This window comes from Mchenga conophoros, linkage group LG6, assembly GCF_057382185.1.
Source record: "Mchenga conophoros isolate Kocher_MC1m ecotype Shallow Benthic linkage group LG6, M_conophoros_male_GT1.1, whole genome shotgun sequence".
NCBI classification, from domain to species: domain Eukaryota; kingdom Metazoa; phylum Chordata; class Actinopteri; order Cichliformes; family Cichlidae; genus Mchenga; species Mchenga conophoros.
This window is the reverse complement of record NC_140531.1, coordinates 29,615,666-29,750,565: the sequence shown is the minus strand read 5'-3', so window position 1 is coordinate 29,750,565 and position 134,900 is coordinate 29,615,666. Positions and strand designations below refer to the sequence as shown.

At 39.6% G+C, this 134,900-nt stretch overlaps 9 protein-coding genes and 1 long non-coding RNA gene across 11 annotated transcripts; 4 read left to right on the top strand and 6 right to left on the bottom strand.

Annotated features, from left to right (window-relative positions):
- Positions 1-27,341: 27,341 nt before the first annotated feature.
- On the bottom strand, positions 27,342-45,808 carry LOC146572884 (CD209 antigen-like protein C). The gene is made up of 6 exons (XM_085278513.1): positions 45,625-45,808; positions 35,967-36,056; positions 35,702-35,788; positions 35,462-35,604; positions 35,263-35,363; positions 27,342-27,505 (listed from the first exon to the last, which is right to left on the bottom strand). The coding sequence occupies exons 1-6, from the start codon at positions 45,806-45,808 to the stop codon at positions 27,367-27,369; spliced, it is 744 nt and encodes a 247-aa protein (XP_085134639.1). The 3' UTR covers positions 27,342-27,366.
- Positions 30,211-31,396, top strand: LOC146572885 (uncharacterized). Its single transcript, XR_014892765.1, has 2 exons — positions 30,211-30,553; positions 31,139-31,396. It is a non-coding gene; the product is annotated as an uncharacterized LOC146572885 (long non-coding RNA).
- Positions 45,809-53,206: 7,398 nt separating the features above from the next.
- On the bottom strand, positions 53,207-57,048 carry LOC146572883 (uncharacterized). Its single transcript, XM_085277324.1, has 8 exons — positions 56,923-57,048; positions 56,684-56,773; positions 56,399-56,461; positions 54,810-54,869; positions 54,670-54,732; positions 53,759-53,901; positions 53,545-53,645; positions 53,207-53,404 (listed from the first exon to the last, which is right to left on the bottom strand). The coding sequence occupies exons 1-8, from the start codon at positions 57,044-57,046 to the stop codon at positions 53,260-53,262; spliced, it is 789 nt and encodes a 262-aa protein (XP_085133450.1). The 5' UTR covers positions 57,047-57,048; the 3' UTR covers positions 53,207-53,259.
- A 5,536-nt stretch (positions 57,049-62,584) lies between these two features.
- Positions 62,585-64,271, top strand: LOC146572882 (uncharacterized). Its single transcript, XM_085277329.1, has 4 exons — positions 62,585-62,735; positions 63,010-63,096; positions 63,191-63,391; positions 63,477-64,271. The coding sequence occupies exons 1-4, from the start codon at positions 62,666-62,668 to the stop codon at positions 63,497-63,499; spliced, it is 381 nt and encodes a 126-aa protein (XP_085133455.1). The 5' UTR covers positions 62,585-62,665; the 3' UTR covers positions 63,500-64,271.
- A 5,867-nt stretch (positions 64,272-70,138) lies between these two features.
- Positions 70,139-75,404, bottom strand: LOC146572881 (CD209 antigen-like protein A). Its single transcript, XM_085277325.1, has 6 exons — positions 75,247-75,404; positions 74,207-74,296; positions 73,616-73,672; positions 72,617-72,759; positions 72,427-72,527; positions 70,139-71,568 (listed from the first exon to the last, which is right to left on the bottom strand). The coding sequence occupies exons 1-6, from the start codon at positions 75,365-75,367 to the stop codon at positions 71,421-71,423; spliced, it is 660 nt and encodes a 219-aa protein (XP_085133451.1). The 5' UTR covers positions 75,368-75,404; the 3' UTR covers positions 70,139-71,420.
- Positions 75,405-86,513: 11,109 nt separating this feature from the next.
- On the bottom strand, positions 86,514-92,843 carry LOC146572880 (CD209 antigen-like). The gene is made up of 6 exons (XM_085278512.1): positions 92,831-92,843; positions 88,658-88,765; positions 88,370-88,564; positions 87,042-87,178; positions 86,813-86,913; positions 86,514-86,655 (listed from the first exon to the last, which is right to left on the bottom strand). Exons 1-6 carry the CDS (start codon positions 92,841-92,843, stop codon positions 86,514-86,516), a joined length of 696 nt encoding a protein of 231 aa, XP_085134638.1.
- LOC146572879 (E3 ubiquitin-protein ligase TRIM39-like) lies at positions 91,249-94,621 on the top strand. Its single transcript, XM_085277320.1, has 3 exons — positions 91,249-91,361; positions 92,673-92,874; positions 92,969-94,621. The coding sequence occupies exons 2-3, from the start codon at positions 92,863-92,865 to the stop codon at positions 94,619-94,621; spliced, it is 1,665 nt and encodes a 554-aa protein (XP_085133446.1). The 5' UTR covers positions 91,249-91,361; positions 92,673-92,862.
- Positions 94,622-103,115: 8,494 nt separating this feature from the next.
- LOC146572878 (zinc-binding protein A33-like) lies at positions 103,116-104,762 on the top strand. Of its 2 annotated transcripts, XM_085277322.1 has the most exons (2): positions 103,116-103,367; positions 103,713-104,762. In XM_085277322.1, the coding sequence occupies exons 1-2, from the start codon at positions 103,116-103,118 to the stop codon at positions 104,757-104,759; spliced, it is 1,299 nt and encodes a 432-aa protein (XP_085133448.1). In that variant the 3' UTR covers positions 104,760-104,762. The 2 variants fall into 2 exon arrangements, with proteins under 2 accessions (XP_085133448.1, XP_085133447.1); XM_085277321.1 differs by having other exon boundaries at positions 103,116-104,762.
- Positions 104,763-110,285: 5,523 nt separating this feature from the next.
- LOC146572877 (uncharacterized) lies at positions 110,286-114,043 on the bottom strand. Its single transcript, XM_085277323.1, has 6 exons — positions 113,844-114,043; positions 113,088-113,189; positions 112,697-113,008; positions 111,694-111,830; positions 111,470-111,570; positions 110,286-111,315 (listed from the first exon to the last, which is right to left on the bottom strand). Exons 1-6 carry the CDS (start codon positions 113,986-113,988, stop codon positions 111,174-111,176), a joined length of 939 nt encoding a protein of 312 aa, XP_085133449.1. The 5' UTR covers positions 113,989-114,043; the 3' UTR covers positions 110,286-111,173.
- An 8,627-nt stretch (positions 114,044-122,670) lies between these two features.
- On the bottom strand, positions 122,671-132,384 carry LOC146572876 (C-type mannose receptor 2-like). The gene is made up of 8 exons (XM_085278511.1): positions 132,240-132,384; positions 131,663-131,764; positions 131,414-131,587; positions 129,988-130,121; positions 129,754-129,854; positions 129,488-129,612; positions 122,885-123,021; positions 122,671-122,781 (listed from the first exon to the last, which is right to left on the bottom strand). The coding sequence occupies exons 1-8, from the start codon at positions 132,382-132,384 to the stop codon at positions 122,671-122,673; spliced, it is 1,029 nt and encodes a 342-aa protein (XP_085134637.1).
- Positions 132,385-134,900: the final 2,516 nt, after the last annotated feature.

The window sequence follows — 134,900 nt, the reverse complement described above, 5'->3', positions numbered from 1 at the left end:
ACAACAGATAAGGGTCGCATTTCGATAGCAATAAAAGTAGCAATTTCCCTGTCAATTTCTTTTGCCCTCTTAGAATCATGTGCTAACGGCTGTCTAAATGACTCCGGCAAAGTTTGTAGCATGCGTGTTTGTTGTTGTTTTTGTCTGCCTTCTCTTGCCTTTGCACTTAGGTGATGTCGGCGTAAATGTGCATTCATATTTGTTGTGTTCTCACCTATGTAATTAACCATTGCGTGGCACATCCGACATACTGTTGTAGTTTTGTCCACAACGCGCTTACCATCAGGGTCATACTTCACACGAAAGGCAAAAACGTTCCAAATGCCAGATTTCAATGACGGTGGAGTAAGAAGTAGTTCAACGTTGAGGCCGTTGCCATGTTGCAATGAGCTTAACTTCTGTCTCGCTAGCTTGATTGAATGCATGTGGGCGGCGCTCAGTGGCTCTGCGCTCGACAATGCAGCCTAGGTGGAGTAGTTGAACGCAGATTCACTAAGCTCTCAACACAGACAGCATCGTCAGAAGAAAAGTTAATAGAATAGATATATAAAATGTTGTATCGTTCAATACATATGCGTACCGAACCGAAAGCACTGTATCGAACAGTTCAATGTCGATATATATATATATGCAACAATACATGTATGGGGTGGAGGGAGATTAGCCAACTGTCATAGCTGCAGAAAGGTGTGACAAAGAAGGTGCCCAAGAAGTATAGCAAGCTGTCCATACCCAAGGCCTTAGAAACTACCAAACAACGACTCAGTGCTTTGGCCAGTCTCTTGAAGAGATACACCAGAGAGATAGAAGACAGGAGAACAAACCGGCTCTTCTCCACAGAACCGACCAAGATGTACTCTCAGTGGCAGGGGAACAGACTGAAGACGGAGAAATACTGGAAGAGCATATGGGAGAAGGACGCAACCCATAACGGCAATGCTCAGTGGCTAGTGGATCTGAGGGCAGACCACAGCAACCTCCCTGAACAGGGTCCAGTAACCATCACAGTGGCAGATATCCGAGAAAGGGTCTCCAGTATGGAGAGTTGGACAGCACCAGGCCCTAACATGGTTCTACTGGCTGAAGAAGCTGACTGTACTCCATGAGCATTTGACAGCATGAATGAACCAGCTGCTAGTTGACGAGAGACACCCAGAATGGCTAACCGAAGGCCGAACAGTCCTGATCCTCAAGGACCCCCACAATGGTCCGGCCCCAACCAACTACCCACCAATAACCTGCCCCAGTACCACATAAAGCTCCTGTCAAGCATCATAGTGGCTTAGAACAGGGATATGGTTCTATACATGAGTGGGGCACAGAAAGGGATTGAAAAGAATACCAGAAGTTAAAAACACCAGCTGCTGGTAGACTGAGCAATCAGCTGAGACTGCAAGACCAGGGTGATCACCCTGTGCGCTGCCTGGATTGAATACAAGAAAGCCTATAACTCAATCATCATCATTGTTTATTTATATAGCACTTTAGACAAAAGTGCTGAACAATACAACTATAATAATAATATAAGAACTGAACAAAACAATAAAATTAATAGAAATTAATAAAAATGTCAGTCACCCACAGAGTTAAAAGCAAGAGAATAACAATAGGTTTTTAATCTGGACTGGGTGGGAGTGGGAACCAATGTTCCCTCTAAGCTGCGCGCATGCGCAATTGCGGACTGCTGGCATGGTCTCTGCGCAGAGAAAATCTGCGTTGTGCACAAAAAAAAATCTAACCTGAATTGAAATTAAAATTAAAACTTTAACAATTCTGTTTTGCCGTGTTAGTCAGTGAGTGACTGGCTGCTCCCATATGGGATTAGAACGATGCCACCTTATCCCATAGTCCAGCCAATAATGCGATTCACATTCGTATATACGCGGATAATCAATGTCGTTGACAGGCTATGACAGCGTCCTTATGTGCCGACACCGGTGTTTTAGCTAGCAAAGCGGCGTGGCTGATGTGGAGTGAAGCCATGTCAATGACAACGTGTACAACCATCGGAAATGTGAGCAGGACAGACGGAACAATTGACAGAAAAAGTGTGAGTGATGTGGTTGAATTTCCTCCTACCAGTTAAAAATCGAGACGCAGCATTTTGCACTAACTGTAAGCGTGACAAAGTGCTCAGCCCCTGCCCCTATTAGACTCAATGCCCCATACCTGGATTCTGGAATGCCTAGACCTGTATAAGATCAACAGGACCCTAAGAGCCTTCATCAGGCGTACAACAGTGGAGGCCAACTTCAAGCCCATAGCACAAGTCACCGTCAAGTGCGGGATCTACGCATGCGTATGCTTTGTCTCCAATGCTGTTCTGCATAGGCCTGAATCCCCTCAGTGAGATCATTGACAAGACTGGCTATGGAATACCGTCTACGGAATGGAGCAGTTGTCAGCCACCTCCTGTACATGGATGACATCAAGCTGTATTCCAAGAGTGAACGAGACATTGATTCACTGATTCACGTGACCAGGATATACAGCAATGACATCGGAATGTCATTCGGACTGGAGAAATGTAGTCGGATGATAACAAAGAGAGTGAAGGTATTTAGAACTGAGGGGACCGAACTACCAGAAGGCAACCTTGCAGACATACAGGACAGCTACAAATCTGGGGATCCCACCGGCAAATGGGAACCATGAAGAGGCCGCCAGCAAAGCTGCAACCACCAAGTTCCACCAACGGTAAGAAAAAGATCCGGGCTATTGACATCTACGCCCTGCCTGTGATCAGGTACCCTGCTGGGATGACAAGCTGGCCAAAGGAGGAGATAGAAGCCACTGACATCAAGACAAGCTCCTGACCATGCATCACGAAGATGGCCCCAACCGACAGCGTGCTCAGTGAATACCTCAGGCAGCAGAAACCCAAGAAATGGTAAATGGTAAATGGCATGTATTTGTATAGCACTTTACTTAGTCCTTATGGACCCCCAAAGCGCTTTACACTACATTCAGTCATCCACCCATTCACACACACTGGTGATGGCAAGCTACATTGTAGCCACAGCTGCCCTGGGGTGCACTGACAGAGGCGAGGCTGCCAGACACTGGTGCCACCGGGCCCTCTGACCACCACCAGTAGGCAACGGGTGAAGTGTCTTGTCCAAGGTGACAACGACCGAGACTGTCGGAGCTGGGGCACGAACTGGCAACCTTCCGACTACAAGACAAACTGACAACTCTTGAAAGAGGGGGAAGACGAGGAACCATCATGGAAGGACAGGCCCCTGCACGATATGTACCACAGGCAGATAGAGGGGGTGGCTGATATCCAGAAATCCTACCAGTGGCTGGACAAAGTCAGACTGAAAGACAGCACAGAGGCACTTATCATAGCAGCACAGGAACAACCTCTGAGCACAAGATCCATAGAGGTTGCGGTCTACCACACCAGGCAAGACCCCAGGTGCAGGCTGTGTAAAGCTGCCCCTGAGGCAATCCAGCACATAACAGCAGGGTGCAAGATGCTAGCAGGCAGGGTATACATGGAACGTCATAACCAAGTGGCTGGCATAGTATACAGAAACATCTGTACCGAATACAGCCCAGAAGTCCCAAGGTCAAAATGGGAGACACCCCCTAGGGTGGTAGAGAATGACCGAGCTAAGATCCTGTGGGACTTCCAGATACAGATGGACAAATGGTGATGGCTAACCAACTGGACATAGTGGTGATTGTTAAGTTTATCTAAGTCAGTGGTTCCCAAACTTTTTTTTGCTGGGCCCCCCTTTGTTTTACAAGAAAAATGCTCGCGCCCCCCAACCACCTAAACACCCACCCCCCTCGCCAAGGCTGGACTGGGACAAAAAAATCGGCCCGGGCATTTTGACTAGAGACCGGCCCACCAGGATAAAGATTGAAAATATGATGTCATTCAGGGGTAAAACCGCAAAGGATTCTGGGAACTTGTGGCAAGAGGTACTAGCGCACGCAGGCTTTCAATTGAACTCAGTTACACAGCGATAAAAAGAAACCCAAAAAATGGCAAGAAGCTGTTGTATTATTAACTGCAATAGCCGGTCGCATGACAGCCACGGGAAGCCGACGGGTAAAGAGATCGTTTTGTTTTTTTTAATCGGATTACGTCGTTGAAGAGAAATTTTTTAAGCCATGTTTCCGAAGTAAGAGCCGACGGATGGTCTGGATATACCAAATATAACGTCTCAGAACACTCCAGCTCACATGTTAGTCTGCTCCAAGCATTCCCACAAAGGTCAGAGTTTTGTAGTAGTTAATACGTCATTTTTCTTAACATAATTGGTGGTATAGGTTACAAGCAAGTCTAGCGCTGAACAGAAATTGTCGCGCTATGCTCCTTTATTTATTGTGCATAAATAGTGAATTGTCCTGACACAATATTGCGTTTCGCTTGTTATTACCATGGTACATTGACAAAAACATATACTTTTATTCACAGGATAAAACAGTTGTTTTGTATCACTAATTGCACAGTACGATTACAGCATACAATATTATTGTCACTGCTACATTTCTGTAATGCTACCAGAAATTATTTCCACTACTAATTAAATACCGTTGAGCTCAAAGGTTATATTAATAAATGGTTAACGAATGTGTATTTATGACGACAATTTGTGAGACTGGTAAACTTACCTTTGTTCGTATGATGGTCTTTCGTTCTACACGGTGCATTTCAAGGTCCTGTACCCATCCATCGGTAAACTGTACCTGGGCTTGTTGCAGTGACCTGAAGTTACTAAACTTCATGAGTGTATGCACTCACTCCAAGAACCGCATAATTATAAATCTGAGCGTGGTGAAGTTGGGCAGCACGCTAACGTCTTTTGTCCACGTCTTATGCCCCTCGCACAAACACATCCTGCAACCATACACACACAATTTTTTTTTTCAAACTCCATTGCAGGTTTATTTCACACCTCAAACATTTAGTAAACAATTAAGCAAATACAAGTAAACTGCAATAAATTACAGGTAGTAATAAAATAATCTCCAAACTCTTTTATGCGACATTCACCATCCACACTTAAAAGGGTATTTTTGAAAACGCAGCTTTTTCTGCGCGTTTGGACCTTTCTCCCACACGTAAATGACGTTTCGAATCACCGCAAACAGAGATTTTTTTTAAACGCAGTTGTTTTTGTTTACATGTGGACGAGGAATACAGAGTTCGTTACGCAACGTCAAAGGTATGTGCCTCTTTTCACGTCACGCTGTGCGCCCCGTTATTGTTTACATGAGATGAATTGCAGAATGGGAGGTAAAGACAAAATACTGTTACTGTTAATCTTACCATCTTCAGGTTTTACATGCTTACATATACACATGTAGTTACTGTCCCTCCATTTAGAAAGGCAAAGGTGTCATGGTGTGATTTTTTTACGTGTAGTTGTCTTTTTTTTCCTGTGTGATAATATTCAACATTGCTATCAATACATTTCTCAAAAAATGCCTCTCTGTGCAAAATGGGTTCAAAAACATAAACACCTGTGGGCACCCATATGGAAAAGATATATATAAATCTTATAAAGTTTGTATCTGTCTTGTGTGAAACTTGTATGAAAAGCATATAAGTGTGAAAACAGATATAAGATCCCTTGAAAAATTATATAATGAAACTTGTATGTTTTGGATACTTACTAAAACAATGTATGAAAGTAATGCGAAAGTGGCCACTTTCATGAGTAAATCATGTAAGCCTTATATGATTTACTCATGAAAGTGGCCACTTTCATGAGTAATCACATATAAGTTTTTACTATTTCTTTTCCGTATGGGCAGTGTTGGGAAGGTTACTTTTAAAATGTATTCCATTACAGAATACATGCCCCAAAATGTATTCTGTAACGTATTCCGTTACGTTACTCAATGACAGTGACGTATTCTGAATACTTTGGATTACTTAATATATTATCATGCTTTTTACAACAACGTGAATGTACTATTGCTGTGTGATTTATTACTATTACTGAAGGTCCGCGACTCCGAACTGTAGTAAAGGGACCTCTGACTAATACGGCGGGGTCCCTGTCAGCTCGTAGCTGAAAAATAGCTTTACTTTGTTGTGTGGGTCAACTTTTCTTGCGAGAGACAGAGAGAGGCGTTGAAAGGCTGCTCCAACAGAACTTATTGTTTTTGGAGGAAAACACGAACACGGTGTACAGTCGAGTCTTAATAGCTTACTTACAACTGGGCTCGTCAGGCACTCTTCTTGGCTGAAGTGGTTATTATTATATTTACATGCTTCCAGCTCCCGTTTTTCCTCGATGACAACTCGTACCTTTCCACTGCCCTTTTTCTCTCTCCTCGCACTCACAGACCCATAACGTGTATGGCAGTCCATTCTCCCTGCAACACGGACTACACTGCCCATGATGCTACATTCTTTAGAGCTATGCTTGTAGCATTCTGCCTGTTAGCTTAGCTTAGCACAACAACAACAACAACGAAAAGGCGCTCTCTCACCCAGGAAACACACAGTCGCAGAGAGAGAGCGTCGCCCTGTAACCATGGCAACCGTAACGCTGCCGCCTGGAACAACAGCACGTAGCTGTCAAACAAAACCCAAACAGTCCTGACCCGCGACAAAATGAAACAGGAAAGTACCGCAGTGTAATCCATTTATTTCAACAAAGTAACTGTATTCTGAATACCACCTTTTTAAACGGTAACTGTAACGGAATACAGTTACTCATATTTTGTATTTTAAATACGTAACGGCGGTACATGTATTCCGTTACTCCCCAACACTGCCTGTGGGATACTGTTTGTCCGTGATTTGGAGAGCCCAGCGTGTGCTCCCGATGCAAGGGATACTAATTCTGTCGGAGAGACCTACCTCGGCACTTGTGCAGGTGAAGCCAAAGGGAAGACATGCCTCATCCTATTTTCTAGTATCTTGCTTGGAATGAAGTTGGTTTGGAAACATATTTGGTGATGCTTTATTTCCTGCTTTGCGTTTGTGTGGGAGCCCTGTCAAAAACCTGTCAATTATGTTAGCAGTGTCCAAGCATCTTCTTTTTTTCATACCGCGCCCCCCCTGCAATGGCTCAGTTCCCCACACTGATCCTCTGATCTAAGTAAAACCCTTTGCTGGAAAAACAGAGACAACCTACTGCAACTACCAAAAGCAGTGCGCTTGATAGTTGTGGAAGTGGAGTGGGTAGGGGTGAGCTGCCGTTTCTTTTGACCACCCGTTTTCTCCTGTTTTGAGTTAGTTAAGGAGGTCAGACTCTGTCTTTATTTTCGACTTTGTTTTGGTAAAGGTCAGGGGTGCGGGATTTGTGTAGATTTGTTTTGTTTATTGTTTTGGCCTTGGCTCACCCTGAAGTGTTGACACTCCCGTTTTGGTTTCTTTATTTTCACATTGTAAATAAATCACCTTGTATCTAACGGATTTGTTTCTTGTGGCTGCTTGGGTCTTGGGGGGGGGAAGCGAGTGCCTCACTCATGTTATGGCCTGGCCCTAGACGGGTCGTAACATGAATTGGGGGCTCGTCCTCTGCCTTTTTCTGTGTAAAATAGTGAAGTGCAGGAAAGCGGATTTGCTTATTATTGCTAGTTGTTATGATGTTCAAGTGTCCTATGGTGCACGTAAAGCGGAGGTTAGGGACTCTTTGTGTGCAGAGCTGGTGGAGCGAGGCATCCTTCCTGGCCCGAAGGCAGCTGTAGAGCAGCCTGATGGCGGAGTGTGAAGGTGGCTCCGGAGGCTGAGCCGGGGCCGCATGCCAAAGGGCCTGTTAAGGTGCTACCAGGCGAGGTGGACTCTGATGCTGCTGAGGCAGAGACTGAAGCAGCTGGGTCTGGTACGGCCGGGGAACCCCTGGCGGGGCGGTCTACGGAGGATCTCCGTTTGACCCTCCGTATAAGGGAGGTGGAAACCTGTGCTAAAGAGCTTGAGGTACAAGCAATGCACCTCCGTGTCAGAGCTTTGGAGCTGGAGCGAAAGCCCTCCACATCTGCCTCTAGTCATCCTAGTACGTCCACCGCTGTCCCAACAGGTTTTGACATCACTAGGCACGTTAAACTGGTTCCCCCGTTTCGTGAGGCCGAAGTGGACTCCTATTTTAACGCTTTTGAGCCGCGTTAAGCTGGCCGAAGGAATTTTGGCCGCTGCTGTTGCAATGCAAACTGGTTGGCAAAGCCCAGGAGGTGTGTACCAGTTTATCAATTGAAGATAGCCTGGATTATGACATCATGAAGAAGACTGTGTTGCAGGCATATGAGCTCGTCCCAGAAGCCTACCGTCAAAAATTTAGGAAGTGTGAAAAAACTGCCAATCAGACATTTGTGGAGTTTGCCCGTGAAAAGAGTCGCTTGTTTGAACAATGGTTGCAGGCCAGTAAAGTAAAGGATCTCGAGGGGCTGAAAGAGCTTCTTTTGTTAGAGGAATTCAAAAAATGTTTGCCGGACCAAGTAGTCATTTATCTGAATGAGCAAAAGGTGATGTCACTTGCTAAAGCGGCAGTGATGGCTGATGAGTTTACTCTCACCCACAAAACTATATTTTTGACCGCTGTCGCACAAAATATCAGGGTGGGACAGGAGAGGAAGATACGATCACCAAAGGTAGGACTGAAGGATAGACAGAAGGATGGTGGTAATCGCGACTGTTTTTATTGTCGCGAACCCGGACATTTGAGTCTGTCCCGCGCTCCGGAGGAAGGAGCAGCGCAAAGGCTCTAAAAATCCAGCCGGCGTGGGTCTTATTAAAGTTGTCCCTTTGCTTAAAATGCATTCCACCCGTGATTTGCACCATGCGGATGCTGAAATAGAGCCACGTTTTATCACCAAAGGCTTTGTTTCTGTGACGGGAGAAGAGAGGGATAAAGTGCCTGTTACTATTCTTCGGGACACAGGTGCGCATCAGTCATTTATGTTGGACTGTGTACTGCCATTGTCAGATAAAACTGCTTGTGATTCAGATGTGTTAGTTTGGGGAATTAAGATGAGCGTTCTTCGGGCGCCGCTACACAAGGTGCATTTGCATTCGCCCGTGAAAACGGGGCATGTTAAAGTTGCCGTGAGTTCCCAGTTGCCTATTAAAGGGGTTTCATTTATTCTGGGAAATGACTTGGCTGGTGGGACAGTTTTTCCACCGCCTGAAGTGGTGGAAATGCCTGTTCCTTCTGTTACTGATGCTGCCACCCCTATATCAAGTGTGTTTGTGCTATTACTCGTGCGTCAAAAAATTTGACGATGTTATGGATGTTGCTGACACGTTTATGGCGACGCTAGACGAAAGAAAATCTCCCAGCCGTGAGAGTGGCAGAATAGAAAGCGGAAATGATGTGACAAAACTGATGCCAGAGCTGGATGAAAAATTGAATAGGGATGCATTGACAACCGCTCAGCAGAATGACTCATCACTGGCTCCCTGTTTTCTATCCGCAGCCAAGAGTGCAGGAAGTGAATCCCCCACTTCTTATTTTGTGCAAGATGGAGTTCTTATGAGGAGGTGGTCCCCTGACCGGAGTGGTTTGCCTGGTGCTACGCAGGTGGTGGTGCCGAAGCCACATCGAGGGCAGGTGCTTAGCTTAGCGCATGATGCCAGCATGGCTGGACATCTTGGGGTGAACAAAACTTATCATCGGGTGTTGCGCAACTTCTTTTGACCGGGGCTGAAAGCTGATGTGGTGGCATATTGCCGTACCTGTACCACATGTCAGATGGCGGGGAAACCTAACAGACCCATCCCACCTGCTCCGTTACATCCTATTCCAGTAATAGGTGAGCCGTTTGAAAAAGTAATATTGGATTGTGTGGGTCCCCTGCCAAAAACTAAATCCGGACACCAATACATACTTACAATAATGTGTTCAGCAACAAGGTTCCCGGAGGCAATTCCACTACGCACGCTGAAAGCAAAACCGGTGATAAAAGCACTACTTAAGTTTTTCTCTACTTTCGGGCTTCCAAGGGTTATTCAAACAGACCAAGGAACGAATTTTACTTCAAAAGTGTTTGCACAGGTTGTGGAGGAGTTGCACATAAAACATGTAAAATCCAGTCCATACCACCCGGAAAGTCAAGGTGCTCTGGAGAGATTCCATCAAACCCTCAAAGCTATGCTGCGCAAGTTCTGCGCAGAGTCGGATAGAGAATGGGATGAGGGTCTGCCGTTATTGTTGTTTGCCGTCAGGGAGACCACTCAGGAATCCTTGGGATTCAGTCCAATGGATCTGGTGTTTGGACTTGTGGTTCGCGGTCCCTTCCAGCTTCTGAAGGAGAAGTGGTTGTCAGAAACTTCTGAAACCCAACATAATGTCCTGGATTATGTTAGCGGACTTCGGGAAAAACTCCACCTTGCATGTTAGTTAGCTCGAAAAAATCTGTCACATACGCAGGCTAAAATGAAAGCTCATTATGATAAAAAGTCTGTTTGCAGAAGTTTCCAGCCGGGCGAGAAAGTGTTGGTGTCGCTGCCTGTGGTAGGGTCCAGTTTGCTAGCCCAGTTCGCTGGCCCATATGTGGTGGAACAGAAACTCAGTGACAACAATTATGTGATCCAGACCCCAGACCGCCGGAGAAAGTCTAGGGTTTGTCATATAAATATGTTAAAATCGTATCACTCGAGGAGCCCTTCTGGTGCGCCGTCTCCAGTGTGCACCGCTAGTGTTGTTTCTCCTTATGAACCCTCTGATGACGGGCTGCTCCAGAAAAGTGAAGCGCTGGGTAGCGGCCGGTTGAAAAATTCGGAGATCCTAAATGATTTAGACACATATTTAGCCCGCCTATCTGAGCCCACTCGGGCTGACATCACTGATCTGATAGAGGATAATTTATCACTCTTTTCTGACCATCCTCGTCAAACTGCTGTCCTGTGCCACGACATTGACTTGGAAGGACATAAACCGATTAAGCAGCATGCCTATCGAGTGAACCCCGTGAAAAGAGCGATAATGCAGAAGGAAGTTGACTATCTCTTAGATCACGGTTTAGCCTTTCCGAGCGCCAGCGCATGGAGTTCGCAGTGTGTGCTGGTACCAAAACCTGACAACACTCCTCGGTTTTGTAATGATTACAGGAAAGTTAACGCGGTTACCAAACCTGATTCATTTCCTCTTCCTAGAATGGAGGATTGTATTGATAGAGTGGGATCGGCATCTTTTGTAACCAAACTTGATCTGTTAAAAGGTTACTGGCAAGTACCTTTAACTCCCAGAGCATCTGAAATATCTGCTTTTGTCACGCCGGATCATTTTCTCCAGTACACGGTTATGCCGTTTGGGTTGCGTAATGCACCCGCTACCTTCCAGCGCCTTATGGCCAAAGTACTGGCGGGCGTGAATAACTGCGATGCCTACTTGGATGATGTTGTCATTTACTCATCCACCTGGTCTGACCACTTACAAACACTCTCTCTCGTTTTCAGCCGTTTTCAGAAAGCCTCGCTTACACTAAACCTAGCCAAATGTGAATTTGGCAGAGCCACCATCACATATCTGGGAAAACAGGTGGGTCAGGGACAGATACTGCCGGTGACTGCGAAAATACAGGCGATCGTTGAGTTCCCAGTCCCACAAACGAGAAGGGCGCTGCGCCGATTTCTAGGAATGTGTGGTTATTACAGAGGTTTTTGTAAGAACTTTGCCACTGTTGTCGTTCCTCTCACTGATTTGATCAGTCCGGTGAAGCCTTTTGTGTGGACGCCTGTTTGTCAGACTGCTTTCGAGTCTGCGAAAGCATTACTGTGCAGTTCCCCTGTTCTTATGGCACCTAACTTCATGTCCCCTTTCAAGCTCGAGGTTGACGCTAGTGCGGCTGGTGCGGGAGCTGTCCTTATGCAGGAAGACCATCACGGCGTGGATCGCCCAATTTGTTATTTTTCCAAAAAGTTCAACAAACATCAGATTAACTACAGCACTATTGAAAAGGAAGCCCTTGCCTTGTTGTTAGCCCTGCAGCATTTCGGGGTGTACAGTATATCGGATCCAGCTCTATCCCCGTTCAAGTGTTTACTGACCACAATCGATTGGTGTTTCTCTCCCAGATGCAAAACTCAAATCAGAGGCTTATGCGTTGGTCCCTTCTTTTGCAAGATTTCAACCCGCAAATCAAACATAAGAAAGGGACGGAAAATGTCATCGCTGACGACCTGTCGAGAGCAATTTCATAGTTTGGGAATTAAACAATAGGAGGGTTGTTTAATTCTTATGGAAGGGGGTGTTACGAACTTGCATGTCCATGTGTTTGTTTGTGCAGGTGTTGCGTCCTTTTATGTTAATTCAGATGTGCCAGGGCCCTGCTCCGATTGGTGCGTGGATACACCGCCCCAATGTGACTGGTTCCAGCTGGAGGACCCGCCCATTAAAAGGAGGCTGGAGCGCTACAGCGGGAGAGGTCCTCGCGTTTCTCCTCATGACCCAGCAGTATTATTCCACGTTCAATATTGCAAGTGACCAATCATATTGTTGTGACGTTACTCTTTTAGTCAGCTTCCTTACTGATATAATCTGTAATAAAAATAGTGAACAGATTTCTGATATAATATATACTATATACTATAATATCACATCATGAAATTTTTTAAATAGAGATATTCACTTAATTTCAATATTTCCCTTGTCTTTATTGTTCGAGAAAATCACATTTTTATATCTCCTTTTGAACTGTTTTATGTTTGGACATTGCTTTAATTCCATATTCAAACTGTTCCACAGTTTCACTCCATGCACAGTAACACAAAAGCTTTTTCTTGTAGTACGCACCTTCCCTGTTTTGAAGTTACAAAAAACCCCTTAAATTATAACTTCTTTCAAAAAAGGATACTCTGAATATTACCTGGCAGTTCTTTATTTTTTGCTTTGAATAGAATTTGTGCTGTTTGGAATTTCACTAGATCGACAATTTTCAATATTTCAGACTGCAAAAATCGTGAGTTTGTATGTTCCCTATAACCTGCACTGTGGATGATTCGAACTGCTCTTTTTGAAGAGTAAAAAGTGAAGGCAATGTGGTTTTATAGTTGTTGCCCCAGACCTCTGCACAATAGCTTATGTATAGAGATGGCACGATACCACTTTTTTATGTCCGATACCGATACCGATATCATAAATTTGGATATCTGCCGATACCGATATGAATCCGATATAGTGTTTTTTAATCAACAAAACTGTTTTTTTTTAAATATCTTGCTGCATTTTGTATAAGTTCATACTCAAGTTTAAAACAACAACTACACTAAAGCTATTCTGTTATACCTGTATGCAAAAAATTTTTTTTTTCATAGTTCAGCAATACTGATCAATCTAATAAACTCATACCTACACCATCCTCCCTATTCTGGTATTTTAAAGAGTACTTAGCGTAAATATTAAGCAACCTAACTAATAGGGTTCCAACTCCCAGCAACAACAAAAATAAATAAATAAAAAATTGGGAACCACCCCTCACGCTCCACCTCATGATGCTTAATTGACGTAATCAACCTTAATTTGATGCAGTGTGAAAGAAAAAATGCACAGAAATCAATTATTTTTCAATATATTAAAATATTAAATAGATTCAACATCTTTCTTCAACAAAATTGCACACTGCACAGATGGTACCTTCCCAAAGGAAAAAGTACTATAGCTTACATATTAGTACTATAGCTTATATATTAGTTAGGTATATATATATATTAGACTTAATAGTTACTATATACAGTAATGGACTTCTATTCATTTTACATCAAATTAAAACTTTGGGTGTCAGATAATTATTTATTAAAAGCTAGACATTTTAAATGAGAATAAGAACTAAAAGTATGTCTTTGTGCCCCCTTTTCCCTGTTAATGCCCTATCGGCCCCCCTGGCTAAACTTTGCTAGATCCGCCCCTGCACAGTTACCAGCGTCAGCTACGTAGAAAAAGATCCTCGAGTAGAAAGTAATATTAAATAAATTCTAACAACAGCTTATCAAGCTTAAACGTGCTGCTGTTGTTTATCCACTGGTTTCCTCTTTCTGGTGCAAAGTGGGCCAAAAACAAACAAGAGAGACAGACTCACGACAGAAAAGCCGATCAGCTGATCATTAAGCAGTTTCATGATTGAAGTAGCAGCAAGAAGAGGCAGTCGCTCCATATATCGTTTGTTAAGCTTAACGCAGGAATGCTTTACAAACATTCAGAGATGGATTTACACACTTGCTTTACTTCTCTCGGGGATAACTTTGTCGGAGATGAAATACCGGGTTGCTAGCGAAGCTCCACATGCTATCCAGACCATCGACAGGTCCCGCATGCCACAGCCGCTCTATCACGTGATGCATACTGCTCCGACGTGCTAACGTTCTGAGGTGAGTTACGGCGTGTTGCAAGTTTTGTGAGGTGCTTTCGTGATATTTAATGGATCGGATTACATTTTTTATTTTTCTCCGATATCCGATCCAGTAATTTAGGTCAGTATCGGACCGATACCGATACGTAATATCGGATCTGTCCATCTCTACTTATGTATGGTGAAATCAGTGAACAGTAGAGAATATGAAGTGATGTTCTGTCTAAAACCTGCTTTGCCTTGTTTAGTATTGCAATGCTTTGTGATACTTTGGAATGAATGTATCTTACGTGAGGCCTCCAGTTAAGTTTTTCATCTATTATTAGCCCCAGAAATTTATTTTCACTAACTCTTTCAATATCAACACCATTTATTTGAATCATAGGATTTGTATTTAAACTACTATTTCCAAATGACATAAGTTTAGATTTATTCAAATTTAATGATAATTTGTTTTTATCAAGCCAGAACATCACTTTACTTATTTCATTAGTCATATCCTCCAATAAATTCTGCACATCATCACCAGAGCAGAAGATGTTTGTATCGTCAGCAAAGAGTATTAATACTTTGGACAGTTTACACCACAAGCAATGTCCATACATGAGGAGAATGACTGGATAAAGGGCATCTGGTACATTCATTGCTCACTTCTAAGTCACTTCTAAGTACACCTCTGATGTTGACATCTGTACTGTTTGTGCCACATCATCACTTCTAGAACTGGTTGTTCTTTATCCTAAAGATAGTGTTAGGGTGTATGTTTGTCATATTTCAGATCTCAACATCACTGATGCTGAAATCTGCAACTTGACCATTACTTGCTTAAACACTGAATTGTCCAAAAGTGTTCAAAAAGTGATAACTGTAATCATAAGTCAAATAAACTGCCATTGTTACATCCTTTTGAGTGTAGTATTGTTGGCAACAGTAGGATGGAAAAATTCCCTTTTAACAGGAAAAAACCTCCAACAGTACCAGGCTCAGGGAGGGGCGACCATCTGCCGCCACCAGTTGGGGTGAGGGGAGAAAAACAGGACAAAATACTTGCTCTGAAAGAGAGCCAGAGATTAATAATAACTAATAATTAAATACAGAGAAGTGTATAAACACATAGTGGGTTGGAAAAGTGACTAAAAAAGAAACACTAAATGCATCATGGGAATTCCCCAGCAGCCTACACCTATTGCAGCATAAATAAGGGAGGTATCAGGGTCACCTGATCCAGCTCTGACTATATGCTTTAGCAAAAAGTAAAGTTTAAAGCCTAATCTTAATAGTAGAGATAGTGTCTGTCTCCTGAATCCAAACTGGAAGCTGGTTCCACAGAAGAGGGGCCTGAAAATCAAAAGCTCTCCCTCCCATTCTACTTTGAAAAACTCTAGGAACAACAAGTAAGCCTGAAGTCTGACAGTGAAGTGCTCTAATAGCGTGACATGTTACTATAAGGTCATTAAGATAAGATGAGCCCTGATTATAAAAGACCTTGTATGTGAGGAACAGGATTTTGAAATTGATTCTGGATTTAACAGGGAGCCAATGAAGGGAAGCCAACACAGGATAAATATGCTCTCTCTTTCTATTCCCGGTCAGTACTCTTGCTGCAGCAGTTTGGATCAAATCAAACACTTTTCAAGAAGTTTATAGGACATCCTGATAATGATGAATTACAGTAGTCGAACATAGAAGAAGTAAATGCATGAACCAGTTTTTCGGCGTCATTCTGAGACAGGATGTTTCTAATTTTATAGATATTGTGCAAATGGAAGAAAGAGCCCTACATATTTGTTGAATGACTCCAAAATTCCTCACAGTGTTAATGCTGAAAACAAAGATACATTTATATATAAAGATTGTTTTAAATACTTGGATGAAGAACCTTTGCAGCCATGAGTAAATAAACAACCCGGTTACTTATCGTCTACAGCTTCCAACAGCTATGAAGGTCCATCCCGTTTTTCACGCCTCGCAACTTAAGCGGCACGTTACTTCCCCGCTGGTGCCTATTTGTTTAATGACTCCAAGATTCCTCACAGTGTCAATGGGAAAAGATAAATTTAAATATAAAGTTTTTTTAAATACTTGGATGAAGAAACTTTGCAGCCATGACTAAATGAAGTCTAAAAGTCAAGGACGTCATCAAATGTTTTTCCTCAATTAGACCTTTAATGGAGCCACCTTCAAATGCTGCTTGTTTGTGGCTCTTTCTGCATTCGCTTTTGTAATTAATAATGGAATACCATGCACTGTTGGGTTGAATGGCCATTAAGGAATATCTCATTTCTTCGTTATGAAAAACTCTTGAGGTTCTTCTGCAATATCCATTTGTACTGTGAAGTGCTGTCCGATCAGTGTTGCAACATTTGGCTGAATGTGAGCAGAGAGATCTGTTCATTTCCCAATTTATTCTACTGCTTCTTTCAGCACTTACATCATCAATAAATTCTAGTAGCCCTCATTTTGCTGGGAGCCACACATACCCACGCCATAATGCTGAAACATACTTTGGAGTCATGTGGTGTTGGAGGAAAAGGGCCCAAAATTCAGGCAATGACTGATAATATGAGTGAGAGTTTATTTACAAGTGGCAGAGTGACAAAAACAGAAAATGAGAAGAGAGAAGCTACTGAACAAACCTAAACTGGGAAAACTAAATGGTGTTAGGAGTTGGGTTCTGGTTATGTGGTGTTTTTGTCTGTATGTGTTTTTTTTTTGGTGCCTCCCTTTTTGTATAGGTAGGCGGGGCAGTGAGTCACTGAATCTGGCACACCTGTTACTCATCAGATGCTTTCTTCAAAAGTGTTCTTTAGGAGCTACCTAATAGAAGACTAGTGTTATAATGAGATGTTTAGTTGGGAGGGACTGGGGAGCGGATAGAATGTCTTTGAGGGCCATATACACTGGGTTGGTCAGATCACTGTTGGATTATGGGTTTGTAGCATATAACTCAGCAGCAGACACAACTCTGGTAAAGTTAGACCATATTCAGTATCAGGCACTACGAATTTGCACAGATGCATTTAAAACAACTCCAACAGCAGCTTTACAGGTGGAGATGGGAGAGATGCCGTTGGGACTGAGAAGGGAGCAGCTCACACTTAATTATTGGGCTAATTTACAGGGCCACGGGCAGGATCACCCAACGCATGAAGTACTTAAGCCTTGCTGGGAGAAAGAAAGGAGGGAAAAGAAGAGCTTTGGATGGATTGTGGGGAGACAAGTGACAGCAGTTAATCTGGATCAGTTAGACATTAGTCACAGAGTGCCGTTACCGGCAGTACCTCCATGGCTACTTCCTGGTGCTACGGTAGACTTAACATTGTTGAACAAGAAGAATGAGGATAGGGCATTTCCTTTGAACTCTCATGCGGCACAGGTTTGCATTGACCAATATTATAGTTATGTTCAAATATATACAGACGCCTTGAAGAACACAACTGGTCAAACTGGTGTTGCAGTCGTGGTCCCAGAGTTTTCGGTGGAAATGGGTAGAAAGATTAGTGATGGGCTTTCTGTGTACACTGGGGAAATGATCGCAATATTATTGGCTGTTCAGTGGGTGGAGGACGTGAGACCTTTACATGCTGTCATTTGTTCGGATTCAAGTTCATCGTTGGTCAGTCTACAGCATAGTCACTCAGACAGTAGAGCAGATGTTTTGGCGGAAATTCAGCAGTCACTTTTCCGGATACGCATGATGGGACTTGCTGTCGTGTTTTTGTGGGTGCCAGCACACTATGGTGTGTGGGCGAATGAAAAGGCAGATAGAGTAGCAAAGGAGGCCGTAAAACATGGGGTGGTTGACATGGCTGTTAGTTTTGGCCAAGCAGAGATAAGGAGTATGGTAAGACAAGATATGAGAGCAAGATGGCAAAAGCAGTGGGAGGAGGAAAGGAAGGGACGATGGTTGTATAAGATTCAAAGGAGGGTGGGAGGAATGAGGAATGCAGGACGGACTAGGAGGGAGGAGGTGATCATATCCAGACTGAGATTTGGACATACTGGCTTGAATAATACGTTATTCATGATTGGGAAACATAGTACTGGCAAATGTGATTACTGTGGGGTAGAAGAAACTGTAGAACATGTCATGTTGCAGTGTCAGAGGTATCAGGTTGAGAGAAGACATTTGATTCAAACTCTTAGTAACCTAAAAATCAAACTGGATCTGGTTGAGTTGTTTCGGAAGGAATCGGGAAGTAAAAGTTATCAGGCCTTATTTCATTTCTAAAAGAGGGGAACCTGTTTGGCAGGATTTGAGAATTTTTTTTGTTTTTTTGGGCGTCGTTCCAGACCATACTCCATACCAGTTGGTGGCGGTAATGCACCTTTCACTTGTTTGCCAACCGCCAATATAACTGTAAGACAGAAGGAAAGACTAGTGTCGGACAGTGTTGCCAACTTAGCGACTTTGTCGCTATATTTAGCGAGTTTTCAGACCCCCTTAGCGACTTTTTTTCTAAAAAGTGACTAGCGACAAATCTGGCAACTTTTTCTGGTATTATTGGAGACTTATTTATGACGACTTTTTGACGTGCAAACGCGTATCGCTCTTACTCCCAACAAGCAGCGGTGCTGCCTTGAGCACCTCACCTGTGCCAAAGCGCTCATAGGTCATAGGCTGTGTCCCAATTCAGGGTCTGCACACTTGAAGTACGCATTTCAAGTGCGGTCACGTCACCGCTACGCGACGATGGCTGTCCCAATTCGAAGTGTACTTCAAATGCATACTCCAAATGCGCCGTCGATTTCCCCAAGTATCAAGCGTGGTCTGGTGCACGCTTCGTGGTCCCATATATCCCACAATTCATAGCACGGCGGTGGGTGTGGATAATTTTGCCGCAAAATACGGCAGAAGGGAGCGGCCGAAGAGGTTTTTTTTTTCTTCCAAACTTTATTGAACTTATAAAGCGAACAGTCAGTCATTCCAGTTCAGTTTGTACAGTAGACATACAAAGCAAATAACAGTAACAATATACAGTACAATGAAATAAGAAGGATAAATAATTAAAGGATAAAAAAAAGAAAAAAAAGGGGGGGGGGGGGGGGGGAATGTGACAGACTTCATAACAACTTTGTACTTGAAAGCTGTGACAGCTCATTCCTTAAAAATTTCTGAATGAATTTCAATCAATGATAAACCTTCTTTATTGGAAGTTAATTTAAGAGAGTTTAAGTAATATTCAATTTCAATCAAAAACAAATTAAATGATGGGGTTGAGTTTTGAAATTTACATTTATGTATATGGAATTTCCCTAATAAGATGGAGCGGCCGAAGAGTGAACTGTCAAAAATACTGAATATGACGTCACTTATTTATGTGTGAATGTTTAATAATTAAAGTCAGTCATATATTCACAAACACAACAAGCTGAAAGTCAGTGATATATGTATATGTGTGTACATATATATGTGTGTGTGTGTATATATATATATATATATATATATATATATATATATATATATATACATACATACATATATATGTACACACACATATATATATATATATACAATCAGCCGAGACTGCAAGACCAGACTGACCAACCTGTGCACTGCCTGGATTGATTACAAGAAGGCCTATGACTCAATGCCCCACAGCTGGATACTGGAATGCCTAGAATTGTACAAGATCAATGGGACCCTAAGAGCCTTCATCAGGAACTCAATGGGGATGTGGCGTACAACACTAGAGGCCAACTCCAAGCCCATAGCACAAGTTACCATCAAGTGCGGGATCTACCAAGGAGATGCTCTGTCCCCACTGCTGTTCTGCATAGGCCTGAACCCCCTCAGTGAGATCATTAACAAGACTGGCTACGGATACCGACTACGGAACGGAGCAGTTGTCAGCCACCTCCTGTACATGGATGACATCAAGCTGTATGCCAAGAGTGAACGAGACATCGATTCACTGATCCACACTACCAGGCTATACAGCAATGACATTGGAATGTCGTTCGGACTGGAGAAGTGTAGTCGGATGGTAACAAAGAGAGGGAAGGTAGTCAGAACTGAGGGGATTGAACTACCAGAAGGCAACATTGCAGACATAGAGGACAGTTACAAGTACCTGGGGATCCCGCAGGCAAATGGGAACCATGAAGAAGCCGCTAGAAAGGCTGCAACCACCAAGTACCTGCAGAGGGTCAGGCAAGTCCTGAGGAGTCAGCTGAATGGTAAGAACAAGATCCGGGCCATTAACACATACGCCCTGCCCGTGATCAGGTACCCTGCTGGGGTAATAAGCTGGCCAAAGGAGGAGATAGAAGCCACTGACATAAAGACAAGAAAGCTCCTGACCATGCATGGAGGGTTTCACCCCAAGTCCAGCACCCTGAGGCTGTACGCTAAGCGGAAGGAAGGGGGCCGGGGACTGGTGAGTGTCAGCACCACAGTCCAGGATGAGACAAGGAACATCCAAGAATACATTGGGAAGATGGCCCCAACTGACCGAGTGCTCAGTGAATACCTCAGGCAGCAGAAACCCAAGAAAGAGGAGGGAGACGAGGAACCATCATGGAAGGACAGGCCCCTGCACGGTATGTACCACCGGCAGATAGAGGAGGTGGCTGATATCCAGAAATCCTACCAGTGGCTGGACAAAGCTGGACTGAAAGACAGCACAGAGGCACTAATCATGGCAGCACAAGAACAAGCTCTGAGTACAAGATCCATAGAGGCTGGGGTCTATCACACCAGGCGAGACCCCAGGTGCAGGCTGTGTAAAGATGCCCCAGAGACTATCCAGCACATAACAGCAGGGTGCAAGATGCTAGCAGGCAAGGCATACATGGAACGCCATAACCAAGTGGCCGGCATAGTGTACAGGAACATCTGTGCCGAGTATAACCTAGAAGTCCCGAGGTCAAAATGGGAGATGCCCCCAAGGGTGGTGGAGAATGACCGAGCTAAGATCCTGTGGGACTTCCAGATACAGACGGACAAAATGGTGGTGGCTAACCAACCGGACATAGTGGTGGTAGACAAACAGAAGAAGACGGCCGTAGTGATCGATGTAGCAGTTCCGAATGACAGCAATATCAGGAAGAAGGAACACGAGAAGCTGGAGAAATACCAAGGGCTCAGAGAAGAGCTCGAGAGGATGTGGAGGGTGAAGGTAACGGTGGTCCCCGTGGTAATCGGAGCACTAGGTGCGGTGACTCCCAAGCTAGGCGAGTGGCTCCAGCAGATCCCGGGAACAACATCGGAGATCTCTGTCCAGAAGAGCGCAGTCCTGGGAACAGCTAAGATACTGCGCAGGACCCTCAAGCTCCCAGGCCTCTGGTAGAGGACCCGAGCTTGAAGGATAAACCGCCCGCAGGGGCGTGCTGGGTGTTTTATATATATATATATATATATATATATATATATATATATATATATTAGGGGTGCAACGATACACAAAATTCACGGTTCGGTTCGGTTCGATACTTTGGTGTCACGGTTCGATATTTTTTCGATACAAAAAAATGTTCATGCCTTTTTAATTTGTCATTTATTAAAATTATAAATATATATTTTAACTCAAAAGTACAGTTTTTAAATTTAACCCTAACCCTTGTGCGTGTTTTTTATTTTGACAGCGAATGCGCACCTGTGGACCACTTATGTGCAGCCCTGGTTATTTAGCTCGTCATATTGCAGCCACAGAAATTATTTTGTCCATGAAACCATAAAGCTGCACTTTCTTTTTGCCTTATAGTCTGATTTGTCATAACTTCTCCGTTTTGTGGTAAGCTTTTCTTTGGCTGTCACTTCTTCACCCTGACCTGTCTTATTTGGCTCAGCAGAACTAAAATATATATCTGTCTGTGAAGGTCATCGTAGTCAAATATATATCCTGCTGCTTTTACACACGCACTCACATAAGCTCAGCGATTCTCTGCGCGATCAACCTCTCACATGTTTAAGCTGCGGGAGATTTCACTTGTCATGTTTGCATAGTAAGCTAACGATTAATAAGACGATGTCAGAGGAATTGGTGCACAAATTATCATCACTCACAGATCAGTGCTGTCATTGCAAAGTGAAAGCAAAAAAACAAGCATTAATTCAAACGCGACTTCAATATGTCACATATTGACAGTGGCTCACCGATGCCAATGACATAATTACCCAGCTACATTTCTGAAAGAATGCAAAAGCATTGACATATATTTTTCCTTCCTACAATAGCCCGACGGGCAGGGAAGAGATAGATTTTGGTAGCCCGACTGAAAAGATCGCTAGCCCCGGGACGTCGGGCTAGCGATATTGCGAGCCCTGTATCTGATTGAGGAATCACTCATCTTTGGAAAAGAGAGTTTATTACACAGAAATGGCTCTTTCCAAAATAAAAGCTATACTATCCGCTTCTTCTGGGCTATATTCTCAGCAGCATATTAAACATATAAGGAGAATCATGTGCTAACAGCTGTCTAAATGACTCGGCTAAAGTTAGTAGCATGCTTGTTGTTTTTGTCTTTGCACTAGGATTAGGGGTGGGTTTTTATAATCGATTCATCGATTAAAATCGATTCTGGCTTGGATAACGTAAAATCGATTCATTAAAATCCTGAATCGATTTTTTAATATAAATTTATTTTGCCCGAAATGCCAGAATCTCTGGTGACATCTCACAAAATTTCAAGAACCACCAAACAGTTAAGACAGTAAATGAGAGCAGGTACAGGGATTCTGCACATAGACTTAAACACACAGCGCGACCCGCGGATCAGAATCAGTTAGATGTCGCCTTTCTCACAGTCGGGGCTGAAAGCCGACAGCTCGCTGATTCTGATGTTTCGGCGGGTCCGCGCTTTGTGTTCACGCCCTTTATGCGCTGATTCTAAAGCTGTTAGTTTGATGTCTCTCCAAACAATATTGACCGAACCAGCAGCAAAAGAAGATCCAAACTTTGGATCTTCTTTTGCTGCTGGTTCGGTTTGGATTCCAAATGCTTCACATAAACATCGTCATGAATTCACTCTGACTTTTACTGTTTTGCTTCCATCGCGATGCGCAGCTCTCTCTCTCTCTCTCTCTCTGTACTTCAAGAACAGTTTCGCTTTCTTCATTATTCGCTTGCTTGTTACGCACAAGTCTACCGCTGTTTACAGGCTGTTGGCCGCTGTTTTTTTCCCTTTTACATTCTTCCGAAAAGAAAACCTCATTTCTGCTGTTCAATACTGAACAAATTTAAACTTTTTAAAATTATTCAAAATGCAAAACGCTTAACCGTGTCTCTAATAAAACCGCTGTAACGTCAGAGGTAATGTTCATATGTTGATTAATGGTTTTCTTTCGTTTTTGATGTACTGCAGAATATTTTTATAAAATCCCAGGCCAGGAAAATCACCTTCATGTTTTTCTGTGTTTTATCCTCAGCTACTTTGACACAAAGGCCTCTGCTGTGATGCTCACACCTTTGATAAAGTCTTGCGTGTGTCAGCTTCCTTTTTATTGATACAAAAATATGTAAATGTTCTGATCTGAATTATATTTCTGACTGTCAAAATTTCCCAGATTTAAATCGAATCGAATCGAATTAAATCGAATCGTGGATCGAATCGATTCGGGACCTTGTGAATCGGAATTGAATTGATTCTAGAAATCAGTGACGATACCCAGCCCTAACTAGGATGATGTCGGCGTAAATGTGCAGTCATATTCGTTGTGTTCCCACTAGTGCTTTCAGGTTAATCTCGTTGAAATGACCTTAACGCCACAACACGGCAAATCTCCGTTAACGAGCTACCGCCGATCGCCCCCTGCATGGGGCTAGACGGCCAACACGTTAACGAGCTAACTGCGCTAACACACTAGTTCCCACCCATGTAATTGAGCATTGCATGGCACATCCAACATACTGTTTTACTTTAGTGCATTACTCTTGCATGACATAACTTACCTTCAGGGTCATACGTCATACGTCACATGAAAACCAAAATAATTCCAAACGCCAGATCTGAATGAGGGTGCGGGAGGTCCATGTTGCAAGGAGAGCTTAACTTCTGTCTCGCTAGCTTGCCCTGCGCTCTTCCTTCTGACGATGCTGTCTGTGTTGAGCGCTCAGTGAATCTGCGTTCGACTACTCCGCCTAGGCTGCACTGTCGAGCCTAGGCGGAGTAGTCGAACGCAGATTCACTGAGCGCTCAACACAGACAGCATCGTCAGAAGGAAAGTTGATCAAATAAATTAAAAATTTTGTATTGTTCGATACATATGCGTACCGAACCGAAAGCACTGTATCGAACGGTTCAATATCGATACGAATATCGTTGCACCCCTAATTATATATATATATATATATATGTATATATATATATATATGTATATATATATATATATATATATATATATATATATATATGATGGAGCTGATCAAAGGAGCCCAGAGCAAATGATCTGATGTGGTGGCAGAGGCTGTATCAAGACTAATGTAATCTAATAGATAATTTCTATATTGGTTAGAATTAAGATTATTTTTTATTTTTCCAGTTCATGAGGACTGTTTTCTTGGCTATGCATAGGGCAGTGAAAACCATATGGGCTATATTCTTTTCTGAAGTGACATTATCTAAGCTGCCCAACAAACACACTAAGGGGGAAGTTGGAATGTTACATTTCAGACACTTTGATAAGTCTTCACATATCTCGCGCCAAAACTTCTGAACTGGTGGACAGAACCAAAGAGCGTGGATATAATTGTCCAGTGAATTGGTTTGGCAGTGTGAGCAGTTGTTGGTAGACGTAAAACCCATCTTGAACATCCGATGACCTGTATAGTGCACTCTATGTAATATTTTGTATTGAATTAATTGAAGACTGGGATTTCTAATTAGATGAAAGGTTTTTAAGAAAATCTGAGACCAGAAGTTTAGGTCTAAGTTAACTGATAAATCCGCTTCTCATTTTGCAATAGGAAGTGATATTGATTCATCTAATTTAGAAAGTGTTCTGTATATTTTGGATAGTAATTTGGGGGTTTTAAGAGTAAGAAATTGAACCACACTTGGTGGTGTTTGTAGTTCAACTTGACCCGGTTTAAATTTCTTTTTTACTATGGATTTAATTTGTTGATATTCTAAAAATCTTTTCTTGTTGATCCCATATTGTGTAACTAGTCCGTCAAATGAAATAAATTCTGTTCCTTCTAGTATATGTTCTAAATATTTTATTCCTTTACCACTCCAATCTGAAAAGTTTATCATATTATTGTTTTGTAATATGTCAGGGTTGTTCCAGATAGGTGTACGTTTGCATGGGATTAATGAAGACGCCGTCAATTTTAGAAACTCCCACCATGCTGTCAGAGAAGAGCTGATGTTGATGCTTTTAAAGCATTCATGTCGTTGGATGTTTGAGCTGATAAATGGTAGGTCTGAGATCTCTAGATTATTGCAAAGTGCTTGTTCTACATCTAGCCAAGGTTCATCTAAGAAGGTATGTTTTAGCCATCCTGAGATAAACTGAAGCCTGTTGGCTAAGAAGTAGTGCTGAAAGTTAGGTAGTTCTAATCCTCCTTTATCCTTGGTCTTTTGTAGTGTTTTTAAGCTTATTCGGGGGGGGGGGGTTATTTTTCCAAAGGAATTTGGACATACATGAATCTAGAGATCTGAACCAATCTTGTGGCGGTTTAGTTGGGATCATTGAGAATAAATAATTTATTTTTGGTAAGACCATCATTTTTATAGCGGCAACCCTTCCCATGAGTGATATGGGTAGACATTTCCATCTAGCCAGATCATCTTCTACCTTCTTTAAAAGCGGGATATGGTTTAATTTAGTTAGATCTGCAAGCTTGGGAGAAACATTAATACCTAAATATTTTATATTTCCCGATTGCAGTGGTGTAGAAGAGGAATTATGGAGGGAGCAATTAATCGGTAGAACTGTAGATTTTGACCAGTTAATTGAGTAATCTGATATTCTTGCAAAAGAGTTTATCAATTCAATCACCCCAGAGATATTGGTTTGTGAATTTTGGAGAAAGAGTAACACATCATCCGCATAAAGGCTGATTTTATGCTCCACGTTCTTGCATTTTATGCCCTTAATTACTGAATTCTGTCTAATTGCTGCTGCTAGTGGCACCACTCCCTTTCAACATGTAAATGAATTAGAACGGTAGCAATATTGAAATGTATTGACTTTTGTTTAGTATTTTTTTCTCTCTCTTATCTTCTTTATTAAATCTACCTGAATATTGTTTGCATGTTTGAAATAAATGAACAAACAAACAAACAAACAATAAAGGCTTATATCCATACTAAGAATATGCTCGCTTGTACTTATTTACATTTAGAATCACCAACCTAATTAACGTAACCACATGCGTGCCTTCTGGCTGTGAGAATTCTGAGTACCTGTACATGATTACCTGTTGTAATGCTATGTGTGCTGTTTTCATAATTCTGTAGATCATTAAACATTAACAGATGTTGCATGTAAAATGGCAATGGGTTTTTTAATAAGAAAAAGCGATTCCAGGCCTTTTAATGAAGTATATGTGGTAATAACAAAATGGCACTGAATACAAGCAGTCAGACAACTTCACATCATTCTTTCTACAAATAATTTGGTTTTTTTCTGGCACCCTTAAAAAATGGTAACTGTGACAATCTTCCACATGGGTTTTTGCATTTTTCTCATTTAGTTTCCAAACTATTGAAGTCATTTACTTGTTTTCCAGTAACCAGGCTCATGTTGTCACACATAACTCGAGAAACAGTTCTTGCTGTTATAATGTAATGAATAAAGTATTTTTGATATTATTTGCAAACACACATGATTATGTTTGCTCCAAGCAAATCAGTGCTGCCAACACATTTATGGAAAGTTTTGTACCACTTATGGCAGAAAACTCTGGAACAGAGGTACATTTTATATGTATAAAAAGAAGATAATCACATAATTTGAACAGTATTTAAATATTTTTCTGTGTATAACATACAGACAACAGACTGCACACCAACTTTATAAACAAAGTATTATGTTGGTTGTCTTTTCTGCCTCTCTGCTTTCACTTAAAATCAGCTGACTACCTGAAATCAATGGTGATATTATATGACTACATTTATTTGTCATGATTTTACATCTTAATATTTTCTGGTGGGGTAAATTATCTATAAATTTTTTTCACAAATCCAGACATTTTTTCTGCCACATGGTGCATCATTCCAGGAGTTTTCTCTTTTATAGAAATAGATTTCTCCACAATCTTCACCTCCATCAACATTGTTAGGCTCGCCGATGTACCAGAAGCTGAACACAAACAGAAAAAAAGACTAACCATTTTATACTGACACTGAAGTCATGGTATACTGAACTACGGTGGCCCCTAGAGACAAAACACATGCAAACCCCAAAACACTTGCAAATTCCAAAACACAACGGAAGTGCTCCAGGACGCTAGGGGCAGTGTTGAGCTTTTGTTACCTAGTAACTACACAAGCCAGGAAGTACCAATGACCGGATTTGGGGTCTGCAGCCTTAAAGGCCGCATTTTAAGGCCGATTATGTACTAGTACGATTTGTACTAACTTGGTTTTAAAGCCTTTACTTCAAAATATACGCCATTCAATAATTGACTTTAATCTTACACAGCAAATTCAAAAGTGTTAAATGTTTTGGTGTTAATAGTCTTCTTGCAAAAGTAGAGTTAATTTTACTCTAAGTAGAGTCACATTCTTTTAATGCAGGGGTCACCAACATGGTGCCCGCGGGCACCAGGTCGCCCGCAAGGACCAGATGAGTCGCCCGCGGGCCTGTTCTAAAAATAGCTCACCATAACAACTTACCAGTAAGCTGCATCTATTTTTATTTTTTCTTGCTATTTTTTTTTTTATCACAATTGCATTGGTGTTAATTTGTTAGAGATAATATATTAAAAAAAATGTTTATTATTAAATATTAGATCATGATCTAATATTTAGTGCTAGCTGGTCTCCACGGAAACAGTTGCCGTGAAGACCAGCAAAGGCAAAGGTGAGGAGATGAGGAAAACATGGCGGAAAAAAGGAAGAAAACATATAATTTTCACAGTGAATGGGAGGAAGAGTTCTTTTTTTTACCACTGTGAAAGATTCATGCGTGTGTCTCATTTGCGGGGCAACTGTGGCAACGGCAAAGCGGCACAACGTGGAGAGACATTTCCGAACGTGTCACACAAGCTACCATGCTAACTACCCAAAGGGCAGCACACTGCGAGCGGAAAAGGCCCGCGAATTAAAGGCAGGTTTGAGCAAACAGCAGTCTTTTTTCACGAGACCGGTGAAAAACTCTCAAAAAGCAACCGAAGCCTCATTTAGAGCTACACATTTCATGATTAAGAAAAAGAAGGCATTTTTAGACAGGGAGGTTTTCAAAGAAGCAATGATGATAATTGCAAAAACTGTGCTTAAAGACGAGAAATATGGAAACGATGTAATCTCCACTCTCTCTGATGTCCAGCTGGGGGCAACTACAATTGTTAAAAGAGTGTCGGCTATGTCCGGGAACTTGGCCGATCAGTTGGATCAGGATCTGGCAAAGTGCAGTTGGTTTAGCATCCAGTGTGACGAGTCCGTCGACAGCAGCAGTACAGCACGGCTGATGGTCTTTATCCGGATGGTATTTGATGGTTTCTCCACAAAAGAAGAACTTCTGACACTACTGCCGCTAAAGACAACTACGAAGGGAGTTGACATCTATAACGTGGTGAAGGAGTTTTTCGCGAAGAAAAAGGTACCGTTGGAAAAGCTGGTATCAGTGACTACCGACGGGGCTCCTGCTATGATCGGCCGACATACGGGATTCATCGCTCACTGTAAAGGTGACACAGAGTTCCCAAACTTCATGCATTACCACTGCATCATTCACCAGCAGGCGTTATGCTCAAAGGTGATCGGCTTCGAGCACGTCATGACTCCCGTCGTGAAGATCATAAACAGCATCCGCTCCAGAGCTAAACAGCACAGAACATTCAAGGTGCTATTGGAGGAGCTGTCAGCTGAATATGGTGACCTGCTACTACATACGGAAATCCGATGGCTCAGCAGGGGACGGATTTTGCTTCGTTTTTTGTCACTTTTGGGTGAAATCAAGGAGTTCATGCAATCCAAAGGGGAAGACACATCTCTGCTGGAGGACACTGAGTGGACACTTGACCTTGCGTTTTTAACAGACATTACTGGGAAACTGAACCATTTGAACTGTGAGCTGCAAGGCAAAGGTAAGACTGTTGCTGACATGATAAGTGCTTTAAATGGATTTAAAGCCCAGATGAACATTTTCTCTGTGCATTTACAGAGTACAGTGGTGTGTGCACAGCAGCTATGAAGGTTGCCAGCCTGTTTGGTTCAACCTATCTTTGTGAATCAGCCTTTTCTGACATGAACTTCATCAAGAACAAACACAGAACACGCCTCTCCGATGCACATCTGCAAGACTCACTCAGAGTTGCAGTGTCAAGTTATACCCCAGATTAGAACACACTGGTGAACAGCATGCAATGCCAGGTTTCCCACTAACAGACAAAGAAAGCCATATTAGATGTTCTCAGTGGCAACATTACAGTGTCATGTCAAAGTTGAATTTAATTATTGAAAAACAAATGTGTTTGTTAAGTGTAACATGTGAAAATTTGCTTTAAAATGCTGCCAATTTGGTGAAAAGTTCTGTAAAATTTGAAAGTTGATTTTTTGTATGTTACATACATACAAAAATAATGTATGTAACAGTGCATGATTTGTTAAAATTTGTTAGTGGTAAGTGAAAATGTTGTAGAAGTGATCACTTCAAAATGTAAATACTTGCAGAGATATATAGAAATAAAGCGTTGCATATTGATATTTATGTTTCCTACCTTGTTTCCTACTTGCATTCTTTATAATTATGGTGAAAAATAATTAACATAATTAGTGTCCGTACATAGATGAATATCATTAATTATTAATGATAACACATAATTAAGCTAAACTGAGGAAATTTGTTATTTGAGAAGTGTGTGTCAAACTGGTAGCCCTTCACATTAATCGGTACCCAAGAAGTAGCTCTCACTTTCAAAAAGGTTGGTGACCCCTGTTTTAATGTAACTCTGAGGTGTAAAATGATAGTAGTTAAAATCGAGTGTTAAAAATGAGTGTTTCTATGTCAAATCTGGAGGTGTTACAATGGAAACATCTTGACCTCTTAACTCTGAACTCCTAGAGGGGCTATGACACCAACAGAGTAAATTCACAGACTCCGCCCCCAGCACGGCTCCAATCGAAGCTGAAGTGAAGCCGTTTCAGAACATTTTGCTCTACATATTTGAGTTGTTTGCCATGCTTGGTAAGTCATTTTTTCAAAGATTGTTTCAATTATTTCTATTAGCTTTTACTTCTGTGGCTCTTTGGAGTTGAGACAAAGCTGTGTGAAAGGCAATAGCCATGTTGCTCGGTGATAGCATAATATTCTGTTTTAGCTAGCTGAAAGGTATTGTTTGCGGGCAAATACCACAGCCTTGAAAAAAGCTTGCATGTGAATTTTCAGTCAAACTTTTGGTCAAATACACCTAAAACAATGTCTAGAATGTGAAATGTTGGTATAATGGTGCTACTTGAAGCCTGAAAACGATCGCCCATAAAAAAAAAAAACCGAGCAAACAGCAGTAGCAGACGTCCTGACTGGATTCTACGTTAGCATAGATCCCTCCAGAGTTTTGTGCACACGGTTTAGGTAAAAATGAAAAAGGTTGAGGTTTTACATTTAGTTCAGTATTACCTGTTGCCTGTGTCCTTGTCTTTTGGGAAAATACTTTACACAAGTAAAGGCTCAAAGAGGATTCCTTTTTTTTTTTTACTGTGCTGCAATTGTTTACTGGATTATTTGTGCCATTAATTAGGGTCAACTAATTTTTATTCAATCTCCGCACAGGATATGCTTGTGAAGATGGAATATGGGGGAGAGCAGAAGTGCGTTGAAGTTCCACAAAGTGATGAATGAAGGACATGCATATTGTATTGAAGAAATAAGTGATGAGAATGCTGTTATTTGCATTTACCAGCTCACCTATGTCAGACCTTTTGATAAACAACATTCTAATGAAAGTGAGAACATGTATACTGTTACATCTTTCAGAAAATGTTTTGAAATTGTGGTGCACAGTTCAGAATAAATGTTTTTCAAAAACCATTGCGTCTTTTTAGTAAATGTTTATTTCCAAAAGAAATTTCTAGAAGTTCAGAACAGTAAAATTCCCGCTTTTTAGAATGAATTAGAAGATAACTCTTACGTAGTTAAACTAAAATACTCTTGGAGAATTAATATATAAACTCTTAACACCAAGTGTTAAATTATCAACTCCAGACAAATTTGGTATTTTACACTAAAACAGAGTTAAAGTACCAACTCTCCAAAAAGAGTTAAATTAACACTCTCTGGTGTGGACCCATATAGACACTTTAATAGTGTTGAAATCAAATCCGACAGTGTTAATTTGGACATGCTGGATTTGCTGTGTACAGAGAATGTGATGATTTTATGGATAATTAAAGTCAGTCATATATCCACAAACACAACAAGCTGAAAGTCAGTGATGCTGCTCGGTTTGCAGTCCTGAATATCACGGCACAAGCAGGATTCACTGCACTGTTAATGTTAGCTATGTTATATTGCTGCCTCTGTTCGGTGGGGTCGAGCCAAACTGACTTTAACGTGTGTTTGAACGAGCTGACGGTTCACTCGTTAAGCTGAAAGAAAGATGCTTTAATCACAGGAGTCACACATGTGTCCACTGTACCATCTGGGAACTCTTCTTGTTTCGTAATAACACAAACACTAAATCCTCCTTTTGTGCTGTTTTGTAGCAGTGTGTACACCTGAGACTGTCATCTGTCTGTCTGGCTGTCCTGCACTCTCTCTCTTTTTCTTTCTCTCTGATTGTGTAATAAAAGTATGAACATTCATTAATAAGTCACACTTGTGTTTGAATCCTGCAGCTTATCACACATTTGATTTCCATGTGTGACAACTGCAAGTGTCCAGAGTGAGGACAGACTGAGGGACCCACTGCTGCACATCATCTGTGAGGCTTTGCACCCCTGATGATCCACCAGGACAAACTCAGCAGGGTGTGAGGAAGAGGAGGAGGAAGAGCCAGCAGCAGCTGACAGATGGAGAGAATAGACAGACTGTTCCCTGTTTGTGAAGGACTGCTAGGAAAGTTTAAATAACTAATCGTCTGTCCTGAATCAGTCTTATTAGGCAATGTTCAAATAATTTGATCATTCCAGTGTTTTCAGTGTGGGAGAAAGTACTCAGGGCCTTCAAGTTACACACTATGAAAGGCAGCAACAAGTTTAATATTCAGAAACCTAAAGTATGTATCAGCAGCAGAATGGAGCTAAAAATAAATGTTTGTTTCATTTCTATAAAGCTTTGAGTATTTTGCATTAGTAGTACTGCTGTGTTTGTTGCTGTCAGGAGTAGTGTCGTGGATGAGAGAAGGAGGACCCAAACGCTGGACTCACAGGCAGGTAGGTGAAGGTGGATGTTTATTGCCGAAGGAGTGAACAAACAGTACAGAGGTAGGGGCTGGCTGGCTGAATGAATGAATGAACAAAGACTGACTGACTGGCTGGTTGACAAACTGAACACACAGACGACATTAACATCAATGACACGACAGTGAACGAGTAGAAACAGAGTGCTTAAATACACAGACTGATGAGGATGATAATGAGAGACCAGTGAGTACACAGCTGAACATAATCTGGCTAATGACACAAGACGAGCTGACACAGGAAAAGCAGGAAGTGAGCACATGGAAGTGGCAAAATAAACTGAACATGAACAAAACTGAAAACACTGGGTCACCGACCCAGGAACCCTGACAGTTGCATCATATTGCTGTAATTGTTTATATGCTTTATATATTCTGAGGTAAGTTGATGTAACGCGGTTAAAGGACCAGGGCGCCTGACTGCAGCCTCATAGACAATGAGCTATCAGAATAAGTTTCGACTATGGAGCCTGAGGGTGTGAATAAAACACAGGAAATCAAAGTTGAGCTCAAAATATATATATTATGTTTGTTATGAGGAATATATAGACAGATGTACAAAAAATAAATAAATATGCATATATATCACAACCAAAAATAATGTTGACAATACAAAACAGCTTATTGGGTTCCAAAAGGGAGGTGGAATGAGGTGTAGTCCAGTATGTGATTTATTTTAGTTCCATGGACCTGTGATAGGTCATGTGTCAACAGTTTGATTCAGTCCATAGGTTCATAATCCTACCGCAACGTAGCGGTGGTCGGGTGGCTCGCCATCTCGCGCTGATCAGGGCTGATTGCGGGAGAAAAAAAACCTGACCTAAACAAGGTCAAAAACATGAATCATCATTCACAGAAGAAAACGAAACAGCATTCTACTGCTGTGACAAAATAAATCCATAAATAACAAAGTCAAGTAATCAATGCCACGTTTCATACAACAATCAATAAACCATCATCTCTTATAATGAATTTCATTCTAAATACTATTATAGAAAAACATTCTCATGGGTCCCATCAAAGTATATCAGCGTTAAAGCTAATAAATATTATTCAAAGTTAATCAAATATGTTTACAAAACTCATTTAATCACAGGTGTTGCGCAACAGATTCAATAAGCTCAATGGAATTTAACTCAATGCAAAATCTCATAGGCCGTTTTGGCATTTCATCAGAAAAGTAACAAAAAACATCCAAAACGGACAAAACTACAAAAATCAAATCACTCGTTCAACTCTAGATACATTAAGTCAACATTCGTCCATAACGGAATAAACAAAAACAACAATATTCAATAAATAAAACTAGTAATTGCACTTACTGTCGCTAGCCTAGCTTTAGCTTACTGGCGTTTTAGGATGTGCGATCGCGGCTCCGCATTGTCATTAATTGTGACAAAACAAACAAATAACTCACCGTTGAGTCGATTGTGAGGTAGTGTAAAGATGAATGAATCGGCCGGGTTATTGCACGCTGTCAACTGGCCTGTAGTGCAAAATTTGTCGATATCTGACAAGTACGCCAACCACAGGGACAACAGCAGCCAGAGGAGCAGGGACATGCAGCTGATTGACCCGGAACTTATACAGGATTCATTCCCGCCACAATAAAGGGACTGGCGGAAGTGGGGTCAGAAGTTACCGTGGTTACATTGATCTATAGTGTTACATCATATTCTATAAGGATGTTATGTGTTTGTAGACTTTCTGCCCAGTTTGACCCATTTAGCAGAAGTCAGCCTGTTTAAGGCTCTGATATCTATTCTGTATGACTTACAGCTACAGCAGTTATGACATGGTCTGATTTTCTCACCCAATAAAGGAATATTTCATATATCAGTCTACTCTTCATTTTATCAGAAACAGTTATCACAGCTCGTACATTTTCTTTTTATAAATATATGTAAGCAATGAGCCAAATTTAGTAATGCCAACATACTGAAGGAACAACATTTGTCTCTTATATATGATACACCTATATATGCACTGTCAAAGATACTTGTCTTTGAGTGAAGATTTAAGGTGATAAGACATATAAATAACTGCAACTTGAATCTGTACTGAGGCTCAGTATTTGACACAGAGTTCATGTTCACTGCTGTAATAGCCAATAATGATTAATATAATAACTATAATATTTGCCATATTATATTTACATTACCAAAGTGATATGACTTTAGTCTCATGAACAACATTAGCTAATTGTTATTTACTAACTAATCTTAAATGACTGTTCACTACAGAAATGAAGCCCAACAATCATGTTTTACTGTCCTGTGGTCTCAGCCTCAGATACTTTGCAAGTGTTTTGGAGTTTGCAAGTGTTTTGGAGTTAGCAAGTGTTTTGGAGTTTGTACGTGCTTTGTCTCTAGGGGCCACCGTACTGAACAAACAACTACACACAAGGACAAGAATTTACACCTACACTTTATCTTAAAATGCAAGTTACCAATAATAATTTATGAAAGAGTTATGTAACAAACATAAAGTGTGAAACCTGATGGTAGGTGTAGTCCCATCCACCCATTTCCATGTCTGTTCTTTTTCTGCGTCAGTCAGTCCAATCCATGTCCGATTTTTAAACTCTCTTATGAAGTTCTTATTCACAGAAAAAGAAATGAACAATAATATAAAATACATCTGAGTTTTACACTTTTGTCTTTGTGTCTCAGAAACAGATTTTGCTCCTACTGTACCTGTTCCTCTCTGCTGTTGATAATCACCAAGTCTGCCCCTCTCTGCAGACAGTCCTCTCTGCTGTCATTCCAGGTGTTTTCAGTAGATGAAACGTAATATAAACTGTGTTTGAAGTATATCCATCCTCGTTGGATATAGCGAGCTGCAAAGGACAGTAAAACTGAACCTTCAAAATTATGCTCAAGAAAATAACAAACAGCAATGTTAATAATGATAATACTGTTTAGCGTTACACTCACCTAATTCATTCATTTTAATGTCTTCTTCTTTAGTCAAGTTTTTCATAATGGCCTCACAATCTGGTGTTGTTGTTGTATCAGAACTGTCTGTAAGAGCAAACATTTCCTTAAGTAACTACACCACCAGAGTGCCACATGAATGAACCTGATTCAAGTTAAATTAATTGCAATTCTTCAAACTGTAACGGTCTCTGTCATTCTGTTCTTATATTATTCAGATGGTGAATTTATGGTCACATTACAAAGAAAATGTAAATTGACTCACAAAAAGCCAGTCGCAGTGAAATGTTGAGTGTAGCTTGAAGAATACACAGAAGTGCAAAGCTCAAAGCAACCAGTCTGCAGAGTTTTCTTTCTGTGTGCAGGTATCAAACAGATAAGAAAATTACATTTATTGTCATTATATAAGAATGTACAACGAAAATTATGGTGCACTGCCAGGATATGGACTCATGCATAATAATAATACTATAAACACCAACATGAGAATAAAAAATGTCCATCCATTCGCTTCCGCTTATCTTTTTCAGGGTCGCGGGGGGCGCTGGAGCCTATCCCAGCTGTCATAGGGCGAAAGGCGGGGTACACCCTGGACAGGTCGCCAGTCTGTTGCAGGGCCAACACACAGGGACAGACAACCATTCACACTCACATTCACTCGCACATTCACACCTAGTGACAATTTGGATTAATCAATTAACCTATCCCCACAAGCTGCATGTCTTTGGACGGTGGGAGGAAGCCGGAGTACCCGGAGAGAACCCACGCAAACACGGGGAGAACATGCAAACTCCACACAGAAAGACCCTGGCCTGATGGTGGAATTGAACTCAGGACCTTCTTGCTGTGCGGCAACAGTGCTAACCACCGTGCCACCGTGCTGCCGAATAAAAAATGTATTAAGGGATAAATAAAGAGGAAGTACAAATGGGTTTAGTGGTTTTCAGTTCAGTGTGGTTACATTTGTAGGGTAAGAACTGTTCAGGAATCATTTGGTGTGACTTTTTATGCATCTGTATCTCTTACCAGATGTGTATTAGCAGACTGATAAAAGAGCATTAGCTGGTGTGCTAAACCATAAAGATCTCTCACCACATATCCAAACCGATATCATGACCAGCAGCTTAACAGCTGTGGCTCCAGCAAACATCAGCTGATACTTGAAATTAATATTAAATAAATTCTAACAACAGCTGATCAAGCTTAAACATGCTACTGTTGTTTAACGCGACATCCACTGGTTTCCTCTTTCTGGCGCAAAGTGGGCGATAAACAAGAGAGAAAAGCTGATCAGCTGATCATTGATCAGTTTCATGATCATATTCATTGAAGTAGAAACAGGAGAGGGAGGGGAAAGAATGAACGAAGAAGAGGCAGCTGACAGCGTAAAAACAGAATAATTCCAGCTTTGTGTTTTTTCCATCCTAGCTGAAGTACAGGACAAACTGTGTTCCTTTTCAGCTCAATACGAAACGCATAATATTTTCTCTGAATGCGGGACATTTCCGTCTTTTTACGGGACGGTTGGCAACTCTACTAACTAACCTTATGAATAAAATAAAGTTCACTATCAGTAACATCATAACACCCACCCAGATGTATAGAAACACCGTCATGCTAGCTAGTACGCAGTACAAGTTATTGTAACTGACGGTAAAAAGTCAGCAAAACGAAAATAAACTCCACCTAAACTTGGTTTATATCTGACCCAAATAGACTGCAGGTCATAACTTCTTCCCTGAAGTTCAGTTCACCTGACACTCGGGCCAGCGGCCGCCTCAGGTCTCTCCTTCTCCTGCCTCCCCTTTCTCTCATCCACCTGCTGTCCTCCACCACTTGCTAATGTTACTGAATCTGTGGAAGCTCCGCTATAACCACCACCAAACAACTGAGTTATTTTTACACACCGGCCAGCATCTGACCAATCCACCACCTTTCATTGTTTGTACCGTTACCGGAAAAAAATAAAAAATCATCGGCCCATAAAAACTAAAAATCACCATCGGCCCTTCGGGCAAATGCCCGGTATGCCCGATGGCCAGTCCAGCTATGACTACACCTAAACTTGGTTTATATCTGATCCAGATAGACTGCAGGTCATAACTTCTTACCTGAAGTTCACCTGACACTCGGGCCAGCGGCTGCCTCGGGTCTTTCCTCCTCCTGCCTCCCCTTTCCCTCATCCACCCATCAGGTGGTTATTACTCGGACTGGGTGACATATTGTACAGAGCCCCGCAGGGGACATGGGAGGAAAAAAAATCAAGACGGACTTTTGCGAGATCTCGCAAAACAAACTCGGGATCTCGCAAAACAAATTCGGGATCTCGCAAAACAAACTCGGGATCTCGCAAAACTTTTGCGAGATCTCCCAAAAGTTTTAGCCGCATTCTTCCCGTTAGCTCGAAGTTAACGGGAGGTTTAATACAGCCGGGAGGAACACCGCTTTCCCGGCACATCGTGCCTTGACCTCCCGGTCGGCTTCAAGCCAGCGTCCGAAGTATGCGGCTAAAACTTTTGCGAGATCTCGCAAAACTTTTGCGAGATCCCGAGTTTGTTTTGCGAGATCTTTCAAAAGTTTTGTGAGATCCCGAGTTTGTTTTGCGAGATCCCGAGTTTGTTTTGCGAGATCTCACAAAAGTTTTGCAAGATCCCGAGTTTGTTTTGCGAGATCTCGCAAAAGTTTTGCGAGATCCTGAGTTAGTTTTGCGAGATCCCGAGTTTGTTTTGCGAGATCTCGCAAAAGTTTTGCAAGATCCCGAGTTGAGTTAGTTTTGCGAGATCTCGCAAAAGTCCGTCTTAATTTTTTTTTCTCCCATGTCCCCTGCAGGGCTCCGTAATATTGAGATTTTTAATACATTGATATATTTTTAGACGAGATATGAGATGTGAAAATATAGTCTTTGTTACGTTATAATTATACTTGTGGAACCGCAAGTTTGTCTCTCTTTCATCCACTATTGTCTCTACGCAAAGTTACTCTGCCTCGCCTCTCTCCTTCACTGAACACAACTCCCCCTCCCCCATTGCTTCACCTGCAGGCAACGACAAGATGGACACAGAAGCTATCAAAGAGGACAACACGTTAGCGTTGCGGTTAGCGTTAGCAGTTAGCCCGTTAACGCATTGGTGGCGTGCAGCTAGCAGTACTAGTGTTTTCACCATTTACAACAGCGCCATAAAGTGCAAAATAAAAAGTGTGTGAAACTGTATGCTGTATCCCAGACCGCGAAGTCTCCCAACCTCCTGCCCCGATACAAACTACCTTACAAAACTCGTATACTGTATTTTTCCAACTATAACCTTACACTAAAATCTTTTCATTTTGTCAAAAATCGACAGTGCGCCTTTTTTATGAATTCTGGTTGTGCTTACTGACCGCGAACTGATTTTATGTGGTACACGGCAGGCAGCAATCTGTCAAAAATTGTTTTAGTGCGACTTTGGTAAGCTGCGAAGCTGCACTGCTTGATGGATTGTGGGAGCATTACAGCTGCGGTAGTCAGGAGCCTTGCAGAGTAATATTACCGTAATAATACCATATTGTGTGTGTGTATTAGGACCACAAATGGTACCTGTTAAGAGACACGGTTACGAAGCAGATTTCAAACTCCAGGCTGTCAGTCGCGCAGTAGAACTTGGGAACAAAGCAGCTGGGAAATCTGTCTGTCTTTGTTATTATGCTCAGCGTATTTTTAGTTTACATTTTGACGGCACAATTGTGAGCTTTTTGTTATGCACAAAAACAACATTGTTTTACTTTATTTATGGAGCATTATTATTTAATAATTGCTGATAATTTATTTCTGACCAATTTTTTTGATGTACATCTGCGCTGTATGTTAATAAAAGTGCCTGTGTGAGATCTGGGACACAGCATGACTGAGAACTCTCTTTTTGTTCCTACTATATGGCTTTAAAGAAATATCAAGATATATATTGTATATCGCCATCCAGCTAAAGGATATCGAGATAGCCCTAGTTATTACACATCAGCCAGCATCTGGCCAATCCACCACCTGTCATTGTTTATACTGTTCGAAAGTAACAAAAAAAAGAAAGAAAAAAAAAAACGAAAAATCATCGGCCCATAAAAACGAAAAATGACCATCAGGCATACCAGGCAAATGCCCGATGGCCAGTCCAGCTATGGTCGTGCCATCAGTTAACCCTTCGCGTGCCAGCTGTGGCATGCGTGCTCAGGGTTGCCGACCCCTGTTCTAGTCTGAGAGTGAAGTGCTCTACTGGGGTCCTATGGCACTATTTATTCTTGTCTGATTATTTAAGACCGTGTATGCGGGGAGAAGGATTTTGAATTAGATTCTGGAATAAACAGGGAGCCAATGAAGGGAAGCCAATATATGAGAAATATGCTCTCTTTTTCTAGTCCCTGTCAGTACTGTTGCTGCAGCATTTTGGATCAACTAAAAGCTTTTCAGGAAGTTTTTAGGATATCCTGATAATAATGAATTACAGTAGTCCAGCCTAGAAGTAGTAAACGCATGAACTAGTTTTTCAGTGTCACTCTGAGACCAGATGTTTCTAATTTTAGTGATATTAGGCAAATGGAAGAAATCAGCCCTACGTATTTGTTTAATACCTGCACTGAAGGACAAAAATGACTCCAAGGTTCCTCACAGTGTTCCTGGAGGCCAAGATAATGCCATCCAGAGTAAGAATCTGTTTAGTATGGAAGAGGATTAGGGACACCAGAAAAAAAAAGTCGGCATATCTTTTTTTCTTTTCCAGAATTCTGAGAAAAACGTCAGAATTCTGACTTTAATCTCAGAATTCTAGAAAAGAAAAAACAGACGTGCCCACTTTTGTCCCCCGGTGGCCTCAGTTTTAGCTGAATTTAGAAGAAGAAAGCCCTGATATTGAGTTCTTTAAAAGAAGAAACTATTCAATATTTTATAATTATTAAATAAAATTATTACATAATTTTAATTGTGTTAGTGGTTGAAAAAATAAACTTTGAATGCAGTTTATTCCCTAATCGTTTGTTTAAAAAAATAAAAAATCCTCCACCTGATTCCAAGAATATCTACCAAGGTGGGGTTTTCAGTGCAAACTCATACTTGAAACTAGAATAAAACATACGACATTGACAGCATGAAAATCTTCTAAATAAATTGAATTACTTACTACCGGTCGAAGTATCAGCTCCATTTTCACAATCCATGTCAGATTCGTATTTAAGAACAAACTTATTTTGCTGTGGTATGGCAAAGGCATATAGTGAGAAAATGCAGAACTAATCAATAACCTTATCTACCTTTCTTTCTTCCGTTTATGACAACATCGGCAGGTTTAAGCTCACAGCTTCCTGTACACAGAATACATCTACCCCTTCTCCCTTATCAGATCAACTCAGTTTCCAATTTCCACTAAGATAAAAACATTCATATATATCTACTTTTAAATATGAGACGGCATGCTGAGATAGTTTACTAGTTTTTATTGTACTCAACTACTCCCTTTACTTCAAGTAAGAGACAGCTGCCTTGGTAGAATGTGCAGGAGGCAGGTACAGGACATCTACTCACTACCTCGCAGTGATTTCTGTGGACAGTTACTTATTGGCACAACTGGACATCATTTGAACATTATACTAAAAAGCTGGAATGTTAAAACCTGAGTAAAAACAGCTTATATTTTAGGGGGCTACCGTGGTGTCATCAGCAAACTTGATGATGAGGTTGTTGTTGTGGGCCAAACTGCAGTTGTGGGTGTAGAGGCAAAACCTCTGTTTTTATAGAAGTGCTCTCACTAACTAATGATCAGTTATTTAAGTGCATTTGAATAGTAGCACGTAGCTGTTACCTATAGTCTAAACCTATAGTCTGTAACAGGGGTGGGCAATTCCAGGCCTCAAGGGCCGGTGTCCTGCAGGTTTTAGATCTCACCTTGGGTCAACACACCTGAATCACATGATTAGTTCGCTACCAGGCCGCTGGAGAACTTCAGGACATGTTGAGGAGCTAATTTAGCCATTTAAATAAGCTGTGTTGGTTCAAGGACACATCTAAAATCTGCAGGGACACCGGCCCTCGAGGCCTGGAGTTGCCCACCCCTGGTCTATAAGGTGTACAGACCTGCATAGAGTTCATAGTCATATATAAGATATGACATACACATACAAGCATCCAATCACACTTCCATACAAAGGTTGCTGAGTTCCACAATGATCCAGGATTATTAAAACAAAAGGAAAACGTTTAAACAACATAGTAACCTATAAAAAATTTTCTGCATTTTTTTTAAACAAATCACCAATAAATCTGATCTAAAGGAATGAAAAGTTTGTGCTATATAATATAAAGTTCTTTATAAGAAAACTGAAATCCAGTCCTTTTCATGTGATATACAGTTTATTAGTAAAAATGGCTGATTCAGAACGGCTTTGCCAAATTTATCTGAGGTTACAGTGCTAACCACAGCAAGAAGTTTACTTAATGAGTAACACATCAAAGTACTCTGCCTGCCACATTGTTGTCTTGGCAACAAAATATTGTTACAATTGTTATTATTTAGTATGTAGTAGTACGCTAATACTGTCTTACAGAGAAATAAAGTTCAGTTGGATATCTGCAAACTATATACAAACATGACTTTTTAGCTAAAACTGGTAAATGCATCTTAATATAACCATGTTAGTTTTACATAGTCAGAGGTTTTCTTGTTCACACACTTGAACAGTTTTCACTGTTGCAGTAATTTATTAATACACAGCAAAGTCCCTGACTTGTCCTTCTTTGTAAAAGAAATTTCACAGTGCTGCTAACTCTTGTTGGCTGCTGGGAAAGTGCATTAAGGGAGATGTTCACAAAAACAGGAAACATGTGGCAACGCAACATATTTCCTGTTATTGGTTGTGCATTAATATACTTTACAGCCATTATCCTTATGTTTATGCAATTTCTATGGTCAGAATAATTTTTTAATCTCTTGAATTTGATTTTAATGTCCATATTTGTTTGAACTTGCATGCATAATGATAAGCCGTTTTCCCTGTAGCTTAAAATACTAGTCCGATAGCCAATTACAGATCCACAATCTTTTCACAGATCCAAAAGTTTTCACTCTGTCATTCCATTTGTTTTCATCTTTAATGATCTTCATTTCTCCACAGTCTTCATCTCGGCCATTATAACGGTTGGGCTCCCCGTTGTGCCATCTGAAACTAAAGAATCAGCTTTTTTCACGAAATCAGAGATGCATATCAACAACTTATAAACAAACAGGAACTGCTAATAATCACCAGATCTGCGTCTCGTTGCTGAAAGTCCTCTCTACTGTTGTTCCAGGATTTTTTAATAGAAGAAATGTAATAAAAACTGCCCCTGAAGTACACCCATCCATGTTGGAAATCCGTTTGAAAATGTTAAAAAAATAAATTCTTACACAGAAATAACTGAATAATTAAATAATTACAGGGACCAAAGTGATAACAAGAATGAAATTTTTTTTTTTAACATTTTCAACATCATACTCACAAAAAAGTATTTCACATCCTTTTTGGTGCATCTGCTCTTGTATCAGAATTGTCTGTGAGAACAAATAAACAATTGTTATTGTTGGATGGGAAAGGATGACAAACTTTTCATTTCAGTTAGCTTCATTTGTTCAGATATTTTACTGAGACAAAGCACATTAAGTACAGTTATGAAAATGTTAGGGTCGCAGGCTGGTTTGGGATGTCCCTGCATGTTTCCTCTGTTCTTAGTTGTATGTGGTCAGGCTTTGTTCTAGTCTCCAACTGCTGGTGGAGTTGCATTAAGAATCCTTCTTGTTATTAAACTAAATTCATCCATCCATCCTGGCAGGGCCTGGAGCCTGTCCAAGCTATCATAGGGCAAGAGGCTAACCCCAGTAATTCCATATCTTTGGACTGTGGGAGAAGGCCAGAGTACCAGGAGAGAACCCATGCAAACACAGGGAGAACATGCAAACTCCACACAGAAACACCCCAGCCAGATGGTGGAGTCAAACTCTTCTTGCTGTGAGGCAACAATGCTAACTACTCAAAGGAGATTGCAAAGAAAAGCGTCTGGACTTCTTTAAGTTACTTGAAGACGTTTCACCTCTCATCCGAGAAGCTTCTTCAGTTCTAAGGTCAAATGGTGGAGAGTCCCAGATATAAACCTAGTGGGAGTATCCCCCCACAGAGGGACAAAAGGACCCCCTGATGATCCTCTAATCGCCTGAGCCAAGGTGTGAAACTGGGTGTGGGTCCCAATCAGCCAGAGTTTCGGGTGAGTTCATTGTGAAACCTGGCCCCACCTTATCATGCGAATTCCTGAAATCAGATGGCCCAGGATGTGAGTGGGCGTTAAGGCGTCTGGGAAGGGAACTCAAAACTGGATTATAGATGGCAGAGAGTTGGTGTCGTAAACCACCGCCTCTGTTCAAAGATGGTCGCTCACAGTGGACATAGATGGCTTCTTTCACTCCTCTTTCAAACCATCTGTCCTCTCTGTCCAAAATGTGAACATTGGCATCCTCGAAAGAGTGTCCTTTATCCTTAAGATGCAGATGGACGGCTGAGTCTTGTCCTGTGGAGGTGGCTCTTCTGTGTTGTGCCATGCACTTGTGAAGTGGCTGTTTGGTCTCTCCAATGTAGAGGTCTGGGCATTCCTCGCTGCACTGTACAGCATACACCACATTGTTAAGTCTGTGTTTTGCCGTTTTGTCTTTCGGGTGAACCAGTTTTTGTCTGAGCATGTTGCTGGGTCTGAAATGCACCGGGATGTCATGCTTGGAGAAAACTCTCCTGAGTTTTTCTGATACACCGGCTACATAGGGGATGACAATGTTGTTGCGTCTGTCCTTCTTATCCTCCCTCGCTGGTGTCTGATCTTCTTTTCTGTGCCTGTTTGCTGACTTTAAGAACGCCCATTTAGGATAGCCGCACGTTTTGAATGCTTCCTTTACATGTGTGTGTTCCTTCTTTTTCCCTTCAGGCTTAGAGGGAACATGTTCTGCCCAGTGGTGTAGAGTCCTAATTACTCCAAGTTTGTGTTCCAGAGGGTGATGGGAGTCAAACAGGAGGTACTGGTCCGTGTGTGTGGGCTTCCGGTAAACTTCGATGTTGAGGTTGCCGTTCTCTTCAATGTGCACAGCGCAGTCCAAGAAAGGCAAACAGTTGCCCTTTGTGTCTTCCCTGGTGAACTTGATGTTTTTATCCACAGCGTTAATGTGCGCAGTGAAGGATTCCACTTCTTGTGTCTTGATTTTGACCCAGGTGTCGTCCACATATCTGTACCAGTGGCTGGGTACTCTTCCTTTGAAAGAGCCAAGAGCCTTCCTTTCCACTTCCTCCATGTAAAGGTTGGCTACAATAGGTGACACGGGGGAGCCCATGGCACAGCCATGTTTTTGTCTGTAAAAGCCTTCGTTGTATTTGAAATATGTAGTGGTGAGGCAGAGGTCTAACAGTGTGCAGATCTGATCGGGTGTGAAGTTGGTCCTGTCCTCCAAGGAGCTGTCTTCTTGTAGTCGTTTTCTGACAGTCTCCACTGCCTCCGTGGTGGGTATGCAAGTGAAGAGAGAGACTACATCAAAGGACACCATGGTTTCATCTGGATCCAGGGTAAGTTTCTGGACCTTGTCAGTGAAGTCGGTGGAGTTCTTGATGTGGTGTGGGGTGTTCCCCACGAGAGGAGCAAGGATGGTAGCAAGGTGTTTAGCAATGTTATAAGTGGCTGAGTTTATGCTACTGACTATGGGTCTGAGTGGGACAAGCTTCCTTGTGGATTTTAGGAAGTCCGTAAATGCAGGGTATGGCATCCCCCGGGTAAAGGCGGTGATATGTAAGGCGGTCAATGATTTTGTCCTTTTCAAAGTCTTGAAGGCAAGCTATAACTTTCTTTTTGTAGCTGCTTGTGGGGTCTCGCTTTAAGGCTTCGTAGGTATTGTTGTCACTGAGGAGAGTGGTGATCTTTGTATAGTAATCTGTAGTGTTTAGGACCACGGTGCATCTTCCCTTATCAGCTGGTGAAACAGTGATGTTGTGATCTTTGCTCAGGGACACGACGGCCTTCTTTTCCTGTATTGTGAGGTTGGACGGAGGGACTTTGGCACTGGAGAGGGTGGCTGAGACTTTCATCCTGATTTGCTCTGCTTCTGTCTTTGATAATTTATTAATCCGTATGGCAGATTCTGTGGCTGTGATGAGGTCCACTATGGGCAACTGCTGTGGAGAAATGGCAAAATTGAGTCCTTTGGCTAATACTCTCTTTTCAGGTTCAGTGAGATTCCTGTCTGAAAAGTTCTTAACCCATTTCTCCTGACTGTCTTCAGGTGTGTTTTCTTCTCTGGGTTGTGTAGGTTCAGAATGAGGAGTGTGTGTTTTTGAAAGCAAGGTGTGAAATTTCCTGCGTTGTCTTTCTTTTCCTTTAGAGTGTTGGGCCCGCTGGGCCTTGTCCACAAACTTGTAAACCTCTTCTAAGATTGGAGAGGGTAGAAGGGTTTCCAGTTCCTGCAGAGTCTGGCTGATCTTGATCTGGAGGGCATCTATAGTGAAATGGACCTGTCTTATCCTTTCACTTAAAAGGTGATTTTGTGCTCTCTGTAGAATCAAGTCTGCTCTGTATCCCTTGACAGTGGATCCAAGGCGCAGGCTCTTAGGAACAACTCTGCTTTGTCTACATCTTAGGTTGAAACGGAGATGGTTCCTATAACCCGCTAGTTTCCTTGATTCCCTTTCATACTCCCGTACCAGTTGAAGGGTGTTCCTCCCAAAATGTACGGCAATATGTCTGTGAAGGTTCTCAGTCATCCAGGTCATCGTAGTCAAAGGAGCTTGGGGAAGATGAGGGAAGATGCACCGTGGTCCTAAACACTACAGACTGAGAACCTTCACAGACATATTGCCGTACATTTTGGGAGGAACACCCTTCAACTGGTGCGGGAGTATGAAAGGGAATCAAGGAAACTAGCGGGTTATAGGAACCATCTCCGTTTCAACCTAAGATGTAGACAAAGCAGAGTTGTTCCTAAGAGCCTGCGCCTTGGATCCACTGTCAAGGGATACAGAGCAGACTTGATTCTACAGAGAGCACAAAATCACCTTTTAAGTGAAAGGATAAGACAGGTCCATTTCACTATAGATGCCCTCCAGATCAAGATCAGCCAGACTCTGCAGGAACTGGAAACCCTTCTACCCTCTCCAATCTTAGAAGAGGTTTACAAGTTTGTGGACAAGGCCCAGCGGGCCCAACACTCTAAAGGAAAAGAAAGACAACGCAGGAAATTTCACACCTTGCTTTCAAAAACACACACTCCTCATTCTGAACCTACACAACCCAGAGAAGAAAACACACCTGAAGACAGTCAGGAGAAATGGGTTAAGAACTTTTCAGACAGGAATCTCACTGAACCTGAAAAGAGAGTATTAGCCAAAGGACTCAATTTTGCCATTTCTCCACAGCAGTTGCCCATAGTGGACCTCATCACAGCCACAGAATCTGCCATACGGATTAATAAATTATCAAAGACAGAAGCAGAGCAAATCAGGATGAAAGTCTCAGCCACCCTCTCCAGTGCCAAAGTCCCTCCGTCCAACCTCACAATACAGGAAAAGAAGGCCGTCGTGTCCCTGAGCAAAGATCACAACATCACTGTTTCACCAGCTGATAAGGGAAGATGCACCGTGGTCCTAAACACTACAGATTACTATACAAAGATCACCACTCTCCTCAGTGACAACAATACCTACGAAGCCTTAAAGCGAGACCCCACAAGCAGCTACAAAAAGAAAGTTATAGCTTGCCTTCAAGACTTTGAAAAGGACAAAATCACCTTACATATCACCGCCTTTACCCGGGGGATGCCATACCCTGCATTTACGGACTTCCTAAAATCCACAAGGAAGCTTGTCCCACTCAGACCCATAGTCAGTAGCATAAACTCAGCCACTTATAACATTGCTAAACACCTTGCTACCATCCTTGCTCCTCTCGTGGGGAACACCCCACACCACATCAAGAACTCCACCGACTTCACTGACAAGGTCCAGAAACTTACCCTGGATCCAGATGAAACCATGGTGTCCTTTGATGTAGTCTCTCTCTTCACTTGCATACCCACCACGGAGGCAGTGGAGACTGTCAGAAAACGACTACAAGAAGACAGCTCCTCTGCCTCACCACTACATATTTCAAATACAACGAAGGCTTTTACAGACAAAAACATGGCTGTGCCATGGGCTCCCCCGTGTCACCTATTGTAGCCAACCTTTACATGGAGGAAGTGGAAAGGAAGGCTCTTGGCTCTTTCAAAGGAAGAGTACCCAGCCACTGGTACAGATATGTGGACGACACCTGGGTCAAAATCAAGACACAAGAAGTGGAATCCTTCACTGCGCACATTAACGCTGTGGATAAAAACATCAAGTTCACCAGGGAAGACACAAAGGACAACTGTTTGCCTTTCCTGGACTGCGCTGTGCACATTGAAGAGAATGGCAACCTCAACATCGAAGTTTACCGGAAGCCCACACACACGGACCAGTACCTCCTGTTTGACTCCCATCACCCTCTGGAACACAAACTTGGAGTAATTAGGACCCTACACCACTGGGCAGAACATGTTCCCTCTAAGCCTGAAGGGAAAAAGAAGGAACACACACATGTAAAGGAAGCATTCAAAACGTGCGGCTATCCTAAATGGGCGTTCTTAAAGTCAGCAAACAGGCACAGAAAAGAAGATCAGACACCAGCGAGGGAGGATAAGAAGGACAGACGCAACAACATTGTCATCCCCTATGTAGCCGGTGTATCAGAAAAACTCAGGAGAGTTTTCTCCAAGCATGACATCCCGGTGCATTTCAGACCCAGCAACATGCTCAGACAAAAACTGGTTCACCCGAAAGACAAAACGCCAAAACACAGACTTAACAATGTGGTGTATGCTGTACAGTGCAGCGAGGAATGCCCAGACCTCTACATTGGAGAGACCAAACAGCCACTTCACAAGTGCATGGCACAACACAGAAGAGCCACCTCCACAGGACAAGACTCAGCCGTCCATCTGCATCTTAAGGATAAAGGACACTCTTTCGAGGATGCCAATGTTCACATTTTGGACAGAGAGGACAGATGGTTTGAAAGAGGAGTGAAAGAAGCCATCTATGTCCACTGTGAGCGACCATCTTTGAACAGAGGCGGTGGTTTACGACACCAACTCTCTGCCATCTATAATCCAGTTTTGAGTTCCCTTCCCAGACGCCTTAACGCCCACTCACATCCTGGGCCATCTGATTTCAGGAATTCGCATGACAAGGTGGGGCCAGGTTTCACAATGAACTCACCCGAAACTCTGGCTGATTGGGACCCACACCCAGTTTCACACCTTGGCTCAGGCGATTAGAGGATCATCAGGGGGTCCTTTTGTCCCTCTGTGGGGGGATACTCCCACTAGGTTTATATCTCTCCACCATTTGACCTTAGAATTGAAGAAGCTTCTCGGATGAGAGGTGAAACGTCTTCAAGTAACTTAAAGAAGTCCAGACGCTTTTCTTTGCAAGCTCCTTTGACTACGATTACCTGGATGACTGAGAACCTTCACAGACAATGCTAACTACTGCACCACTAATACTAATGCTTAAAATAAAAGCAACCTCAGTTACAGCAGTTTATCGGCATAGTTTTAAAAATTGCAGTAAAGGAATTATAAAGTAAGACAAGTATTTACATTAGAGTAAAACATTATATGACATTATTTTATTTGACTCTTGTATATTTGATATGGAGCCAATACTTCAAATGACTGGAAATATAGAATCATGTGTTTCTTATTGTTTCATTAGTTACACCGTTCTATATAACACTGTAAAGTCTTAGCTTTAAAGTCTTAGCTGCCTTGAGATGACATGTTTTATATCAGAGGGTGATATACAGTAAATAAACTTAGATTAATTACATTACAGTTTGAAAAATTGTAATCCTTTCTCAGTTTTGCACTATTTTGTTTTAGTTTTTATATTATGTTTTTCATTATTCCGATGGTGAATTTGTATCCTGCTGCTGCTTCAAGATATTCAAGCATTTTGGGTTGTTTATGAGTGAAAGGAGAGTGGAGCCCAATTTTCATTGCTTCAGTTTTTAAATAGGAAATGCTTTCTTCCTTTCCATGTAATACATTACACTTTAAAACTGATCATTTTCAACAGTTTTCTGTTTTATCTCTGCAACATCTTTAACACTTGACAGCAGTTCCAGTCTTGAGGATTCCAGTCTTATCCTCCGTTCAGTCTCCAACTTCACCACCGTTGTCATCACAACCATTATGTCAGTCACCTTCAGTTCAGCCTCCTGTTCAGCAGCCACCAGCCCTGCATCCTGTGTCAGTTGCTTCACCTGTAAAACAATACAAGTCAATTCTACCCGAAAGACACTATTCCTCGCCCATCCATTCCAAGCAGAGAGACAAATCTAATAATAATGTCAACATTCCTCAAAGGCTGGCCAGTTCTGAGACTGAGATGCACACCAGGGCCTCCCCAGAGGCTGGGTTTCAGCCCCCATCAGACTCTGGACCCCTGGAGTTTAAGAAGCCAGCTGAGGACTGCACCCGGCTGTCGCTGCCTGAGCAGGGTCAATGCTCTGCGCAGCTGCAGGCCGCTATGTGTTTGCCAGAGGCCCGTGTGCCTGCTGGTCCTGTTCTGTCCCTGCCAGAGGCCCGTGTGCCTGCTGGTCCTGTTCTGTCCCTGCCAGAGGCCCGTGTGCCTGCTGGTCCTGTTGCGTTCCTGCCAGAGGTCTCCGCACCTGCTGGTTCTGAGATTGTTTTTGCTGGGGGGCCCGAGGAGCCCGTCCAGCGTCCTGCCTCGTCAGCTGGGGGGCCCGAGGAGCCCGTCCAGCGTCCTGCCTCGTCAGCTGGGTGGCCCGAGGAGCCCGTCCAGCCATCAGCTGCAGTCTCATCACCAGCTGCAGTCTCATCACCAGCTGCAGCTTCATCATCCTCGCCTGCTGCAGCTTCATCGTCCTCGCCTGCTGCAGCTTCATCGTCCTCGCCTGCTGCAGCTTCATCGTCCTTGCCTGCTGCGGCCTCAGAGTCTTCGGCCTCGCCTGGTCCAGCCCCCGTGTCTTCGGCCTCGCCTGGTCCGGTTTCAGCATCTGCTTCAGCATCCTCATCGCCTGGTCCAGCATCTGCTCCAGCATCCTCATCAGCATCGCCTGGTCCGGCTCCAGCATTCTCATCAGCATCGCCTGGTCCGGCTCCAGCATCCTCATCAGCATCGCCTGGTCCGGCTTCTGCTTCAGCATCGCCTGGTCCGGCCTCTGCTTCAGCATCCTCATCAGCTGCTTCGCCTGGTCCAGCTTCAGCCCCCTCATCAGCTGCTTCGCCTGGTCCAGCTTCAGCCTCCTCATCAGCTGCTTCGCCTGGTCCAGCTTCAGCCTCCTCATCAGCTGCTTCGCCTGGTCCAGCTTCAGCCTCCTCATCAGCTGCTGCAGCCTCGCCTGGTCCAGCCTCCGCTTCTGCTTCAGCCTCGCCTGGTCCAGCCTCCGCTTCTGCTTCAGCCTCGCCTGGTCCAGCCTCCGCTTCTGCTTCAGCCTCGCCTGGTCCAGCCTCCGCATCCTCATCATCCTCGTCTGGTCCAGCCTCCGTGTCTTCATCCTCATCAGCGTCGCCTGGTCCAACTTCAGCTTCAGCATCAGCATCGCCTGGTCCAGCTTCTGCTTCAGCGTCCGCACCAGCTTCGTCTGGTCCAGCCTCCGCTTCCGCCTCGTCTGGTCCAGCCTCCGCTTCGCCTGGGGCTGCAGGGGCCACGCAGCCTTCAGGTCCCCTACTACCACCTCCACATCGTCGGTCATCTGCCATTTTTCAGTGTCACTTTGAGACCAGATGTTTCTAATTTTAGTGATATTAGGCAAATGGAAGAAAGTAGTCCTACATATTTGTTTAATTGTGGCAAAATCCATTCACATTTAGGTAAAGATATATATTTTTAAATGAAAATTTGAACATTATCTAAATTCTTTTCACACTGTAAAATCTAATAATGTGTTTAACTAAAAATATCAAGTAGACTGAGTTTTTATCAACTTGTTTTTAGAACTCAGTTTAAGTAAGTTACTAGTACTTTTCATTCAAAAAGCTGATCAGCTCTGGTCATTTGAGTTGTCTTAAATTTAAAAAAAAAAAAAAAAAAGTAAGTAAGATGGAGATTTTACTACTCAGTGTGGAAGGATAAAACTATATGGTTTGAAATGCCACGTCACTACCTCCCTCCTCCCTCACACAGATCAGTCCACATGTTTATGGCACTCAGGTTTTTTTCTGGAATATGTTGAGAAAAGCTGGAGAAGCTTTATATAAGATTATATAATATACAGACAACAGCCTGCACACCAACTTTATAAACAAAGTATTATGTTGGTTGTCTTTTCTTCTGCCTCTCTGCTTTCACTTAAAATCAGCTGACTACCTGAAATCAATGGTGATATTATATGACTACATATATTTGTCATGATTTTACATCTTACATCTTTTCTGGTGGGTTAAATTATCTCTACATTTTTTTTCACAAATCCAGACTTTTTTACTGTCACATGGTACATCATTCCAGGACTTTTCTCTTATATAGAAATACTGAGACACTTTTGTCTTTGTGTCTCAGAAACAGATTTTGCTCCTATATACTGTACCTGTTCCTCTCTGCTGATGATAATCACCAGGTCTGCCCCTCTCTGCAGACAGTCCTCTCTGCTGTCATTCCAGGTGTTTTCAATAGATGAAACGTAATATAAACTGTGTTTGAAGTATATCCATCCTCGTTGGATATAGCGAACCTCCTTATCTTTCTTTCATTTTTGACAGCATCTGCAGTTTTAAGCACACAGCTTCCTGCTTTGCTGTAGTTCTATCTTAAGTTATGGTTTGTTAGTTGAGCCAGTTTTTGTTATGGTCCCTGGTTCCTCTATGCAAGAGGTTTCAAAGTCATTTTATCTTAGAGGCCACATCGAGGAAAATATATTCCCAAGTTTAAACTTTTAATAAAAACCATGTAATGTCCGAGTTGCACCACATAAGAATATGGCAGAAAATTGTCAAATTAATTTACAGTGAGTTTATGTTTTCTGGCTTCTGCAAGGCTTAAATCAGAGTATTTCCAGCTGCGAGAATGAGTTCATTTGTAAAAACAGTTTTTGACATGGCTACACTGTATAAACATACTTCATAGTATTTTAGTTGGGGGACCAGGGTCCCCTGTATGTCAATCCTGCGTTCACTGAATATGTACTTGCCAGGGTGGCTTTGCAGTCAAAAACAAATCACACACCTGCTATCAGCAGTTCTTCTCTATAATCTGTGCACTTGGTATTTAACTGGGTTAAGATTTAGTGGCCTGGAAAGTAGGCCCCAAAGATCTGTTAATTGTTAAGTCCTGATTAACCTGTATGAACACTTGAGTGAGATATAACAATACACAGATCTTTACTTTTACTGTTTCACAAAGGGCTTAAAGGGGAACATTCACATTTTAGACTTTTTTAATGCAGGATATTTTATTAAAACTATTTAGCAGGAACAAAGCAAAACTGTAACCCACATGTTTCACATGTCTTTTTCACAGAGCCAAAAGTTTAGGTTTTCACATGCAACATCATTCCAGTTGTTTTCATAATCATAGTAGTGATTTATTACTACACAATCTTCATTTCTGCGTTTAAAACTGTTGGGTTCCCCAGAGTACCAGAAGCTGAAAGATAAAGAGGACAAAATCGCAACACAAACACGTGCAAATTAGAAACAACTTAAAATCAACAAGTTCATGATATTTACAATCTAAACATGTAAATAGAGGAATTATTTAATTTGATTAATTTTTAAAGTGGAAACCTTGCCGTCAATGGAGTCTCATCCACCCATTTCCAAACTCCTTCTGTCTCTCTGTCAGTCAGTCCAATCCACATTACCTTCTGCTGCAGCCTTATGAATTCCTTACACATAAACATAAACATGCAGCAATCAACCATTGAAATGATGTCACACACATTTTTGTTTTACTTAAATGTTTCACTCTGTTATCTAATTATATCATAAATGAACATACCTGTTCTTCTGTGTTGCTGATGATCGCCAAGACTGCGCCTCTCTGCAAACAGTCATCTCTACTGTCTTGCCAAGTTTTCGTGATTGAAGAAATATAATAGAAACTGCCGTTGAAATACAGCCAACCTTGTTGCGCATAGTGAGCTTTCATGAGAAGAAAGAATGAACTGTAGTTACAGTATTGTACAAACCTAAATAACACCTGTGAAATAAGTGTCAAATGTTAAAAGATACAACATAGTTTTCATTTGAATGTGTTTGTTTGGTATTGTGTATATAGTGTATAGTGCTGTGAATGGGTATATCCCCTGTCATGTGTTGTTGTTTGAGCTGGTTATTTGTGGAACCAAAATGCAGAGACACAGAAGGAAGGAGTAAACTTAAAATGAACATTTATTGATGAAAGCCCAAACTACACAAGATCAAAAGCACTAGAAGATACCTGGAGGAGGGAGGTAAAGAGCTAGTGTACACACAGATGTGAGAGCTGAGGGATGGTGCCACAATAGACAGAGGGAGACAGACACAATATATCTTCCTGATAACGAGGGGATAGGTGGCACAACTGACATAATGAGATGGGGAAGTAAACACAACACAACACGTAGAAACAACAGAAGTGGGAAAATAAAATGAACCTGACACAGAGGGAAGATAGGAGGGAAACCAGGGAACATAGAAAGATGAAATACAAAAACAGACGTGACTTAGAAGAACAGAAACTAAACAAAACCCAACAGTGATGTCAGCAATGACTAAAACGATTCAGAAAATTCTGCATAAGGCAGTACAGTAAGGAAATCATAAAGAGCATTTTCACCTATACCCAATAACTGGTTGTGCAATCCTGGCAGCAAGAAAACGATATGATCATGTTATGAGTATGAGTATGAGTTTCATGCTCACACTTACCAAAGTCCTCTAGCTTCCTCTTCAACTCCTCTCTCTCTTTTGTCAGGAAATTCAGCTGTGAAGCTGCCATAAGATAAGAGAGACGAGCTGTTACATACATTGCCAGTTTTCTGATAACTAATGGAAACACGTGTATTCACCAATATAATCGAGTTGCCTCTCCTGCTCTTCTCGCTCCTTATTCATAGAATCCTGCAAAGCTGATATTTTTAGAGAGCTTACCAACACTTGAAACATAAGCAGAGCATGATAAAAACATAATTTTAAACTGAATGTATTGCATAAATGTATGAAAGTATACACTACCAGGTAAAAGTTTGGGCACATCTTCTCATGTAATGGTTTTTCTCTATTTTCATGAATATTTACATTGTAGTCTCACTGAAGGCATCAAAATTATGAATGAACACATATGGAATTATGTAGTAAACAAAAAGGGTTAAATAACTCAAAATGTGTTATATATTTTTGATTTTTCAAAATAGCCACCCTTTGCTTTGATAACTTGCACACTCTTGGCATTCTCTCGATGAGCTTCATGTGGTAGTCACCTGAAATGGTTTTCCAACAGAGTTACCAAAGATGCTGAGCACTTGTTGGCCCCTTTGCCTTCACTCTGCGGTCCATCTCTTCGACTGGGTTCAGATCAGGTGACTGTGGAGGCCAGGCCATCTGGGGCAGCACTCCATCACTCTCCTTCTTGGTCAAATAGCCCTTACACAGCCTGGAGGTGTGCTTGGGGTCATTGTCCTGTTGAAAAATAAATGCTGGTCCGACTAAACGCAAAGTGTATGGTATGGTATTGTGACTGCACTTGGGGACACATTCAAAGTTTTAACAAATTAATAACTGACTTATTTTCAGTTCTTAAAGTAATGATGGACTGTCGATTCTCTTTACTTAGCTGATTGGTCCTTGCTATAGCATGAATTCTAATAGGCTGTCAGTTGTGTACCAAACTGACTTCTGCACAAGATAACTGATGGTCGCAACCCCATTAAGAAGGTAAGAAATTCCACAAATGAACCCAAACAAGGCACACCTGTGAAGTGAAAACTATTTCAGGTGATCATAAAGCTAAGTAAGAGAAGGCCAAGGGTTAGCAGCACTGTCAACAAAGCAAAGGGTGGCTTCTTTCAGCAATCTAAAACTTACATCAAGTTCTTTATCATTTTTTTTCTTGCCTACATTCTTCCATATATCTTGCTTCATATATTTGATATCTTCAGTATGTATCTACAATCTAATCTTCCTCTTCACATTAGTCAATCAACATCAGTGCTGGTTTTTAAATTCAGATTAAAAACGCATTTTTATTCACTGGCTTTTGACTCTGACTTGTATTTACTTATATTTTATTGTTTTTACAATGTTTATTATTTTATTGTATTTATTATTCCTATTGTATCTCTTATATTTCTGTTATTCAGCACTTTGGTAAGCCTTGCGCGTTTTTAAGGTGATATATACATAAACTATGATGACGACGACAATGTAGAAAGTAGTAAAAATAAAGACAAACCATTAAATGAGAAGGTGTGTCCAAACTTTTGATTGGTAGTGTATATAGTTCGTGCTTATTTGCACACTGTAAAATTTTATCCATATTTCTGGCAGCTTTATTGAATTATTATGTGGCATTTATAAAACCTGACAAATTATGTGTGCACAATATTTAATAAGCATTTATTTGTGACTATTAGAGGGCTTTTATCCCCATGATGTTTACCAAAGTTGATCTTCTTCAAACTGTCTTCTACATTAGTTCGATTTTCACAGGTAACATCAGTACCTAGTGTAGAGATTAGCAAAATATCAGATTATGACCACCCAACACAACATTTTTCTTTAAAACTATTCTTTTAAATAACCGTAACAATAAACTAGCTTAGGGACATCATGCATCATTTATACATAAGATGGCAACAGTGGTGATAGACCATTCTGTTGTCTGTTTCCACAATAACAACATTTATTAACATGAGTATTTAAGTTATAATTAAAGCCATCTTACGCAGAGCCAGACGCAGGGAAACATTGAGAGCAGCCTGTAGGATACATAAGAGACAAAAGCTCCCAGCAATCCATTTATGCAGCTTTCCTCCTGTAAAGGACCACACACACACACACACACACACACACACACACACACACACACACACACACACACACACACACACACACACACACACACATTCATTACACACACTAAAAAGTGTAAAAAAACCCACTAAAATTTCATTTGTGTCTTACCTGACACAGATGCAGCAGCTTCAACGCTTTCATCAGTGATCCGGTTCAAGCCAACACTCCTGGCTGGAGAGCTGAGGGTTCTAATATCCGGAACCATACCAGATTCATCTCTATGGCCTTTCATGTTTAACAGAAATTGATGTGACCTTGCACAACCGTTAGTCACTGTGCATTGTTTTTCAAGTTGCTTACACAGGAAAATACTTTCTTCCTCATTTGTCTTTTTTTTTTTTTCAAGAAATGTCATCACACTTTTAACCTCATTTGGACAGGAAGGAAGAGACGCATATAAAAGTGTCTAGCAAGCAGCAGATGTCCTGTCTTTTTGTTTTTTCATTTTTATTGTTTGTTTTTTTTAAATCAGTACTTTATCAAAATGACACTTTACCATCCACACCCTTTACTTCTGTCACACATTCTATTATCAGAACATTATTTCTTTATCTGTTGTACTTACTCAAAAGAAAAATATTTGTTTTTTCATGTTTGTCTCTTAAGGCTGTGTTACTGCCTGTCTGGTTAGTTTGATTATAACTACATTTATTTTAAAACAGTTATGTGAACAGAAGAAACAAAGATATTTCTATATATCTATTTGCATCTTATAATTTGCCTGAATTTTTATAATGGAGACCTTTATTTGGTTCATTATTATCTTTAACCTTAAAAGTTACTCTAGACACTGTTATCCACACAGCAAGCGGCGCTACAAACTGGTTAATACTTCACTTCACCAAAAGCACAAAATTGGTATGCTGTTACAGAATGCAAATTTTAAAAAAATCAATGAATCATAACACATTCATAGTGTAAGAAACCTCCAGAGCATTATGTTAGGTTTTGTAAGTTTTGTCATCAGTTAATTTGTCATTCTAAATGTTCGGCTCCTCAGTTTATTCTTCAGAGTTTATTCTTAATATATATATTTCTTAACAAGCTTAAATTAAAAATTAGTTTGAAGTACAACTCTCCATCAGAGGTGCCTGAACATTTTAATTAAGATTTCCAGTAATTATTTTCCCAAGCATGACCAATAATTTCTGAATTATGAGGTTTATTTGCAGCAAAGGAGGGAAGTAATGAAGTACAAATACTTTTAATACTGTACTTAAGTAGAATTTTTAGTAATCTATTCAACTTTTTACTTTTATTCCCTTGTTAAAGAAATATGAGAACTTTTTACTGCCTACATTTTCAAAACAGGCTGGTATGTAGCATAAAAGAGAAGGAGGAGCCAAACCCATTTACCATAGTCAGAGTCAAAGTAGACTGGAACGAGTGCACATGTCTGTAAGTTATAGTTGCGTACTTCATCAACTATCTAGCACTACAGAAGAGGAGCGAGAAAAGCAAGTAATTTCAAATGCAACATTTATATCCAATCAACAAACATTGGTGAACACAGTTTCTGTTTACAGTTTGTTACACAGTGTGTTGCTTGCTAAAAGTACAGCTGCTGTATTTCACAGGGAGAGAAATAAAAGTTAACTTCACTCAGTGATGGAGAAAGATAAAGACAGTGTAGGAGAGGAGGAAGAGATTAGATTTAACCTCTGCTAAGTGGTATGTGTTTGTATTGTGTTCAGGAAGTGGGGACAGTAGAAGGAAGTTTGACTTTAAGCATCAGTTTGCTAGGACCACACAAAGACAAATGTGTCCTACAGTTAAGGGTATAAGAATATGGAATTCTCTTCAAGATAATCTCAAGAGGTGTACAAACATGCACCGTTTTAAAATGTGTTATATACTTAAAAGGATAAATCAATATGAAGAACATGAAAGTAATTTGGGCTAAATGTGGAAGGAAAAATTTTCATTGCCATTTAGTGCTGTATATTGCTGATTATACAGATTTGTTGTTTAGTTTTGCATTGTTACATAAAAATACACGTTAGAGGGATTTTTGGGGGTTACTGGCGTCCTCTTGTAAGAATAATTGGATTGCACATAAGGGGCAGGTGCTAACAAGAATTTATTCTTCTTCCTGCTCCTTTTCACCCATGGGTGCAGTGTTATATTAATGGGAAGGAGGATCTGTATGTGGGAAACGAAACACTGTTGAACCATGTGTGAAATAAATAAAGAAATTAAATGAAATGAAATAAACTGGAAATTTAAATCTTACATCTAAGTGCTCATAAAGCTGCTGCGAAACCAACTGAGGTAGGCTAATGTGTCATTTAAAGGTTTCATGAAAATGCACCATAGTTCAGGATAATCTAGTTAGCTTGCATTAATATGATGAATTTAAAATAAAGCATTGTGTTTGAGTGGTGCACAGTGGATGGTGTGCTCATGGTCAGAGTTAGGTTACATTAAGTATAGCAGAGATGAATTTGAAGTGAAACTACAGAAGTTAAAATAATGCTAAGATTAATTCACCTTCATACTGTTTAGTATAATGACACCATAAACAGTAGTGCCAGTCAAACTCACCCAACAGAAAATATAGCTACACTCAACAAAAATATAAACGCAACACCTTTGTTACTGCTCCCATTCCCCATGGGATGGACGTAGAGACCTAAAATTCATTCCAGATACACAATATAACCATCCCTCCCAAACAGTGGTCACAAATCAGTCCAAATGTGTGGTAGTGGGCACATCTGCCATATTGAGATAATCCATCCCACCTCACAGGTGTGCCACATCAGGATGCTGATCTGACATCATGAGTAGTGCACAGGTGTACCTCAGACTGCCCACAACAAAAGGCCACCCTGGAATGTGCAGTTTTTTGCGCTATTGGGGGTCTGGGGACCCAGAACCGGTCAGTATCTGGTGTGACCACCATTTGCCTCATGCAGTGCAACACATCGTCGCATGGAGTCTATCAGATTGTCAATTGTGGCCTGTGGAATGTTGGTCCACTCCACTTCAATGGCTGTGCGAGGTTGTTGGATATTCGTGGGAACTGGTACACGCTGTCGTATACGCCGGTCAAGCACATCCCGAACATGCTCAATGGGTGACATGTCCGGTGAGTATGCTGGCCATGCAAGAACTGGGACATTCTCAGCTGCCATCTGCCCTGAACATTGTGAACCATGATTCATCCGTGAAGCGCACACCTCTCCAACGTGCCAGACGCCATCGGATGTGAGCATTTGCCCACACAAGTCTGTTACGGCGACGAGCTGGAGTCAGGTCAAGACCCCGATGAGGACGACGGGCATGCAGTTGAGCGTCCCTGAGACGGTTTCTGACAGTTTGTGCAGAAATTGTTTGGTTGTGCAAACCAATTGTTCCAGCAGCTGTCTGGGTGGCTGGTCTCAGACGATCTTGGAGGTGAACCTGCTGGATGTGGAGGTCCTGGGCTGGTGTGGTTACACGAGGTCTGCGGTTGTGAGGCCGGTTGGATGTGCTGCCATATTCTCTGAAACGCCTGTGGAGACGGCTTATGGTTGAGAAATGAACATTCAATGCACGGGCGACAGATCTGGTTGACATTCCTGCTGTCAGCATGCCAATTGCACGCTCCCTCATTGCTTGTGGCATCTGTGGCATTTTGCTGTGAGACAAAACTGCACATTCCAGGGTGGCCTTTTGTTGTGGGCAGTCTGAGGTACACCTGTGCACTACTCATGATGTCAGATCAGCATCCTGATGTGGCACACCTGTGAGGTGGGATGGATTATCTCAATATGGCAGATGTGCCCACTACCACACATTTGGACTGATTTGTGACCACTGTTTGGGAGGGATGGTTATATTGTGTATCTGGAATGAATTTTAGGTCTCTACATCCATCCCATGGGGAATGGGAGCAGTAACAAAGGTGTTGCGTTTATATTTTTGTTCAGTGTATTTTTTAATTTTTCTCTTTTGCTCATTTTCTACTTAATTGATTCAAGCTGATTGAATTAGAATTCAAGTTAAAACTGATGTAAAGGTTGTATTTTAATTTATTAATACTATTTTTTTTTAGATTAGATTAATATAGCACAAGGGTTTGTTTAGCTTTGCACAAAGCTTCTTACAAAGAGTTATTTTTTCCTTTCTTGCTTTGAGTACATTTCAGAGCCTGTACTTTTTCAGTTTTACGCGAGTAAATAAGTTGAAAACGTAGGCACCACAGAACACAGAACTGAAGTCTACCTTCCCCACCTGAGGAACAGGTATGGGTGCAGGGACAGTCTGGGTCCTGCCACTGTCACCCTAGGAACAGGGAAAGGAGGAGGAACTTGCCGGACACAGGCCTCTCCCACCCAAGAACAGGTACGGGTACAAGAGTGGACTGGACCTCGGCTGGCCTCATCCTAGGAGCTGGTATGGGTGGAGAAACCTGCTGGAGGCCAGTGACCCCCGTCTGAGGAACTGGTACGGGTGCTGAGGTTGACTGGGCCTCGGCTGGAAGTAGGCACAGGAGCATTTGATGGATGAACACTAGCTTTCCCTGCACCCGAGGAACTGGTACGGGTGCAGGGACAAGCTGAGTTGTAGCTTTTCTGGGTACTGGAACAGTCACCTTCACTTGGGGAACTGGAGTGGGCGCAGGGCAAGGCTGGGTCTAAACCACTCTGGGATCATGGACAAGGACAGGCTGGGTCCCAGCCACCCTCACCCGAGCAACAGGTACAGGTGCAGGGGAAGGCTGGGTTCAAGCCACCATGGGAGCAGGAACAGGTGAAGCAATAGACTTAGGGATGAAGGATGAGAAACACAAACAGTCTTAGATTATTCAGGTGGTGATACCTGGCAGTTTTTGAGGGGAAAGTGATGCAGACACACTCTTGTCGCAGGTTGTTGGTCTGCACGAGAAGAGCGGCAGTGGTGGAAGCCTTGTCTCTCTTTGGCTGAGGAAACAGGAAAACTAGGGAACTGAGCCTACGATTGCCCCAAACAGGAAACCTCTGAAACACTAGGAACTAAACAAGTGAACACTAATGAGTCAAATACACAGCTGCGGGGGATGAGGGAGATCATGACAACGAACACAAGAAAATGCACACAATATAAAGACACGAGTGAATCAGAGCAGAGAGGAAACACCTGAGGAACATGGCTGGACAATAACTAATGAGACAGGGGAACAAGCACTGAGATGTGACTTACAAACCAAAGAGAGAGCGAGGGACACACTGTAAATGTAAACAACCAGACATGACTACACATGGGGCGTGGAGCAGGGGGGGAACCTAAGAATAGATGGGAAAACTAATGCGGCCTAAGAATACAAATATTAAACAGAGGGTTAATTATAGTAACCAACATAAGGAACAGAATCTCAACCTCAGAATATTAAATAAACCAAAAGTCCAAACACAAATGCTGGGTCACAGACTCAGGACCATGACACATATATTAAACATGTTTTTTGTAAGATGTTGAAAAACCATTTATCATTTCCCAGTCATTCAAACAATGTACAGTTGTCAGCCAAAGATGACGTGATGAAGAGAATTTAGTGTCAGCAGTGATTGTGAAAAAAATTAACCTAATGGCAGATATGACATTATGTGGAAAAGGATATGTATACGTCAGGTGGGTTAAAGTTTTGTTCCCCAATTTGAAGTGCCCTTGAGCATGACAACATACTTTAAGGCTTAGATTCATCATTTGTTAGACTTTCAGTTTGCTTCCCCTATTTTTACCATTTCCAAATCTGTTAACCACAATGCATGAGTATATTTCCTCACCCATCATTGCTGAAGAAATACACCAACAGAGGACAAACAGTTCAATGATCAGACAGCACTGAAGTTTTGTTCCTGTTGATGCCTTCAGAGTGTTGCAGGTAATGGAGAAAATGGAGACTAGAAATGAGCTGCAAAGATGCAATGGGAAATGCAGGATGGACAATAATAAAGGTAATGACAGTAATGACATATATATATATATATATAGAGAGAGAGAGAGAGATAGATAGATAGATAGATAGATAGATAGATAGATAGATAGATAGATAGATAGATAGATAGATAGATAGATAGATAGATAGATAGATAGATAGATAGATAGATAGATAGATAGATAGATAGATAGATAGATAGATAGATAGATATGAATGCAGTGAATGGCATATGTTTTAACAGAATAGGCTTCACATATTACAACATACTAAAAATGATTTCGATTTTTCAGAGAGACGACTCCTTCAGCTGCTTTTCCTCAGCTTTGGTGTGCTGTGTGTCATACAAGCCACTCTCAATCTTGCTTTACGCCTCACATGTGAGCATCATTCCTTATCTATGAAATTCAAAAGAAAGAAAAAATATCCACAAACTGCCTTCATTTGTTCAGTGCTTGTCTTTCTTTGTTTTAGTCGAGGGGAATGACTCACCCCACACAAAAAAGTTATGTGGCAACAACCAGTTAAAACCAGGAAATTTTAACCAAAATTCTTGTAGCGAACTACAAGAAAGAATCATTGCTTTGAACAGAGACAGAAGCCTGCTTGAAAAGAGAAATGAAGAGCTCCTTAACATCATAAAGAGTCTTGAGGAGGAGAAGAAGAGGCAGAATGGTGAGAAACTTCAGTTCTTCCTCTTTTCTGTACTTGCAAAAGAAATTGTGGTATTCTGATCTCACGCTCATCTTTTCTCTCTTAGGTTTCATCTCATCGTATAATTAGAAAAATGGCGGCTCATATGAAACAGTTGAGTTTCTCTCTAAAATGGTTTTGGTATTATTTCAACAAAGTTTATTATTATCATTATTATTATTATTATTATTATTATTATTATTATTATTATTATTATTATTATTATTAGTCTATAATCTGTTTTAAGCTAATTGTCCCACATGTTTGACTTTTGCAGTTAATGATTGTGATTGTATTACAGTTTGGATTTCTGTTTGGGGTTTTTAAAATTTTTTTTTATAATTTTTATTAATTATTCTTTGAAATGTTTATGTCTGTATTATTCTGAAAGAGAATTTCTTGTTAAATTGAGTTGTTCATGTCTGGTTTTACTTCATGGTTTTCATTATAATTTCTGTTTTACCATCCATCATTTCTACCAAAGTGAGCTGTATTTTTTTTATTATTTTTCTTTATGAAGGTTTTGGGTCCTATTTGTTAAATTTCACACTAGTTTCTTGTCTATTTGTCTCCTCATGGCTGTCGGACTTTTGGATTTGTTTCTCATTTGCTTCTTGGACTTTCTTACGCCCTGAATTTCTACATTAACCTCAATAAAATGGCTTGTTTTTTGTTAGTAAGTCTGCCATCTGTGTCCTGCTTTTGGGTCCTAACCTTTACATGCCACACGACCTAACAAACCAATCTTTTCATGCAGTTTAGAACACTGAATATTTTCACATTTTTTTCTTATTTTCCAGCACATTAGACCTTATTTTGTCTTCCTACACCTGCACTAGAAGTCTCTGAAGTCAAAGATATGATAAATAGAATAGAAAGTTTATATTTATAGAACTGTATCTTTGTAGTACAGTCAATTTCACTAACAAATTGCATTTTGTACCTAAAGCTTCTCTAAAGCACATCTCAGCGCATTATTGTGTAGGCTGTGAATGGTTGTTTGTCACTTTCACAGAGCTGAGCAGTGGAGCATCATCTCAGCAGCCTCCTTATCATTGGAGGGAAGTCATATCTAGATGTTTTCCCCTTTCTACTGGGAACAAAATGGCAGAAAGCAGAAAGTCTTGTGCGAGTGAAGAAGCTAACCTGGTTCTGATCAACAGTTAACAGAGAACAAATAGCCTACAAAAGGAACTGTTAAAGAAAGAGTTACATTAACAAATCGTACGTTTGTAATGTTGCTAAAACATGAATTCAAGTCATGTATTTCACCAGATCTCAGAAGAAAATACATCTACTCCACTATATTTATTTGACAGCAAATGTTACAAATTCACATTTTGCACATAAACAACAGCCATCAAATGATGTGATGTTGTGTTCTTCTGAAACACTTCTTTGATTGTTCAGTATGTCACAAAATTGGCAACTATTTGGATTTGAAAACACAATTTGTAATTTAAGGGTATTTTAAGGGGTTTTAGCACTTTTCTTTATGTAAACATATATCATAAACATACATATATCATCTGGAAGGAGATTTTTATATCTTTTACTGGGTCATTTTACATGGCAGAGATGAGCCCTTGAAGTGGCTGGATAAAAGTCCAATGACCAAAGTATAAGGCCTTTGAATAACTACCTACTTTTTTCCTCTGAAGGACGATACACTTAAAATATGAAATTAAATATTTTTGTAATTAAACTATTTATTTGTATTTAAAAAATTGTTATATTTCAAATACCAATGCAGTAATCAAGATTACCCAAATGCAAGATGCAAGAAAAGGGAATCAAATTAAAACAAGTCTTTATTTAAGCTGAAACACAAGTTCCAGAAATTAAAACAAAACAAAACAAAAAATCTCCATCCAAAATCTCCATCCTTTGGTCTGCCGGCTCAGTCAGCCTACTGGCCTTGAGGCCGGTAAAATCTCCAACAAATCTGCTCTCTTTTTGCACCACCTGTGCAACCACAGAAACTCCACCTGTCTAACCTAGCTTCTCACCCATAGTCTGCTTCCCCGCCAATTAAGACCACTCTAGTTTATACCCTCCTCTGTGACAGAGCACCCATTACCCCCCACACTCACTAGCCCCTACTTGATAGTAAAGTTCAATTAACTGAGTACTGACCACAAAGTCTGCTTCTTGGGTCTTGCCAGTACCTGATGATGATATTCTTAGGCTTTCTCTCTTGGCAAATATGACCAAATTGACAAAGACTCCTTACCTGAGAAAGCAGGTCCACTCACAAAGTTTTGGTCTCATATACATTTTCATAAATTGTATTTGAAGATCCATTTTCCTGTTTCTGTGATGGTGTTATGGTCTCACGGTCTAAATATCTGTATATATGGTCAACAGCCACATCTTTAGTCAGTCTTACAGTATTCTGCTGGGCAGTTGTCCTTCAAGAGCTGCATACCTAATTAAATAATTAGGTATGCATTTTATCAGACTGATTTGTATTGGCAGTTCAGTGAATCAAAGATCATGTTAATCTAACACCATCTTCCGTCGGCATTAGCATGTTGTGGATGTTGTGGTTTAACGGCAAATCATTTATTATTTTAAAGGCAACAAAGACAAGTAACCCTCCCACAGTAGGTGAGGGTCTGGTTCACTGTTCTACCACAGGATGCAGCGATTTGCCACTCTGTTTATGCTCTTCAGCAGAGCTAGCTACATGCTGAGGTACCGTATGTGCACCATAAATGCATCACAGTGAATGAGAAGGAAAAAGGGATGTTTTGGCGCTGGGAGGTCATTATTTTTAATACTTAGGACACTTTGGAGATATTTACTAACTGGATGCAACACCAGGGAGCAGCAAAAAAAATACATAAATAAAATAAAAGTATAATAATTTCAAAGTCATATGGTTAAACTTTCCAGTCAAATTTAATAACTCACTCAAGTGAAGGTGCTGGAATACTATTCTGGATCCTTCTGGCCCACTTTAACCCATACAGATAATGTTTTTGTTTTTTTTAAATGCTGATTTTATTTCCACATGAACCATCACACATACAGTGCAGTACAACTAACTTTGGCTGATACATTTATATTAAAACAGGAAAGCTGGTATTGAAAAAGTAACAACAACAAGATACAAGATGTTAATTGTTAATGTTAATTTTTACAACTGATAACTTAAAAAGTCTTAACACTGACCTTCCTGTTGAAGAAAAAATAATCTAACATACACACTGTCAGCACACCATAAGTCAACGTGGACAAAAAAATTTACAATTTAAATTACAATTTGAAGTAAAGCTCCATCAAAGCGGTTTTATTTTCAGTCAAATATTATAATAGACAATACTTTTCTTGCCTAACACATCATTATAAGCTTAGAAAAACCCCCAAAACAAAACAAAATGTGTTTTTAGACTCTGTTATTCAGTATTTAGTACACAAATTTTTTGCAATGAAGTTTTTTGGGGGGTAAAATATAAGACAAGAATATAAACAAAGACTAATTAATTTGAGTCTTTGTTAAGAAAAGTCCCTCTGAAGTCTATATCAACTCAATATCCAGATATTCCCATAAAGTCTAATCTAGCTACTGATAGCAACAGTACTGAGTTGCATGTTGTAAATTATCATGCTCCCTACTAAAAATCTATGCTTATATGTACAGTGCAGATGCAAACACATGGAAAGTGGTGATTATGCATTTAGATGCACAAGTGTATGCCAACCAAAGGGGGACTTTCAAAACACATAAGAGTAACTGTGTGTCTCCAGGAAAATCCTCCATGCTCTTGAGACTGCTGGGAGACACAGAAAACCTTCTGGCAAAGGCATGTGTTGATTTCTGTGCAGCCGCTTAAGGCTTGAAATATTGACCTCTACTACCAGCAGTAATAATACTAATAATGTATACTTTATTCATCCCCGTGGGGAAAATTACTTGTTTTTCTCTGCATTTGACCCATTCACTCAGTGGGCAGCCACTAAGCAGGCACCCAGGGAGCAGTGTGTAAGGACGGTATCTTGCTCAGGGGTACCTCAGGGTAGCCGTTCAGTGGATTCGAACCCTCAACCTTCCGATCATGGGACGACCACTCTACCTACTGAGCTATCCCTGCCCTATAGTGACACTGACCCCAGCCAAATACAAAACTAGTGAAAAAACAGTTTAAGAAGAAGAGGAAGGCAAAAAACTTAAAAGCTGTAAAACCCTTCTGTGTTATTGTAGGGTCTTTACTTTACAATATAAAGCACCTTGAATGTTATTGTGATTTGGAGCTATATCAATAATTATTAATTGAATTGAGTAGGTTGACTCATTGCTGCCACTCTGGTGCACTTGTTATTAAATTCAGTAACACCAAAGCAGCTGAAACTGATTAACAAGCCCCTTTGCAACTTAACTGACCCGATCAATATCACAGAAGTTTAATTGAATTGAAGCTATATGCTGATTAAAAAGTGTTCCTTTAATTTTTGAAGCAGTGTATTTACAGAATGGTAGACGGTAATCAGTAAAGACCGTTTAATGTCACATCTTAAATTTTAATTTTATGTATTGTGCTTATTTTCTAAAACTCTCCCTTTGACTTCATCACAAAGTCCATTTTACTTGCTGTTTCTGGAGCTTTTAATTACAACTCTTTCTTCTTATGAACAAATCGAATCATCAGTTATTACAAAGGTTATTTAGCGGTTATGATATTACCGAGGTTTTGCAAGCTGCTGCACATAATTTGGTATAATGATATAAGTTTAAAGATAACTGGAACATATGAATGCCGTTATTGTTTCTTCTTATAGACTTCTGTTTTTTTTCCCAGTTAAAATGAGTGTTTTTGTTGTTGAGAGGAGATGAAAGATAGTAATCTTCCAGCTTTCACTGATTATCATTTTTGGCTTTGGCCATGGACTCCAGTCGTGTCTGTAGTTGCTCTATCTGTTGAACCAGATTATTGAAACTGGTCTCATTATAAAGGTTTTCGTATGTTATCTCTAACTGGCGTCTTTGATCACTGAGGTTTTGGTATTTTGTCTCTAACTGGAGTCTTTGATTTTCAAGGCTTTCATAACTGGAGCGTAACTTATTACTTTGATCACTAAGGGAGTTATATTCACTTTCTAGCTGGTCCTTTATTTTAGAAAGATCGTTGTAACTGTTCTGAAACTGGTCTTTTTCTTCAGTCAGATTGTTGTAACTGTTCTGTAACAGAGTTTTTTCCATTTTCCAATCAGAGTTGCTCTTGGTATCTGCATTTGACACATAAACAAATAAAGAAAAAAATCAACCAGTTATCTCCTTAGGGCATCATCAGCATACCAAAAAAAATACTCACATAAGAAAACCATATAAATGAGTCCAGCCAGGAGGAGAAGACACAACAGAGCCAGAAACACTATAGCAGCTCTGCAGGAATCCTTCTTTGCATGTCCAGACGCTGAAGAAAACCAGAAATGTATTATTTGTTTTCTTCCAAATGAATGTACGTTTTATCAAAGCTTCACATCACATCTATTAGAGTGAGTTGAATTTTGACATGAGAATAAAAGCCAGCACAGCTTTCATCAGTACAAGCATGGTTTTCATTACCTCAGCGCAGGTTTCAGTTTTCTCTTGAGGCTACCTTACTATTTGTATCCAAATACAAATAGAATGCAGTATTATTATTAGCAAGCTATGATACTGTTACCCAAATATAATCTAGGCATTGCTAAATTATTTAATCTCATTCACTTGAATGTGTTTCCCATAATAAATGTTAGACTAATAGTGATAGTGGTAGGCTTTCTTGGGTATTTATTTGGTAATCACATGTTATTCATTTATCTTTTACCTTTTTAATATGAAATTAATTATTACATTGTTTTTATGTCATTAGTACAGGGCTGAAAAAAGTTAGACCACATTAATTTTTTTTTGCTTTTTCTTCTTTAATGTGGGTCAAAGAAGAACAATGATCATCTTTTTAAAAAGTCATGTTCTAAATTTATACACATATTTGCACACTTACCTCAGCAGAAGTTGATCATTGCAGAAGCGTACATGAAAATTTTTTACTGTGACACTAACTCAAACCCAGTCACCAAATCATTGTGTACTTACACTGCATTATTTACACTTACATGCATGACATACCATATTGTTGCCTTATTTCATACACTGTATGTATTAACTTGGTTAGTACACATAGTTTTCTGGGGTTGCCAGTCACAAAAATTACACTTCTAAACTGACTCGAATGGTTTCTAAACCTATGTGCTGGATCTAACAATTATTTCTTTGCAGTGTTATCACATCTGTCAACACCTGGGTGAAAATTATCACAAAAATTCATAAACTTTCAATCAGGTTTTCAAACACATGTGTTATATTCCTCAACAGATGTATTACCTGAGGGTGCAGCATCAGTTTGGTTGTGAAGCAACACATTACCATAAACATTTTGTGAATCGTGTGTCTCCCACTTCTTCCTGCTGTGTTTTCCTGAAAATCCATCAACATTAGCATAGATATTATCCATTTCCATTCTAGAACTGTCGATGTCTAATGTGAAGGTGGCAGTTTGTAGAGAGTGCCTGTCTAATACTCTAATAAGGAACACCTTCTAAAAGAGGCCCAATTATGTGTGTCTGCTCAACAGGAAATTGATGACTGATGCAATTATTTTTAAAGGTGACTGTCTTTTTCTGTTTAACCTGTTTGCAGCAGCTACTTGACTGCCGCTTCTATTTTAAATATACCATACAATACCGTATTACTTTATTTATTAAGCACTTTTAAAAACACCACCATGGCCTATCAATATCACCAAACATAAAAGACAAACACAGGCCGGAGGGTAACAGATATAGAAACACAAAACAGCAGTAGAAGTTAAACAATAAAGGAGTACACAAAAAGTAACTCAAGGTCACAGTGAACTTTTCAACTGGTCCGAAGGCCAGGGCGTAAAAGTGTGTCTTCAAAAGAGATTTAAAAATGGCAAAGAGAGAAGTCTGATGTGAAATTGTGAAAGCTCTATCACCTCTGAGTTTGTGTTGCATCTTTGGAACGAGCAAAAGCATCTGGTCTGCTGATCTTAGAGAACGAGACGGGACATATGTTTCCAGCAGCTGGCACAGATAAAAGGGGCCACAACAGGCCTTTTAAAATAGATTAGTAAACAAACTGGAAGCCATTGAAGGGAGGCTAAGATTTGAGGTGGCATGATCTTGCTTGCTTGCACCACATAAAAATCAAGCTGCAGCATTTTACACCAGCCGTAGGCAAGCAATGCAGGCCTGGCAAATTCTGATAAAAAAGTACATGGCAGAAAGGTTATAAGAGCATGCATTAATCTTTCAAGGTTGCATTTGGACAGAAGAGGCATGATTATTGGTAAATACATTTATTGACCGTTACATACAGTGCTTTGAAAAAACAATTTGTGCCCTTCCTGATTTCTTAGTTCCTTGCATTTTTGTCACATTTAAATGTGAGCGTGTAGGTCTATTTTGAGACCTTGGCAAAGTGGTTACTCTTTGGAATAACTTGTACTTTTACACATTTGTTTGAACCAATTATCTTGAAATCTGCAGTTGTTTTATAAATGGATCCGAGAGACTTTCTCAACTTCTATCTTCCACTTCAATCTACAACTCTTAGATCTTCGGTGAGTTCTTGTTCTGAGTATTTGTAAGAGTGCTGTTAAAGTCGTCCTTGTTATGCAGCAAAGAAAATTCAACATGTAAAAAGAGAAATTGCAGACAATTAAACATACCAACCAGACTTTGTAGTTAGTTATTTTAGTCATTTAAGATGTTGAACTGTGTGATCAAACTTACTGCACTTCACAAATTGTGTGTGTGAGTTTGAAAAACAGCAAAACTATCTCATCAATATCACATGTTCATATGCACATATGCAATATCACTGCTCACATATGCAGTATGCAGTCAAAGGATTGTGAGACAGCTTTTAGGCATTTGCACATGAAATGTGATTTTAAGCCTTCAGATGAGGAAGTGTATTTGCACGATGTTACTGGCTTACTTAAGAAACCAGTTTCTTTTCACAGATCCAGAAGTTTTGATTTTCACATGGTATGTCATTCCAGCTGTTTTCGAAATCAAAAAAATTTATTTCGACACAGTCTTCATTTTTTCCTTCAAAACCATTGGGTTCATCAGGTCCCCAGTAACTGAAAAACAAACAAAACAGAGAATTTAATCCAGGATGCATGCAGCTCACTATAATGTGGACAAGTTAGAAAGTTAGAAAATTCAAATAGCTTCCTTAAATAAACGGCAGTATTGTAATCTGGCACAACAATATGTGAGGGCATTAGGCTACTTTCACACTGCAGGCGAAAGCGCATCAAATCCGATATTTTTGACCCTATGCGACCCATATCCGATCATGTTATGACAGTGTGAACGCGCAAATCCGATATTTTCAAATCCGATCTGGGTCACTTTCGTATGTGGTACTGAATCCGATACATATCCGATGTTTTAGAAAGCGACTGCTGTTTTGAGTCGCATTAAATCCGTCTTTTACGTCACCGACACAAGACAGACGCCAATTATCAGCTCCGGAGAAGCGCCCGAGAAGACATCGCGAATGCTTCCTGGCCATCCCGTGTAGATGTCAGTGAAACTGTTGGGAAGACAGCATTGGAGAAACGTGAACATTTTATTTGTACTGTATAATCTGCAGATTCTGACAGAAATCTGCAACTATCCTTTGAAGCACCGCTTCTCTAAAACAGCAATGGGGATAATTATTAGGTTATTTACATTATTATGTAAATAACAAAATAACTTAAAGCAAAAATTGGGAAACGTAAAGTCCGAAGTCTTTATATTAAGGGCCATCAGTCACACAATATTACTTCTTTTGCGCATGCGGGCCGCTTTGAGCGTTCACACTATAGAGCGCGTTTGTTGTCGCATTTTATTTGTAGTGTGAAATCGGAATTGAGCATTAAGACCTGCAGTGTGAACGTAGCCTTAGTTTTGCCACTGATTAAAGTAGAATAAAACAATAATGTATAAACCTTTTGCTCAGTGGAGTCCCATCCACCCATTTCCATGTCCCTTTCATGGCTGTCTCAGTTAATCCAATCCACATGACTTTTTTAAAGTTTCTTGTAAAGTCCTAGCAAATCAAAAGTAAATAATTAATTAATGGAACTAATCACGTATTTATGAATTTCTTTCCATTATTATTACGTCACATTCACAAACCTGCTCTTCTTTGGTGTTGATAATTGCCAGGTCTGCACCTCTCTGTAAACAGTCGTCTCTACTGTCTTTCCAGGATTTCGCAATAGAGGAAATATAATAGAAACTTGGGCGGAAATAGACCCATCCTTGTTGAAAATATTGATCTGTTGTTGGAGAAAAAAAACAACATTTAATATTTCAGAGATTAACACATAAATTTACATTAACAGTTTTATTCTAAAGTTCGGCTCCTGTTAAAAATTAGAACATTTTAAATAGTCAGCTTATGTAAAAAATCTCTTTAAGCAAAATTATCAGACTTCAGAGGCAGTCTTTGCTTTATTTATTTGTTTATTTATTAATTTGCTGTGATCAGTATGTTGTCATTTAGAGATGATATTCCTAATAAGGTCAACCCAGGGCCTTTGTGGTCACAGTTCAAATGCTTTGAGTCTTCTTAAAAGGGAAAGTGTTTGTTTTTTAAATAAAAGATAAACCAAGAGGCCGCAAGAATGCTGAACATAAGAGGCCTAAGAGGTATTATAGACTGCGAAAAGCACAGCAATTTAAGCAGAGTCCAAGAATAAGAATTATAAAGCTGGACATGAGCTAAATAGATCTCCTTTAAGTATTGTAAGTCTTGCTTACAGCACTTACACAATGTTTGCTAATGAGGAAGGGCCTTGCAAGGGTAAAAATAGTCAAATACAAAAAGTGAGATGTAAAACGCTGTAACATGTTAAGTTTAAGTTGGTGTAAATTTTCATTTAACTCTAGATGGTGAATAAAATCATGCCGCCTACCACAGAACAAAATCCTGCTGTAACCATTTGAATGTAAATATCATTTACAGCTTGAGAATGTTGCATTAATTTGATTAGCCATAAAAAAGACTCATTTATTGTAATATATCCTACATGATACCCAGGTATACCAAAGTGTTGATATTATTAACCCTTAGTATATATACATATATGTGTATGAAAGGCCTCTTTACAAAGTTTACAAACTCATGCTTACCAGTGAGGTTTTTCAGCTCTTCGGTCTCCACTGTCTTAATACATGATGTTTTACTGTCTGCAAAAGCAGAAACATGTTGTCAACAGAATGTAAGACAAGCCCTCCCTACAAAAAAAGCCTAAAATTACTTTTTCTTCAAACCGATACTGGAAAACATTTTGTGTCACAGCGAAATGTAAGTACCTCATGACTATGGCTTTATTTTGAGTTTTTTGGTACTCAAAAACTGAAACATGACTTTAACTGGAAAGTCCCTTTCTTTTTCTAACGCAATCTTTAGGGGTTCTTTGGTTGCATTTTGACTTGATGTTTTTGAATCTAAACTTCCCCAAATCTTTTTTCTCTGTCTGAATGTCAAACAACTATTAATTCTAGCAGTACATATTACAATTCCTTGCCCTCAGTATTAGTGAGCTAAATGAAAACTAGACACAGGACTACAAATGTTTCATCTTGTCATTAATCAATGATGTACACAGTGATAAAACAACAACAACAACAACAACAACAACAAAACTAAACTAGGGCAGTACTCTGTTCCAATATCTGATTTGTAAAAAAAGTGTTTAAACGTTTAATTACGCTACTTACAGAAAGCAAAACGTAGGGAGATGTTGATGGCAGCTTGGAGGATACACAGGAGTCCAAAGCTAACAGCAACCAGTCTGGCTAGTTTTCTCCCTGCAACGCAACCATATAAAAAGTCCTCTTTAAGTAGCCTCTTTAAAGAAACAGGTCTGCAGAATTTTTGGGCTAACCTTACTCATCGAAACCTGACAAACTCACAAAACTGAAAGATATCTGCATTTCCATGTTTTCATTTAAATATTAGGCGAATATGCAGTATAAACAATGATTGTTTGGAAAGTTATTTTAAATGAATTTTCTTTATGTGGACGATGATCCTGGTAAAAGCATTTTAGTTGAAAATTATGGGGATTAGTTATGTAAAAACAACTGTAAAACTTGAAACAGTTACATCAATTTGCGAGCATGGTGGAGTAAGAATGTGTAATGGTTTTGCAAAGGAAAGAAAGAACAGAATGCAGAAGATGGACACAGCATGGCACTTCTTTCCCTGTAACCCACGAGCGCCTTCGATGCAAGTTTCTGTATGCTTATGCTTTTGTAGTATTGATGGTCTACATTTTTTTTCTGTGCAGTTCTGTGAAAATATTTTTTGTTGTTTACTCAATTGCTCTGTATATAGCTATACATCCCATACCCTGGTTCACACATTTACATCTATCGGCAATGTAGTTTTTCTAATTAACCTATTCCCACTAACTACATGTCTTCTGACTGTGGGAGGAAGCCTGAGTACCCACGCAAACACGGGATGAACATGTAAACTCCACATAGAAAGACCCCAGCCTGATGGTGGAATTGAGCTCAGGACCTTCTTGCTATGAGGCAACAGTGCTAACCACCGTGCTGCCCAAATAAATACAGAAGAGAGAAAAGCTCATTATTAGCTCACAAAACAGCAAAATCAGTAAGAGTTTTCAATGCAAATTATGTATACATCAGTAACACGTGTACATCAATTATTGCTTCATTTAAAATATACCTTTAAAAATGTGTTTTTTTCGTTGCTATTAAAGAAAAAATCAAAATGATTTATTTCTTACCTGGTGCAGCAGCAGCAGCCCCTTGGCTGTGTTTATTAGAGCGACTTCTGTCTGACACATCAGGCAGATTTGCATAATCCATAGTAATCTCTAGTTGCTCTCTATGGGCAACTCTTGCCATCTTTTAAACAACTGCCTGGAGAGTGTCAGTGATGATGTAGAATCCACTTCTTCTTTTATACTTTTCTGTTTGCTTGTTTCCTCTTTCTGTCCTTCACTTTGCTCAGTATTACATAGGTTTTACCCTTCACCCCCCACTTCCAATGGACCAGTTCCTCTGGGGGAACACCCAGTGTTCCAAAACCAGTAATTCTATTGGGGGTGGGGGGGATTTGTCTGCCATAGTTAATAGTGATTTGTTGCAGGTGGCAGTTTGTCTGTAGTATAGGGTCTCCCAAGGAAAACTAATGCTAAAAGCAGTTCTTTAGAACACTATGGAAAAGGCAACAGTGGTAGTGGGTCTGGTAGTCTGGCCTTTCCCGATGATGATCAGCCAGGGCACATGGGCCAGCCCTGCTATGCATCCACAATCGACGGGAGGAACCATAGGAGTTTGATCCAGTGTGGATGAGGTGGTGGTCAAATTTGGAGGACTCAGTGATTTAATCTATTTTAAATATATTTATAACTAACCTTTATGGATTGCTTATGAATAATTTATGCAGAATTGTACCTCGAGCCTTTAAAGTGCAGCTGTTTTCTCTTTTATTTAATCAATTCCTTTGCTTCCTGTAATACCTTGTGAACCTTCTTCCTTTTTTTTTAAAGTAACCCATAAATAGGGTTGGACTGGTAATTTGGTATATATAAATAAAACTGAATTGAATGAGTCATTATATATATTTTGCACTTTTTACAGGCTACAAGCCAGCCTATAGCCTGGAATTATACAGGCTACAGGCTGGCTTGAAGGGCAACTGTGCACTGGCCCTACAAGCACTGATAGCAGCCCACTGGTTAATTTTTATTACGACAATATATTGCCCAATCAAATCTAAACCAACCTCTGTGTGGCTCATAGCATTTATATTTTATATTTTTCAGACACATAGCGATATCTTAATTGCAGTGAAACCTGATATTGTGAAAAGCCCAATTCAGCATAATGACAAATAATATGCGATAAATTAAGACCATACAAATTATAATTAAGGACAGCATTTACTCGTTTTGTTAAACATGATAATATTTAGCAAGTCATTTTAATATTAATGTACTTAAGTCTTTTAAAACTAGAAACACAAGGTCATTTATTAAAATGTTTGTTTGCAGAATTGTAGATGCCATTTACTAACAGTACCATCGACGGCAGTAAAAATGTTGTGGTTAAAAAAGGTTGTGAGGCCGCAGAATAAATAAATAAATGGCAAAGATTTTTCTTCTTAGGCATGCAGCCATGTGGGAAAAGAATAGCAACAATAAAAATGTTTTGAATGGTAATGCTTGAGGTGACAAACCAAAATTTCCAACATTGCATAACTCGCAGTGATGGATGACAAAGCTGAGACTACGTAATCTTCCTGATGAAGCAACAGAGTGTGGTAAAAGTTCAGTTTTCCAAATGATTATCTCAGATAATTTACAGAGGCACAAACAGCCAGGGATGAAGTTTTAAAAAGTGAACATTGAAGGCTAAAAGCATCAGACAATCAGGGAGAGCTAGACAGGAAACAAAACTGACAGGAAAGAAAATGAACCCTACGAATACTACGATTAATCATGAATCAAATCACAAAACTCAGCTGATCACTAGAACCCAAAGTGTGAAACAGCAAAAGACTCATTTTACGTTTGAATTTAGTGTCAACATTGACAGTGAAAACCAATTACCTAATGGTTGATGTTGCATTATTTGGAAGTGGAAGTGTATAGGTAACAGACTGATGTAACACACATCATCAACTGTGCAACTCCAACAGTCACACTGGGCTCAGGTGCACATGTTCAAGTTTCCTTGAGCATGACTGTGAAAAAGACTGCAAAGGTATAACGAAGACAAAGAAATAGTACATGCAAAAAGGTTGTGAGTTGCAATTATCTCCAAAGCAAGACATGCTTTAACGCTTAGATTGAGGATGCAACATTCAGTTTGCATCCTAAACAACATAACAAGACTTAAGGATGAGAGGGACAGGCTTGAAATGAAACGTTATAAATTTTTTAAAAAAATTTTTCTGTTGTTGCCCACAGGTTGATTACGGGAAATTTGGGGGTTTGTGTCTAAAAATTGAAGGGTTTTTAAAAAATGCAAAAATAGTTCCTTATTATACAAATGTCCCAGGATTTTTCATGCAATGACTCCTGGTGCATATTGCTAATTGTATTTCAGAATCAATTACTAAACAGGTATTTATGTATTTGATAACAGTATTAATTCCAATTTTGCCACTGTGAAGAAAGGGTACAAGAAATAAACGTTTAAAACTTTTTAAAATATTGTATTAAGTTAATGTATTTGATCAGGCAGTTTAGAAGAGCAAATGTGAATTAAATAAAATGTCTAGTATTTTAGGCCATAGAGTGTCTTTTCTGAAACTAGCACTAGGAGTCACTAGAGTTATTTGCACAGTATGATCCTAATTTCAGCTTCAGTCTAGTCTGATATGCAAGTACAATGTACAGTTTAAACATCTAAATAGAATACATGATTTATATTCATAGTACAGTAAATGCCACTGACACATTTCCATCATTGTCTTGTCTGTGATTTTCTTTTTGTTCTCTCACAGAGTTGAGCTGCGGTGCGTCTTCTCAGAATCAGAATCAGAATCAGAATCAGAAAGGGGTTTATTGCCAAATGTTGAGCAGGTTTACAACATTAGGAAATTGCTGCGCAGTCTTTCACAGTGGAGGGAAGTGAACTAGTTACTTCCTCTCTAACCATCTGCTTTTGGGTCCGGTTTTCAAACACACCGGCAAACCCCGCCGTGAAACTTTCATTCAAATAGCATTATATCTAAATAGATGAAACAAAAACAAATACATACATGGAAACATGGGAAAAAATAAAATGAACAACAATATATTTGATATATTGCAAAAAGACTAAAGTTGTATTAAATACTTTTGGGCGATACAGTATGATACATGATGACATGTCACATGGCCTGCTTCTTCCAGCTTAAAGTAAAGTGCTTCATGCTGAACTGTGTAGTACTTTTTTTTTTTGATGGATTTAAACATATTTTGGACAGATTATGTGTACAATGCAGCGAAGGTCTGAATGTTGATTGTACTTGAAAGAGAAACAGGGTATCATCTCTGTGACAGTGGTAAGAGATTTTATATTTTTGAAAAATAACATTAAGACATTTGTCAAGACAGTAAGGCAGTTTCACAAATCCAGTGACTAGTTTTTAAGCAAGTATGTCGTTCCATTTGAGTAACATATCACTGTTGTAATTTAGTAACTTGGCACAATCCTCTTCGATATGTTCGCCTCCTCCATTGTCAGGCTGTGGATGGTACCAGTAGCTGTGACCGGAAAAAATTGATAAAAGGACAATGTTCTAGTGAAATATATTTTGCACTAATAATAATGGGAAATAAAGTTAACAAATAGTGTATGAAGTTTAAGCTTAGAGTGAAATATTTTAACTGTCAGCAAACTGGATATACTGGATTTTGCATTCACCTTCATGATCTCCAGAGGAGGACAAAAATAATGCACAACGTTTTTACTCATGGATTCAAAGGTGTATTGTGACTCTGACTTTTAGAGGGAACTACTTTATTTCATTAAAAATGATAAGTGTAAGTTGTATTTTAAGCAACACTAATAAAAAAAAATCTGGAACAAATGTCACTGTGCAGGTTTGAACATACTGTACACAATTCAGAGAACCTTGATAGACTCTTACGAGTTTATGGTAGTGAGATTTTTGTCACTGCAATAGTTTTTTGATCGACAGTTGTCATATTTTGCATTAAGACCGTTGGTGATACATTAATGTTAAGATGGCCTTTTGTAGGCTAGAGGAAAAAAGTGTCAAAGGTCATCTTTTAGACTTACAGCATTTACAACAGCTGCAAACATTACATGCATGCAAACACTGTAGCCCTTCTGCTGATGGCTAAACGTAGGTATGTACAGATCACTTTCAGTGATGACGTTAACCCAACAAGAACAAAGAAATATATAACTTACTCGGAAGCTCATTTGTCCTTATGATCTCAAGTTTTTGTTGTAGCTGCTCTCGCACTTTAGCCAGATCATTATAACTGTTTTTTAACTGGTTAAGTTCTTCTTCCAGGTCTTTGTAACTGGTTTGTTCCAGGTCCAACTCAGATTTGCCTCTTTTATACATAAACATCAAGAACTGTTGAATTGTATCACTTACTAAGTATTTTAGCAGCATTATGCCCTCCTGAAAATGACAGAGCCTCTTGGCCTGCTGGGTCTTCCCAAGGCAAATTGGTCCTGGGTAGGGGGTCTGACCAAGACTCAACCCCTATGACAGAAACTAAATCAAGGGACCAGTCTACCCTGTCAGGGCCCGCCCTCTTGTAGTTCCCGCAAGGCTAAGTGCATGAATGAAGGACCCCGGCGATCTGATCTCTGGTTGTTTATTTACTGTGGGGAGTATAAGAAACATCAAAACCCACCACATTTCTACACATACGCTCGCACTGCAACTGTCTGTAGTTGTCTGTAGTCAGCAACGCTCTCTTCAGGTCCACAAATATGCAAGCACGATGAGGAAAATACTTCTCCACTGTGTAAAACAAAATCAAGAGAGAGAACAAGATAAACCACCCAAAAAAGACATTTTGTTCAGATGTACAATGCTCTATACAAAAAACGAATTAGTGAATTAAGAATCCTGTATCATTGCAGGCTCTTTACCTTACAATGTAAAGATACTATTCCCGCTGTTTCTCTTAACATTGATTTCTGTTGCAGCTGTAAGGTTGTATTCATAGAATTTTAAGACTTGCTTAGGACCAGGTAATCTTTTACTATGTCATTTTTATGTGATGTGTAATTTAAATATTTAAACTTTGGTGGAGTTAACCGAATCTTTTTGAGCCAATACAGCAGCACCATCATGTGGCCATTTAAAGAGACTTCTGTAGTTTAAAAAGAAAGCAAATGGGATATTGCACATGAGATAAAGTGGCAGGAGTGAGCAGCAGTACAAACTGAATAGTACAAAATTTTGAGTGGCAGTTAGTACAGTATTGCACAGAGTAAGGTTTTTATCTGTTTGAATACTAATAAGAATGAAGTGACCAGTGCAGAGTGTACAATGTACTTGTGAAACTGTAGGACAGATTCTCAGTGCATCTGTGGAGTGTGTGTGTCTGTTTAAGTGTTGTGGTTGAGGTGTCGTATGGCTTAATGGTCAAATATGTTTTTAAGTCTCGTAGTCCGAGCAGACAGACTCCTGTAACGTCTGCCAGATGGTAGCAAGGAGAACAGCTGATGTGCTGGGTGGCTGTGGTCCTTGATGATGTTGTGTGCTTTGCAGAGGCAGCACTGGAGATAGATGTCCTGAATGGCAGGAATCCTCAAGCTAGTGATGTGCTCTGCTGCTTTCACCAGCCTCTGTAGTGATTTCTGGCTGCTGGCAGAGCAGCTTCTGTACCAAACTGTAATGCAGTTTGGTACTCACAATTACTGATCATCAGGTAATCCAATGCATTTGATCACCTGTACATGACTGCTACTGTGGAAGTATGCATACTTCCTAAATATATTTGGGATATACTATATACAGATATACAGAATATAGAGATTCTTTATATCACACACTGTCATGTACAAGGAAGTGATAATAAGGACTTTTAATGCAAAGCTTATACTGTAGGGAACAGTGAGCAGGATCAGTCATATACATTTCATGAACTTCTTTTCTGTTTTCTATTACTGTGTGATGAGTTTGGATGCTGATTTATGTAGCCAGTTTCTTCTCACAGATCCAGACTCTCTCAAGGTCACATGATTCATCATTCCAGTTGTTTGGGAAATGAAAGTTCTTTATTTCTGCACAGTCCTCATCTCTTTGTGGAAAACCATTTGGCTCAAAAGTAGCCCAGTAGCTGAAACACAAACAAAATACAATATTTCAAAAAACAAAAAACAATGCAAAAGACACACTCTCTCTTTAAGATTAGGCTTGAAACTTTTCTTTTTGATTAAACTTATTGTCAGGGCTGAATCAGGTGACCCTGTATCCTTAGTTATGCTGCATTACTCTTGGGCTGCTGGGGGGACTTCAGTGATTCACTGAGTGTTTCTTCTTTACACGTCTCTTTTCACTCCCTGTGGGTTCATACACCACTCCGTACTTAATCAATCATTTGCTGATATGGTAACTGTTGGGGTTTCTTTTAAATATTTTAGGAAGTTTACGTTACAGGATAAAGCACTTGAGGTGACTGTTGTGAAATGGCAGTATATAAAGTGAATTGAAAAAAATGATGATTTAGTAAACAAAGTTGTAGTCGTTAATGGGATCTGTACAAAAAAAAATATTCAGATATTTTGATATCAAAAATTATGTTGCTATAAGACTGCAATATTTTTCCTGTTTGTCAAATCATTTTGTGAAATCTCTTCTAAAACACATCAAGCCATCATGTTGTATCCATATTTTTCTTAATTCAGAAATTTTGGATTTGAACTTTGTAACGTTTGGACTTAATGACATTAAATACTTACATTGGCTTTAACTTCTGCCTCCTACATCCTGTTCTTCAGTCCTCACAAATTAATGTGTATGCCATTCAGATGTTTGTGACAATTTATTTAACAAACCTTAAGCCAAAATATAGAAGCAGTATGTGAAGAAGTAAGCACACCGCATGACTCAGAATCTTGTTTAACTATGTTTAGCAGCAGTAACGTTAAGTTCTTTCTGTTTGACATCGTTGCAGAAGAATTTTAGTCCACTCTTTTTCACAATGCTGCTTCAGTTTGCTGTGTTTTTTTTGGCCATTTGTTTAAACGCAGTCTAGTTGAAATTCTGACTTTGACTGAGACAGCACATTCCAGAAGTTCTGTGATTTGTTGAACTTTGCAGGCCTAAGCCATGTTGACATGTTCTTTTTAGAGTGAAGAGAAGAGAGAAGACATAAAGATCTTTTTGTAATTTCTCTTTACATTGCACTCACCGACACAAGGTCGTATATAAATGATTTTAAGACTTGATAGACTTAACTTAACTTATCTTGTGGTGCAGCACAATAAGAAAAAAGTAAAACCTTGTAACAAGCAGAGACCCATCCACCCATTTCCAGATCCCCTCTTTCTCACTGTCAGTCAATCCTATCCACATCAGCTTTTGAAAATTTCTTGTGAATTCCTTGTTGAGACAAAGAAATATATATACGTTATATATATATATATATATATATATATATATATATATATATATATATATATATATATATATATATATATATATATATATATATATATATGTATTATATAACATATATATAACATATATACAACACACATATAGACAGAAACCACATTTAGAAAATCACCTGTTCTTCTTTGCTGTTGATAATCACCAGATCAGCGCCTCTCTGGAGACAATCATTTCTACTTTCTTGCCAGGATTTCTTGTTTGAAGAAATGTAATATAAACTACCATTGAAGTGCATCCATTCTCGCAGACAACCTGTTAAAGGAAAGAAAAAAAAACACAGGAATGTCTGCAGGTGGAGTGAAATGAGTTTATCTCTGCAGTGAACTCATCACTGTTAGGAGGCCTGATGCTGCTTTTGTCATTTCTAGCAGCTGTCAGTAGTGGAATCACTTCTGCATTTAGTTGTTTGACAGTTTTTTAACAACAAAATAGAGAAATGAAAAACAGCAGACACATCATGAATTAGCTCAGCCTGAGCGAAGAAGTCAGCTGAATTAAGTGATTAAATGCAGTCTTAACTGAGATATTACAGTATTATATCAGCTCTTTTGTAGTGGTTTTAATTGGGTGATTTGACATATACTGTATAAATCAAACATGGGGAACCAACACTGCATGTGTGCTGCTTTGGATAATAAATTTCTATTATTTCAAAACTTCAAACTTTTGTTGAGTCACATTTAGCTCCAAGATTTACTTAAGATGTCATTTGGGATGCACTGAACCTTACTTTTCCTGATATTTTTCCTAAACCTTAATAGGATTATTAATGTGCTGAGAAAAAAAAACATTTGTGCCTTACTTACTTCAAAATATCCCCCCAAAACTTGTTTTGTTTTTATGGAGGTGAAATAACAATAATTACCGACAGACTTTCTCTGAAGATCATCTCTATTTTTGGTCATGTCTTCAAGTCTCTTTTGGAGCTGGCCTCTGTCTTCCACCATATTGTTGTAGCTTTTCTGTAGCTGGTCTCGTTCCATTTTCAGAATACTGTGCATGGTCTGTAACTGGTGTTGTTCAATTGTTAGGCTGCGGTAACTGGTCTGCAACTCATTCCACTTTCTGGTCAAGTTTTCGGCTACCATGTGATAGGTACAGGTCTCTCCATCACAGGGGACCCTTTCTTATCAAAGAAGACTGCAGTCCTTTTGTCATTTAGACAAAAATAATAAATTATATTTTCTTTGTTTCCCTGATTTTTAAAAATCTAGATTACCACGATGACCCAGTTTTAATTTCTGATCCATTACCCACCTACTATGATAGCAAAAACACAACTCTCTTCGATATTGTTTAAGTTAAGTCAGGGTGATACTTTTTTGATATTTTGTCAGAATGATAAAAGACTTAATGCTTTAATTTTCCAAAACTCTTATGTTATTTACATTACATTTGCTACATTGCTTTTTTAGGATAACTGACCAGCGTTGATGATGGGGGTCAGGAAAGTTCTCTTAAGATTCTGATCTCAAAACCAGAACAGACTATAGTAAAACACATTTACAGTAACGCAGAAACATTTGTCTGAGACAGTTCATCCATGTCTAATAATTATTTTAACTCTGATGCAGTGAAACTTTACAAAGATCCTTTCTGATGGAGCTTTCAGGAGCCACTAGACACTTGCTGTAAGTAATGCTAGCGTATTGTGAGATATGAGATCAGTTATGATCACAGAGACATACATACAGCCAATAGTTGCTTGAACTGTAGACAACAGTATGTATTTATATAGTGCTTTACTGGTCTTTAAGGACCGCAAAGCGCTTTACACATTCAGTCATCCACCCATTCACACACACATTCACACACTGGTGATGGAAAGCTACAGTACATTGTAGCCAAAAGCAAGCGTTATTCAGTCAGGTCAGTCAATTCTCATTCATCAAAATACAAAATTGCTAAAACAGGTAAAAGAATGGGGTTTTTTTTGTTTAGTAAAGTTGCCTGTGTTTGTGCATAAAATTGTAACAGTGTCAAATTATTTGTTTATTACCTGTGAATGCAGGTGAAAGTCCAGTCCTGTTCATCTCCACAGTTTGGATATCATCATAAGTGACATAAATATTTTCTGAGGAATTTAGGTCCCCTTTTAGCTTTCTGTGATTAATTGCTATGTTGTTTAAATAAATGTCATCCATGATGTTATTCTGTGCTGTGGTTCAGTTACAACCTGAACAGGAACTTGAGATTAACAAAGTTTTGAGAACTGTGTGAAAAAGTGTGATTCTCTTTAACAGGAAATGAAGGTCTGGTGGGATGAAATAATAATAGGCCACTTTATTTGTGCTCTGCCCACAGGTTGCAGCTGCATCAAAGCAGTGTGTGTGTGTGTATGTGTGTGTGTGTGTGTGTGTGTGTGTGTGTGTGTGTGTGTGTGTGTGTGTGTGTGTGTGTGTGTGTGATGCACTGTTCATACTACAATATAAATCAAACTAACTGAATTTGTTTGAACAGCTGTTTGACTTTGTTCACCTTTTTGAAGACAGTCTTGTCTGTTTTCTTTTCAAATTTTTCCTTATGAAGAAATATCTTTTACATGTCATTTGTACATCTTTTCAAACAAAAAGAGCGCTGAACAAAAGCTCTGAGCCACGCCGTCTGAGCAGCACTCAGGGGTTAATGGAAACCAGACAAAGGGAGGCAAAACAATTATTAAATTTCTACCAAACTTGTGTCTATCATAGTGTATCTTAAAGACTTCAAAGACCATAGACCAACCAAAATCAAGCACTTCAATCTCACGCTAAGGGCTTACTTGTGCATCCTATAGGATATTTAAAAGTAGAATGGGAGGCAGAACTTTTCAGGGCCCTCTTCTGTGGAATCAGCTGCCAGTTTGGATTTTAATTTTCTTTAAGAAATTCTTTAAGCAATGTCATTTCTCTCTAAGTTATCAGCTTTAATCAATTTTGGCTGTGGGGCATATGCAACAAGGGAAATATCTGAATACAGTTTGCTGACAGAATATTTCCTGTCAGTTATAACCACAGTAGTATTGAGTACCACAAGCATGGCCCAGTATGTTTAAGTAATCTATTGTTTTCCTGGGACTGTGTTTGTGGCTATCTGGTTAGTATTTCTGCAAAACCTGAAAAAAGTATGTTAAAATAGCAATATTTATGCAGACAGACATAAAAGGATGTAAAGATCTTTCTTTAAGAAATAACAGATCCAATATTTATTGAATATCATGCATATGTCATATTGCCCATTCCAAATATAATATTAAACTTGTTCCCATAGCTGCTGTGTTTCATTATTGCTAGCAACCAATTAATTCTTGCAAGCCTAAAACTTAACAGAAATTAAATAATTCTGCCACTTTTAGGTTATGCACCCCTCTGATATTCAGTCAACAAGTGTAGTTCAGTCATATCAGTACAACCTGTTTGTGTTCACTATTTCCCTCCTTGCTTCTGAGATGCCACAAACACACAAGGTTATAAAAAGGTAGGCAAGGCATACACATGAAAAGCACTAGCGAAATAATACATGCACAAGTACTTTTAATTTCTACCACTGCATTGTAGTTCAAATACAACAAAAAGATAGATAGTAAATGAGAGCCACACTAAGTAAAAAGAATAAAATATACATACAGATAGAAAACTTATGGTTAGAGAGTCTTTTTCTATAGGATGAGTATTTTTAAGCGGGGGATTGGTTTTAATCAAATACAGCTAACAATGTTATAACCAGAGCAGATCTCCATCACTGAGAAGGTTCATAGCGACAAAAGAGTTCTTGATTTTGAAAGCAAAGCAAAAAGCCTCTGTGTGTACTTGTTTCTTTGTAAATTTCCACAGTTTTCTGTCCAGCTTCATTTCACGAATGCATCTTGTGGCTCTGTTTTATGCATTATTTGATGGACTTGATGTGAAGTTATGGGGAAGCTTTCTTCTCACACACCCAGGAGTGTAAAATAGAGCATTTTTCATCATTCCAGCTGTTTTTTGAGTTGTAATTTTTTATTTGCCCACAGTTTTCATTTTTGAGTCCATTAGGCTCACCGCTATTCCAGTAGCTGAAAATAAAGATAAAATTATGAGAGTTAAACTCAACAATCTGATCAGTTTTTTCTTTTCAGTAACTGTAACTTAGATACTAATGAGACAGCATGAACAGTATCTTTTTACTTAAATATATGCAAACTAAAGAATGGATTTTATTTGTATTTAAACCTTGTGGTCATTCGAGTCCCATCCACCCATTTCCATGTCCCGTCTGTCTCCGAGTCAGTCAGTCCAATCCACAAATACTTGTTTAACTGATTCACAAAGTTCTTTTTAAAAAAGAGAGAAACCAACTGTAAGGATACTGAGTTTAAACTGATGTATCTATATAGCCTCCACTTAACTGAACTTTGATTTCATTTTAATTTTCATTTAAATATTTTTAATGCACTCCCACCTGTTCCTCTTGGCTGTTGATAATCACCAGGTCTGCACCTTTTTGAAGACAGTCTTGTCTGCTCTCTTGCCAGGATTTCTCCTCTGAAGACATGTAATAGAAACTACCGCTAACATACACCCATTTATGCTGAAAATCTAATATAAAAAAAATAGAAGAAGAATGTTAACAATTTGGGGTTACATTGTACGAGGTAGCTTTCACTTAACCCTAATGATGAGCTTTTTCACAGCCATTGCTTTGGAGTTAGTGACACAAATTCAAAACACTTTGGTGGTGAAAAAAACTTTCTGTCATAGTTGCACAATTTGTCAGAATGTGTTTCCTAAGACATAGTTCAAGTCAGTGTTCTCAGCACTTTGATTTTTAGATTTGTTTTCGTGTTCATTAACAATGTGCACTTAATTACTCCAATTGTGCACAAAGTTAATAGTAACTCTCAGGGCTGAGAAGATGAGAAAGATATAAGATTATATAGGAAAACTATTTGAACTTTGGTGACTTCTAGTGAAGATGTGTAAAATGTGATAAAGTGATTTCCGCTGTAATCTGCATCAGCAGCTGTAGGTAAAAAAAAAGGCATGGAAAGGAAGCTGCTTATCACTGTCATCAATGTGGCAAGACTCTAATGCTGCTTTCATTTCTTACACAAGAAGCCCTAAGCGTAAGCCACAATGTTGGTGGTACAGTCATCTCTGTATTTGGTTGTCTTTTTTTATTATTATTTGCAACTTCAAGTACATAATTGAAAAAGAGTGAAGGCAAACTGAGTGAGTTCAGTTTGAGTCAGGAATTCACCTGAACAGCATCAAAAGATTGTTTATTTTCTAAGTCCAGTGGCATTAAGTTATTGTATGAATCCTTTGGGAAATTTTATCTCAGAGCTCTGAAATACTTCATGTATCAACTGTTATTGTCTAACAGTGCAGCCATGCTCCTTATGATGCCAAGAAATTAGTAAAAACAAACAAAGAAACAAACTGAAAAATGTGAATTTAAAACATTTTGCAATCACATTTAACTATGATATTTATTTATGATGTCTTGTAGGCAGGGTCTGTGCTAAATCTACCACGTTTTGTTTGTTGCAGTTTATAAACTATTGGTTTATTATTGAATCATCAGAATAAAGGCTAGACCCAAGAACATATTTTCTTTGAATGAAATAAAATGGTAAATGGCCTGCATTTGTATAGCGCTTTTCTAGTCCCTAAGGACCCCAAAGCGCTTCACACTACATTCAGTCATTCACCCATTCACACACTGGTGATGGCAAGCTACATTGTAGCCACAGCTGCCCTGGGGCGCACTGACAGAGGAATAATTACCTTGAAACTTTTTCTGAAGATCATCTTTTTCTTTGGTCAAGGCTTCAACTTTTTTCTGGAGCTGGACTCTGTCTTGAACCACACTGTCGTAGTTTTTCTGTAACTGGTCTTGTTCTGTTTTCAAGTTGTTGTAACTGATCTGTAATGCTCTCTGTCTGCCCATCTCCTCTTCCCACTCAGATTTGTCTTGGTTGACTGTGTTGGGCATGTGAACATTAAATGAACAAGCTCTATTAATGAACACCCATTTAGGACATCATCAGCATGCTATCTAGCTGCTGTACTCACAAGGAAAAGCCAGAATTATGAGTCCAGTGAGGAGAAGAAGACACAGCACACCCAGAAGAATCACAGCAGCTCTGCAGGAACTTTTCTTCACAAATGTAGTACCTGGGGCTAGAAGTCAGTATTTTTCAACATGTGTGCAAACATAAGACATTAACAACCTCATATTTGGCGACTAATAACAACGGTGACACTAGCAACTGCTCTTTTAATTTACAAAGTAGAAAAAAAAAACATCTGTTTTTCAATCAGCGCCTGAAGAGGATGATTGTCTTCAATACACAACAGCGTTTATCTTTGTCAAAGCAATTTGGTACGGCAGACATTTACTGTCACAACAAAAAAAATAATTAGCACATTTAACACGAACCACTCCGAGAGTGTCATTTTTCTTTTTAAACATACTTTAAGAAGTTTGTTGTGCAGTAAAAAAATCAGCTAAGAGCAACATGACAGATGTTCAACTTAATTTAGGGCTGCAGCTATCGACTATGTATTAATTAGGGAACTGGGTAAGTAATACATTTTACCTCATTAATGATCAGTACATACAAAAAACCCCCACTAAACCCATCCATCCATTCTTTTCCGCATATCCTTGCCAGGGTTGCTGGGCCCCTACTAAACCCTTTCATTGTATTTACATGTTAGAATAAAAAATTTAAAAGAAAACATTTTCTTAAATGCAAAAAGATTGAAATAGTTAAATACAACTAAATACAGTAATGTAAAATAAAATGAGAAGGCATTTTTAGTTTGTCTCCTTGGAAGGTGAGAATTTTTTTTATAATCGAGTTATTGGTCTTACTTAATGAACTGAAATTTGAGCTAATTGTAGCAAGTATTGTAGCAAAGCTGGCCAAAATTTATTTGGTTACATTTTTTAACAGAGTTTAAATTTGTTTCCATTTTAGAAAAATGGAATTTGTCTATTTCCTATACTTAAGAAGTTTTGGGGGCTCAAAAATGACAGAAAAATTAAAACCACTAAATTTCAACCTACCCACCCGTACTTCCAAGAGCTATAATTTGGGCACATTTTATAGTATAAAGGTAAAAAGGTTTTGCATGGCTTTACTTAGTATGCTCATATATGAGCTGTTTGGGAAATACATCTTCAAAGTTGAAAGGTCGATGAAAAGATCTAAGAGTGTCTCTGAAGTTGCAGACTGTTGTACTGAACTGTGTGAAACTGATACATGTGATTCTCTATTTAACAGGAAACTGAGGTCTGGTAAGATGAAAACATTATACTGCTTGTGCTCACATGGCATGTAATAAATCCTGACAGTGCAGGGGCTAGGATGCCATTAAAATTGTAATCATTATTGACACATTTCATAAATTATTTAATAATGTATTTGTTTGATTCATTTTGGCACTCATGGCCCTCTGTAAAGACTTTGCTGGGGTTACGCCTGCATTCGTCTTTGCTTTTGAATGGGCTGACTACACTCACTGCAGCCCTTAATCTAATTTAAGCCAATTTAAATTTACTGAGTAGAAATAGCAGAAGACCAATCCAACAACATATTAATATAACTGATTCATTGTTGGCTTTGGTCTCTTTAGAATGTCAGGTTATACTTTGACAGTCAGTAGTTCAAATGCTATATCTCTTCTTTATTCAGACCATAACCTCTAGTTATTCTGTAAATCTGCTATAGTAAGTGATAAAATCAATGCTTGCTGCAGAAAATGCTGCATTTTAAACAATTAGCTTAAGTAAAAAGTTTAAACTATTCAACAATAATTTAGCTTTTGATACAAAAACAACAACAACAACAACAAAAGACAATAGATTTGATACAAAAACAACAACAACAAAAACCAAAAAAACAAATAATCTGCTTCATAGTTCACAGAAGCACGGGCAGCATTTACAAATTTTCTTCCTCACTGGATATTTTCTCAGACCATTCCCTGTAAACCGTAGAGATGGTCGTGCAGGAAAATCCCAGGACATCATCAGTTTCTAAAATACTCACACCAGCTTAAGTGACATCAAAAACCATGCCACTGGAGCAGGCGTACCTGATCAACTGGTTGCTGAATGTATGTAGTGTGAAGTTGGTGGACTACACAGTAGTTGGTGCTTTGTCTGCTTTCTGATGCAAATGGTTTTGAGGGAAAAAAAACTAAACATTTTGAATGCTCAGTCTTTAAAAGGCGGTGAAATGTTTTTATTCATTAATTACAGCGTTGAAGTGATTGCATGACTATTCATGTTTTCACAATTGTGAAAAAGGTTTTGATTGTTGTAGTGTCTTTCACACAGATGTCTCAGTGTTTTGTTATGCTACTGTTTAAAGATCTGCTTTAAGAGTGGTGAGAATAACTTTTCTGCTAGAATTGAGCTATGAGAAAACTGTAAGCGACATAATACTCAGCTTGGACTAATTGGAAACCATAACTTCTTTATTCAACTTTTTGCGACGTACTAGACAATTCTATAGACTATGGACTATAGGATTTCTCCTCACATGCTTCGAAATACTTCGTAGCACCTGAGGAGGGCAGCAAAACGCCTGAAGCCGGAAGAAGAAGACAAAGCCGAAGAGGCGGAGCAATAAGGATTCAACATCAAATTACTGAAATGAAAGTGGAAGTTAGTCAAAGTAAAATTAGAGCTGCAGACAGGTCAATCTCCGTATCTAAAGAAGATTAAGAGGAAATTTTTTTCTCTCAACAACAAACTGGAATGCAGGTGAGTGCAGCTGATCAGATTTGCTGTGTTTAACAGGCACTGTTTCTCTCTTAATGTTACTTCACGTGAAATGTCAGATTAGTTCAACTGGAGACTGATGTTAAGAAAGGTCCATCCATTCTCTTCTATTAATGCTTGTCGGGGTCGCCGGGGGGCTGGAGCCTATCCGAGCTATCATAGAGTAAACCCTGGACAGGTCACCAGTCTGTCGCAGGCTGTGTTGAGCAAAATGGGAGGTAATATCATCAAAGTTAAATGTGGAATATTCCCGACAAACAAACAAACAAACAAAACAAAAGCAAAACTAAAGGTCCGCTTCGAATTTGTTTCGAATTCATTGTAAAAACGGAGTGCTGCTGTGAGATGGAATGATCATCCCACAAAAGTCTACACACACACACACACACACATATATATATATATATATATATATATATATATATATATATATACATATATATATATATATATATATATATATATATATATATATATATATATATATATATATATATATATACATACACACACACAGGTAGTCGTTTAACTAACCGTCGAAAATCTGCTTATAAAACACGCTGCCGTTTCAGCTCGATTGTCTGACAACAAAAGCCTTTCTATAGTGTCAGTGTAAAAAGACAAAGTAATTCCTGTTTGTATAAATTTACCATGAAAAGCCAAAATGCCAACAGCGGCTGATGAACCTTATTAAAACACATCCCGCTAGGAGAAGACAGAGCGTGCGCAGTGGGACCGCATGGCCCGGAAGTGCCCCTTTTCGGATGAGTGAACGCGCGTGCACGAGAGTGCATGTGCACGTGCTTGTACGTGCAAAAGATGCCAGTTTTTAAGCTCGGCAACGGGGGTGTGGGGGGGCATACCCTCCCCCACCCCACCCCTCCCCTCACCCCTCAACCTCTTGTAGAGCATAATTTATTGTTTTGGTCTAGATTTGGTCTAGGCCTAGACATTAAAACTTACTTTTTTTTAATGTTTTTTGCATAATTATGTGTGTGCAATTTGTGCAGTTTTGTAAATCCTCTGTGTTTACATTCATAAAAGCATCTCTTTTTTTAACAGTGATACCTCATCTATGATATTCTTGATTTGGTTGGATGTGAAGTTGTTTTTTCTTTTAAACAAAAGAAATAATTCCATCATCGTACACTTTAGTTATCTTGAAGTCTTTCGGGCCTTTTGGTGTTGCTGAGCTGCTCAGTGAAAGTACCAGATTTTTGATTTGCCTACTCCTGAAGTTTTTTCTACTACTTTGATTTAATTTGTTTGTTTGTTTTTGTTTGTTTTGTTCAGCTTAATCATGGATCCCTCAGTTGCACTGACATCTCTTTGGGCCTCATATTCTAAAGTGAAAAATGAAAAGCTATAAAAAAGAATCAACAGTATGAAGCAATTTCATTTTTCATGAAATCATGATGGACCAGACCTCATCTGGCTATGAAACAGCTTACCTAATTGTCCCATTACCTGTGAGCTTCTGCAAATGAGAGACAAGGTAATTCCCAAATATTTTTCTTAAACCCGTTGAATCAGACATCTGTAAAAAAAAAAAAAAAAATTTCCCTAAAATGTTTACTTTTGTTTTGTAGACTGCAGACATGTTTGCTGCTAGTAATCTGAAACCTGAAGATCAGTTTCTGTGCTCCATCTGCCTGGATGTGTTCACTGATCCAGTCACCACACCATGTGGACATAACTTCTGCAAAAACTGCATCACCCGGAACTGGGACATTAATGTTAGGTGCAAGTGTCCCCTATGTAACAAACTGTTCAAGAGACGACCTCAACTGGAAATAAACACTTTGTTCTCTGAGGTGGTTGCTCAGTTCAGAGATGAAGCTCAACAGAATGCAAGCAGCAGCTCAGAGCAACAAGCTGCCAAACCAGGAGAAGTTCCCTGTGACTACTGCACTGGAACCAGACTGAGGGCCCTGAAGTCCTGCCTGGTGTGTCTGACCTCCTACTGTGAGACTCACCTAGAACCTCATCTGACAGTCAAAGGTCTGAAAAGACATCAGCTGATTGAGCCTGTGGAGAACCTGGAAGGCAGGATGTGTATGAAGCACGATAAACATCTGGAGCTGTTCTGTAAGACCGATCAGACAAGTGTCTGCACGCTCTGCTCTGTTTTAGACCACAAGACTCATGAGTTTGTACCTCTGAGAGAAGAATCTGAAGAAAAGAAGACAGAGCTGAGGAAAATGGATGATGAAATTCAGCAAATGATCGAGAAGAGACGACAGAAGATTCAGGAGATCAATGAGTCAGTGAAGATGAGTAAAGATGCTGCAGACAAACAGAAAACAGAAGGTGTTCAGATCTTCACTGTTCTGAAGGAGTTTATTGAGAAAGACCTGAAGAAGGTCATAAAGGAGATAGAAGACAAACAGGAAACAACAGAGAAACAGGCTGAAGATCTCATCAAAGAGCTGGAACAGGAAATCTCCGAGTTGAAGAAGAGGAGCTCTGAGCTGAAGCAGGCCTCACGCTCTGAAGACCACCTCCACTTTGTTCAAAACTTTTCATCTCTGAAAGCTGTTCCACCTACCAAGGACTGGACAGAGGTCATCGTTCTTCCACCAACGTATGAGGGGACTGTGATGAGAGCTGTGGCTCAGCTGGAGGAGACACTCAAAAAACATTTTAAGAAGCTGCTTGCTAAGGCTGAGCTGAGGAGGGTCCAGCAGTATGCTGTGGATGTGAGTCTTGATCCTGATACAGCACATCCTGAGCTCATCTTGTCTGATGATGGGAAACAAGTGAATTTTGGTAATGTGAATCAGAGTCTATCAGACAATCCAAAGAGATTCACAGTTTTTGCAAATGTTTTAGGAAAGCAGGGTTTCTCTTCAGGCAGATTTTACTTTGAGGTTCAGGTTAAAGGAAAGACTGACTGGATTTTAGGAGTCGCCAGAGAGTCAGTGAACAGGAAGGGAGGAAACTCAGTAAAGCCTCAGGATGGTTTCTGGGCTCTATGGCTGAGGAACAACAACGAGTACACAGCATGTACTGGCCCAGCAGCCGTTCTCTCTTTTCAGTCTGCTCCTGATAAAGTGGGAGTGTTTGTGGATTATGAGGAGCGTTTGGTCTCCTTTTATGATGTGTATGCAGCAGCTTTTATCTACTCCTTTACTGGCTGCTCCTTCACTGAGAAACTTTACCCATGTTTCAATCCCTGTAATAATGATAATGGTAAAAACTCTGCACCTCTTGTGATCACTCCTATCAATCGCATTAACTAGACAAGAAAGGTTATTACATTTTATTTGAAAGTGGTCTGTGAAAAGATTGTAATGCTGTTTTATTGTTCTCTTTGACAACATGTTTCTCAATACTGAATTTTCATAATTTCACACTCCCCCACAATTACATTTTTCTCCCTTTAAGAGGGAAAACAGGACGTCTAGTCTAGTGTCGTTTAAACCAATGGAGCAAAAACATTTAGGAAATGTCCTTGTAGCCAATCAGCCAATCTGTAATTATGTCTTCAATAATGATGTGTTTCAATGCTGTCTCCACCATCTGCAGACCTTGGTTGTAACAAGTGGTTATTAGCGCTTGTTAGCTCTTGTGGAAGCAAGATGGCGCCGGTGTGCATGGCTGACCGTCTCCGACCACGTCTTCGTCTTCGCCTCGGCGTTGTACTTCTCGTTGTTTTATCTTTGGTTTTATGTTCTCTAGGTGATTGTACACTAATAACTTATGACAGAGACACGCTCCTGAATCTTCGGTTTTCCTGTTCTCAACGACCTGACTGCCTTGGGACCGCCGGTGCCGCTATCCCCCTGATGCCTGTCTCCCCTACCTATGTAACCTATCCTCCTCTTCCCATGCTCCGTAGGAAACGCTTCAGGAAACGGGGTAGGAGGAGCGGCGTCCGTGTCCGCGTTAAGGCTTATATCAGAGCCATGGCTATGGACTTCCCTTCTACAAGCCGTGAGCTATCCTGTTTCTTCCACTATCTCAGCAGCCACTCTGCGGCTAGATTGCTAACTCACCGTTGGATTTGCTCCGTCGGCCTTCAAACCTACCCTGCTCGCCCAGTGGCTTACCACTCTGCCCGATCTTGGATAACACCGCCTGGCCGCGGTGTTCAACATAACAACCTTTGCTCCTTGCGACGGGCTACTACAAAGGTCCTGGCCCCCCGGATTCGGATGGCCTTATTTAATGTCAGGTCTCTTTCAAATAAGGCCTTCCTCCTAAATGACTTTTTTCTCACCTCGGGACTGGATGTCCTATTCCTAACGGAGACCTGGACTTCTCCGGGTGAGTTCATCCCCTTCTCTGAGCTTCTACCTCCTGACTGTGCCTTCTTTAGCTCACCTAGGCTAACTGGTAGAGGTGGTGGCTTAGCCTCGGTTTTCAAAAATAAACATGATGCACGGCTGCTATCCTCTCCAACCTATTCCAGTTTTGAAGTTCAGCTATTGGAACTGACGGGCTCTCGGACCACTTTGTGTGTCGTGGTCTATCGTCCGCCTAAATATCATAAGATGTTTATCTCTGAATTTGCTGATTTTTTGGGATCCGTTCTTTTTAAATATGATTCTGTTATTGTTTCTGGAGATTTTAACATTCATGTCTGCTGTATGAATGACCAATTGGCTAAAGACTTTCTTGTGCTGACTGATTCTTTTAATCTTATTCAGTGGGTGAATGAGCCTACCCATGTTCAAGGCCACACCCTTGATTTGGTTTTTTCATTCAATGTGGACATTTGCATTAAGGAAATCAGGAATACTGGTCTCTCTGATCATTCCCCGGTCATCTTCGATGTAGACCTGGGTGATACTGGTCAATACCTAAACTCTCCTCTTTATCCTACGCGCACTATTAATGCCAATACTGTGGTCAACTTTATTACGTCTTTTGTTAACTCCCCATTTAGTATGCTGGATTGTTCTTCCCCACACACACTTGAGAACTCTACTAATACTCTTTTTACCACCTGTTCCTCGATTCTTAACATTGTTGCACCCATCAAAATGAAACGCCCTAGAACTTTCTCACAATGCTGGTTAAATGATTCTGTTCGTGCCCTACGACGTATATGTCGGCGTGATGAGAGGAAGTGGAGGAGTGATAGACTTCAGTCTTCTTATGATATTTTACGTATTAGCCGCTCGAAGTTCCAAACTGCTGCCAGAACGGCTAAAGCGGCTTTTCTCTCTAAAATTATTACCACTAATGGTGATAATCCACGAATTCTATTTAAAATTTTTAACTCTGTGGTGAACCCCCGTCCCTCTATGCCACTGCTGTCTTCCCCGGGTCTTTGTGGAAAATTCTCAAACTATTTTTTAGATAAAGTTTTATCCCTTAGATCTACTCTTCCTCTGGTGACTGATTGTATGTCTACTCCTGATTGTTCGGCCACCTTTTATCAATTTGAACCCGTTTCTCTCTCCACTCTGAAGCGTCTAATTGATAAATTGAACAATACTAACTGTGTACATGATGCTCTCCCATCCCGTATTGTTAAGGATTGTTTCAGTGTAATTGGACCCTGTTTATTGTCCATATTGAACTTCTCCTTGCTTTCTGGCTATGTACCTTCAGCTCTCAAGCATGCCATAATCCAACCTGTTCTAAAAAAAAGGAACCTTGAGCTTAGTGATTTTGCCAATTTTAGGCCAATTTCTAAGCTTCCCTTTCTGGCTAAAATACTTGAGAAGGTGGTTCTGCTCCAACTGCAGACCTACCTTGATGAGAATAATATAAATGATAAATTTCAATCGGCCTTCAAACAACATCACAGCACAGAATCAGCATTGCTTCGTGTTTTCAATGATCTCCTACTAATGGCTGACAACGGACGCCCCTCAGTCTTAGTGCTTTTGGATCTATCATCGGCATTTGACATGGTTGACCATAATATCTTATTAGCGAGACTTGAGCACACTGTAGGCATCAAGGGCGCTGCCCTGGATTGGTTTAAATCCTATCTCTCCAATCGGCTCTCTACGGTACATCTGGCTACATCCTCTTCCTCGGCTGTACCTGTTTGCTGTGGTGTCCCCCAGGGATCTGTGCTGGGCCCTACCCTTTTCTCATTATACTTGCTTCCTTTAAGTGCCATCTTTGAGAAATACCATATTGCTTATCACTATTATGCAGATGATATCCAGCTCTATTTTGAGCTAAACGACGATCTTGCTCTGTCTCTGAATAGCCTCCGAGAATGCATGTCCGAGGCCAAGAAGTGGTTGTTGTCGAATTCTCTTATCCTTAATGAGAAGAAAACCGAGATTATGATTTTTGGTAGTAATGCCCTTCGTGCCAAACTCCGGGATGCCTTTGGTTTTCTTAGTTGTTCTCTCTCTGATACTGTCAGGAATCTGGGTGTCTTATTTGACAGCTCCTTTTCACTTGACAAACAAGTGTCTGCTGTTGTCAGATCTAGTTTTTACCAGCTTCGTCTTATCTCTAAGGCTAGGCGCTATATCCCGCATAAAGATCTCGAAAAGCTCATCCACACCTTTGTAACGTCGAGGCTAGACTATTGTAATTCACTTTATTGTGGTCTCCACTCTTCCCTTTTACAGAGATTACAGACAGTTCAGAATGCTGCAGCTCGCATTCTAACCAAAACCAGCAAGTTTGCCCACATTACTCCTGTCCTTGCCGATCTGCACTGGTTGCCTGTCAAATATCGTATTCAATTTAAAATTTTGTTGTTTACTTTTAAAATTACTAACAACACTGCACCCAGCTACCTTAAGGACCTTTTAAACCCTTATGCTCCTGCTAGGGCTTTAAGGTCATCGTCACAGTTACTGCTGGCTCAGCCCAGATCTCGACTTAAGACTAGAGGTGATCGATCGTTTGCTCTTGTTGCACCTGTGCTGTGGAACAATCTCCCGATTGGCATCCGGGCATCTGATTCTATTCATTCTTTTAAATCACAGCTTAAAACATATCTTTTTAAACTTGCCTTCTCCACCTTTTAATTGCTGGTTTGTTTGTTTGTTTGGTTGCTGTGACCTATTGACCTCTTGTATTAATTCCCTCCTATCTTTCTATTGGTGTCTTTTATTATGGTGGTACAGCTTTTATCTTGCTATTACCCATGTGCTGTAGTCATTCTTATTGGTAGCTTTTATCTATGAACATAACTCGTTATTTTTATTTATCCTTTATCAATGTTTGAACCTTTTATTGTTTTATGTAAAGCACTTTGGTATGCCCAAGGCTTTTAAATGTGCTCTATAAATAAAGATTGTTGTTATAGGACATGTTTTCTCAATCATCATGTGCCTGTCTGTATATTTTTTATATATATGTTTTGTACACAGGTCTCTCTTGAAAAAGAGGGCTTGATCTCAATGAAATTATCTATTTAAATAAAAGATTTAATAATGATAAACAGACTTTCTTTACATTAACAGGATAAACCTTAAACCCCAGTCAGAGACAACAGTCAATGGTTGTTACTTTCTTTGCACTCAGATAAATAGCAGCATTGATGCATCAAAAAATGTATTGTATATTATATAAAATCTTATACTCTATATATCACATGTATTATAAAAATCATTATTATAACACGTGACTTTTCTTATGTCCCTTGAAATACTGTTTTTAAGAAAAATCATGACACAGGTGACCTGAACCTTTGTGTAATATCTATTAGGAATAATATATTTCCCCTATTTTATTCAGGGGAATCTATGATGGTCGAGATGGAAGTATTTGATGACCTCTCATGAAATGACCCATAAGAACAATTTCAACATTTTCTGCATCAAGAAATGAATGCTTGCAAATTCCACTGTTAATGTAGTTTGCACTGCTGTAACTTTACAGTAGGTGTTCATTGGCGGTGTTAGTACATTAAAGGACATTAAAGAAACTGATGGACATTATGGACAATGCCAGACATCCTCTGCACATGGCCATTAACAACCAGAAGAGTCTGTTCAGTGACAGGTTGCTTCTCCCAAAGACAAGAACTAACAGACTTAAAAACTCCTTTGTCCCACATGCCATCAGACTGTTTAACTCCTCCCTGGAGGGGAGAGGGAGGGGAAACAGGAGGACAAAGGAGGGGGGAACAACTAAGCTGTAGTGCCTCTTCACCTCACTGTGCAATACCTTTTGTGCAATACTTTTGTAAATAGTCAACGGTGCAATAGACTCAATACTTGAAATGTGCAATTCACTTATATTTTTATTTTTATTCCTATTTATTCTATTTATCCCCTTCGTATATTTTATTTATATTGTCTCTGTATTTATATATATATATATATATGTGTGCGTGTGTGTGTGTGTGTGTGTGTGTGTGTGTGTGTGTGTGTGTGTGTGTGTGTGTATATATATATATATATATATATATATATATATATATATATATATATATATATATATATAATATTCTGTAACTCTGTAACTTCTGTCGGTGCTGTGCTTTTTTGGAAATCGAATTTCCCAGAGGAACCCACCCGAGGGATTAATAAAGTTCTATCTAATCTAATCTAATCTAATCTAGTAAGAGTGATCTAATCAGGTTGAGCATATAAAAGCTAATACTATAAAAAGTATTGTGGTAACACACTACATGAAACACAGTACAAAACAGTGTTTCTCCCTTTCGACCTAATAATCAATAATATCATTAAATCTACTGAAAAGGAACTATTAGATAATGTTGAGTCAATTTTAGATATGTAGCAATGAAAATGTCTGCAACGGAGGGTTAAACACAAAGGGAGGAAAAGTTAGGCACTGTGGTGTTTACGAAAAGAAAATGCACCAATCAAATTTGCTGCTGGACTTTTACACCTTTCATTTCACACTGACATGTCAGAATAACTCAAGTAGCATTAACTTAAACTGTAAACAATCAAAGTTAAAAATTCTGTTCTTATTGTTCATGAAACTGTTCATGTGGAGGGATGAAGGACTGGAAACTTCCAATTCAGTTTGTGACAAATGTCTTCACTTTTTTGGAGAAAGTTGTAAGCACTAGGGCCTTCATATGATCCATCCATCTCAACACCCTGTTTGGCTTTTGTTGACCACTTTGAGCCTGTCTCTCCTTATCAGAACAGTTCATTTCCAGTATAAACCCATCAGGATTCCCCTTTGATGTTATTCCTCCTCAACTCCTTAAGAAGGTTTTTCCTACCCTTGGTCCTTTTATTCTTGCCATTATTAACAGTACATTGACCTTTTGTAAAAATATTTTTGGGCAATTCTCGCTGAAAAAAAACAGGCCTTGACCATTCTGTTTTGTTTCAGGGGCTGTCTCCAGGCTACCTTTCTTTTCTAAACTCCTACAAAAAATTGCCTTTACCCAACTGAAGTCCTTCCTGGGTGAATGTGCAATTCTGGAAGTGTTCCAGCCAGGACTAAAAGCTCACCAAAGCAATCAGTATGTTTTATTAAGGCTTTTTTAATGTTATATTTTTTAGCAATAGCTTCTGGTGACTGTGTGCTACTTGTGCTTTTGGACTGAACAGCTGCCTTTTAACGCTGTGTTCCTTGAGATCCGCGTGTCCAGGGTGGAGCAGTGGGTGGGCATCACTGGCTCAGCTCTCCAATGGTTTAGGACCCACCTTTCTGATAGAACCTTTACCTACACCTCTGCTGCCCTCCTCTGGCGGGATTACACAAGGCTCTATTCTTGGAACTGTCCTTTTCTATTTGTACCTGTTACTACTTGGAATAATTTTACAGAAAAATAATATTTGCTTCCATTATTATGCAGACGACTGTCAAATTTATTTTCCATTGATGCAAATTGCAGCATCCTTTCTCATCAGTGCTTTGATCACCAGTGAACTGCCTACTCAGCATACTGTCAAACTGGTCATGGTGGAAGACGTTGAAGGTCCAGACTTTCTGTTGCATGTCCTCAGTGTGACCCTCCTTTCATCTGTGAAGACAACCGGCACACCATTGGACAACCTGCTGGTTCTAGTGTTCACAAGTAAATGTCAATCAAGCTGCACGGCTCTGCACAGGACCCACTAAAGGACGTCAGTCCCTCATGCCACCCTCACAGAGTCTGTTTCTGACAGTTTGGTACTGCTGGGTTTATACACTCATCCTTGCCCATCTCTTCTTGTGTAACAGCCTTAGTATCTCCTCAATAGGACTGAAAGATTATGAATTTAACTGAGTCTGTGATCGAGTGTTACCTTCATTTTTCTAGCACTTTATAATCATCTGTGGACCTGAAAGAGGAACCAAAACCTTAACAAACACCTGCAGGAAGAGTTGGAGAAATAATAGGAAATTAAACGTCAAATTCTTGAAATGAAACTTAATGTTAGTGTGAGTAATAGCAGTAATAGCAGTACTACAGCCGAAAGCTCTGGATTTGTGTCTCAAAATCAAACAGTGTTCATCTTTTGTTTCTAAGCAAGTGACTCAAATACTGGTGAGTACAGAACGAGCCACACTAACTCAAAACTTCACTTATACTGTAAGTGCTAAAATTTTAAGAGTACATTTTTTACAGTGGTTTGTTTTAATTATCTATATTAAATTAAACTTAACTCTCATGAATGTTTCTCCTTCTTTTTTTAAGTCTCAGAAATGTTGTTGAATTCAAATTCAAAATCAGCTAATTTTTCTCTTAAAGTGATACTTTTTTTCTGTCAGCTTACACATGATGCATAGTGTTTTGTTTGCATTTGACAAGCAGACCTGATTTTTATTTTTTGGAATTATATCACATATTTTGGATTTTACAACATTTGCTGTTGAAAAGATGCTGAGAAAGTGTTGTCCTTAAACACTGAGCAACCACCTATACCACATGGTGACATAAGCCTTCAAAATGTAGCCAGAATTGCCTTTTTTAAGTTTCCTCCAGTGAATGATCAGAAAACACATAGAAAGTACAGGGTACCGATACTTGTTTCTGTTTCTCTACGTCACCAACATTAAACTGGTGCAATTTATTAATATCCTGATATCCCACGATGCTGATCCTCAAAGTATGCTACAGAAAAATCATGACACCAGTGTAGAATTCAATTGAATGTAATTTTTTTAAAGCTGAAAACGGCATGCTTCAGTCTCCTCCTGTATCCATATGAAGTTATGAGTGTTAAAAGTTGCTGCAAAAATCTTGAAACTTTAAGAGTGCCAAATTCCAATTCACCCCCACTTACTTAAGAACCAGGAAGTGTGAAGTAAAAAAAAGAATATGCATGGCTTTATAAATATATTAAAGATATTTTACCGGAAAAAACGGCTGAAGAGAGATGATGAATGATTTTCCATGGACTAAACTATGACTAGAATTAAAGAAGTGGTTATGAAACCAAACATAGTCACACTCTCATCTGAAACAGTGCAGGATAACATGAGAAATTTATTTAAACTTGTAAACAAACATAAAGTCCTGGGATTAACTTCTTAGACCTGATTGATATAACACAGTTCTAAAAATCCTAAAACTAGCTCGGGGTGAGTCCTCCAGTCAGGAGATTGTAGTGAACGGCAGCACTTAGTGAGTAAGCTCTACATGTAGAAACATAAAGTGAGTGTGCAGGTGATGTCTCTCAGTGGATTACTCTACTCTTAAATTATTTGATGTGATTCTGTGATTTTTGGACTCCATGCAACATAAGATAGTTATACCTTGAAGATTTTTTCAAGTTCTTTGCCTCATCTGAAATTGCTGTCATGATCCCACTTCGACAGTTCTAAACCACTCACAGAAAATCGTTAGACTTTAACTCATCATGCTTTGACTTTTGTTCCCAGAGTGCAGATATGTTTGCTGCCAGTAATCTGCGATCTGAAGATCAGTTTCTGTGCTCCGTCTGTCTGGATGTGTTCGCTGATCCAGTCACCACACCATGTGGACACAACTTCTGTAAGAAGTGTATCACTCAGCACTGGGATAGAAATGCTCCTTGTCAGTGCCCCATGTGCAAAGAGGCTTTCTACTGTAGACCTCTGTTGAAGGTTAACACTTTGTTCTCTGAGGTGGTTGCTCAGTTCAGAGATGAAACTCAACAGAAAGCCAAGAGGAGCAGCGCAGAGCAACAAGCTGCCAAACCAGGAGAAGTTCCCTGTGACTACTGCACTGGAACCAGACTGAGGGCCCTGAAGTCCTGCCTGGTGTGTCTGACCTCCTACTGTGAGACTCACCTAGAACCTCATCTGACAGTCAAAGGTCTGAAAAGACATCAGCTGATTGAGCCTGTGGAGAACCTGGAAGGCAGGATGTGTATGAAGCACGATAAACATCTGGAGCTGTTCTGTAAGACCGATCAGACAAGTGTCTGCACGCTCTGCTCTGTTTTAGACCACAAGACTCATGAGTTTGTACCTCTGAGAGAAGAATCTGAAGAAAAGAAGACAGAGCTGAGGAAAATGGATGATGAAATTCAGCAAATGATCGAGAAGAGACGACAGAAGATTCAGGAGATCAATGAGTCAGAGAAGATGAGTAAAGATGCTGCAGACAAACAGAAAACAGAAGGTGTTCAGATCTTCACTGTTCTGAAGGAGTTTATTGAGAAAGGCCTGAAGAAGGTCATAAAGGAGATAGAAGACAAACAGGAAACAACAGAGAAACAGGCTGAAGGTCTCATCAAAGAGCTGGAACAGGAAATCTCAGAGCTGAAGAAGAGGAGCTCTGAGGTGAAGAATCTAATATGCTCTGAAGACCACCTCCACTTTATTCAAAGCTTCTCATCTCTGAAAGCTGTTCCACCTGCCAAGGACTGGACTGAGGTCATCGTCCTTCCACCAACGTATGAGGGGACTGTGATGAGAGCTGTGGCTCAGCTGGAGGAGACACTGAGGATAGAAATGAAGAAGCTGTTTGAGGCTGAGCTGAGGAGGGTCCAGCAGTATGCTGTGGATGTGAGTCTTGATGCTGATACAGCACATCCTGAGCTCATCTTGTCTGATGATGGAAAACAAGTGAATCATGGAGATGAAAAGCACAATCTTCCTGACAACCCGGAGAGATTTTCTTACTGTGTTTGTGTTTTAGGAAAGCAGAGTTTCTCTTCAGGCAGATTTTACTATGAGGCTCAAGTTAAAAGAAAGACTGACTGGGAATTGGGAGTGGCCAGAGAGTCGATCGACAGGAAGAAAATAATGACTCTTAGTCCCGAGGATGGATTCTGGACTGTAGTGCTGAGAAATGGAAATGAGTACAAAGCTCTCGATGAACATGATGTCTGTGTCTGTCGTCCGTCTGGTCCTGAGAAGGTGGGAGTGTTTGTAGATTATGAGGAGGGTGTGGTTTCCTTTTATGATATAGATGCAGCAGCTCTTATCTACTCCTTTACTGGCTGCTCCTTCACTGAGAAACTCTACCCATACTTCAATCCCTGTAATAACGACAATGGCAAAAACTCTGCACCTCTCCTCATCCCTCCCATTAATCACATTGAGTAGAAAAATGATTTTATATGTAGCAGTCTGTGTTAAGAACACATTCGTTGGTGACACTGATTGATTTGGTCTTCTTTTCTTCTCTGATTCTGATTGATTTCTTTGTGTTTTTATGTCATATTCATCTTAAATTGAGCTTAAAGTCTGAGTGATGCTGATTTTGACTGAGGCAAAATAGTCTTTAAATTTTTTTCTAATTACAAAACATTTTTGTTCTTTATTAAAAGATAAATAGAAGAATACGTTTTATCAATATATAAATGAAAAATTGGATTATGTGCTGCTTCCCTGTTGAGTAATTATCATCAACTAGGAACACTGGGATAAGTGCATCTTTGGATCCAGACATGCTCATCCTTTCTCAAACCTCTCCTCACAAAAGACAAGAACAAAATCAGCATTAGCTCAGAGAAGGTTAACTAGCTCAGTATAGCTGAAGTAGGCTGATTACGGTTTTGTGATTTTTACTATTTGCTTTTGGTTTTGCATTGCTCTCGCTAACTTGCTGTAATAAAATTTCCTGTATTTGAAGTCTAAATTCTGAACATTCGCTCCTGAACTGATATATTTCAAATAAATGTAGAAAAATCAAATACAAAAAGGCAAATTTAAAATGACAAAAGACTGTTGACAATTGAGAATGTTTTTTTCCTTGTTTTTTTCTTTTGGTCATGCCTGTGATGATGTTATTCACTCATAAAGGATAAATAAATTGTGTTTGCATCACAAATCCACAAAAAGCAAAAGATCTGCAAGTATGACAAAATATTCTCTCAACCATTTAGTGGTAAACAGGGCGGATTGCCAGTGTTTATAAATGAAAGTCTCTATTCTAAAATTAAACTATCCACATTCTCAAAAACTCCCATCTTTCATGCATAATTTTTATCACAGTGCCATTCAGCAGAGTTTACTAGTTAGAGACTCTAATTATCGTTAGCTCACCATTCAAACTCATTCGGTAGTTCAAGAATCTGGAGACATAATATTTGCAAACATAATAAAAAAAACATTAATTATGGATAAGGTGAGAAATTCCTCTTCCAGAGAAGACACTTACTTGTCCTCTTTCCTTCAGAACTTTTCCTCAGTAATTTTATCTCACAGCAAGTAAGTAAATGCAACAATCTGCTCATAGTGATCATGCACCCATCTTCCTGACATTAAACATCTAATCACAAATCAAACCCACCACAAGAGGGCGACTCATTACATCACTTCTTTAACACCCATTTTTTGATACTTTCTTTTAGACAGGGTGGATTATTTTTTTCTTGTTCAATGATGAATACCATTACAATTGAAAAACAACAAAATGAATTAGAAATTAAAACTGATTGCTATTCTAACAAACGAGCAGCTCAAATACAAGCACTTTTAATAAAGTGCAGCTCAAACCTTTTGGAGAAAGCTGCATTCCTCCGAGCAGAACCCAACACAACCCAGAAAGCTTTTAAAAAATAATTAATTGATTCTTTACAAATTTTGAATTTGGAGGTAGAATCGATATTTGTCAAAAATATCCAAAGTCCAAAAAATTTAAATACATTTATCTCTTCATACATTTACTGTTATTGTAACAGTAAATGTTCTTTTGCTTTAGACAGTAGAATATAAAACGAATAAATCTGAGAGTAGAGTAAGGCTTTATAAAAATAAAGTGGTACAGTAGATATTTACTGTCACTGTCATGAAAAACTAGGAGACAACCATGTGAACATGCTCTTAGAATACCTTTCTATTTTACACTTATTCATTGGTTCAAACGCTAAATTGTGACAAATGAAAGTTTTTAGGCAAGTTACTTGAACAGCATTGTGCCGCTCCCTGTAAAATCAGTCAAATCTGAGGTTGCCACTGGACCTTTTCAAAATCAGAGGATTTGTTTGTTGTTTGTACGACAGTTTTAACCTTCATACTGTAAAAAACAAAAACTATCCAGCATTTTTCATTTTTTTTAACTCCCCCACACTTTTTAAGGCAGAAAAAGAACACATTTAATGATTTTTTTTTAAAGTAAATTAATAAACCAAACCTATAAGTCTCAGGTTTTGAATCTAAAATCATGCATTTTTTCTTCCTGGCAAACATCATGAGCAGATATCGTAGTTTCAATATCAGATTCCACTGCTTTAATAACTGTGATGCATAACAGGAGCAAGTATTAGTTCACTGGATGGTCATCTTCTTTCTCAGTACTCAAAGGAGAAAAGTTGAACAAATGCTTTTTGGGTGAACTTTAAAGGGTTATATCACAATGGGCAGGGTGCAAATTTGCCAAGGGTGGATGGCAAATTTGGCTAAAGCCACTTTGCTATCCCACTCCCACTGAAAAAGCTTTCAAGTAAAGCCACAATTGTAAAAGTGGAAAAATATCTGACATATTGTTGAGTCAAATAAATAAACAAACAGGAGAGACATTTTCTCTTGGTGCAAAAGTGCAATGAACTCACCACTCACTGGGACAGCTGTGAGTGCAACACATTTTTCTTTGCTTTGCAGTTTTTTAATTATGCTTTAGATTAGCTACATATGCTGATTAATGACCTCTTTCCAGTTTTAAAGAAATATGAGGGGTACTTCCCAAAATCTGAGATGCATTCCTCAGTCAAACTGGTTACCATGATTGCCCCACAAAACTGCAGTTTACCAAATAATTAAAGTGAGCTTGCATTACAATAACTTTTGTGAACTTTTGTCCACTTATTACTTTGAAGGGTCAGTCATTTCTAGCATAACCCACCATGAACTGAAACTGCTGTATTAACATTTCCACATTTATCCTAAATATAGAAAAGCTGAGACATCATGAATTATCTCAGTTGTAGCTGAGAAGTCAGTTAAACCTCAAAAGGTTGTTTCTTGTCTATTCAGGTTAAAGTACTAGTATGAACTGTGTCATGCCACAATCTAAAGAAACTCAAGAACAGATGAGAAACAAAGTCATTGATCCCTGTCAGTCTGGAAAAGGGCTACAAAACAATTTCAAAGGCTTCGGGACACCCTCAAACTGCGGTGAGAGACATTTCCCACAAATAGAGAACCCTATCCAGGAGGTCACAGAAGAATCCAGTACAATAGCCGCTGTGGCTGAAAACCACAGGTTTTGAAAATTCAGAAAAAGCTGGAGGTCAAGTTAGAGAGAAGTGAGCTTTTCTCGAAGGTCCACTTCTCTCTTTATTAACATTCCTGAACTAAGTTGTGTGTTTTCCAGCTAAACATGGAAATACAGAACAGATGAGATGTTCAGATCTACTTCAGTTTTAACTCATGTATGGGAAATTAATATTTTCACTCACATTATTCTCAGTTTACATGTAATTCTGAGGTTTTCCTGAAGTTTTCTTTTTTAATAGTATGAACTGGGACTTTTTTTTTTTTATCAAAGGCTTTTCCTGAGATGTTTAATACTCTATTTTGACCACTGTATTAAATGAGACATCATGTCTGCTTTATGTCACAATTATGATAAAAAGATCATTTTATCAAAGTGTTAGCTTCAAATGTAGAGGTAAAAATTGCCGTAAAAGATAAAACATACAGAAGTACATCACATAGATAAGTAGAATATCAGAACAGCTGCGACACATCACTATCTCACTGAGTATGCCAATTGCTGTACCTATTGGCCTGCTGTTCAACCAGTTAATGCTCCTTAAAGTATATCTGGAAAGAGTCCTTGTCCTGAGGAAGCCATCGCACTGGCATCCTAGAGATAACTCTCTAACAATATGTGTGCAACTGCAATAAACATGCACAATAACAGTGTGTGGGTCCCAGTCATTACATGTATTATTTTACTCTTCTGAACTCCTTTTTCTGACCACCTGATATTTCCTCTGTGCTTGTACAGCCTTGATCCATGATTTGAATCTGCATTGTTAACTCAGGTGGGTGGGTGTTCAGATATCTGAGGTGAACAGCGTTTTGTGAGTTTCTGAATTTGCAAGTTGTAGTTCCAAATATCCACTAACACAAGTGGTTGTCTATTAAACAGGAAAGTGCTATTTAAACTATTAAAACTCAATACAAACAAGTTCCAGCTGTAGCATGCACTATGAAGTATGTTCAGTAAAACCAGAGCACTACTGAAAACCCAGCATTAATCCTGAAGTTAATGCTTTAGTTTAAGCTTCCTGTATGCAAAATTTTTGTTTTTACAGAATTGTTATCCTGGAAAAATTCTCTTTCTGTAATTTTAATTTTAAATTGCTTTTTTTTTTTACTTTGGCTGAAGTACGGTCAAAAGCTTTCATTTACTATATGCACTATAATTAACTTTCTTTCCTCCTACATATCACAATAAGTGGTATTACTGCAGCTTGGACGCAATCAGAAACCACTGCAGCTCAGCTTTTATTATCATTATGGTAACCTAGCATGCTGCTTTCAAAATGATTAAATAGTTTTTCTATTTACAATAGTTGTAGTACAATGACTCTTACTTTGATCCAAAATAAAAACCAGTGCAGATAAATCAGATGAATAACACTACTGCTTTAATTGTCTCAACTGTGTTTATTATTGATGTATACAAGTTTACTGAATAAAAATATTCAGTAAATTTATATACTTGGATGCATTTATTGATTGTTGGGTACTTGCAAGAAAAAAAGATTGAATAGGGATAAAGTTGATGAACCATACCATCTTTAAGCAACATAATGATCAGCAAGCAGGAGTATGGCTTTATGCCAAGAAAAAGCACTACAGGCTGATGTTTGCTGTGAGAGTGCTTCTCTCGGTATGGAGAAAGTCAGAAGAGGTGCACTGTGTCTTTTATGAATTTAGAAAAAACAGAGGAGCTGAGGTATTGCACGAAGTCAGAAGTGGCAGAGAAGAACAAAGGGTAATGTGGGACAGTGAGATAGTCGTGAGGAGTGGAATAGGAGTGACAGACGGGTTAAAGGTGGGCATGGAGGGCATCAGAGATCTACTCTGAGCCCATCATCAGAGATCTTGTTTGCGGTTGTGATGGACAAGTTGACAAATCAGGTCAGGCAGACGTCTCTGTGAACAATGATGTTTGCAGACGATACTTATCTGTAGTGAGAGCAGGACCAGGTGGAAGAGACTATTGAGAGGTGGAGCCATAATCTAGAGAGAAGAGGAATGCAAGTAAGACAGAATGAGTGAGGATAGAAAGAGTAGAAGTAGTAAAGATAGATGAGTTTAAATTCCTGGGTTTAACAATTCAGAGTGCACTGGAGAGTGAGTGGAGATCAGTGTCAGGTGTGATTTGGGACAGAAGAATAGCAGGAAGCGTGAAAGGGAAGGTTTACAAGATGGCAGCAGGCCTACTGTGATGTATGGTTCAGGTTATGGTTTTTGCACTAACAAAAACATGGGAGGCAGAGCTGTATATGTTAAGACTTTCACTAGGACTAGGATGAACAATATTAGAAATGAATACATGAGAGCGAAAACTTGGGTTGGGTTTTGCATTTTTGCACAGCACACTGAGAGGATTTTTTCCTAAATCTTCAGTCTTTCCTCAATAAATGAGTCAGGTGGAGTAAAACAAGTCCAAATTGTCAACATTTTAATGATTAAATTGTAAATACAGATGGAAAGTTTATGATAACAGAATATTTTTCTATAAGATGAGAATTTTTGAGCATGGGATTGTTGAGCAAGTTTTTTAATCTAACACGTCTTAAAATTGTCATGACCAGTCACACCAAAGCAGATCGCCGGCTGATTAAAGATCCTGGATATAGTAACAAAAGATATTCTTGATTTAGAAAGCAAAGCGAAAACCCTTTAAACTTGTTTCCATCTAAGACTATGTCCACACATAGACGGGTATTTTTGTTAGTGGAGATTTTCCATTTTCGTTTAATAAAAAAAAAAATCATCTTCCACACGTTCCTTTTTATTAAAATATCTCTATGATATAATGCTGTGTCGAAATGTTGGCCAATCAGAAGTCTAGATGGTGCATAGAAGCAGAAATGAGTCCTATGTGTGGACAGACAGTGAGGTGGAATTATTCCTTAATATTACACTTAGGTTGTGAGAGTGTGTTGAATGTAAAAGCTACGTCCAAAGTTCACTCTGTCTTTCCAAGTGGAGGGGCAGCAACTGCGTGTGTATATGTAAGCATGTAAAAACTGCAGATCTGACGTTAAAAAAGGCGCACACCTTTGACGTTGCGTGGCTAGATCTCCATTTTGCTCGTCCACATGTAAACGCAAAAACTGAGTTTTTCGAAAATCTCCACCCTGGCAGGAGTTTTAAAAAATCTCAGTTTTCAGTGGACAAAAGGCCCAAACGCATAGAAAAAGCTGTGTTTTCAAAAATACCCGTGTATGTGTGGACGTAGCCTAAGTGGCCACTGTTTTCTGTTCAGCTTCACTTCAGGAGTTGATCTCATGGCTCTGTTTTCTGCACTATTTGTTGGGCATGGATGTTAAGTTATGGAGAAATTCTCTTCTCACATATCCAGAAGTGTTTATTGGAACATGTTTCATCATTCCAGCTGTTTTGCGAGTCGTAAACCTTTATCTGTCCACAATTTTCCGTTCTGCCACCATTTGGTTCACCACTATTCCAGTAGCTGAAATACAGATAAAATTATAAGAGTTAAACTCAACAGATCAGTCAGCCTTTTGTTTTTAGTAACAAGATATGAATTAAATTAAGTTAGTTAATGTACTTGATGATATAAGAAGACTTTATGGACAAGAGAGGAATTTAATTTTTATTTCAACCTTGTGGTCATGCGAGTCCCATCCACCCATTTCCATCTTCCGTCTGTCTCTGAGTCAGTCAGTCCAATCCACAAAGACTTCTTGAACTGGTTCACAAAATTCTAGTTGAAAGACAAGTAAGTGTAAATATACAGAACTTAAAGTGATGTGTCAGTGCATTCTCTGATTTCATTCAGTGTTTTATTCTGAACATAGTACATTAATTTATGTTTGCACACACACACCTGTTCCTCTCGCCTGTTGATAATCATCAGGTGTGCACCTTTTTGAAGACAGTCTTGTCTGCTTTCTTCCCAGGATTTCTTCTCCGAAGACACTTGGTACAAACTATCACTGAAGGCCACCCAGTTTTCTCGGCAATCTGTTTAAGAAAAACAGAATAATAATTTGGGCTTTGTTAGGATCTTATCTTTAAGGCTAATATCTCATAATTAGCCTCACATATTTGTTACACAAGTGTCAGTTGTACAAATTCACAAAGCTTTAACATATGAAAGAAAAAAAACACTGTCCTATTGTTGCACAATATGTCTAGTTTTACATCAAATAAAAAAGGTTTATTTTGGTTTTGTGTTTTAAAAGAACATAAAAAGAAATGCATCATTTTTGTGCATTCAGAAGGAGTGTGTGGGAAATATATATTTTATCTAAGGATTTTGCTTGAGTCAGCAACTGTTACTGACCACTGAAAATAAGGAGAAACTCGAGGTTTTGTCCAAGGTCCACTTCTCAGTTAGAAGGCTTCATGGTGCTTTAGTAATTTCTAACATAACACACACTGTAAACTGCAGTATTAAAATTTCTGTCATTGGTTAGGTGTCTTTCACAACTAAATATGGAAATAAAAAAACAGCTGAGACATACTGGTTGAAGTTGAAGATAAAAAATCCATGTAATCTCTACATGGATTAAAGCACCAGTATGAGCTATATCTAAATAGACTTAGAACATATGAAATATTCATATATTCACATTAAGCTTAATTTACATTTAATTCTAGGTTTTACTGAGGCTTTCTTTTTTAATAGTATGGAACTGTCCAGATGTTAATATGGTTTAAGGGACACTGAATTTCACTTTAAGTCTTAACCAGTATCGTTAACGCTGTGATTCAAGAATGCATTAAATGAGAAAAAAACAACAACAACACCGTCATGTACTTGAATGTTAACTTCAAATGTAAAGGAAAACATTTCTGTACGAGATAAAATGGAAACAAATAATTACCCTGAAGTTTTCTCTGAAGATTGTCTCTATTTTTGGTCATGTCTTCAAATCTTGTCTGGAGCTGGTCTCTCTCTTTAACTTTGTTGTTGTAACTGGTCAGTAACTGTTCTCGTTCGGTTGTCAGGTTGTTGTAACTGGTCAGCAATTGGTCCTTTTCAGTTTTCAAGTTGTTGTAACTGGTCAGTAACTGTTCTCGTTCGGTTGTCAGCCTGTTGTAACTGGTCAGTAATTGGTTTCTCTCGCTGGTCAAGTTGTTGTAAAGACTGTGTAGCAACACTGTGTCCATTTCACCAGGAGATTTGCCTTGGGTGACTGTAGGACATGCCAATATCAAATAAAAACATTGCCTGTGAGGATTTTAGCATGCTAATTACATATTTCTTGTACTCACAGAGAAAAACCACAGTTATGAATCCAATCAGGAGGAAAAGACACAGCAGACCCAGAAGAACCACAGCAGCTCTGCAGTAACTCTTCTTTACAAATTCAGACTCTGCAGGTAAAAGTTTATATTTGTTACAATGCTAAAGGTGAAGAATATTTACATCCTCATATAGTTTATCATAACATAAAATACTATTTTCTCTACAAAGTAACATGTGCACTTCTGCTCTTGAAATCAACATCTGACCACAAAGAAGCAAACTTGTTTCTGTGTGATTATGGCTGTGACACAAATACTGTGATTGTCGCACAGTATTTTATTGTATTATTTTCTCTTTTGAACTTAGAATCCGGCAACCACACACCACAGTATAAATAAAAACTAACACTGAAACTAATAAAAACCAAAGATTTTTGGTTTATTAAACTATTAAAACTGAACTGAAATAAACACACGCTGAATGTGTTTGAGCCTGTCCTGAATTAAAAACAAAAATTATAATTTAATCAAAATTATGGGCCAAGGGTCACCTGTCAACTAGTCATTTCAGCACAATCAAATACAGATTAAAAAAATACCTTAAAATATAAATCTTTAAAATTAAAAACAAAACATCCAAAACTACAGTAACTTTGCAGCAAACCGGACCCTACATCTACCCGGTATTAGTTTTACTTTTTGTTTTATTTCTGCACAATAATTCATCATCACATATCAATGCAGTATCTAAATCTAATATGTTTACTTGTTTTTGTTTATTACCTGGGAGTCCAAGTCCAGTCGTTTCACATTGCACAGTTTGACTCACTTCATCATCGATATAATTCTCTTCTGAAGTTTCTACCAGCCTTCTCAACTTTATGTTGCTGCCTGATATTTCTTCCATGCCCATATAGGCTTGATCCATGATTTTACTGGTATTGCTGGCTCAGTTGGGTCCTTATGTATCTGAGGCGATCAGCATTTTGTGAGCGTGTGAACTGTGTAAAAATCCACTGGCACAAGCAATTCTTTATTTAACAGGAAACTAAGAGCTAGAGGAATGAAATGCTGCTTTCATTTCCCTGAATCCTGGCACACCTCAGGACTGTTGTTGGGTTATGACTGCATTTGTCTTTGCCTTTGAATACACAGACAACACTCAACTGAAACCAATTACTGTATGTCATACTTGGAGTACAAGTAGAACAGTAGAAATGACCACTGCATGGGAGTTCATTTGCACACATGCTGGCACAGTAAGAACACTTTTTGTCTATATATACACTTCCTCTCCCGCTCGCCCCTGCTGGCGGTCTATCTTTCAAGCTCGGGTCCTTGGCCTGGGAGCTTGAGGGTCCTGCGCAGTATCTTAGCTGTTCCTAGGACTGCGCTCTTCTGGACAGAGATCTCCGATGTTGTTCCTGGGATCTGCTGGAGCCACTCGCCTAGTTTGGTCACCACACCTGGTGCTCCCTTGGTATTTCTTGAGCTTCTCGTGTTCCTTCTTCCTGATGTTGCTGACATTGGGAACCACTACATCTATCACTACTGTTTGACTATGTCCGGTTGGTTAGCCACCACTGGAAATCCCATATATATATATTAGGGGTGCAACGATGCTCGTATCGATACTGAACCGTTCGATACAGTGCTTTCGGTTCGGTACGCATATGTATCGAACAATACAAAATTTTTAATTTATTTGATCAACTTTTCTTCTGACGATGCTGTCTGTGTAGCGAGCTCAGTGGATCTGCGTTCGACTACTCCGCCTAGGCTGCACTGTCGAGCGCAGATCCACTGAGCGCAGCGCAAGCTAGCAAGACAGGAGCTAAGCTCATTGCAACATGGCAAATTGAACCTCCCCCACCCTCATTCAGATCTGGCCTTTGGAACTATCTTGGTCTTCATGTGAAGTATGACCCTGAAGGTAAGCACGTCATGGACAAAAGTAAAACAGTATGTCGAATGTGCCACGCAATGCTCAATTACATGGGTGGGAACTACTGTGTTAGCGCAGTTAGCTTGTTAACGTGTTGACGTCGTCCAGCCCCATGCACGGGGCGATCGGCGGTAGCTCGTTAACGGAGATTTACCATGTTGTAGCGTTAACGTCATTTCAGATTAACGCTGACAGCACTAGTGGGAACAAAATGAATATGACTGCACATTTATGCCGACATCATCCTAGTGCAAAGATAAGTGGAAGCAGACAAAAACAACAAGCATGCATGCTACAAACTTTACCCGAGTCATTTAGACAGCCGTTAGCACATGATTCTCCTTATGGGGACCTGATATATTTAATATGCTGCTGAGAGTATCCCCTGGAAGAAGCATATAGTATAGCTTTTATTTTGGAAAGAGCCATTTCTCTGTAATAAACTCTCTTTTCCAAAGTGTTTTCCCAATCAGATAGAATTATTATTTTATCCCCTTGTTGTTTCAGCAACATTAAATTTAAAAACTGTACGTTTGAGTTAAAATATATATTTATAATTTTAATAAATGACAAATTAAAAAAGCATGAACATTTTTTTGTATCGAAAAAATATCGAACTGTGACACCAAAGTATCGAACCGAACCGTGAATTTTGTGTATCGTTGCACCCCTAATATATATATATATATATAATTAAATAATTTAATTTTGTAACTTCTTCTCACAGCACAGACTACTTTTGATGCAAAATTTATATTTTACATTACAGACAGGTCAGAGAGATGGACATATACTTCATTCTTTAGGTGAACCCACCACCAATAAGCAGCCATTATCATTTTTGTAATTGATTCAGTGAACTAAGTTGGATGTATCGCTCTCTCTTTTTTTAGTTTATTTAACAGAAAAATGAAACTGATGCACTCTGATAAACTTAGAATTAACCCTTTAAAATTACATATGGCTACCAGTGGAAACCACCATGTTTCCCCACCATCTTGAATACACTAGCTGAAGTGTGCACCACCTTTCTATTTATTTGCACTTTTGGCTAGAGACCAGCCACATACATTGTATTCCAAATGAGGAGAAGAATAAAATTTGTGGGCATTTGTTTACTGTAGGGGCAAATTTTAATTTGTGTCTGCACCTTAAGACTCCAGATGTGAAGGATCATTTCTATCTCTTACCATCTGAGAAGACGTCCTAACAACCTAACTGGCATCTAGATAAAATATTAACCTTTTCACCTTAACCGAAGTCAGGAAACTAACATACAAATAACTGCATATGCATGCTTATTTATTCCCGATATTGTGACAATGACTTATTATCAGAAGATTAGACACCTTTTTGTCTCAAGACAGCTGAAAACAAGCCTGCTAAATAAGAAAAACCTCTGCGGGTGATAAGCTAACATTATAGCAGGAAATTTTTGGCTGGAAAAAAATCATGCTTTCCTTCTGATAAACAATTTGATTATATTCTCACATTGTATGAAAGTCACTAAGTGACCAAGTACAACATTGCTTGATCCACTTAAAAGAAGGTTTCAGTAATGCCGGCTAATTCTAAATTACAGCAGCTAACAGCAGCTGTGACGGCTGCAATTACAGCCAGATACAGTGGTAATATCAACTAAACATCAGTGTTACATTAAAGATGTACAATAACACTACACTTACATATTTGTCTTTCTTTAAATATGTAAATTAATTTACTGGGTAATAAAGAATTGGTTTTGGTTTAGAACTAATTTACTTATAAAATCACATAATACTGTATTCTAAAATAAGTGCACAAATTTTAGTTTATACTGTTATGTCTATGATTTAGTCTGTCTTTGTTTTCTGAGTTACCTCAATGGAATCTGCTCCCAGTCCCTTGTTGGATAAGCTAAGAGGTGGAAAAGGGATGGAGCAAGCCCATATGGAGAACTGCAATTTGGGTCTTGACCACTATTTAAGTTTCCCCTTTTTCTTGTTTAGGTAGGTCAGTTTGTTTGAGTTAGTAGTATTGTTTGTTGCCTGCTTTTGAGTAGAGCTCTGTTACTTTGATGTGTGTTGTGTGTGTGTGTGTGTGGGGGGGGGGGGGGGGGTGCCTCCACAACCATCCACATCACCACCGCGGCTTACAACAGCGTGAGGTGGGTGACTATTTTTTGCTGGTCACATTTTCTCTATGGAGGCCATGCAAACGGATCCTGATTTGCTGGTTTATGGGCTCAGCTATGAAAAGAATGTTCGCAATTATGAAATATCTAAGACTGAGAATACTCCTGTCAAAACACAGTAACAAAATGACTGTTGGTGGGGCAGCCATCAGCAATCCCATTAGCAGAGGTGCAGTCATTAAGCCACCAAAGACGCCTTCCTCAGACTGTCTTATTCCTCTTCACAATTATTTGGTGTTGCTCATACTAAAGACTGTCCTACCATGGAGAATACTAGTTTTACTCTTCCTGTGACTACCTCTGTTTTTGACTGTTATCCAAAACGAAAGTCCAAAATGTCAGTCTGGACCAGAACTTTAAAACTAGCAGGAAATAAACCTTTGAAAACTGCCATCTTGACTCCTCTTTCACTGTTTTAACTTCATGTTAGTCCCTCCTATCCCGCTGGTAACATACAACTTCTTCAAACTGACCAGCCAATCAGTCTTTCCAAAGTTGTATTTATAACATTCCCACAAACCTTCATTACACTCAGCACATGATTATTAAGACATTATTTATATATCTCAAACGAGCTGGCCCCAGTGTTTTCTGGCATTTTCAACTCCTCACTGCAGGCATGTCATGTGCCTGCCTGCTTCAAGTCCTCTACCATAATCCCTGTCCCCAAGAAACCCAGGATCACTGGACTAAATGACTACAGACCCGTGGCTCTGACATCTGTGGTCATGAAGTCTTTTGAGCGCCTGGTTCTCTCCTATCTCAAGACCCTCACGCCCCCCCTCCTGGACCCCCTGCAGTTTGCATACAGAGCCAACAGGTCTGTAGATGACGCCATCAACATGGCCCTACACTTCATCCTGCAGCATCTGGACTCCCCAGGAACCTACGCCAGGATCATGTTTGTGGACTTCAGCTCTGCCTTCAATACCATCCTTCCAGACCATCTCCGAGGCAAGCTTTCCCAGATGAATGTGCCTGATCCCATCTGCCGGTGGATCACTGACTTCCTGATGGACAGGAAACAGCATGTGAGGCTGGGAAAGAATGTCTCGGACTCCTGGACCATCAGCACCGGCTCCCCTCAGGGCTGTGTTCTTTCTCCCCTGCTCTTCTCCCTGTATACTAACTGCTGCACCTCCACCCACCAGTCTGTCAAGCTAATCAAGTTTGCAGATGACACCACCGTTATTGGACTCATCTCGGACGGGGATGAGTCTGCCTACAGGAGGGAGGTTGAACGTCTGGTGTCCTGGTGCAGCCACAACAACCTGGTGCTGAATGCCCAGAAGACAGTGGAGATTTGTTTTGTTTGAACAAAACAAATTGCTTTAACTTATTTAACAATACATACATCGTAAGTGAAAAGAATATCAAATAAAACTTCATGTTAAATGACAGCACATACAGGGAGTGCAGAATTATTAGGCAAATGAGTATTTTGTCCACATCATCCTCTTCATGCATGTTGTCTTACTCCAAGCTGTATAGGCTCGAAAGCCTACTACCAATTAAGCATATTAGGTGATGTGCAACTCTGTAATGAGAAGGGGTGTGGTCTAATGACATCAACACCCTATATCAGGTGTGCATAATTATTAGGCAACTTCCTTTCCTTTGGCAAAATGGGTCAAAAGAAGGACTTGACAGGCTCAGAAAAGTCAAAAATAGTGAGATATCTTGCAGAGGGATGCAGCAGTCTCAAAATTGCAAAGCTTCTGAAGCGTGATCATCGAACAATCAAGCGTTTCATTCAAAATAGTCAACAGGGTCGCAAGAAGCGTGTGGAAAAACCAAGGCGCAAAATAACTGCCCATGAACTGAGAAAAGTCAAGACTGGGCCAAGAAATATCTCAAGACTGATATTTCTAAGGTTTTATGGACTGATGAAATGAGAGTGAGTCTTGATGGGCCAGATGGATGGGCCCGTGGCTGGACTGGTAAAGGGCAGAGAGCTCCAGTCCGACTCAGACGCCAGCAAGGTGGAGGTGGAGTACTGGTTTGGGCTGGTATCATCAAAGATGAGCTTGTGGGGCCTTGTGGGTTGAGGATGGAGTCAAGCTCAACTCCCAGTCCTACTGCCAGTTTCTGGAAGACACCTTCTTCAAGCAGTGGTACAGGAAGAAGTCTGCATCCTTCAAGAAAAACACGATTTTCATGCAGGACAATGCTCCATCACACGCGTCCAAGTACTCCACAGCGTGGCTGGCAAGAAAGGGTATAAAAGAAGAAAAACTAATGACATGGCCTCCTTGTTCACCTGATCTGAACCCCATTGAGAACCTGTGGTCCATCATCAAATGTGAGATTTACAAGGAGGGAAAACAGTACACCTCTCTGAACAGTGTCTGGGAGGCTGTGGTTGTGGTTGAGTTTTTTGGGTTCATTGAGAACATGGTTGTTGTTCAATAATAAAATTATTCCTCAAAAATACAACTTGCCTAATAATTCTGCACTCCCTGTATTTAGTCAGTTTTTTTGCTACTAGAGAAAAAACTGTCACTTGTTCCGAGAGGCAAAAGAGGAACTGGGGTAATCAGAATTTGAATCAGCATACATAAGTAAGTCATGAGTGGCAGACATGTATGTGAGGGTAGTGAAAAAACTGTTATGAGGATAGTGAGCAATGTTGTGCTTGTTTAAGCACAGCATTGATTAATTAAGCATTCTCCTTTTTAAATGTGTAATTTTTAAATCAAATATAGCTTACAATCTAGTGTAATAACAAGTCACGTTAAAGCAGATCCCCTGCTGGTTAAAGATCCTGGATATAAGGATAAGTATTACACACATCTAGGTAAATGTATTTGTAGGTGTGCAACCGCCATGAAATTTCCATCAGATGTCGGTAACAACCCATTCAATCCACACATGTAAAGAAATCAAACAATAGATATGCATAGATTAGGTTATGTTTAAAAGTGAGAAATAACACAGGGGGAAAGTATTAAACATGCTTACTCAAATGTATTTAATACTTCATACAAAAGCCTTTGTCTGCGATGATTGCTTTAATTACGATGCCAACTTACATTGCTTGGGTGTGATTTTGGCTCAGTCTTTCACACAAACTATCTTCAACTCCTGAAGGTTCTGTAGATCCTTCTGTGAACTCTGAGCTTTGCTTCTTTCCATAGATTTTCAGCTCGATTCAGGTCAGGCGATTGGCTGGGCTGTTCTAGCAGCTCCATTTTCTTTCAGCTAAGAGTTTCTTTAACTTTGTGTTTGGGATCATTGTCTTTCTGAAACATCCACCCTCGTTTCATTTTCATCATCCTGGTAGATGGCAGCAGATGTTTATCAAGAAAATCTTGGTACTGTGGAGATACAGAAATTATTTTATTGCTGCCATATAATCTGCATCATTATAATCGCATTGATAACATTCTTTACAGCATTATTTCATCTAATAATATTTCTCACAGTATTGATATTGCATTAAAGTTGTTTATTGAAGATGTTCATTTGAGGATCCTTCCATTATGTTAACTTTTTTTACAAGTACAGTCAGAAGTATTTCATACACATTGCATAGTATTTGTGCTCATTAAGAGTTGTTGCTTAGTCTACAGAGGGTCTTAAGCTTTGTGAAGCGCGACGTCTTCACAATCTATTGTGTTAGAGACTAGAGCATAAAGGATAACTGCAATACATGCTTACAATAACACATATAATCTAGGAATGTGTCAGGCCTGAGGCCTTAACTCATTTAGCTTCTAACTGTATTTTAGTCTACTTGGTAACAGATGACCAGAGTCAATAATTTGCCCCAGAGACCCTGAGGGCTTGAAGTTTATTACCTTGTATGGAAGGTGTTATAGAAAAGAGAAGTTCTATGTCTGTTTATAGCCATTAAAGATGTACAAGATGTACCATTCACTGTAACTAATGTCTTTGTAAACATACACGGCAGACCCAGTGGCATTTTGATAAGTTTTTATTAATCCCTACACGGTTGCTGTACATTCGCACTCAGAGCTGCAGCTCTCCCGCTGCAGCAGCTCTCCCGCTGCAGCAGCTCTCCCGCTGCAGCAGCTCTCCCGCTGCTTTATAAGTGTTCTCCATATGTATTTTTGTCAGAAGACATATGCTGATGTTTTCTCCTAGCTGTTAATAAACTCACCGTTTGATTGCACTTTTCTGGGGCCTCCGTGGATTGTGACACTGCTCTACATTGATCGATTTCGCGACAGTACATTTTTACATTCATCCTCCTTTCAATAATATGAAAGATGCCAGTGCTGAATGTTGAAAAATAAAATAACCCAACATTATGATGAACCCACCTCCAAACTTCATTATTTGTGTGGTGTTTATTGGGTTATATGACTTTTGACCTTCAAACATGCTATGTATTAGTCTCATCTGGCCAGACTATATTCTAACAGTATTTCACAGGGTTGTCAAAGTGTGGTTCAGCAAACTCTGAATGCGCTTTAATATGCTATTTCTTCACCAATGGAGTATTCCACATTGAACATTTACACAGGCCATGACAGTTGTGTGCATTACTTATTTCCTTTGAAATGATTGTATCAGCTAATTTCTGTAGCTTTCTGCAAGGGGTCCTTGGCCTTGAACATCTCTTTTAATAATCGTTTTCAATTCTCTGTCTAAAATCTTTTTGGGATCATCAGGTCTTGATCAATTTATGGTATAATGATGTTCTTTCAACTTCTTTTTTTACCCCAACAGTGCTCACTGGAACCTTCAGTAGTTTAGAAATTCTTCTGTTATCAATATGTGTTGCAACAGTCTCAAGAGACCACATTGGTTTTACCCATCATGAGATGTTTGTTAAGCAAAACCTCAGTAATGACACAGCTTTTTATAGCCCATCAGTTGAGACTGAACCAGGTGATAGTAATTTGCCTAAGTGACAGAATTGCTTTCTTATTACTAATACAGTTCAGCTGGTGTCACAGCTCTCCATGCCTTTTTGCACCTTTTTCATGTGTTCAATACTTTTTCCGTGTCATTTTTCATTATTATACATGCTTGTAATAATGACTTGTATGGACTGGATGGATTGTTACTGACATGGCAAGAATTTTATGTTAATTATACCTTTAGAAATATATTTACTCAGAAAATTGGGGACTTATTTTACTCGCTGTAAGTGTCCACTGCTTTCTGTTCAGCTTCATTTCAGAAGTTGATCTCATGGCTCTGTGTTCTGCAGTATTTGTTGGGCGTGGATGTTAAATTATGGAGAAACTCTCTTCTCACATATTTAGAATTTTGCACTGGAACATGGTGCATCATTCCAGCTGTTTTCTGAGTTGTAAGTTTTTATCTCTCCACAGTTTTCATTTCTGCCACCATTTGGTTCCCCACTATTCCAGTAGCTGAAATACAGATAAAATTATAAGAGTTAAACTCAACAGGTCAGTCAGTCTTTGGTTTTTAGTAACAAGATATTAACCAAATAATTTTTGTTAATGTACTTGATGACATAAAAAGACTTTATGGACAAGAAAGAGATTAAATTTTTATTTCAACCTTGTAGTCATTTGAGTCCCATCCACCCATTTCCATGTCCCCTCTGTCTCTGAGTCAGTCAGTCCAATCCACAAATGCTTCTTGAACTTGTTCACAAAGTTCTTTATTTAGAAAGAGGAAAAATTAAATGTACACATTCAGAACTTAAAGTGATGTATCATCATCCTTTCTTCTGCACACATCTATGTTTGCACACACACAAACCTGTTCTTCTCGGCTGTTGATAATCATCAGGTCTGAACCTTTTTTAAGGCAGTCTCGTCTACTTTCTTCCCAGGATTTCTTCTCCGAAGACACTTGGTACAAACTATCACTGAAGGCCACCCATGTTTCTTGGCAATCTGTTTAAGAAAAACAGAATAATAATTTGTGCTTGCTTTGTGATAGGTAGCATACATAGAATTAAAAGCACTTCAGTAAATATACACATGACTAAGCACAATTTATCAAGTCTTATGTAAAATCTAGATCTAAATTCCCTGAAACTGTATGTGCTGTATATGTTAAACATTTTACAATTTTGTGTTGTGTGGCCTCAGAGGGAGTGCTTTCACATCTAATAATTTGTCTCTAATAATGTTGTTCGAGTCAGCAATTGTCACTGAAAACCACCACTTAGAGTTAGAAAGAAGTTAGAGAGAAATGATCTTTTCTCTTTTGTCCTCTTCTTGTTTTGAAGTCTTGATGGTGTGACAAGCATCACCACATCTATATTCAGCTGTGTGAGAACTGAAGAAGGCTGCAGATATAATTGGAGCTAAGAAGTCAGCTAAACTCTTTTTTTGTTTTTGTTTGTCTATGCAGGTTTTAACAATCAACAAGCTATTAGAAACTGTCTAAATGTGAACATATAGAATGTTGATATTTTCACTCACATTAGATTTAGTTCAAATTGACATTACATTTACAACTTTACTTTTCAAAGGCCTTTCTCAAGATCTGTCCATCCATTCTATAGCACTTATCCTTACCTCGGCCGCGGGGGGATTGGCATGTGTTCAGAGGCAGATTGGCAGTCTGACACAGGGCTAACACACAGACAGACAACCATTTTCAACTACATTTACACTTATGGGGAATTTTGAATGATCATAACCCACTAGAGAATGAGTGAAACCATGCAAACATAGGGAGAACATGCAAACTCCACACACACCACACAAACCCAGGATTCCTGCCTCACCATGCTTTTTAAAAAGCTACATTTGTTAAAGTGTTAAAGAGACAAAAATATTGTTAGAGATAAATGCACAATCGTGGCTCAAGAGTTAGCAGTTTGTCTTGTAATCGGAAGGTTGCTGGTTCGAGCCCCGGCTCCGACAGTCTCAGTCAATGTGTCCTTGGGCAAGACACTTCACCCGTTACCTACTGGTGGTGGTCAGAGGGCCCGGTGGTGCCAGTATCCGGCAGCCTGTAACAGCCTGTTCTGTTGCTTTGTCTTTGTACTCAAATGCCTGCTCATTGTCTCAAAAAAAAATGTGAATTTTGTCACAACAAGGTGTTATTCATGCAAAAAACAAAAAGCATTTTTTTTCTCATGGTGTCATGTTGTGATGTCCATCTTGCTATCTCCCTTGTGTATAGTCTCCAAGCTGTTTATTAATTCTGTAAATGCTGTAAACAATTCACACAATTGTGTTCTGTTTCTGTTTATTCTTTATTCTTCCTCTTTTTCCTTCAAGTTGCTTACATACGTGTTTTGTTTTATTCTATTACTACTTCTGCGAATTTGTGCTATTTTAACCATTCTACTTTCCTGCTCTATATTCTGCTGTTTCTAACTTTTACTCTTTAGAAAACACATGCATTGTTATTGTAACCCATTCGTGTGCATTACTCCAGCCAATGCTTTGTGTTCTGGCTCATAAGTAAGAGGCAGAAGACAGTTCTGGATCTCCGGGCTCTTTACTTTCAAACACTGTAATATATAGAAATACAGAAAACCATGAACTGTACGTGTTGTGCATCTGCTATGGCCGGCCCTCCTCCAGCCATACTGGAAGGAGATTTGTAGACCTTGTAATAAATCAAATAATGTAATAAATCAAATGAAATAAATTGTTTTAGAATTTCAACTTAGTCAACAAAAAGCATAAAATAAATAATATAAAATAATATACCACTGAAAGAAATCACCAAAAACACAACTTAGAAGAATAATACACAAAATAATAATTAAAAAAAAAATCAGACAAATGTTGTGTTCATTTTCGAGACAGAGGAGACAAATATGTTCTAAGTGCATTTTCTTAAATTTATTTAGCAGTTAAAGGTTCAAGCTGAAAAATGGCTAGCGTGTCTCTTTGCTCACTCAGGGGGCCCAAATGAACAAAGAGCACAACACACAGACAGTAAACATCTTTACTGCGGGTCACTGAAACCGAATGAAAACATGACTGGAAGAATCAGTTGAGGGTGGCCTTATGTTTCATACCAGCTCACGTTTCTTCCTCTGCACCTCTCTGGACATCTCCTTATATAGAGATTACCCTTTTGCAGGAAACACTCTCATTATTGTGGCAACCACCTCTTGCACTCCGGTCAGGCCTGCATACAGAGATAGGGAGGGAGAAAGGAAAAGGGGAAAGAGAGCTTCTCTAAACCCAGAAATTTACGGCCCTGTTTCCTCCAGCAGAGTCAGTCTGAAAGTTTTGTATCTTCTAGTGCTGTCACTGTCTGCACTGGCAGGCCATGTGGAGACAGGAGGAGGACCCAAATGCAGACACTTAGAAGCAAATCTATATCTTAACAACAGGATGTCTGAGGACAGGTGGTTCTTCCTCAGAGTCCTCAAGAAGAAGAGGTGCTGGTGAGCCTTCTTGACCAGCTTGGAGCAGTTGGTCATCCAGATGAGATCCTCGGAGATGTGGACTCCCAGGAACTTGAAGCTGCTCACATGCTCCACAGCCGTCCCCTTAATGTAGATGGGTGGATGTGGGTCGGCATTCCTCCTGTAGTCGATGAGCTCCTTGGTCTTCTCGGTGTTGAGCAGCAGGTTGTTTGTGTCACACCACTCAGCCAGACGATCCACCTCCTCCCTGTAGGCGGCCTCATTGTTGTCATTGATGAGGCCAATCACCGTGGTGTCATCTGCAAACTTAATGATGGTGTTAGAACCATCGGCAGGTCTGCAGTCATGGGTGAAGAGGGAGTACAGGAAAGGGATCATCACACAGCCTTGTGGTATACCGGTGTTCATTGTGATTGTAGATGAGCAGTGGTTATCCAGCCGGACATGTTGGGGGCGGTTGGTCAGGAAGTCCAGTAACCATATGCACATGAGGGAACTGAAGCCCAGGTCTGTCAGTTTCCTGATGAGTTGTGAGGGGAGGATTGTATTGAATGCTGAACTGAAGTCAGAGTAAGAGGTTGTTGGTCTGGCGTCATGTCTGCTTTGGTTGTGGTTGTGGGATTCCCTCGCTCAAAACGAGCATAAAAGTTGTTGAGCTCGTTGAGGAAGGAGACATCAGAGGATGTGGGGGAGGGGTTGGTGGTCCTGTAGTCTGTAATGGTCTGGAGTCCTTGCCACATGCGTCAGGGATTGGAGTTGGAGAAGTGTTTTTCTACCTTCTTTTTGTAATGGTGTTTGGCTTTTTTGATACCCTTCTTTAGATTAGACCTGGCTGTACTGTAGGCGTGTGCATCTCCTGACCTAAAGGCGGTGTTGCAGACCTTCAAGAGGAGACGAACATCCCGGTTCATCCAAGGCTTCTGGTTGGGGTACATGGTAATCCGTTTCTGGGTGGTGACACTGTCTGTGGTTTTGGAGATGTAATCCAGTACAGATGAGGCGTACTGGTCCAGGTCTGTGTGGGTGAACATATTCCAGTGTTTTTAAATCTGCGTCTGTCCCCTCTGGCCACACTTTAATTGGCCTCACAGCAGGTTTCACACGTTGGATGAATGGACCTTGTGGACCTTGTGCACAAGGTCGTTTGTGCACAAGAACTAATTAATGTTGAGGAATTTAAGTATTTGGGAGTGCTACTAGTCTCGAAATTATCCCTTTAAAAAAACATGTTGAAAATTTAGTGAAAAGTGTAAATGTTAACATACGGAACTTTAGACATATCCACACATCATGAACAGACACAGCAGCGATTACATTCCTGTACTCTGTGATACTGGCTCATATTGAATACTGTATTACAAGTTGGTCCCATACTAGTCTCGCTGCTATTGGGCCAATCGAAGTATGCAAGTGATGGCAAGCCACACATGGTAAGCTCCACACCTCACCACCAGTTGATTCACTTTAGTTTACTTTGCAGTCACTACTTTAAATGTAATTCTACTTATTATCCAATATCGTTTGTTTATTAAATAATTTTATTTTTTCATTACACCTTCTAATGTTTATATGGTGTGCACACATAGTAACACTGCAAGGTCAAAGTTCTTTTTTATGTTATATTTATACATCTTTCTTAGTTTGAGTTACCTGGGGTTTGGCTTCTCCTTCCTGGCTGGCAAAAAGTGTGGCAAAGGGAGAGATGAAGTACCACTGACAACATGCTTCATTGCCTGGGGGGTGTTTCAAGTTTGTTTAATTGTTTTGTATTAGTTGGTTATATGGCAGCCATTTTGTTTCCCCCCTTGTGTGTCATTTGGTTTGGCTAAGCCAGTATTTAAGTTCCCCTGTGGATCATTTTGGGAAGGCAGTTTGTCTTATGTTTATTTGAGGTTTTGTTAATTGTTATCTTGATTTTAGTTTATTGAGTTGACCTCTTTTATTTTCGTCTGCCTGTTTAAGTGTTTTTTTAATCTTTGTTAAATATCTTCATATTTTTGGATCAATAAAACCCCTTTTTTTTTAAAATTGAACACCTGTGTCCTTTATGCCTTACTGCTTGGTCCCTGATAATGCAACAAAAGAGCATTGAAAATATTACATAAGAAACTTTTCTCATATCACCATTTTCAAATTTTAGATAAATACAAGTTTCTAAATTTTACTAATTTCAAAATATTTAAATCTGCCTGTCTAATATGCAAAGTTATACATGGTCTGGCGCCTCCAACAATAAGTGATCTAATTAAACAAAAGTCTAGCAGTGTTGCCGGGTCTCGATTGACTCGAGCCACTATTAAAGGTGATTGTGAATTGGCATTTAGACGGACCTCCTTTTCACAGAATGCTCTGTCATATCAGGGAGTGAGCTTCTGGAATCATCTTCCACTGTCAGTGAGGGAAAGTACAAGTCTCCCCATCTTTAAGAGTCACTTAAAAGGTTGGCTGAGGGACACACAAACACGTAATCATGTTTAATTAGTCATGCCTTACATTGGACATGAAAAAGAGTTAAATGTATTACAAAAAGGGAAACAAGTATTGTAATGGGTCAGATCAATATCAGGACAGTCAGGGCATGTATAATATTGGGGATTGTGCAATATAATTGATGTGCCTAAGGCTATAATCTGGCATATTTACATTTGTTAATATGTTCATTATGTATTTTCCCTCTTTCTAAATTAAATTAAATTAAATTAAAATTAAGTTGGAGAAAAAGCAATGCAAATGAACCACACTGTGTGATGTAAGGAGCTCTCTGATTAGTGTGAGACAGGCTGACTGCCTGAATTTCTCTACGCTGACTTTTCTACACAGTGTGTTGCTTGTACAAGGGCATATAAAGATCATTACGAGTGGTCATTGCTCTGAAATTGCTGCCAGGAGGATGCATCATCTATGTAATGTGCTGAGGATTGTCTCTTTGTCAGGTCATCCCTCAGCTTCCAGGTTAGAAAAGTGGCACAGACGTCTTTTATTCATTAATAAATTATTTATTAGTTGGTTTAATTATTTAATTATTGTTACCTAAACAAATAACATTACACATTTTTGGATTGCAAAGCTGTTTATACAAGAAAAACAGAGTACAGCAGAGTAATAGTCTGATCCCTGCCCCCATCAGACTGCAAGCTAAAATATCCTTTAGCATGATATTAAACAACAAAATGCTTTAACTTATTTAACAATACATTGGTTGTAAAATAAAAGAATATCAAATAAAACTTCATGTTAAATGATAGGACATATTTAGCCACAGTTTTTGTTGTGCACCTTTGCTACAAGAGAAAAAAACTTGTCACTTGTTCTGAGAGGCACAAGAGGAACTGGGGTATTACATAAGTAACTCATGGGTGGCAGAGATGTATGTGCAAGACATTTATGAGGACAGTGATAAAGTATGAACTACGCCCCCACCAGATCAGTACCACATAAATGTCTTTGTGGATATAGAGAAAGCATATTTAGGGTGCCAAGAGAGGAAATGTGGTACAGAATGAAGAAGTCAGAAGTGGAAGAGATGTTGAAACATTCTCAAGAGAGCTCATGGGTTTTACCCATCATAAGATGTTTCTCGTGTGAAACCTCGGTAATGACACAGCTTTTTATAGCCCATCAGTTGGGACTGATCCAGTTGATATTAATTTGTACTAAGTGGCAGGATTAATTTCTTATTACTGGTAGAGTTTAGCTGGTGTTCAATTCATGGGTTCTGTACTTGTCTCATTGTGTAATTTTTCATTATTAGACATGACTTAATTTACAGACATCTATGGTTTGATTTCCTTGCATGTGTGGATTGGATGGGTTGTTACTGACAGATTTTTATTTCAATAATACCTTTAGAAATACGTTTACTCAGAAAATTGGTGACGTGTTCAATACTTATTTTTCCCGCTGTAAGTGTCCACTGCTTTCTGTTCAGCTTCATTTCAGGAGGTCATCTCATGGCTCCATGTTCTGCAGTATTTGTTGAGTGTGGATGTTAAGTTAAGGAGAAACTCTCTTCTCACATATCCAGAATTGTCTATTGGAACATGGTGCATCATTCCAGCTGTCTTCTATATTGTAATTATTTATCTCTCCACAATTTTGCCATGTGCCACCATTTGGCTCTTTATCCCCCTGATTCCAGTAGCTGTAATACAGATAAAATTATATGAATTAAACTCAACAATTCAGTCAGTATTTTGTTTTCAGTAAGCTATTAACCAAATTAATTTAGTTAAAGTGCACAATGACTTTATGGACAAGAGACAGATTTTATTTTTATTTCAACCTTGTGCTCGTTTGAGTCCCATCCACCCATTTCCATGTCCCCTCTCTCTCTGAGTCAGTCAGTCCAATCCACAAATTCTTCTTGAACTCGTTCACAAAGTTCTTTTTTAGAAAGAGAGAAATGAAATGTAAACATGCAGAACTTAAAGTGATGCATCAGTGTATCAGCTGTTTTCATTCAGTGTTTAATTCTTTGTTCTACACACATCTGTATTAAGTTTGAACACACACAAACCTGTTCCTCTCGGCTGTTGATAATCATCAGGTCTGCACCTTTTTGAAGACAGTCTTGTCTGCTTTCTTGCCAGGATTTCTTCTCTGAAGACACCTGGTACAAACTATCACTGAAAATTACTTTTTCTCGGCGATCTGTTGAAGAAAAACAGAATAATAATTTGTGCTTGCTTTGTGATAGGTAGCATACATAGAATCGCAGTTAGACCCTTTAAAGAAGGCTCATAATGGGAAGAAGCAATCAGTGGTACAAATTCAAAGCACTTCAGTTAAAGTGTGTGTGTATATACATACATACATATACAGTAAATATATATATATATATATATATATATATATATATATATATATATATATATATGTATGTATATATGTATATATGTATATATATATATATATATATATATATATATATATATATATATGTGTATGTATGTATGTATGTATGTATGTATATATTTTTTTTTTTTGGGGGGGGGGGGTGACTTTCAGGTGTATGGACCAATGTTTTCGTTTCTGATCAAACCAGAAATCTTTAATGAGCAGCTAGATTTGTCTCGCATTAAGCTCCAGAGTTAATGCCAGTTAATGCAACATCGAAGCAGCTGTAATCCATAGCTGTGCGTGTTCATGGAGCTTGCAGTTTCACCTGCTGGACATCACTACCTGACAAGTTTAACTGTCTTCAGAACATTGCAGAGGCCTTATTGACAGTATTTGGCTCTACATATCTGTGTGAGCAGATTTTCTCTCACATGATGTCCTCAGGTAGCCGTCTGAATGCTGGACACTCGGAGACCTGTGTCTCTGAGTGGGAAACCAGAGATCACATAACATGTGTGTCTCTGTATTAACAGACATGCCATATTGGCTTAGTTTATTTTTCTTATCATTCTTGTGAGGAGACCATAAATAGCATTTGTATTTTCTGTTGTACAGTTCACTTGCTGTTATGGAGTTCTTGTTATGGATAAAAAGTGTCTTTTTTTTGTTTCAAAATAGCTGATAACTATTCGCTGATAGCTGCCAACATCTGCGAACAAATATAATTCTATAAAGTGGTTCTATATAGTGTGTAACTGTTAATATAGAGCGTTATTAAATTTATTGCTAATGCAATCATATGGCACACTGACCTCTGAGGAAATTTTAAATGGCACTCATCATCAGAAAGGTTGCCTACCCCTGAGATAGACAGACAACCATTTGCAACTACATTCACACTTATGGGGAATTTTGAATTCACCAATTATCATAACCCACTAGAGAATGAGCGAAACCATGCAAACATAGGGAGAACATGAAGACTTCACACACACCACACAAAACCAGGATTCTTGCCTCACCATGCTTTTTAAAAAGCTACATTTGTTAAAGTGTTAAAGACTTAGAGGTAAATCTGCCATCAAGCATTAAGATATAATTACATTGAAGGTCGTCTCTGCTTGTGGTCATGTCTTCCAATCTTTTCTGGAGCTGGTCTCTCTCTTTAACCAGATTGTTGAAACTGGTCTGTAACTGGTTTCTCTCACTGGTCACGTTGTCGTAAAGCTTGTGTAGTATCACTGTCTTCATTTCCCACTGAGATTTGCCTTGGGTGACTGTTGGACATCATCATAAAATAAATACATCACCTGTGACGATTTTAGCATGCTTTACATTCATGTTGTACTCACAAAGAAAAACCACAGTTATGAGTCCAACCAGGAGGAAAAGACACAGCAGACCCAGAAGAATCACAGCAGCTCTGCAGGAACTCTTCTTTAAAATTTCAGGACCTACAGGTAGAAGTAAATATTTGTTATATGTCTAATCATAAATTTTTTTTATATCCTTATACATTTTATTATAACACCAATTGCTGTTTTTATCTAAAAAGTAGTATGAGAGACTTATTGCATCTGAGAATGGGTCTTGGTGGAAGCGAAACAAATACCATTACAGTGGAACCCCGGCTTACGAAGACCCCATTTAACGAAAAATTCAAGTTACGAAGGAACTTAACGGCAATATTTCTGCCCGTGGTACGGCAAAATGCCCGCGTAACAAAATAGATAAAATAGAAAATTTTAAAAAATTTAATTAAATTCCATAATGTTATGTACATGTACACGTACGTATGTATGCATGCATATGTATACTTTCTTCAGACAGTTTGTATAGAATTCTCTGTTTTATTTTTAGTTTAGTTTTGTGCACAAAACTTTAGCAACACGTAATTGTAATATCTATAGATAGGTTTGTGTTTTTTACCTGGGGGTGAAGGTCCAGTTGTTTTACGTTGTACGGTTTGGATCACTTCATGATTCATGCAAATGTCTTCCACAGTTTGATGCTCCCTTTTAGACTTTCTGCGACAACCTAATACTTCCTCTGCATTCTCATAGACTTCATCCATGATTTTATCTGTATTGGAGGTTTAGTTGGGTCTTTAAGTCTCTGAGGTGATCAGTGCTTTGCAAGAGTCTCTGAAGTTGTGTGTAGTAGCTCTGAACTGTGTGAAAATATACTGACACAAGCAGTTCTCTTTTTAACAGGAAACTGAGATCTGATGGCACTCCTCAGGGCTGTGTTTGGGATTATGACTGCATTTGTCTTTGTATTTGAATATGCACTTAGTACTAGCTGCAGCACTTTTTCTACTTGAAAGAATTTAAAATATATCAAGCATTATAAGTATGAATAAAAACAGGAGAGAAGGCCACTGCATATTAATCCTAAAACATTATATATTAGAATATGTTTATAAAGTGAATACTTTCCATGGAACATGGGATGCAAAAAGTTGGGAAATGGCTTCAATTAGAGCATCGTAAAATGACAAGAGATCGTAAGACATGTACCCTCAGGCTCCCTCCTAGATTTAGAGATGTTCTTTCCTATTTCACTTTTGATTCCCCGCTTAACCAGCGTTTCTCCCTGTCCAGAATGTGTGCATCCATCTCATTGAAAGAATGGCCTAATCCTTGGATTGGACCAATTTTTGGCACAATGGTCTTTGATCAGTGGTTCTTGATCAATGTTCAATTTGCATATTAATAATCAAGAAACTGACTTCACAGCCCAATGTTCACCAGTGGTGCTAGTTTCAGTTATTATGCAAATATACTGTTAATAAGCTTGGGGAAACCTGCAGTCAGCTGAGACTAAAGAAGTCACTTGGATGACTGAAGAAATTTTTCTCCCACTTGAAAAGCTACATCCAGATGAACAGAATCAACTCTTCTTTCCTTACCTGGATGATTGAGCATGCATTAAGACTTTACTGTAATGCAATCTTTATGAGATATCACAGTCTTGTTTTGTTGCTTTGTCTTTGTACTTAAATGCCTGCTTATTGTCTCAAAAAATGTGAATTTTGTCACAACATGGTGTTATTCATGAACAAAACAAAAAGCATTTCTCATAGTTTTTTTGTCATTGTGTCGTGTTGTGATCTCTATCTTGCTGTGTCTCCCATGTGTTATAGTCTCCCAGCTAAATTGTGTGATTACTGTAAACAATTCACACGATTGTGTTCTGTTTCTGTCCATTTGCATTCTTCCTCTTTTCGTCCAGTTGCTTATGTATGTGTTTTGTTCTATTACTTGTTAATTTGGGTTGAACCCAGGACTGTATAGGCGTTGGCTGAATAGCAGTGGTGTTCACCTTGGGGTGTCGGTCAGAACACACAGGACGCACAGATTGTCATGGTCCTGCGGCCATGACTGAGTGACTTTGTGTTTGTGTCCCTTATTGTTATTATTCTCTTTATTATTCATGGGCTGTTTTGGGATGGTTTGTGTTTTGGGATTTCAGATACTGGGTTCTGGGTTTGTGCTCCCTCTGTTGGTCCCTGGTGTTAGTGTTCCCCTGTCTCGTCAGGTTAATCAGGTCCAGCTGTTTCCCCCACCTGTGTGTGATTTCCCAGTGTCTCTTTGTGTACTTATAGTGTGTGATTTCCTCTGCTCCTCGTCGCGTCGTCTGTGTTCCTACCTGGTGTAATCCTCTGCGTGTTCTCCCTGCTGTTCTCCCTTCATGTTCAGGTTTGCCACTCCTCTGTGTAGTTTATCCCAGTTTAGTTTCGTCCTTAGTTCTGTTTGCCATCTCCACTTTGTGTTTGTTATTAACAATAAATCACCCTCACATCTGAATAAGTGCTGCGTTTTGGGTCCTCCTTCCACTCTCCACACGGCCGCTGCCCCGGACCGTGACAGTACGACGCGACCACAAGATGGACCCAGCAGCGCTTAACCCGTCCAAGGAGCTACGGGAGAATCTAATCGATGCCACACAGGAGCTGATCGACCTGTGGCTGGAAAGCCCGGGTGGCACGTCCCAGTGCGCTATAGAGAGGCGGCTACAGCGTCTGGTGACCGGTCTCCCATGGCTTCTGGGCTCGCTTTGTTCGTGGGAGCGGGAGTTCCTCCTTTTGGACCTCGGACTTCACCCCCCCGTCTGCTTTTACTTTCGAGCAGCCCGAGGCGGTGAGCGAGCGACATGTTCTGGCTTCCCCAGTTTCCGGGACTTTGTTTTCTGGGGCGATTCAGAGCGGGATGGGAGACTGTTACGCCCCACTTAATGAACGGAGTGTCGACTGGAGTGAGGGGTAACACAAAGTGAAAGGGAACACATGAACTACTGGAGAAAGAGATGTCAGTATACAAGATTTATTGCCTAAAACTACTACAGTACAAAAACACAGGGAAGCTCTTTTCTTCAGGGTCTCCAAGGCCAAAACAATAAACAAAACACCCCCTTTTAGCTAGAAATCAAAACCAAGTACTCACTAACCAAAAACAAAATACAATGGCTGAGCTCCCTGTCTAACCAAACCAGGAGAAAACAGGTGAAACAAAAATGGCAGAGAACCCCTACCTGCTTCCACAATGACAAACTAATTATCACAATAAGGGCACACCTTCGCTCACAATA

What these genes read in the sequence shown, in the direction of transcription:
- LOC146572884 (XM_085278513.1), bottom strand. Translation starts at nt 45,808, where the DNA reads ATGAAAGTCTCAGCCACCCTCTCCAGTGCCAAAGTCCCTCCGTCCAAC. An exon ending in AAAGATCACCACTCTCCTCA is followed by an intron (nt 36,057 to 45,624) that starts GTGACAACAATA and finishes ACCTGCACACAG; the next exon opens with AAAGAAAACTCTGCAGACTG. An exon ending in TTCACTGCGACTGGCTTTTT is followed by an intron (nt 35,789 to 35,966) that starts GTGAGTCAATTT and finishes TTGCTCTTACAG; the next exon opens with ACAGTTCTGATACAACAACA.
- LOC146572883 (XM_085277324.1), bottom strand. Translation starts at nt 57,046, where the DNA reads ATGAAAGGCCATAGAGATGAATCTGGTATGGTTCCGGATATTAGAACC. An exon ending in GAGGAAGCTAGAGGACTTTG is followed by an intron (nt 53,902 to 54,669) that starts GTAAGTGTGAGC and finishes TTCTCATGAAAG; the next exon opens with CTCACTATGCGCAACAAGGT. An exon ending in TCAGCAACACAGAAGAACAG is followed by an intron (nt 53,646 to 53,758) that starts GTATGTTCATTT and finishes TTTATGTGTAAG; the next exon opens with GAATTCATAAGGCTGCAGCA.
- LOC146572882 (XM_085277329.1), top strand. Translation starts at nt 62,666, where the DNA reads ATGGAGAAAATGGAGACTAGAAATGAGCTGCAAAGATGCAATGGGAAA. An exon ending in CAGGATGGACAATAATAAAG is followed by an intron (nt 62,736 to 63,009) that starts GTAATGACAGTA and finishes TCGATTTTTCAG; the next exon opens with AGAGACGACTCCTTCAGCTG. An exon ending in TCTTGCTTTACGCCTCACAT is followed by an intron (nt 63,097 to 63,190) that starts GTGAGCATCATT and finishes TCTTTGTTTTAG; the next exon opens with TCGAGGGGAATGACTCACCC.
- LOC146572881 (XM_085277325.1), bottom strand. Translation starts at nt 75,367, where the DNA reads ATGGCAAGAGTTGCCCATAGAGAGCAACTAGAGATTACTATGGATTAT. An exon ending in CTCCCTACGTTTTGCTTTCT is followed by an intron (nt 73,673 to 74,206) that starts GTAAGTAGCGTA and finishes CTGCTTTTGCAG; the next exon opens with ACAGTAAAACATCATGTATT. An exon ending in AGAGCTGAAAAACCTCACTG is followed by an intron (nt 72,760 to 73,615) that starts GTAAGCATGAGT and finishes CTCCAACAACAG; the next exon opens with ATCAATATTTTCAACAAGGA.
- LOC146572880 (XM_085278512.1), bottom strand. An exon ending in CATAATTCTGGCTTTTCCTT is followed by an intron (nt 88,565 to 88,657) that starts GTGAGTACAGCA and finishes TGCCCAACACAG; the next exon opens with TCAACCAAGACAAATCTGAG. An exon ending in GGGACTCGAATGACCACAAG is followed by an intron (nt 86,656 to 86,812) that starts GTTTAAATACAA and finishes CTTTATTTTCAG; the next exon opens with CTACTGGAATAGCGGTGAGC.
- LOC146572878 (XM_085277321.1), top strand. Translation starts at nt 103,116, where the DNA reads ATGTTTGCTGCCAGTAATCTGCGATCTGAAGATCAGTTTCTGTGCTCC.
- LOC146572877 (XM_085277323.1), bottom strand. Translation starts at nt 113,988, where the DNA reads ATGGATCAAGCCTATATGGGCATGGAAGAAATATCAGGCAGCAACATA. An exon ending in TCTTCAGAGAAAACTTCAGG is followed by an intron (nt 111,831 to 112,696) that starts GTAATTATTTGT and finishes TTTCTTAAACAG; the next exon opens with ATTGCCGAGAAAACTGGGTG. An exon ending in TCAACAGGCGAGAGGAACAG is followed by an intron (nt 111,571 to 111,693) that starts GTGTGTGTGTGC and finishes TCTTTCAACTAG; the next exon opens with AATTTTGTGAACCAGTTCAA.
- LOC146572876 (XM_085278511.1), bottom strand. Translation starts at nt 132,384, where the DNA reads ATGGATGAAGTCTATGAGAATGCAGAGGAAGTATTAGGTTGTCGCAGA. An exon ending in AAGCAGAGACGACCTTCAAT is followed by an intron (nt 130,122 to 131,413) that starts GTAATTATATCT and finishes TTTCTTCAACAG; the next exon opens with ATCGCCGAGAAAAAGTAATT. An exon ending in GGGACTCAAACGAGCACAAG is followed by an intron (nt 129,613 to 129,753) that starts GTTGAAATAAAA and finishes TCTGTATTACAG; the next exon opens with CTACTGGAATCAGGGGGATA.